The sequence below is a fragment of the Aphelocoma coerulescens genome, chromosome 4, assembly GCF_041296385.1.
Source record: "Aphelocoma coerulescens isolate FSJ_1873_10779 chromosome 4, UR_Acoe_1.0, whole genome shotgun sequence".
Taxonomy (NCBI): domain Eukaryota; kingdom Metazoa; phylum Chordata; class Aves; order Passeriformes; family Corvidae; genus Aphelocoma; species Aphelocoma coerulescens.
In genome coordinates, this window is record NC_091017.1 from 31,824,760 (window position 1) to 31,968,938 (window position 144,179).

The 144,179-nt window shown below is 42.1% G+C and overlaps 2 long non-coding RNA genes across 2 annotated transcripts; both read left to right on the plus strand.

The window, feature by feature from the left end:
* The first annotated feature begins 10,341 nt into the window (after positions 1-10,341).
* Positions 10,342-55,761, plus strand: LOC138109008 (uncharacterized). Its single transcript, XR_011150199.1, has 2 exons — positions 10,342-10,636; positions 55,122-55,761. It is a non-coding gene; the product is annotated as an uncharacterized lncRNA (long non-coding RNA).
* Positions 55,762-66,716: 10,955 nt separating this feature from the next.
* Positions 66,717-93,827, plus strand: LOC138109654 (uncharacterized). The gene is made up of 3 exons (XR_011150649.1): positions 66,717-66,880; positions 90,815-90,881; positions 91,644-93,827. It is a non-coding gene; the product is annotated as an uncharacterized lncRNA (long non-coding RNA).
* Positions 93,828-144,179: the final 50,352 nt, after the last annotated feature.

A 144,179-nucleotide genomic window follows, 5' to 3' on the forward strand; every position in this document is an offset into this window, starting at 1 on the left:
TGTCCCCCACTGTAATTAATCCGTAGCATCATTTCTATAGTGTCAGCAGCAACATATGGACCAAGCACTATTTTGCAGGACTAACCACAAAGGAGGAAGACTGCAATTATGTGTCTGATGATTCTCCAGGGTAGCCAGAGGTTGTTTTATGGAAGGCAAGGGAGTCTGAAAGAGGTGGGATTATGATGAGTGTGGCCATGGAAGATGAAACAGTGGATAAAATTACCTTTCACCTTGTGTAGTGCTACTGTCTTACATGACACTGCTTCCAGTCTTGCCTCCAATGAGAATTCAAAAAGGGCAGCTGAAAAATAAAGCATACATTTGGCGTTCAACTCACCAATTTGCCCCCTGCATGGTACATGTTGAGTGAGCAGATAAAGAAGGGTGCAAGGGTACATTCTTTTGATACCAACAGAACAGCCTCCTCTTCTGAAGCTTATAAAGAGCTTATAAAGAGCTCCAGGGAGTTCCCAGTCAGAGCTGGGTGCCTGGACTTTTACAGATCTAGGTTTAGGTGGAAAACTCCTTTAATTGTCTTTTAAATAATATCCTAGAAAGAGAGAAATATTTTTTAAGATAGTCTAGCCTCTCTACCCCTGTATTAAAATAATTTTGTTGGCAAAGCCCTATTTACCAATTATCTACTTAATTTATATATTTATATTAAATGTATAATCAGATTATATATAAGATGATTTATTCCAGGAGACAAAAAGATTAAACACTTTTTTGCTGGTCATATCCACATTACGACAGCAAAACTCGTGCCAGAACCCTATAGGAGAGGTCAGCGGTCCCTGTGCTCCCATCAGTAACCCCAAACCTCCCAAATTGTCAGGGAGACACTGTGATGGCTGTGCCCTGGTGCACTGGACAAGTCATGTCAGCTTCCTGCGAGGCTTCATGAAAATCCCACCAAAAAACCCCATATGAGCTTGCTTGCTTCCTTCCTCCCTCCCTTCCTCCCTCGCCTTTTCCTTTCTTCACCTCTTCTCCACTTTCTTCCTCTCCCCAAATTTGATGTTTAGCAGGAATGACTTTGTCACCACTTCAAAGCAGGGGAAAAGAGTTTATACTTAAAAAATAATATCAGCTGCTTATATTTGATTTTGTCTTACAGAGATGGTGGAAATAAAGCTGTTACGATCTCTGTGACAGTCACTACTGCTAATGTCTGTCATAAAAGCCAGTAAGGAGGCAGACGTGTTGATTTATCATGCATTGCTGCTCCCATAGATCTACTTTCTAATAAAAATCTGTGGAATTATTGCTTACACTGAGCTTCATGTGCCCAAATTTGTATAGCTAACTTCTCCTGGAAGATTTCAAAGCCTTATTTATGGGAGGCTTTTATCTATCCGTAAGAAAAGCGCTCGCAATGGGAGCATGCCTACCCTCGAGACTCAAACCCGTTAAGAGTACAGATTTATGCCACCCAAATTCCCCAATGGAAAACATTCTCTTTATTTGAACTCTCGATTAAAGCATGGCTCCAGCTCATGCTTTCTGGTATGGAGGAAACTGGTAACCAGGGATTTTTGTAGGAGCCCCAGATAAGTCATCCAGCACCATCTTTTCAGGCAGGACCACATGTATCACCTGAGATCAAGCCTTCCTTCTAAAGCCCCTAAGGGTTGTTTTACAGCTGTGGCTTTTTACCTCCCAGAAGAATTGCTTTCTTGCCTGCTTTTTAATCTTATCACAGAAGGATTTTTTTCAGATTTTTAGAAATTAAATTGTTTGTTTGTTTTAGGGTTTGCTACCTGCACACAGCATGTGCTGAGAAGAGCAATGTGTTATTTTGAACCACGCTATCTTAAATATGATCGTTGGGACAAGATGTCTCCCTAACTTTTCTCTACAGATCTTGCAAATTATGATGAATTTTGTCAGATTTAAGAACCAAAGAAGCTTTATCTCTTCAAGGTTGAAAGATGAAAAAGGTTGATGCTTTGGAGAAAAACCCCATTTTAAGGATGGAGCTGGATGCAGTGAGGAGCAAATTCCCATTTCCAGCAGCATTTTGGAGCTTTGTCCATCCTACCTTGCCCCTCTGAGCCCTTGGATTCGTGCTGAGAGTATATATATTCCCCTATGTCCATGTTCAAGTGTCAAACTGTCACAGCTCTGACTTGGATCATAGGGAAGGATCAGCACACAGTGCTGAGCCAAAATGACTTATTTTTGGACAAACATCCCAAAAGAGAGCTGGCTCTGGAAATTTCTCTGCATTTGTATTTTTCCAGGTTTGGGATGCCCTATCCTGTCCGTGTTTTTGCAAAATCTCAGTAAGCAATTAAGCAGTGTGTAATCCCATGGATATAGCACTGAAAGGGACGCGCAAAGGACAACATTCTTAGTACATGGCATTACTTAAGGGACAGGTTTGTGTAGCACCCAGCAAGAGTTATCTTCAAAAGCTAACTGCTGCTTTTTCTTACCTTGAAACCAAACTGCCTCTTCTTAAACCTTTCCTTTTTTTTTTTTTTTTTTTTTTTTTTTGTGGACCTGTTAGTGAAGGGGGAGGTAGCCCACTTCATAGCTTCAAACAAAGTAAGAAAAAATTTTTTTGGTTGGGAACTCCAAAAAAACCCCAGGAAATTCTCAATTTCCCATCCTGCTTTAGACAAGATTTCAAACCAGTTTTCTTCTCAACATTAAAGCCTCTTTCCTCTTTCTCCCCACTAAATATTTCTTCATTTCCAAAGTTATTCCAACTTTCTTTTTAAAGACACAAGATGATCTCCAGCACTAACAAGAAGTTAGCAGAGTAATCAATGAGAAGAGAAGGCTTGATGCTTCAGGCAAATTGGGTCTGAGCCAGTTAACTATTTATATGGAAAGAAAGAAAAACTCTCCTCACTTATGCATCACCTGTGCTGCAGTGAGGGCTGTGTTTGCTATAAGAGTGCAGTTTGGGCTGATGCTCTGTTTCCAAGTGTGTCCTGGAAGCAGTTTTGCGTGAAAGAAAGGACAGATTTTTTCAAGGAGTATATGGAAACATGGTGAAATCGGGAAACAAAAAAGAAATGCCTTGGTTTTTAATTCTGGGAGCAATTGCTTTCAACAATATGAAAAGCCTGTCCTCAAACATGGAATGAGAAGTTTCATTTTGAATCAAACAAATTGTTTTGGTTAACCTGAATTGTGTCATATGGTACTGCTCACATCTTCTTTTGTACACCATGGGTCCTTAATAAGTTGGAATAATTTGGAGGATTATTCTACAAGTGGAATAGATTTTGTAAAATATTTGCTACCATCTGTGGCTTCCCTTGCATGGCAAGCATGCAAATAAGAAAATACATTCTGAGGAGCTTTATGCAATTTTCACCCATCATTGTTCTCCTTGAACAAAACAATCCCTCACTCTATAACCCTGAGCATCAAAATGTTCAAGCAAGTAAGTAGTTCTGATAAAGTTGGGGCATTTGGACACTTAGCTTGTGGTTGAGGATGGGGATGAGAGATGAGAAATGCCAGGTGTTCACCAAGGCATTTGTTGAAGCCTGTGTAAGTACAATGAGCCAGGGACTGTGAGTTTGTGGTCTGCACCATTTCTTCTCTGTGCCACAGAGTGCCTGGCCTACAGCAGGATCCATAGTGTGAATACTTTTGCATTGATACTTGGTAAATTGATGCCCCATGGGTCTGTTTGTAAGACCATTCTGCTTTCATATTTTGTGCTGTCACTGACTTTGCTGGTACATTGGCTCAGGTAGACCAAAGCATTTTTTTCTGATCTTCTTTGTTGTTTTCCCTGGGCAGCCAACAGCTAAGCAGTTGTAGCTGTGTCAGCATTAAGCCCAGCAGATTTACACTGCAAGTACTGGCATGGTGATGTTTTTGCAGCTGCCCCTGGAGGCTGTGGATTCCTTGGAGATGCCTGGAAGAAAAAAACTGAGAGGAAGGGGAGTTGGAGAAAAAATATCTTCAAGAAACATCATTAGAAGTACTCCATGGGAAGCAGTGTGGGTGTCCTGGGGTGCTGGTGAGAGATTGATGGGGAAAGATAGTTTTATTTGCCAATGCTTGGATTTTGCAAGGCAGAGCTGCAGCTGAATTGCAGATGGGTAGTGCTTCCCATGCTGGACCTGAGGAAAGCCCTTTCCATTGGGTCTAATGGGGCCACAGAAAAACCTTCTGATGCCTTGCCTGAGATGGTGTTTAATTTAAAGGAAAAAGTCTTTCTGGTCAGAATGACTGCATGCCTCCCTTTGGGCCAGCGTTCGGTCATGGTATCAGATGCTGCTTAAGAGGTGCGGATGTAAAAGCCATCTGCAGTCACAGATACATGACCCAGGGGTTAAGTAATGGAGTAACATGCCAGCACAGCTGGCTGCTCCCTAAATGTGGACCCAGAAAATGTTTGATTCCATCTTTGAATTGCTTTGCTGGTGCTAAGTGGAGCTATTGTATTACCAGCAATTAAGGCACTTGTCCCCGAGGCTGCTCGGGTGCGGCTTGGCCCCAACACGCCAAGTGATGCAGGCTCATGTAGCAGGTGGGCTGACCTGTTGCAGAGGATGAGCATAATGGAAAGGTTTTCTTATCCCACTGAAAAATGCGCCTTTTTGGAACATTTTGTGAAAAGTGTCTCTGCAGCCTGGGGGGCTGCACCCTCTGCAGGAAGCTTTATATAGAGTGTGGGAAGAAACAGAGATTCACAGAATCACAGAATGCTTTAATTTGAAAGGGATCTTTACAGGTCAGCTTCCCTTCAATGAGCAGCGACATCTTCAACTAGATCAGATTGCTCAAAACCCCATCCAACCTGACCCAGGCAAGGGGCACCTATGACCTGTCAGTCATAGTGTTTAAGCACCCTCATAGTAAAACATTCTTTCCTTGTATCTAGCCTGAATCTACCCTCCTTCAGTTTAAAGCAATTCTCCCCTGTCCTATCACAACAGGCACTGCTAAAAACTTGCCACCCCAGGATGGCTCACTGCTTGGCTTCAGTTACAGACAGACTTTCTCCAGCCAGTTCATAGCATCTGCAGCACTCATTGCAATCATTTTTATTCTGCTCTTTTGAAAACACCCTTTTCTCTAGCAGAAGATAGGAGAAATAATGGTTTCCCCAGACTTACATGTAATGAACATGGTATTTCATACATGCCTTGGAGAGTTGAAAAAAAGGGCTGGTTTGAGTAAGCTGTGTGTAAGCAGTTTTTAATAAGGCATATTCATGTGCCGAAGTGAATCATTCTGGTCCATTGGGTAAATATGTATTAAAGTAATTTTCAAAATACTTTTCTGCAGCCAATGAGCTGGAAAGGGTCAGTCTAACCATGCATTATTTTTCAATGCATACATTTATTTTTGGAAAAGAAGGAAGAGCAAAAAATTCTTCTGTTTACCTGCCTGGCCAAATGCATCTTTAATTTCTTCAAGCACAGCTATACTATTTGGACGGAGAGTCAGCAATGCTCTTTCCTGGTGTTGAGATTGCTCAGTGAAGGTATCCAGATTCACCACACAAGTATGAGGACTGAAACCACATCTCTCTCTGTCAGCAACAGCTCCAATTGTTTTTGGCATGAATTCCCAGGATACAGGAGGCCTTGGAGCAAGCCCAAGGGAAATGGATGAGGTACTCCTGGTTTGAGGTTGTTATTAGGATTGTATGTGAGCAGAAATCCAGTGGCTTGGACTTGATTTTTTCCAGCATGAAGAGCAGGACTGGAGCACCTGGAAACTTCTTGGCAATTTCGCATAGTGTGTGTGTGTAGGCAACAGCTGTATGATATTTTTTCAGCATCATGGTTAGTCTTTGGTCATTTAAATTCCAAAGAGGTAACTCTTTAGGAACCTAAATTTATCTTTTGATGAGGGTAAAACATGGACAGTACCCCTATTTTTGAAGGTTTGCAGCAGGGAAGTTGGAGTCAGTAGCAGAAGTGTGATTAACCTTGGATTCATTCACATGTTTTCAGATCGATTTTCATTTTGCAAGAGTAAATCATAAAACATCTGGGACAGTTTGACATACACATGCAGGCAGCAATTAGTCCTAGCCTAGGGGCAAAGGGGCAGAGAGGGAGTTTTTGCCAAGGTCTGAACATTTGTGGATTACTTTGTATTTATTGTACATGCGTGGACTTAACACCTGGAAATGGAGGCAGAACAGCAGAAATGCCTGTTCTCCCCTTCAAGCGCCTAAACAACAGAAGCAATTAGTCATTTGCCTCCTCTGGAGAAAAGGAGCATTTAAAAAATATATCCCAAGCAGGAATATGCATGTGTGCCATATTCCATCATTAACGTATCTCCAGCCAGTGTACTTTATAAATATGCACAGATGGCTCTTGTTGCTGGTTAAGATTTACAAATTAGGCGGTTCATATTTTTAAACAAAACCTCAAGTGCTAAATAAAGAAAATGTCATGGCTCTTTAACAATGGGGAAAAAAAGTCTAGTTCAAAGGCACAGCTGTGGGACATCATGGAAGTAGAATAAAACAGGAGGTCTTTCCCTTCAGGAGCTGGATATCATGTATTTAAACCATAATTTTTGTGCTTACAAAGAGAAGTCTGAGTCTGGTGTCACCTTATGGACCTTCTGCCCCCTCAGATGACTGGAGGGGCTGAGAGCCATGGGTTGCTTTGCATCTGTTATCTCCCCTGAGTGCTGGTGGGTATGTTACAAGAGCAGCCAGCAGCTCCAAGAGAGTGGGGACTGTGATCCTGCAGTAGCAGAGCAAAGAGAGATGCTCTGTCCCGAAGAATCTGCTCTCTGGGGATGGTTATATCCAGGTTTGTGTGTGTGTACATATATGTATGTGAAAAAAACCAGTATACCCACCAGCATATTTGGGTGATGACAGATGGTGTTAATGGTGATAATAATTATGCACCATTTTCTTTTGTCTGCATTTTTTTCTCACCATTGCAGTGAAACGGACATCAAACTGTTCCTGTCTGTGCCTTCCTTCATACAAACAACTGGGGGGAACCCTTCACTTTAGTCATTATTGAAAAGAAAATACTAATGAATTAGGTTGAGGGAAAAAAAACCAAACAGACACTAATTGAAGCAGTGCTTTAAAGTTAGTAGAATTCTCTGTGTTGTGTATTTGAATATTTTAAATTGTTTGGTCTGTGTTAACCTCCTTCTGACCAATGTGTGAGGTTCCCTCAATTCTGTAAGATGCAGAGCTGGGAAATAGCTGGCATCTTGTGCCAATATGGTGAAGTGCCCAGCTTCTTGTTTTTAGTGTGCTTATATGTCTTTAAAAAATATACTGCTGTATGACAATCTTTTAAAAGAGGTAAAGCTAAGAGGGTAAGGTCTGTATCAAGCCCCTAGGAAGATGTTTCTAGAATAAAACTTTCGTTTTCCATGGTTGCCCTTCAAAATGAAAGATGTAGGAACTGCCCAGAAGCTCTGCCCATTCCATTTGACAAAGAAAAAACCAAAAAGTGATTTGATCAAAGACTGAATATGGCCATGTTTTCTTCAGTTGAGCAGACAAGGGTGCGATGAGATCTGAAGGCTGAAAGCTAAAAGCTACAAAACAGAAGGCAGATTTTAGCAATGAGGGAATTAACTCTGGAAGCACCTCACTGAGATGTGATGTGTCCTTTTACCTTAAGTCTTCATAGCAAAGCTCTATGCTCTCTGAAACGTGTGGTAGGACTCAGACTAAAAGTTTCCAGCCCAGGTGCAGGCATAGCTGGGTAAGAAGTTCCCTGCTCACTGTTTGTAGGTTTCAGACTCTCAAATTTCTTCCTGGCTGAGTTAGTTCAGTGTGTGTGTGAGGAAAAAATACAAAATCTCCTTTCAATCTAACACTGGGAAATAGTTTCAGAAGATCTTTGCAATCAGCTCTTTTTTTAGTAGTTCCTGATGGTTTCTTTTCGTGATTTGAACTGTGCTCAGCTGAGTGAGGTCCAAGAAACCAAACTATGCTGAACTTCACAAGACCTCTTGTCTCTCTGGATTTGCTCCCCTCTGCACTTCTTAATTTGATAGCATATACCCTGTTAAACAGCTGATAGATAGTCAGAAAATTCTTATTTTATTCACTTGCATAAATTAACACTTCATTTTTTTAACCATGCTCATCAGACATATTTCACATCCAAAGTGAACTTCATTTTTGGTAGTGATGATGCTGAACAACTCATTTTCATGGCACTTAGGCTTGCTTAGTCATCAGGAATAATCTTTTAATTGTTTTCCATCTCTCAGAAATGATAATTTAATGATGATTAACTTAAATAAGTCACAGCTGCAGGAAATACCCCTCAGCTCAGGCACGTGGCTTCTCCTCCATGGGCTGCACAGGGATCACCTTATCCCTTTCCTCGTTTTGCTTTCCTCTCAGCACTTTCAGGGCTGTTTTTCACATTTTCCCCCCCTCATTCCTCATTGTTTGTGCCTTTTTGCCCTTTCTTGAATGCATTTCCCCTGAGACAGCGCCAAGGGGCTGTGCAGTGCCCAGGTGTGGGGCTGCCGCAGAGCCGTCAGAAGTCCAGGGGAGCTCCGCTTCACAGGCCGGCGCCTGCCATCAACACAGAGCCACAACCATGGCAGTGTGAGGGCTGTGCAAACGTGCTGCTTTTCCACGTAGTGTTGGCTGAAGATGTCCTCCAGGGCTTCTCCCTCAGGTTGCCTTGTGTCAGCTCAGGAGTCTCTGAGGCCCAGGTGCGGCTGTTGTGTGGAGGCCGGGGGCTGGCTCGCCTGAGGAGGCATCCTGGCTTTACAGGAGGGAAGCACTCGCCAATCTTTCTTGACAAATTTGGTCTTAAGACTGTGAATGATAATTGATCTATAATTTTTTTTTTTTTTCTTAAAAAGGCTGAATTATTGCTTGATTTATTTTTAAGTAAAGTCTTCTTCATGTGGTCAAGCTGGTGACTTGAGAAAAAGCAAGAGGAAAGTGTGTGCAGCACCAATGCCCAAGGACAGCCTGGGGTTTGCTCAAGGCCTGCAGTGCTGGAGAGAGCTCTCCCATCCCTTCAGTGCTTTTTCCTAGTTTTATGACTGCAATTCAGGCATCTCCTACAAACAGTATCACTGAAAGGTATGTGCAGTTGGGTTTTATTTCATTTTTATTTCTCTGATGTCTAGTCTGGCTCTTTTAGCGGCTTGGCATTTCTGTATCTTAATCTTCTCAGTTTGCTAGCAAGGGGAGGAAGAAATGTACAAACACTGGAAAAAGACACGTTATGGCAGCAGAATTTTTTCCTGTGATAGCAAGAACAGCATTACATCCCATCCTTGTTGGTGAAGGGCTTTAGTTAACCTCTGGACACTCTCCTCCAGGATAAACCTAATTTTTTCCTTTCTCTGTGCTTCTGTTTTGCCCATGTTCCTGTAAGAGCTGGGAGAAGATTTTTTTGGTCAAAGAGGAGTGATTCTACCCTACAAAATTATTTGCTAGGTTAGAGGCTTTCAATAATGTACAGAAGAATTAAAACAGGGATACTGCTGTGAATGGCACAGGGAAGGGAAGCTGCCTTGAGGGCACATTCAATAGGCTATGGGAGCTGGGGCACACTTGGAGACCTCAGAACAGCCATCCAAAAAAGCCCCAAGTTAATTATCTTGCCCTATCTCCCTTTATCCACCAAGCAAGTGGCAACCACTGGAACAAATATTCAATAGAAATGCAGTGAGTGACTTTGTCATTTTTCTGATCCATCTTGTGAAGGGCCCAGGAGTTGAGAGTTCTGCCACAAAGAGAGGATTTTGACTGAACAAAAGCAAGAGAAAATCGGACAATTGAAGTCATATTGACCTTTGCAAGGTTATGTTCACCCCCTCTTCTGTCACCTGCTGGCATGGTCTGGGTGTGGGGAGGAGCCATATGTGGTCCACCCAGCCCTTCTGTGTCTAGTGTTTATCATGGTCGATGCATATGTGTTGAAAACCTTCTCCACATCTCCATGTGCATCTGGTTTTTATAGCTGCCATATGACTTGATTTCCCACAGGAATTCCTCATCTCTGATTTGTCTATGCATCTCCATTCCCCAGTAAGCATTTGCACTGTGGCTTTACAGTAAACTAAGTCTCTTCTCTGTGCCTGTAGCATTCAGTATGATGAGGCTACATGAAAGTCATCCATTTAAAATCATGGTTCATAGTTTTGTGGTCTTTGACTGAGATTTTCTGCACTGAGAATCTGTAGAAGTTACATTCATTTTTAGACAAATTGGTGAAGAAAACCAGGGCAGTTATTTAGGTGCCTGAGTACAAAGTCAGCTTTAAACACTGAGCTCTGCCAGTGTTGTCTCTCCTAGTGCACTGAGATGCACTCACTGCTAATTGCATAATAAATCAGGGCAAATTGCAAGGTGCTGTGGTGCTCCAGAGTGGCCTTTGCAAACCTGCAGTCTGTGCTCACCAAGCAGCCCTTGCCCTGTGTGAACTCACTGTCCTGCTGCTCCTGGATGTATCTGCTAAAATTAGTTATAAGCAGATAGGAAAAAGTGTGTGCTGGTGGATTGATGAACCAGGGGTCCCTGGGGTTTGAAAGCATTAATCCTTTTAATTTCAATAGCAGTGAAACTTTTTAATTGCTGAGATGGTCTTCCAAACATTCTCTAAGGGAAAAGCTGGTCTTCCCCCATTTTGAGGTTGGCTGTCTCCCTGGGAATAGATGGAGCTCATGGGAACTACAGGTAAGGACTGGACTGGATCTTGGGTAAAACTGTCCAGTATGTTGCAGCAACATGTCTGTCTCTTACTGTGGTGGATAAACCTCTAGCAAAGGATGAAACTCACACAAATGAGAGGCAGCTGTGGCTCCCCGAGCCCTAAGGGTTTCAGGGCAATGTGTGCTGGCTGCCTCCCATACCAGGAGCTGTTGCTGTCATGGGGATGATGGTGTGTTGCAGCACGCTTGCAGTTAGGTTTCATTTACAAATAATTTAGTAAGGCTCTTCTGGTTTTACTTATTTATTTTTGAAGGGCATGCCTTCCCTGCTGAGTTGTCAATTGCCAGGCATCTGGGGGTGTTTCCACCCTTTCATGGTGATCAGAGGAAAAAAGAAAAGGGATTGCAGCAGTGGTTCTGTGTCAGTCCTTGGGGATACAGTCCTCGGTGCAAAATGTATAAAGACCTTTTTATATGATAAATCACAGCAGGGACAGGCATGTCTGTCACAAACAGATTCCTACTCCATAAGATGCTGAGCAAACAGGGAACAAAACCTGGCTATTGTCCTAGCTAGGAGAGTGGGACAGTTCATATGTGACTTGAAATCTGTGAGCACAGCTCCTTGCATTGGTGCCAAACACAGAATGGTGCTTCCACCCCATGTAGATATCCTGAGTTTCAGAAGAGTTCCCAAACAGAGCCAAATTCTGTTACAAAGCTGCAAAAGTCAGAAGAGAATTTTTATGTATCTTTTGAATCAGATTAACTAAATTTAAATACTTTTTTCATGAATTTAAGACTTTATATTGTGCTTTATACATTTCATTTTTAATAATACCTTTTTTATTATACAGTTTCTAAACAGATGAAGTAAAAAATTATGAGATTTCAAGAAGCCTAAAATATCCTGTTCCCTTCTTCCTGTTTTTTTTTTGTTTTGTTTTTTTTTTTTGTTTTTGTTTGGTTTTTTTTCCCAATCAGGAGTTCATCACAAATGACCATTTCATAATAATGGCTATAATTTTGACAAAGCATTTGCTTTTTGATGAAAAACTGTTTTGGTAGAAAATCTCCAGACAGTGTCAGTAGCAAAGAGTCTTATCTTCTGTAGCTTAAATATTGTTAGTGTGTCAGAGTTTTGAAGTTAACTCAAGGATTCCGATTTTTTGGGGGTTCGAAATGAAGAAAGCCCAAAGCTGTGAAACCTGTTCTAGCTTTATCTGCACATGGCTCTGCCCCATTTGTTTGTTCCTTCTGAGAATGAGTGTGTGTGTGTGTGTGTGTGTGTGTGTGTTTTGTTTAGAGTTTTTTATAAGGGCAACTGGTGTACAAGCATACTGGAGATACACTATTTCTCCATGAGTTTCAGGCTGAAGCACAACCTGATTTATGAATGTTTTTCCCTATTTGTAACAAATGTTTTTCTATTGCCCCTATCGGCTGGTGACACCATTTCTGTGGTAAATGAACTGACACGTGAAGGTAATGATGACAAGGGGCTGATAATGGATGGTGAGTGGAAAGGGGGGGTTTAGTGCAACAACATGCCTTACTGAGGTTGATCCAAGGACACCTATCAATCAAAATCGTGACAGCAGTCAGGGAAATTTAATTGGAGATTCATTGAACCCTTAATGATGTGACAAAGAAAAATAAAGAGGCTAAAAAAGGCTTCTGGGCTTTTCTTTCCCTTCATTCTGCCAGTTCTCAGAAAGAGAAGGGGACTGTGGGATTGCCAAAGGCGCCTCTTGTCATTGCATCTCTGAGAGGTAATCATCATGCTTTGAAAGGGAGCCAAGTGGAGCCGGCATATATATACATACATATATATAGATATTTAAAGTATACATATTTCATAGCTTCAGTTTGGAAAGGGGGTTGTCAAAGACCTTTTCTTTAACTCATGTGGCAGGCCTACCTGCCTCTTGATTGGAGGTGTTAAAAGAAATGCTAACAAGGCTACGTGTGCCTTGCATGAAAACAGGGAAAAGCCATATATTGGTGTGGGCAGTGCTCCCCAGAGGAAGCTTTATTCCAACCTCCTTTCTCCTAGTCTTGTTTTATCACCAACAAACACGATGAGTTACTTTTGGGAGAGTGTAGTCTGTTGGTGTGGATGCTAAAGAGCAGGAGCAGAGGAATTTTCCAGCTGCTAAAGCATGAGAAAGGAAAAACTTCACAAATGCTTCAGCAGCTGGAAAATTCCTCTGCTCCTGCTCTTTAGCATCCACATGTTGGAACTTGAGAGCTGAGTTACATGCTTTGCAAATGACAGGCTAGATAAAAGGCTACCATTTCTTCTGAGCTGCCTTTCAAAACTAGCATGGGTACTTAGTGCATATGGATAGCTCTTCTTGTTTGGCTTTTGCATACATTTCCATGAATAATATATTATGATTATTTTAGTGGAATGCCCAATATGTGGGGGCGACTCTCTGCAGATGCAGAGGATCTGTTAATTTTTTTTCACCTAGCAATTCTCTTTCTTTGAATATTCCATGTAAGAGAGAGCTCTTTGGGCTGGAAAGACTCTGCTGGGAAAATACTTTATATATTTGATATACATTTGAGATACTATTACTTTTTTTTGTTGTCTGAAAAACCTATCCCCTCCCCTGTTTTGATTCAGCTTATTTACTTCAGTGTTGAATCTGGGTAAAATGACAGTGAATGGTGTGTTTTATCAGAGAATGGTGAATTTTATCTACATCTTTATGTTCTCTTTAGTCTGATCTGTTCCCACCAACTAAGCCATGTACTTGTACCTGTCTCAGTGATAGTCCTGAAGTACAGCAACAACTACTGCAGACACATCTAAATATTTGGGTTTCTGATATTTGTCTAAATACCTTCATATCTGGATATCTAAAGAGCTAAATATCTAAATATTTTGGCCACAAGCCAAGTCACTGGGCAGATGTAGCCATTAGTGTGATGGTTGGAATTTGTTTTGGCCAAATCTGTAAAGATGTGGGAAAAATGAAAACATAAAGAGAAAACCTTCTTGCTTTTCCCCTCCCTTCCTGCAGTGAGCTGAGAAAAGCTGATAGGAACCGATCAGGATGTAGAGTGTACGATAACACACAGTGTAAGATGGGATTCAATAATCCTCATCTTATCTCTTCTTATTTCTGAAGCTGGTGATGTGCATCGATAATTAAAGTGAATGGCAAGCTGCAGTGCCACCCTGACCTCTGGGGTACCCGTTGCCATTAATAATAATGCAGTCAGACAATAAGGTTTTAGCACCACATTAATACAGACAGGATGAGAAAAGGGGGATAAAGCCAAAGGGATAAGCCAAACCCCTTGGTTTCATCTGGATATCCTTTCATGCTGATCTCTCCCTTCATGCTCTTTGATTCCAATTATTCCCCCCTCTTTACAGGCAGGAATATTTAATTATGCAATGGGATGGGAGGAGCAAGGAAGAACAGATTTGGATCTACCTACTCTTTTTGGCTCTACTATAGTTGTATTTACTCCACAGAAATCCGTATTTGCCTTGTCAGAGACTGCATTTAGAGACCTTGCATGCTCAACTGGACCTGCAGCCTGGCTCCATGTAGTTTTACTCAAAAACTTAAGGGCCCATGCTGGAATATTCAGGCATGACTCTTCCTGCCAGGTGAGAATGTGGCTCACAGGTCCTTTGAGCTCGCACCAAAGCTTTCAGGAAAGAGCACTCCTCTGGTATGCTGCTGTCTGCCTACCTGTGTAGCTGAATTAGCCTGAGTTTATCACTGTGCAGAACTTTCTTGATGTAAAGTGAGAGCATCTGCATTTGCCAGCCTCCCTGTGCCTGCCCTAAAGCCCACAGACACCTGTGAGATGTAGTACTAGAAAAGTCTACATTAGAGCATGCATATCGTTCCCACACATAAAAAAAAGGTGAAGTTATTTATGAAAGCCTTCAGCTTTGCCCAGGTTCTGCTTTTTATCAAGATAGGTGAAGTTTTCACCACCAATTTTGATGACTGGTAGGCTTAGAATCCAAAGTCAGCCCTGCAGCAGTATCCTCTGCTACTCCTCTGTGTTCCACAGTTCAGCAAAATGCCTTGAACCCCTCATATCGCAGGGTAGAAATGGAAATTTTGTGTCAGATAATAATGTATATATATATCAAAAACTATTGCTGTCAGAACTGGAGCCAGCAATTTCTTTGTCCTGCCTGAGAAGGGGTTTCACAGCAGCATCCCACAGCAGCATCCCCCAGGAGCACAGCCCATGCGAAGGGGCCTCCTTTCGTCTTTGACTTTGCTGGTACTCTCCATGCACGACCAGTGGGACCGCACAAGCTGTCGCCATTAAGCTGCCCTAAGAGTCTTACCATCCATGCATAATCCAACCAGCCTCTGGATAATGTATTCACAGTCATTTTTGTGTTGTTAAAGACTGATCCTTCTCCCCTTCTCCACACTTTCACGAATGCACAGCAGTTTCTCTTCCATTTGACTTACAGCCTTTCTGTGCTCGTCTTGAAATCATTTCCCTCCCCTCACTGCATTTCCAGTTTGGCAGTGCTTCCTACTGCCAGCACACGTTCTCTTAAGTTTAACAGCTGCCCTTGAAATGAGATTAGGCTTTTATATGCATCTGGCACCAGACAGATTTGTGAGAGGAGATTTAGGGTGTTACATGGTGTTTAGGGCCACACAGGGTGTGCTGTGTATGGGAGCCTGTTAGAAAGAAACTGATGTTAATCTGTGGTACAAGTTGTGTGCACTTCATCTGCTTTTACCACTCTGACTAGCTCTCAGAAACCCAGGTTGGCACTAATCTTAAAACTGTTTCTTTTTCAAAGGGCATTTTCCCTGACTCCTTCAGCATTCATGTATCTTTGCCCTTTGGGGCAGCACTGTTGAATCAGCATTTTGATTATGGTTGAGCTTCTGGCCATAACCTCGATGTGACCACTGGCACTGCCGCTGTCATTGTGTGCTACTTCCCCCCCTGTATTTGTACTGTAGGAAAAATGTGCAGAAAGGAGTGATTTGGGAAATCATCTAGATGTGAAAGGTGTAGCCCCAAACACATTTATTTCAGAAATGGCTTTGCCCTAGAGCTCCATGTCCCAACAGTCCTGCAAACTTAGGAGGAACAAGAAAATCCTCCTCCCTTCTCTGCCATTTCACCCAATCTCCAGTTAATTTGATCTCTATCTGAGACCACCAGGGAGAGAACATCTATTAAACAATAAAATAGACCGATTGTGATGTATTTTCAACCGCTTTGGGGGAATTCTACAAAATTAAGTACCAGAATTGTTTTTCTTATTGGCAACTATTGATCTCTGGCTGTGCCAGTTTCTCTCATTAACACTTTTATTACCTTGTCAATCACAGCACAACCTGCACTAACCAGAGGCTAAAAGGATTTACTGTTATTAACAAAACTGTCTGGTGCCTCAGAGCAATAAAAACAGCTGAAACCACTGGGGGAGGAAGAAGTCTACAGAGATTTTGGTACCATTTTAGTCAGGAGACGTGATTCAGAGGGGGGAAAAAAATCCATAAAATAGGAGCCAGTTTCTCAGCTGATGCAAATGATCAAAACCTGTAAGAAGCATCAGAGCTATGGGGCTATCTGTCTGCAAGCAAAGGTCCAGCCAGAAATTCAGGGTAATATCTAAAAATAGAGTAACACTAAAAATGCTGTTTGTGAGCCAGAAGCTTGGAACACAAAGCTGCAAATACTGAATGGGCAATGCCTGCCCAAGCAGACATGTGGTTCAGCGGTTGTGACTGGTTTCCACAACTTGAGAATGCAGTTTGGGGAACTCAGTAACTTTGTAAGCTAGTCCCTTTGGGTGTCCCTTTACATGTATCAGCATAGACTGGAAAAAGGTGTTTTAGGCTTTTGAGAAGGACACAAAAGCCTCTCTGTGAGTGGGACTGACTGTTGGCAGGAGCTGGGTGTGTACTAGTCATGAGGCTGGGAGCATCTGATGTGCACATGATAACATGGTGACAGCAAATGAGATAGTAAGCTTGCTGCTGGCACCTTTCAGTAATAAGAATAATAATTTAAAAATCAATTTATTCTTAAAAGTATTCTGAAGTCCGTAGTTTGAAGGACTTGGTCCTTGGTGTGATCAGAAGCAGAATTCAGTTGCTTCAGGACAGGGTGTCCCAGCACTCTGAAAACTGACCCCTGCAATGGGACATGGTTATCAAGCTTCTGAAAAGGCAAGCCTCTCATGATATCCTCTGAAGTGAGGTACTTGATAACACCTTCTGGCAAGAAAGGACATACTGCTTTTACTACCTAGATCTTCTCTCAGGCTTAAGCACCTTTAAAGGCACTGTGCTTACAAATCTCTTCTTGTAGTCTGTGGTGCTACAACATTTGTAAATAGAAGACTTTATCCTTATTCTCAGTTTCGAGGTGACAAAATAGAAGCCTTGAGTTCTGGTGAGACTTGCACAGCTGACCCTCAAGTTCAGTGCAAGAACGTGCTCTTTCACGCTGACTGGGAGAGATGCATGTCATGGGAATTCAAAGGTGGTAGGAATGGATGGTGTCATCCTGAGTATTTAGCATCCTTCAATACCTGAGCATGCAGCTTGCTTGCTTTCTTAAGGGAATACTTCCAGCAGCATTCATTTTAGGAGTGCAAACTACTGGTGTGCTTGCTGTGATCTCAAGGCAGACACCTCACAGCCCCACTGTGTCTATGGATGGAGGAGCAGAGCCCCTGCCTGTGCCTCAGGGCATGGGACAGGTTATGCTGCATATGCTGGACCACAGGGTACAGATAAAACCCTCTCCTCCACTCCCCCAGACCAGGCTGTGTGATGGAGTCATACCTGGATCCTGGCATCACTCCTGAACTCTGCAATGTGGCAATGAGCATCTCATTTCTCCCTTCTCCTTGCTATTCTCCTGAATGGGCAAGGCTCCAAGGTCTTTCTGTTTTAATTTTTTTTTTTTCAAGGAGGACTTCCTTTTGACAGTGTCTTTGAAACTCAGTGAGATTTTCTCACTACTACCATGGAAATACAGTCCAGATTTTTTTGTCTTTTTCCTAACCTCCAAGGTCACCTAGACACTTCAGGGATGTGAGACTGCTCACTGGAGTAAGAAAGCAATTGACAAAAGGCACAAGATGGGTGAAGACAGCCATTAAAATCCTGCTCTGACTCTAAATATAGCAATCTTGCCATGCCAGTCTCCTGTAATTTGCATGTTGAATTAGCATCTCATTAATATCTTATTAGGGACACTGGAAACCTAATGACAAAAACAAACGCAGCATGTGCAAAGAAGAATAATAGAAGGAATGAACTGAATAGAAGAGCTTTTTCCCCCCTTTTTTTCCTCTTGTGAGTATTCAAATGAAGGCTCAGATGCACTCTGTCAGCTGGGCTGTGGTTTCTGACCATTTCAGTGTCATTAGAGCCAGGAGGCTGGAGGTACTCCCATTGCACAGATGATGCCAAGGGCTAAAGACCCAAAGGACATCAGCAGACCCCCAGTGGCTGGTGCACCCTGGCATTCCTTGCACTGATTTACATGTAAGATAAATTTTAGTGGAGACTCCCCAGACCGTATACCAGCTTTCCCAGGGCTTCGAGGAGTGAAGCGTTTAGATCAGAGATCCCAAGCTGCAGGTTTTGAAAACCCTCATCCCAAAAGATGAGGAATAAGAGGGGAAATTTATTCTGTTTTTCTGGGATCCACACAGGCTTCGGTTTAGTTCAGGATTTTCTCTTTGTTAGCTCACCTCTATCTAATTTTCTCAGAGTTCACAGCAAAGAGCCCAGCCACCACAGCTCATAGGAACTCTCCCCAAATGACCGAACACTTCAGCATGCATGTTCCTTTCACTGATTTTGCTGTCAAAGTAATATGGTACCAACTAGATTACCTCCTTCTGGAAGTACATTGCATTGTATCATTAGCGCCTTTCCCTTCCATCGTCCCAGGGGATGGAAACACCAGGCAATGCAAGTAGCTTAGTGTCAGCAGCCCCTCATTGTTCTGGTAGAGAAGGGGAAGGATGCTGCCCATGCTTTCTGCAAACCTCAGTAGGGGATTGCTGCTTTTGGCAGCCTTGAAGTCAAAGACCATCTGATAGAGAACATGGACTCTCAAAAATGAGAAACTCAAAAGCTGAAGCTGGGAAGTTTACGGGAGAAACATGGTAGGAAAACTGTGTGCATCAAAGAGAAAAACATAGTGTTGTATAGGTCACAAATGGGCTCTGCTGTAAGGGCAGGATCAGTCCACAGAGCAGGTGAGGGAAGGGGTGTGAGTCCCCCTTTCTCTGTAACCAGCAGTGAGTGGTGTGTAGGCTGCAATTTGGCTAGGATAGGTGGCAATTAGAAATCAAGCACATGAAAGTGAAATCAAACAGTTGTGAATCAGGGAACACAAGTCAGCTCTAGTCAGCTGTTTCCTCATCAGATTTAGCTGTAATGTATTGGATTACATTATTAAAAAAACCCACACCGGTAATGCAAACCATGCAGAGCATGGAAATGCTCTTCAGTTCCTCTTCATAAGTGCGTTACAAGAAATAATTTTGATCAGTATTTATGTGGACTGTTGAGTTCCTGGGTGCTGGCATTGTACAGTGTAAATGAGTTACTCTAAACCTGTTTTGCAGCCTTGTGCTGAGAGAAGCAGAAGTGACGTGCTCCACATAGCTCCCTGACACAGTGCATGGAGCCTCACATGGTGAATTAGCTCTCGTTGTGTCCCCCAAGCCATCACATGCCAACCCTGGCTGTCATCCCAGAAAGTCCTCTACATGTTGTTCCACAGAGAAGAGATGGCAGAAAAAGAGAGTGTATGTAGTAGAGTGTGCAAGGGTTTGTGACCCCTGTGTTTTGGTTCTAGGGTGCTTGTGGTGGCTAGCATCATCTCTTGATTTTGCCTAGTGCCTCCAAAGCATGGGATTGAAACAGATGATAGTTTGTTAATAAGCAATATCCACATTCTGTGGAGGGGTTTTCACATTTTCTGCACACTGCCATTGCACAGCACCCTAGAATGTGTCAGGGAATACTTAGGGTTCTCTTTGCTCCAAACGACCTTGTAAGTTTCTCTCTCTGCAGAGGCTCACCTCTATGCACATGCCCAAGTACAGGAAATCTGTTTGCTTAAAACTGTGACCCTCATGTAGTAGGACAACTGTGCAGTGGAGGTTGCTACTGGGCCTTTGCCATTTTCCAGATAGGAGGGTACATTATTTCAGTCAATCAGTACACCAGCTATAAATTTTGATCTTTCCTGTCCAGAGTTTTAAAACAATGTGACCCAAATCCTCAAGAAGCTCTGCTGTCACTCACAGCCCTACTTCCCCCCTCACCCCACTGACAAACTCCAAAATGCATCAGCGCATTGGGAGTTGGCATCTGTCTCTCCATAGTTTTTTTTTTTACATAGGCAAAGTGATCGATCCTTTAAGCAAAGGTTCACTAATCATATTCGTTTATTCAGGCACTGCCCTGCTGCATGTTATGAAAGAGCAGAGTTGCCTTTCCAAATGTGTATTTCAAAGCTCTTGAACAACTTGAGAGCCGAAATCTGCAGGGGACAGAGAAACATGGAAGAAAGAGGGGGCAGTGATTTTTGTTGCTCATATGTGTCATCACATGAGGCCAGGGCAAGATGAATGAGCCATGCACTGTTTTAGTGTATTGAATATGCAGAGAGGTGACATGTTGGACATTTGGTCCCAGTCCAAGGTGATAGTGATATGCAACATTGACACACAACTGTCTAAGTGTCCTCAACAAGCAGGGTTGTGCTTTTCTAGTGTGCATAGCATCTGCTGAAGAAGTAAAAAGTCCAAACCAATGCATGTTTCTGCTCCACTGCAATCTGCCATGAGGTCAGCAGTCCTTATAGGAAGATGGACAAGCTTTGGGTATATTCCAAATTCCTTTTTCTACCAAAAAATTAAGACAGCTTGTCTTGTCATTTGTGGTCCATGGGGTTCCTCTCATTTTGGAGTACTCTGACTCTACCACCTTGCCTACATTGAGCCTCAGTGCTGCAAGAGCTGGTTGACATGTTCCTCTATCTACAGTAGTTGCTTTTCCTCATTGCAGTGTAGAGTTGCCCTGCATAAAAAGGAGACTTGATCCTGAAGCGCTAGATGCTGATCTTTGCCTTGCTCAAAAGCATTTGGGCTGGTTTTCAGTGTCACCTGACCTTGGATGCTGCCTAGCGTTTACTCTTTGAGGCTGTCTCTTCCTGTGTGATAAGGTAATCATAACAGAGCAGAGCTGACAAGTGGTGTTTTGATGTAAGCAATGAGCAAACAGACAGATCGATAAGTGCTGAGCAAGGCATGCTTCACCTCATATCGTATCGACTTACTGCAAAAATAATGGGGCAACAAAATGAAAATGTGTTGTGTTCTGAGTTATGGTCAGTGGTTATATATAATATAAAACAATATATTAACTCAGATGGGACTTGCTGTTGAAAAAAAATACAAATGGGCAGGCACAAAATGTACTGTCTCTCAATGTACATGGCAACACATCGAGATTAATTACACAGAATATGGGAGGAAACGAAAGCAACAATAAATTTCTATTATTATAACCATAGAAAGAACATGAGAAAGATTTATGGCACTAACAGCAAAATTTCTGTGTCCTCTTAGTATGACTGTCTAATGTGTGAGAGATTTATGAGGCCAGTGAGTAATGATCAAAAGTATTTATAAATTTTACCATTTGTGAGATTTTATTTCTGCTCTCATTGAGGCTGTTTATGAGGAGCGGAAGGATGGCTCTGGGCTGACTGGCTGTTGGTGGGAGCTGTGCTATAGGTTGGTTATAAACATTTTGATGTCAGCAGCTCTGATTTCCAGTAGCCAGATGGCAGCTGAGGTAGAGAGAGGTACAAGAATACACTGAAGGAAATCTGGTGCGTTTAGAGACTTTGGGCTCATGGAGGTGTAAGTGTAGGTGCACCGAAGCAGGGAGGCACCCTCTAGTTCTAAGGGCTAAGGGTGCTTTTTATGCACCAGAGACTTCTGCTTTGCCATCTCTTGCCTTTGCTGATTAATCCTGATTGGGCACCCCTGGGAGGGATACATTTATCTGCTGGTGCTTGATTTCTCCAAGTGCAGACAGGCATTCCATATCTCCTACTGCATGCCCACACTTGGAGAAACGATGGACAAGTGGATAAACGAGGCTGCTGCTGGGAGAAAGGCAGAGTGCCTGTGACAGTCAGGTTGCAGGAAGAGAAGGGTTATGGCAGAGAGCAGAATAGCACACTGCTGGGCATTTATTGCCTTAGAAATGGATTGTGTGTAGCCAAGAAATAGGACACTTCTCACAGCTGTGTGGGCATCTATCTTATCTCTCAACAGCAGATAGCAAACTGCCTACTCAGGGGCTTAGCAAGATAGATGATGATTATGGCTGCTTGGTTAATTGTGATATGACATGACAGGGAATATAATTTACCTTGATGATAATTATCACTGACCCAGGTAGTTTTGCAAAGCTTGGGCAGAGTGTACAGGGTTGCCCTAATGGATCAGCTCTTTCCAGAAAGGCTCTTCTTGCAACTCTTCAACTTCACAGGTGCTTTTTGAACATGCTGGGGTATTTTTCATAGGTTTAATGTAGGAATCCGCACATTAAAAAAAAAAAAAACAGCCCAAGGTAATACTCTCAACCCACCACCCCTCCTCCCTCCCCCCCCCCAGCAAAATAAGGATATAAATCTGGAATGCCTTTGCAGTGGGTTTGGGGGGGACAGATATTCACAGAATCAAATAACCATTGGGGTCACAATATTGAATCCAATTGTTCTGTCCTTCAGGACTTGCTAGGGTTGCTGTCCTCTCATTTCTTTTTTGTTGTGAAGCAGGGAAAGTCTGAAGTTTTGTCTTTGCTGTGATCTTAGGTCAGGGATGTAATAAGACAGACTGGAGAGGGGAAGTATTTTAAAGCAAGCTGCAGCATTTCAAATAGTTAAGTAGTTTGTTTCCCAAATTTGTCAGGAAATTGTAAGATTCTGAAAAGGCTTGTTTTTTTTGCTGATAACATCACTCAAATGATTATCTCAAAATATTGTTTTCATCAAAATACTTCTGTGACCAAAAGGAAGGAATTATCAAAATAGTTTTGTGCAGACAAAAGCTTGACACTACAAACACAATTTGCAAGAAAATCCTACGTCATTTAAAAAAATTAAAATCTATATTTTGGATATTTAAATGCTAAGGAAAAATCCTGTTCCTGAGAAAAGAGGTGCTGAAAAATACTTGAATATCTGTTATTCAGAAAGATCTGCCAGACAACCCTGAACTTACCCAGATAAAAGAGGTGACTTCATTATTTCAAGTAACCCCGGTAGAAATGAGAGCAGAATTTGGCACCGTGAATAGATTCTTAGTATAAAAATGAATATATTCAGGCAATTCATCATGATGCCTGATTTCACAAAATTATGCAGAGCTCCCAGCAGTGACTAGTGCTGCTGAAAGGAAGGGAAGGCCTGTTATTTAGATGTGAAACTTCATTTGAGGCTCCCGTTACTGACAGCTTTTGTCTAAAAAAGTATAAAGTGCTCCAGGGACCTCTGATTGCATTTTTGAACTTTCCTGTTACTGTTTTTGGAATTTTGGAGGGAACTTTCTTTCAGAGGCTCTAGAAGTGACATGAGTGCTCTGCAAAAGCCTTTAGTTTGTGGGAATTGTGTGACGCTTGTGGACTTCATCAGGGCCCCTGGGCATGCAGTTTTTAGGATCTGTCTTTGTGGCTGTGAGGGTGTTGTGGTGCTTGGTTCCTCCTGCAGATTCGCCCCCTGCTGTGACCCTGGTGGGTCAGAGCAGGGCAGCATCACCTGGCAGAGCTCTGTCGCTGGCATCGCTTCCCTACATGTTTAAAAACTGCTTGCAGCAAAGTGGCTTCTTACTGGGAGCAAGTTGTGTTTTCTGCTCATGCCTGTACCAATGGCTGTGGTCTGGTTCTTCTGCTGCATCCCACCTTTGCTTAGGGACCGAGCTCTCTCTCCTGCTCTTTCATCTCCACACCTTTCATCTTGAGGCTCATTTTGAATGGTGACGGAAGTAGATGGCAGGAAAAGGTTGAGAGGATCAAAGATACCACTTTGAAGTCTGGGAATGCTGACTTATGCAAGGTGAAAAAGGGTACAATAGGGAGTAATGGCCCAAAGAGGGACAGAGGCAGGGTTTTGTCACTGAGTGGGCTTTGTCATTGAGTCACCACTTTCGTTTTCATGGGATTCAAGGATATGAGGCCATTGACTGACGGCTTTTGTGCATGTCAAATGCTTTCCCTGCCCTATATAAGCTGGAAACGAGGAAAAAAACAGAAAGAAAAGTGAAAGGGAGTAATTTGAAATACAGAAAATCCGCATGTTTTTTATTAAAAGAAAAAAAAACAAATCCTTAAAAATCCAAAGTGGCCCCCAAAGAGGTATTCCTTAGCGGGTGACGAGCTAGACAGTATCTACATGCAAGATTTATTTTTCCTGCTTTCTAATCAGTCTTCCTAGGCTAAAGTCTCAGCCCACAGGTGAGGCCGAACCCTCATCAATACCTGCTCTCTTGCAGGTTTTGGCTGGGGAGGAAAGGGAGCTCCAAAGGAAGACCAAGAGGGAGCTTTAGTGAAGAATAAAAGGGGGGCAAAAAGCATTTGATGAAATATCTTTTAGTACCTGCCAGGAGCAGAATACACCTGACATTTGGCGTTATCTTCCTAGTGCTCTGATAAAAATTTAATCCACTTGGGGAATAGGGCTGAGGGGTGGTCATGATTTATCTCCCCTGACTACTTACAACCCTGTTGCACAATCCTGTTTATATGGCTATCAAGATCCATCTTAAAACTCATGGACAGCTCACTTGTGGCATTGTGGTAACCTTAGAGTCATTCAACTTTGCCAGCACCATTTGTAAGCATCCTGGCATATGCTGAAGCATGAGTGAGCTCTCTCATAAGTTAGCATAAAAATGCCAGAAGAAAATGACTTTGTCCTCATTGTATCAAATCCAGGCCTGATTAGATCAGGAATTTTCTAGAGGAATTTTGTGTCATGGACTGTACCCAGAAATCTGCAAGTCACCCAGCCATATCTGGAGTTCAGCAGCAAGATAACAGTCTTTGTAAAAAGACTGATATCTTAACCACTGGCTTGGTGACACATCACATTAATAAGAGACTCAGATACCCCACAGCCAAATCATGAGTCTGTCCCAGCTGTAGGATTTTAGCTGGAAGATAGCAAAGAATATGCACAAATTGCTAGGACAGCACCTTCTTAGTTTCAGATGAAAGCTGTCTGAAATAAGAAATCTTGATTTCTTCTTCAGGATGAAAAGTAAGGAAGTTGGTATTTTTTCTTCTGAAGAAACACCTTTCCCAGGTTGCTTTGCCAGTCTGATAGAAAGTCCATGAGATCAAAGGTCTTCTGTAGGGGTGTGTTTCTTCTTCTGCATGAGGGTCTGTATCAGCCATTTGACTCAAGATCAGCATGTCTTGGGGGGAAAGGGTGTGCATGATGACTCGAAAGTCCCACCAAACATCTTTACTTGTGTAACACAGTTCTGTGCTTGTGGCATGAGCTCTGGTGTGCCCCCGATCAGAGAAAGTCCAGCTGCGTTACTTCTGTGCGTCGCAGAAGCGACTTTGGCATCAGGAAAGGCGCTCCTGTGCGCGCTAGTTGGCTTCTTTGCAGAGGAAACATGGCAGGAGCCGATGGTATCGGCTCACGGTAGTTCGGAGGTAGAGAGAGGCCATTCTGGTCTGGCTTCTAACAGGCTCATTGTCAGAAATTTCGCAAGCAGAACATGGCAATGATCTTAATCTGGGATCCCGCCGAGAGGCTTTTCCCTCAGTTTTATAAGGGGTTTGAAAGCCGCGGGGGAAGGGGAAAACAACCAATGAGTTACAAGCCAGGGGGAGGATACATGTAACAAGAGCCACTGGGGGAAACCCAGAGGCAGGAGTTATAACAGAGAACCAGTGAACAACCGAGGAACCGGGAATTTTCCCAAACCGGGGGAGGTGGCTTGGACCCGGGCACTGTCCAGGGGGGTGTGGCTTAGGCTTCTGAGCCGCCCCTCGACCCACCCTCTGAGTCTGCCTCTTTGGGAAACTCGATCCAGGGGATGGTCTGGGGTTGATTGGCATCTCGCTGCCCCAGCCCCGCACTGGGCTGGGTCATAGCAACACTTGTGGTTTTGTGATCTCACCAAGACTTTGTAAAAATCTATGCACACTGCTTGGGACATCTACTTGTGTGTTGTGGTTGCTTAGAACCATATTTGCTATTTTGGATGTGGAAAACACCTGTTTGGAAAAATATTTTTCATTATGTTGCGTTTTGAAGGAAAGCAGTTGCCAAAAACCAACCAGTAACCTCTACAGAAAAGCAGTGGAAAAGATACAGATGAGAAAAAAAAGATCTGATACAATGGTTAATCAGTATAGGAAAGAGAAGGATGGAGATCCATGTGCTCCCTGTGAGTATTTGCAAGCAGGAATGTGCTCCTTTCCAGCAATCAAACAAGTTTAATGGCCCTGGTGAGAGTTTTGATGTTTTGTCCTAAAGCTGTCCTGCAAGGCTGAGTATTCAAGTGTTGCGCGTGGGAGAGTGAGGCCCTCCAAAGTTATAAAATTCACAAAAATGGCAGAAATTTTTGGTTTTGTCTTTCTCTCAGACTTGTGGAAGTAGCTTCTGCTGAATTACTGGCCTGAGGGGCTTGAGGACTGACTATTAATAGTAGCATTAAACAAATCAGACCTTTTCTGCATCGAAATAACACTCTTCCAAAAAATATACAGCACTTGCAAGTCAGAAAAGTTTCGTGTCAGGGAGCTTTGGAAGGTGCCTGGCACAATTTGGAAGAAAGCTGCCTGTGGTGGCTGATGCTGAGACACACCCCCAGTGCCTGCAGGGCTCCCCTGCACCAAGAGGAGTGCAAATGAATGAATTTTGTCTGACCAGAAATGCAGTGAGGACCCGAAAAACTGCACAGGGCAGGCCTGCTTTGGTCTTCAAGATAGCTCAGTGTGAGGCTTTCCCTGAAGTCTTCCAGCTCTCCGAGGGCTATAACGTGCTCCCAGCCTCCTGCAGAGAACCACTGCAGCGCTCTTTGCATGCAAATTGTTAATGCATTGTGCATGAGGCCTCTAATTAATACTCTGCTGCAGATAACGATTTTACATTATAGCTATTAACCTTGGCATATTTCAAACTAAATGCTGGTGCGTTGGGGAGGATTTTGTGTACACTGCGTTGTGAAATAATGAATTATGTTTTTGCATATTTTATGCACTGGTTTTCTTCAGTCACACTGAGACTAATGCTGGCAAAAAGAGGCGTGAAGTAATATATTGGCTACTCCAGTGGTTAGGGCATTATCCAGGCATTTTGGAGCTTTGGGTTCAGTTTCTTGTTCTGCATTTATCTTCTGCAGGTCTTTTAATCTTACATTTGCAATGGAGATAGGATCCATCATCGGGATGGATTTGTAGTCCTGAGAGAAGGTAGCCCTCCTTTTCTGTGCCCAGCATCCCTTTAACCCAGATTTTATAAGAAAAGCTCCTTGATTCCCCACTCACTTGGGTTTCCATCTGCAAATCCAGATTAGTGGATCAAGATTAGGAACCATATATCATCAAAGTTTGGATGCTAATGAATTTTTTAAGTGAGACCTTTTAAAGATTTCTCTTAAGGGTTTAATTAACTTCGTCCCAAATAGTAGACCTGAATTGATGACAGGAAGTAACAATGCTGAGAGTCTGGTCTGGTGGGGTTTGTCTGAGGGACACTGTTCTGAAGAGAACATTTGGTTCAGACTGAGGACAAAGAGACTTGGAGGCTAAACATCACTGCTAGTTTTGGACACTGGTGCTAATGATGGGTTAAGCTGTTTCCACCTGCAGTTCTCTGCCCTTTTGTCTTTATGGGGTTAGGAGATAGGATCTCCCATTGCCCCTCCTGAAAATAAAATAATTATACTTGTCTTCAAAGTGCTCTACAAGCCAGTTTCCTCTGCCAGGGCAAGTGCAATGCCCTCAGAAGGTCTACAATCTGCATTTACTGTGAGAAGAATGTCTAAGAATTTTTCAGTCCTTTTCATCTCACCCATCTTCCCATACTTGGTCCATGAGTGCTGTTTAAAATGCAGAATGACCCAAAGTGCCAAATTCTGAGGAAACCTGGACCTCATTTACCCTGCAGTTGCCATGATGTGTAATGGAAAAAGGATGCTTATAAGGCCACTTTCCTTTAGAAGAATTTTGTTTCTGATCCAACTGGCAATAACTATAACTCTGCGTAAACTATTTTATGGATCTGTATAGTCAACAGATCAATTTTATTATACTTGGCCACTGCAGAAAAACTGTAAACTCCTGCTGTTAGCTGAAGTCTGGGAAATATGTTTACAACTTTATTCTTTTCCTTTGGAGGCATCAATGTATTTACTTTTTTATTTAATAAAAAATGTGTTGTGCTCTCTCCCGTGCTATTTTATCATCCAGAACTCTTCCACATGGCCAGCTGTAGTACAACATATTGCGCTAATCAGAAAACAATTCTAAATAATGACAGGCCTCTTTGATTTTTCCTGGGCTGGTAGAAATTCAATTCTCCTTTGTCTTTTGAATATTAGGTTTTAGTGGTTTTAAAAGTATTTTATGTAGTATGCTTGCAAATATCAGTTTCCAGTGAAGCCCCCAAAGTGACTGGGAAAGCAAGATTTTGTTTCAAAATGAGATAACTCTCTTTAATGTTATGTAGAAAGTATTAAATGTGTAGGAGTGAGTTGCTTCTATTTGGAGCCATGGTAGTCAGTGAGTCAGAGTGGCTTCCTTAGGTATCTGTGTGGCACCCTGGACAGAGGTAGGGTGGGAGCTGCCAGAGCACAACCCTGCTATTTAACTGGTTTATCCAGGGAATTGGGCTGAGACAATAAGATACCCAGGGACCCATATGCTGCTTGACTGAGAACCAGGGGCTTATGTGTGGGACAAACTGTTACCTTTTTGCAAGCTGGCACTGCCTCTCTGGTAGGATATATTAGAAGGGAATGTTGGAACACTACCTTTAGGGGCCCTTTAAAAATAATCAAGTTTGGGAACATGTTTTCATGTGATCTAAGCTTCCTCTAACCCAGCATCCCATCTGTAAGAAGCACCAGGACCAGATGTTTCTAAGTAAGATATGAAACTCTCACAGCAATAGTTGCGGGATTATTTGCCTTAAACAAAGGTCTCACCCCAACCTTGGACAGTTACAGATCAATCCCGGAGCAGGTGTTTTACTATGAATACTTGTTGGACAGGGAACGCTCATAATACACTTATTATATACTGAATCGTACTAAATAAAAATCTACAGCTTCCTGACCACTATCAGCTGTGCCACCTTTTGAGGTACACTAAACTGCCATTTTCCTTTTCAAAAGAACTGACTGCAGACTCACAGGATAGGCAAAGTAGGGAAGGACCTCTTGTGTGGGCTTCAGAGAGGAGTTGCATTTGGAAATCTTTAAATTAGCAACACAGAAAACAAATTACAGATCTTTATTACTTAAGTGGGAAACAGTGAAAAGTGCTCCAATGAGCCTTGCATTTGCAAAGTCACTTTTTGGAGTGATTCACACCTCAGCTATTTCTAAGATATCTTGGTAACTCTATTATTTCATATTTTCTCTTGGCTCCTATGCAGTTTGCACATTCAGGGTCAAGCCTTCGCTAATGACAGCTCCTTGCGTTTCAAGGTGGCTGAATCAGTGGGACGTATGGCACATATCCACAGAGCTTTAAAAATATCTCTACATGACATATGCTGTTTGTCCCTGAGCACCGGATAGGTTAATTGTTAAAGAAACATTAATAACATTAACTGATGGTATGGCTTCCCACTGCCTCTGCCCTGGCAATCTCACACTGGCAAATGGATTAATAATACTATCGGAAATGAATGTCGTTGCTATGCAAGTAACTCAAAACTAGATAATTTAAGAATAGTTTGGATGATTACTAATTAGATCCACCGACACAGGGGAATTTGAATTATTCATGACTGGCTGAAAACAGCGGGTAATTCATTTGTTCACTTCTCTGCAACTAAGGTGAAAGTTTCTTATTTTTACACACACACACACACAGATGATCTGCTAAAAACGATCTCATTTCAAAACTGGTTGTTTTTCTGTGAAGAAACATCAGGGCTGCAAGGTGCAAAGTTAGGATAAAAAGTCTGGAAAAGTTCGTTGGACAAGCCACACTTTAAGACAGGTGTTGGTTGGACTTGACTGAACATTTGTTGCTTGGTAAGAACTGGACTCCATGATTTTAGAGGCCTTTTCAAACCTCAATGATTCTACTATTCTATGATTCTGACATGCACTTTATTCTTTATTCGTTGAATTTCAAGAAGCCAAGCCAATATCTGAATTTCTGATTAAATATCCAAATGAAGATGCTTGTGCACTCCCAGGGTAGGTAAGGAGATACCACATGTTGGCACCTGCATCTCCACCTGCGCACTCTTTTGGGTGCTGCGGTGCATAGGTCTAGCTGGGAAGACAGGAGGATACTTTTTTGCAATCCCCCTTATCCCCTCTGCTTTCCCTGGACCCATCCAGCACCACGCTGTTTCCCTGCAGCAGAGGCATCAGGCACTCCCCAGAGTCCGCCTCTCATCTGGGTGAACACTCTGAGGATCTGCCTTCTCTGAGGACCCTGTGCATGTGCAAATGCACTTGCCATTCAAATCTGACGCTCCCAAATCTGCCTCCTTAGCAGCTCTGCACACACGTACTGCTGGACATGGAATTTGCTACGGTGAGCTGGTTAATTCAAGTTGAGGACATGTAGGAGACAGTGAAAGGTGTTCCCCAGCTGTGGTCGGTTTATCCTTAATAGCAGGCAAAAAACTTCAAAATAGTGTGCAAAAGCTTTCTGGACTGTCTGATAACTGCTTGTGTCTCGGCACTGAGCTCAGAACCCCAGACAAATGAATTTAGGACTCCTTTTTTTTACCTTGCTCTTTCCCTGAAATGGCTCTGATTAGTTTAAATAGGAGAAAGAAAAAAGAAGATTGCTTGAACAGGAGGATAAATAACCCCACATGTGAAATTACCCAGATCGTTCAATACGAGGCTCTGCAGATCCTATTGCCTTTATGAATTTATGAGTTTTATTATCTTGATTTTTCATTAAAATACAATAAGTTGGTCTAACTCATAAAATAGATAAAGCGCAGGACAATAGTTCATTTAACATTGATCCATATTTGTTACTCACAGAAGACGATGGCTACGGCTGTCATATGCAAAGTCATAGCCAATTCAGATGTGCTACACAACCATGAATAGTTAAAGCAGAGAACAATGCCTCGTCCTTCCTTCCCTGGCTCTCCAGCTCACTTCTTGCTCATATTTTTACCAGGTTCCAGCATGGCAGCACTAGCTCATGTCAGTGTCTTAGATGTGTCTTGTATGCTGCTGTAGAAGGGATTAATATGCAAAAGAAGATGGGTAAAGCACACCATGAGGCAGTAAGCATATTTTAAGCATGAGAGGCTTGCATCTTGTTTTCTTATTTTTGTCTAAGTCCAGGCCTTTCTTCCACCTTAAACCAGCCAACACTTAAACACAGGGTATCTGTGTTTCTCTGCATGTGTATGTGCATGCCATATATATCCATTACAGGAGAGCAAAAATCCCAAGGGCCGAAGTGTGTTTTCACACTAATTCCCATATACTTGAACTTCCTAGAATTTTCCCTTACAAAGATGCATTTGGAAGAAGCTGTTCAGTAGAATGCAGCCTCTAGAGATGCAATGTTAATTGTGTGGCAAAGTCATGTCTGGGATGCTGCTGGTTTTACTGCAGTGGTTGTGGTCATGTCCCTCAGCAGCCCACGGCAGGCATGTGGCTCTGTGTCCCCCTCCCAACTTCATCCATGATGAGTCACAGCTTAACCTGGCAGCCACCTCCTCATCTTGGTCTTCCTCAGTATGAGCAGCATGGTGGGACCACAAACATCATGAAAACAAAACAAAAAATATCAGTCTGTAGCTTTTGCTTAATGTGTATTTCTATTTCCTCCTCCTGGCAGGCAGGGGAAACTTAATTGGCTATTTCGTACTGCTGCCCCTTTCTCCTTGACCCCAGACATTGCTCGCTGGAACCTCCAGCATCCCTGCATAAATGACAGTAAAAACATCTGATGTGGCAAGTGGGTGCTTTATGAAGAGTGATATGCCATCAATCATAATTAACCCCTGTGTCCGTGTCACAGGCTGGGGCATGCCCCATCACATCTGGTTTCCTGTTTGAAAATACTTTGGTTTATGTAGGTTTCACTGAAAACAACCAAGTGACTTATCTTTAGGCAATAGGAGCTGCTAAAAGATGAATTATCTGTTACTCAGAAGGATGCCCTGGCTGTGGAAACCATCCAACACATTTGTAGGGTTTCATTAGTCCTGCTTGCCCCCTCCCCATGCTTGGTGTTGTTTGCTTTTTGGGTTGGTTAGCAGCCCAGCATCTGCTCTCTGAGCCTTTTGAAAAACATTTCGGGGGATGCAAAGCACCTGAGTCCCACAACAGCATGATTTTACAGCCGTTCATAAAAGCAGGGTCATTCCCATTGCTTCTTGAATTAAATGCCACACCATAAGTGTTTCAGACCTGGCATCTGTTTATGCACAAATAAATATTAGCCCAGTAAGCGCAGAGCGCATTGACGCTCTGCATTAGCACAGGAGCTGCTATGGGTTTTGTATCACTGGGCTGTAAAGCACTGGAGACTTTTGCTGCTGATTATTGGTTCTTAAGGCAAAAATTGGCTTTCAGATCCACTGGGTAAGTGGGATTAAGACTGTCCTTTGTGCTGTCTAGCCTGGGTTATTTTGGCTCCTATGCTTTTGCTTGCCCAGCAGTACAGCAACTTTTCCTTTTGTGCCCTTAAGCATTAAATCAGCCCCTCCACATTCTAATCTTTAGCTACAGCTTGTTGTTTCATTTTTTTAATACAGCATAGTCCCTTACTGTATCCCAGTGTTACCATGGTAATAGAGGGACTTGACACAGCACTCGCTGATGCTGTAAGGGATATTAAAAGTGTATTATGGGACACTTTACTTAACTTCACTCAAGAGATATTACATTATATATTGGTATTATGGAGAAGATCATCTTGAGTGCCATTACACAGCATGTACAGGACAACCAGGGGATCAGGCCCACGCAGCATGGGCTTAGAAAAGGCAGGTCCTGCTTGACCAACCTGATCTGCTTCTGTGGCAAGGTTACCCATCTACTGGATGAGGGAAAAGCTATGAATGTTGTCTGCCTAGACTTCAGTAAAGCCTTTGTCACAGATTCCCACAGCATTCTCCTGGAGAAACTGGATGCTCGTGGCTTGGTCAGGTGCACTGTTCGCTGGGTGAAAAAACTGGCAGAGTGGCTGGGCCCAGAGTGTGTTGGTGAATGGATTTACATCCAGCTGGCAGATAACCACTAGTGGGGCTCCCCAGGGCTCAGTATTGGGGCCAGCCCTGTTTAAAATCTTTATCCATAATTGGGATGAGGGGACTGAGTGCACCCAAGTCAGTTTGCAGACAATACCAGAGTGGTTGGGAGTGTTGATCTCCTGGAGTGTAGGAAGGCTCTGCAGAGGGATCTGGACAGGCTGGATCCATGGGCTGAGACCAACTGGATGAGGTTCAACAAGGCAAAGTGCTGCATCCTGCACTTGGGTCACAACAACCCAGGCATCGCTACAGACTAAGGAAAGAGTGGCTCGAAAACTGCCTGACACAAAAGGTCTTGGAGGTGGTGGTCGACTGCCATCTGAAAATGAGCCAGCAGCGTGCCCATGTGGCAGTGCATCCATGGCCAATTTTACCCTGGCTTGTATCAAAAATAGTGTGTCCAGCAGCATCAGGGCAGTGATTGTCCCCTGTATGTGGCACTGCTGAGGCCACACCTCAAATCCTGTGTTTAGTTCTGGGCTGCTCACTACAAGAAAGACATTGAGGGGCTGGAGTGTGTCCAGAGAAGGGCAACAGAGCTGGTGTTTTGAGCTCAAGTGTTATGAGGATTGGCAGAGGGAACTGGCGTTGTTTAGCCTGGAGAAAAGGAGTGACCTTATTGCTCTCTACAACCACCTGAAAATAGGATGTAGCCAGGTAGAGGTCGATATCTTCTCCCAGGTAACAAGTGACTAGATGAGAGGAAATGACCAGGGTAAGTTTAGATTGGATATTAGGAAAAAATTCTTGAAGGAAAGGGTGGTCAGGCATTGGAACAGGCTGCCCAGGGAAGCAGTGGAATCACCATCTCTGGAGGTATTTAAAAGACAAGCAGATGTGGCACTTAGGGACGTGGTTTAGTGGTGACCATGGTGGTGCTGAGTTGGTGGTTGGACTCACTGGTATTAGAGGTAATTTTTTTCCCCTAATGATTGTATGATTCTAGTAAACTCTCTTTTTCTTTTTTCCTTGCCCTTCAAATGGATGAGGAGGGAAGCAGGATACACTTTTGGGTATTAGATATTACTCTGTGAATGATTACAGTGAAATTCACAGAAATGGTGGTGTAAGGGGCTGCTCAGCAGGAGTTATGGGTATTGGACTCTGAACTTGAAGCATTTAGAACATAACTGATTCTAGCCCAGCTAAGGAAATGCAGTGCACTTGGGGATTTAAATCCTATTAAATGTAGAGCCCAAGCAACCTTTGAAAACACCATGTGGAGGTCCAAATTGCATCAGGCCCCAAACACTTTTGCTTGCTCTCAGGCAAGAAGCGGGAGCTGTAGAGTTATTCTCTTCTCTGTATATCAGCCTTCCTATGCATAACTATATGTAAGTTTCTAAACTGGAATGATATTTTCTAATCTAGTATCTCCCTCTGAACTATCAAGACAATTGCATTCTCCTAATGTGCCTTACTGGCTCAACTCTACTGGAGTTGTTAAAGCATTTTTTAAAAACTCCTGCCTACTTCAAATGTGTGCACTCCTCTCAGTCCTTCCAAACAGCATTTTGTCTGTATTGAGAGTTAAACTGGTTGCTCTCTTGGACTTGACATAGTAATAAATCTAATAATGTCCAGCTAACAGAGCTAAACACCTCATTTGAGGAAAAATGAAGCAACATTTTTCCCTGAGCTGTAAAATATGTTGAGTGATTTAATTTCCTTTGTATGGAACATTAGGGCTTGGCACAATCCTCACTCACTCCAAAAATGCATAAAAGTTGTCTCCTGTATGATAGCTCGGTCACCTCACTGCCAGGTACCTGCGGCACACTCTGCCCCACCCGGATTGCTTCTAGCAGTAACGTGTGGTTTTCCTTCTTATCAAAGAGGAAAGAAAACAGGACTGTTCTGGGATTCAGTTGCAGGCTGTAAAATTGAAATTAGCAGTCAAGACACAGCCATTGCTACCTACAAAGGGCCACCTGCACCACTGGTGCTTCACTTTCAGGCATGTCCCTCAGTCTGTCAGGGTCCAAATACGAGACACATTATGTGGACAAGTCTTAAAATTATGGATGGAAGAATGAAATTTTAGTGGGGACAGTGAAGTGCCAAAAGATAAAATTTTAAAAATTTAAATGGCTTTCCTTATGGCTCTGCCTGGGAGTCTATTTTTGATATGGATTGCTTTCAGTGGAGAAGTGTAGGGAAGAGAGATATTATTTGTGGGGAAGAGTCTTAGTCATTTCGTTACTGTAGTGGTTGAAGTCCCATTAAATAAATTCCTTTGTTTTCAGGAGCTAAAGGAGAAGGATACAAGAGGAATGTTGCAGGCCTCAAATATTTTTTTCACCTTTGCTGTTTAATTTCTAAATACGGAGCAGTTTAAGAATATTTCAGGATCCAGCTTTTTGAGGTTTACTCCATAGAATATCCTAATGAAGTTTGGTTCTCATTTGGCTCTATTTCAGCTCTATAAATACACAGATATAGAATACAATATTATATATTAGATTATACATAAAAAGCATATCTACATTGTTTCACCCTTCTGTTAAGTATTTGCAGTCTTTTGAGTCTTATATTGAATCTTCTTTGTCTGTTGGGTGTTTTGTTGTCTTAAATGAGTACCTATTTATGTTTTCTAGTCCTTTTCATCTAATTTCTGCAAAATCAGTTCCAGTTCCATGGACTGGACTGTGTCCTTTTATTTCCATTGAAGACAACCATTGCAAATAAATACAATAAGCATATCCAGCCCCTCACATCTGTGTATACATAGGTATCTGTCATGGTTCTCCTAATCCACCAGTTTATTCTTCATGCTCCAAATACAACTAAACCTTTGCATCAAACAACTTTTATTCTTCCTGAATGTACTTTCCTCGGTCATTTCCTTTAAGCCGTGAGCTTCCTTTTCATATTACCAAGATGAAACCAAAACCGTGGCTCCTTGTGTATCTCCAAGTTGTTTACATTGGTTATATACGGATCACTTGAAATTGTTTGATGTGGAGAGACCTAAAACAACAATGTTTTAAGCACTGCTTGGCCTTAGCACGGAGGACCTGGTACATGTCTGTGAGCAGGTCAGCAGAAGAACATTGTGCCAGGGGCCTTAAGAGACTGCATTTTACATTGAGTTACTGCATGAGGTGCTGTGTGTTGCACGTTTCCTTAGCAAAGCTGTGGCAGAGCACCAGGAAGGAAAACTTCCGATTTGTGTTGATTATAGAAATTGAGAATAATAATAACAACAAGTTGATTCTAATTATCACGGATGCAATCATTTCCCACCTGTAATGATGGAAGATGCTTAGACACTTGGAAAAAAGTACTGGAAGAGAAGTGGAAGAGCTGTTTGAATTACTTGTTCACATCTTGCTGTCTGAAGCAAGGAGAGCTGAAAGGTACCAGCTCATGAACAGGTATGTTGAGAGTATTTTGCACTCACTCCTTACTCAGATGTCTGTAGAAAAATACATTCCTTTAAAATACCCAGTGGTTTAAATGTCAATAATAGCCCCCCTGATTTTTTAATCTTTGTAACAGCAGTTACTATTTATAAGGAATGTATATATTGATACAATTATTCCCAATGCTCTGAATGCATCATTTTCAACAGGAATTAAAGTAAGAGAAGTATATATTGAAATTTTAAAGTTTGCACAAGACTTAACTCCATAACAGGTCTCCTACTTTCTAGTTCCCTTGATGATCCTCTTTAGAGAACAGGTCCTATCCTGTCCCATCATGGACACTATGTCTTCTCTTCACTGCCTTCCTGCTTGCCTTGCATACCTAGCTCAGAACAGAAGAATAAGGATTAATTTCTGGGCCTATTATGGCTTCTTAGTGCTGTGGTTGTCCTATGTGCAGATGGAGAAGGCAACACTGAACTTAAGCTGATTAATTTTCCCTGTGACATGAGTTAAAATTTTGGGCTACCCTGGGCTATCAGGGTTTGTAGATGTAGGAGGGACTGATTTGCTCTAAGGTATCGGAACAGTTCCCTGTTCCCCTTGTATTTGAGCCTCCCACCCTGCCAAACTGACAGGATCCTGTTTTACAGAGGTGGGAAAACACTAACCCACTAAATGCTTAGGGGTCTTTTAGTTCCTGCTTGAAGTCACTTGGGAGTTGGTTCAGATCAAGGCAAAAGTGATTTTCCCCACAAATATGTGACAGCCCGGGGAACCATTGTGGTGGCCGATTGGTCTGTGGCACAAGGGATGGAGAGAGCTCTTGGTAAGACAGTCTCTGGTGCCAGAGACTTACGGTCATGGTGAGAGAAAGAGGCCTCTCCGAGGAGGCTTGTTCTGTTATGTTCATCTATCCCAGTTTGAATTCCCCAGTTGGCTGTTGGCCTCTACCCTTCATCACTCCCCCAGAGCTTCCCCATTGGTCCCCGTTCCCTAATCCTGCCTTTTCCCTGCCCCCAGATAAAACTGTGAGCTTTGGGATCATGTTGGTATTTGCCTCTGCCCCCTTTGCTGGTGTAGCAGCAGTGAATGCTCCTGTGGGAACGCACGCAAATGCCCTTCTCGACTCTTTGCTACCGACTGCGTTACTGAACCCACCCGTGTGTCTGTGGGGGCACGCGGGACCCCACGGAGCTGGGCAGGGACAGTAATGAACCATAAAATCCATTTCCCTTAAATGGGTCTATGATCTTTCATAATTATCACTGCTTGCTCCTCAGTTTTGGGTCTGCAGATCTAAAAAGCTGGATTGTTACATGATTATGCAGAGAATGAGTTCTGCTGAAGGAAATATGCTCCAATATACACTGTTTTCACATTAAGCAGAAAAATTCTGAGGTTTTTATCTCAAAATGTGGAGATGAGAAAGCACAGAATAACCCAACAAATGCAAACCCCAAAACTTTTGGTTTTCAAAAATATTTCTCCCTGTTTTTAAACTCTCAGGTGTCATTCATTTAACATTTTCAAATATTTCTTTGCCCTAAGGAGAATTGGCATCTAAAAAGCAAACTGGCTGTCTGCTGAGAGTTAGTATTTTTCAAAAATTGCATAACTCTTTGAGCAAAATGTTTAGGGCTTGTTCCATGGCCTTGCACAATCCTCTTCCTGTTGTATCCCTCGCAAGGGCTGCAAAGCTGTGCTGGACTAAGTGTGCTGAAGACCTGCCATCCATGGTGTTAGCAGCATTCATTAGAAACCACAGCACTGAGAAGTGTTGCCATTTATGCTGCTTTCTGTGCAGATCACTAAACTTCAGGCCCATTGATATTGATTTTGACTAGAAGGGTGCAGGACACCACCTACGTTTTCATATTAAACCGTCATGGCTACTTCCCACTGCCACAGGTTGCAACAACATCTTTTCATGTCTTAAGGCTTTTGCTTCTGTTGACAGGCTGTAATTTAGGTTGGCATGCAATAATTCTGTCACTGAATCCTTTGGTGAAATAAATTTATTTTTAATAGTACTAAGAATCTTTACAAAATAACACAAAAAAAGGTTTTATTACCATTTCATTGCTATGTTCACAAAATCTTACCCTTTCTGATCTATTCTGCTAAATTTGTTTGGACTTTGGCTCCTTGAACAAGTGATGAACTTGGAAGGTACTGAATTTCTTTATAATTATGTTCTCACTCTGCTGATCTCAAGTGCACAGAAATGGACTGAAAAATCATAGCTTTGGCATAGCAATCTTTGTTTTTCCTAATAATTTTCTCTGTCTTTGAATGTCTTATTTTAATTTTGCCTCCTTTTATTTTTTAACTTGTGTTTAAATTTTGAGGGCATCTTTTTATATTTTTCATTCCCAGAGTCCTAAGAATTTTATTTTTAACAAAAATTGAGATTCTGACATTTGGAGTTTGTCCATTGAAGAAACCCCCTAAAATTTACTCATAGGAAAATCAAAGATTGACAGCTTGTCCTCTTCACTGACGTTTCCATGGCTTATATTTATGTTTTACCCACCCTCTTTAATGTAGTCCATGGATGATGCATTGCTTTAAATTATTTATATTGCAGACTTCATTCCCCAGCACTTGTTAGTTCGCTTTGAGGTAGAGCCCAGTGAAAGGTCTGGAGGGTCTTTCTGAGAAATCAATACCTCTGTGATTCAAACTGTAATAATTAAACAAGGGCAATTAAATGATCAAGCGGTCAACTTAGTCCACCTCTATGCAGCGCCCTTTTGTCTTGTAAAAGTGACGTAATTAATGTACATAGTGATTAAAAGTTGCATCAAGGAGGTTCTTACTGGAGAGTGTCCTTTCCAGCTGCAGGGTGCTGTGGTAGCTCAGACATCTCCATGCAACATGTGGTCTTTCTCAGTCTGGATTTGGGCCATTTGGCTCGTGTATGCTCTCACTTGCTGAGCCGCTGCAAATTTGTCTGTTTGAAATTATTTTTGATGTATTCACAGTTGCGTATAACCACTTACCATAAGCAGACTCGGGAGTGCACAGGTCTGTGACCCTTCTCCGTAGTGTCCTTTTGCTCCATGAAACACTGAGGTCATGTCCTTCCCACCTGTGCTGTGGCACAGGACACATTGTTTGGCGAAGCAGCGCACGCAGGCAGGCAGCTTTGGAGCGGGATACATTGCCAGGAGGGACAGTAATGGTAGAGGAAGGTGTGTTTGCAGGCTGTGGTGTGAGATCCAGCCTTTGTTGAGGGGCTTGTCACCGGCTTTGACTTCTCTCTAATTGGGATCACACTGTCTAGTTGCTAAAATGATGCTCCCAATAGGCCAGAGTGAGTTTCCCTAAGAAAAGCCTGAATCACGTCTCTCAGCATGGTAGTCTGGCTGATGTGAAATAAAAGGTATGTTTGTCAGTTTAGTGTCACGCTTTCTCCCACACCTCCTGCTGGGGAGTAGGGCTGATATGATTAGAAGCAGCTCAGATATGCCTTTTGGATTGCCTGCAGCAATACTAGCAGGGACTTTGTTTTTTGTTTTCCATTTTTAAAGCTGGACTTGGTTTCTTCCAGTTCTGCAGTTCTGTTGCTCTTCTGAAGATTGCTTAGCTCGTTGAATGCATACAACTATTAAAGCATTGCTCAAAATAGCCTCAGATTTCTGTCTTATGTCACAAACCAGGGAGTGAAAATATTTAGTCAGACGTACCTTGTGTGTTTAAGCAGCAGACAGCAATGTTTGCAAATAATCCCGAAAAATAAATAGGGACTTCTCTGGAAAGTCAGAAATGAGGGTTCAGCTGCGAGCCTGCAGAAGTAGATTAATGGTTGTGATTGCATTGGCAGTCAGGAAGGGTGTAACTTGGAAGGGTAAAATCCACAGCAGTGTTTGAAGTTTGATGCCGCGCTTTGTGTCAGTACATACCATTTATGCTGTGCACACCTTCACTTTCAGACATGCACAAGGGAAAATTGGTTCAGCACTTTCCATATAGATGATATTGTGGCCTATGTGAAACACAGAAATGTAAAATACTAAGGTGTGCAAAAGCCTAAGTATCTCAGACCTATGTGTGTGAGCCTGTGATTAGCTGAAAGTCCAGGTTTTCTGACATAGGGACATAAATTTTCAACCACCTCTCTGCAGCCTATTTTGGAAAACTCAAGCCCTCAGCTCTAGTATTTTTCTGATATTGAGCACTGGTGTTACAATTTCTGAAAACTTGGGCTGGGAAAAACATTTCAGGTCTGACTTAGGCCAAGCATGTGGGATCAGCAGTCCTGCTATGTGTGCTGGATTGTATCACAAGCACTGCACTAGGTGGGAACCAGTCTTTGCAGTATCATTTCCTTCTACCACTGGAGCTGCATCCCAGCTTACATTGCATTACTAAAGAGTTTTCTGGATTTATGAGGACTTTATCCGGACCACACTGAAAATCTCGGTAGCATCTGAACCTCCGTTAGTTTTCCTTAGCAGGTTCCATGGCACAGAGGGAAATTTTGGGTTCCCTACTTCACTCCAGAAGTGCTTTGTTCTTGCCTGCAAAGCCCCTGTCTGGACAGTGTGCCAGTTGTCTGCAGCCTGCAATAAACTGCCACCGGCTGACAGTGCAGCGGGCATCTAGTTTAATGGTACTGGTATTATGATAAATGTTGTGCGATGCTAAATTAGCTCTGCCAAGGATTGATACGACTTTTATCCCATTTTTAAAATACATATAAAAGTGTCTGTGCCATAGAGCTGCCTCCTTTGGCAGATTTATGTGTGCATTTGGGAATAATGGTCCCATATGATGATTATAAAACTATATAAAGCATCCTTTATTGTTCATTACCATTGCTCTATATTAACTCATGATTATCTCCTGATACATTGCAATTGCAAATCCCGGTCCCCTCCACATGGGAGTCTGAACAATCTGATCTCATTTGGACACTACATGTTTTGGGGAGGAATGTACTCTCACTTGTTTTCATGCAGAGGCAATGGCCTGTCTTCTTCCAGCAGCTTGCAGAGTTTCCCACAAACACTGGAAATGAGTGGTGGGAGGTTTTTCTATGGGCTGTGGGCAACTCATTTGAAAGCCGTGTTGCAGATATGCTGATGTGCTCCCAGGCAGTCAGCAGGGCAGTGGGATTCCTCAGTACAAGCAGCCTGGTCAGCTCAAAACCTGCTCAGGGACTTGAACAGATGCCACAGCTGAAGAAAATGCCCTTCCTGCAAGGAATCAGTAATGTTTATAATGTTTATAATGTTTATAATGTTTATAATGTTTATAGTAATGTAATGTCACTTCTAAACCTAGCAGGCTTCAACAACAAACTGTTGCCAAATCTTCAGCACCTCTTAGCATGTTGCATACCAATAGAGAGGTGCTTGAAAAAAATCTGTCAGAATTACATTAGCAGGAGCTGAGCTCTTTTGGATACCTGGCCTAACTGGTGTGAATTAAACAGCCAAAAATTCCAGCCCTGAGCACCTCAAAACCTTTGTTTTTTGACATGAGGCAATTCCCAGAGATGGACCTGAAAATAACTTTCATTGCCTGTAGAAGGATTGGGATAATGCCATTAGCACCCCAACTGCTTTTCCTCCTGTTGGTGAACACGTATATGTGGGAATTGCCCACTGATTTTTTGAACATCAAGTTTGCATCAATTAAATATCACAGTGTACTGGGATCGCTCCTTCACTGCTTGTGACTTTTGTTTGTGTATAAGACATCTGGCTCTGTGAATGCAGCATCAGTTTGATTTTTTTTTTAGTTGCTTCTTTCTTTTTGAGTGAAACAACTCGCATCTTGAATGCCTTCACCTGAAAGGAAGAGTACACATCTGTCTCATAGCCATGTGTGCAATGGCACTCTGATTGCATTTTGTGTGGCCGGCCGATGATAACATTTTATTGAATTGGTGCATAGATTAAATCCCTTCAGCCATGACAATTAAATATGAAAAAATGTGTATGCCATTTACAAGGATAATATTTAATCAGAAATAGATAAGAACATGAGTCATCAGCTCAGAAACAAACCCAGTCTTTATATAAATTCAATTGTACTTGTTCCAGCTGTTTGCAGCAAAAAAAATAGCCTTTTTCATAGATATGGCAATTTCAAGTGAGCCCAGTTGAATTTGACCAAAAGCAGAACCTACAGGGCATTTTAGAGACCTCACATCACTGTTTATTGATGGCAGCTGTGGAAAATAACTAAGTAGTGGCAAAGGCCAGGTCACTGTGGGAGCACTGAGGGTGCTGAGCAATGTGAGGCTTGAGAAGGCACACAAACATTGCATCTCGCTATGAATTCAGTTTGCAGGTGTGCATGGAGGACAGCAATAGCTGCCGTGCTCTGGTCCTGGCATCCTGACTGCAGCTCCCCTGCCCACCCTGTGGAGCTGAGACTGTGAGGGACTGACGTTTTAGGTGGAGGCAAGGCTGGAGCTATTGAAACAAACTCTTTTTCATATGTCCTGTTCCCATTAAAGATGACATAGAGAGCACTGGGCACTCGGCTGCTTTTCTGACAGTCAATTAGTATTAATCAAACCCAAGACACAGAGATAAATTATTAATAGTCAGAAATGAATAGTAGAGGGAGGTCTGCTGGGACAGCAGCAGTCTGGAGCTGTTCCAGTTGTTTTCAAATTTACCATAACTTCTTTGGCAGAGAAAGCAAGCTGGATGTTTCAGGCTGACAGGTTTAGTTGCACAAGATGACACTCCAGCCTGGCTGGAGACAAAAGTTTCTCATTGAAACTTTGCTCCTGTGTTCAGGGTATCTAAGAATTGCAAGTGAGTATGCATATCTGTTACAGTGGGGATACTGCAACATGCCTATACCAAACCAGGAGTCCCGTGGAAAAGAAACATATATACGGACGGATTCTTGCTAGATGTTTCAGAGATGTTTATTTCCCCAGCCGCATGGCCGGGCTCTGCCAAGGAACTGCTACAGTCAGGACCCGAGGTCCTTTGCCCGCGCAGGAAACACAAACCAACCCATGGGGAACGAGGCTGACCAGGGGCAGGAAAACCCCGTGTGTCTGTGCCCACAGGGCTCCCAGGGCTACAGGGCGGGGGAGGGACCCCGACACATATCCACTAGCAGCATCTTCCTGTCTGCTGGACGTTTCCCCAAAAATCACAACTTGTCAATTAATTCCTTTTAAATCCATTCAATCTGTTCATTTGCTTCCAAACTTTAGTGATTGAAGTTCCTCGTGGTCCCAAGCAGGGATGCAATCTTTGTGGCAGCATGCTTAGGACTTTTCCAAAATTAGTATTACATTAACTTGACAGGGTCCTTTGCCCTCACTAACCCATGCTAAGTGAGGTTAATTACTTCAGCCTTTTGTTCCTTACTAACCCATTTCCTCTCACCTACCCAAACTAAATTTGACTGACAGTCCTGTACATATTATTCCCTTTAACAATTTTTAGGCCTGTTTCCTGTATTTATTTTATTCTGGACCCATGAGATCTGGATGTGTTCCAAGCTGAAAAATCAATGCTGATTTTGCTGAGTGCCCCTCGGCCACTTCTTGCTAAAAATCTTGGCTATGAAGTAGACTACTGCTCTTAATATGTCTGACTTGAGTAAATGAACTGGTTCAGCCTAGATGGGAATGAGTAACATTAGTTTCACCTTCCTAGACATTTGCCTCAATGAATGGCTCAAGGAAGTTCCAGTTTGGATCAGCTAATGACACTGAAATAAGCCACTCTGCTAAAGAGACAGGAAAATGAATTTACATCCTCAAGGAGACCTTGTTCATCCGTGTATGGCTCAGTAAAGAGGATACGCACACATTTACTCAGAGGAGATGCTCAATCACCGTGTTGTATGAGCAAGAGTGTGAATGACAACGTGCAAACAAGTGACGCATGTGAGGGTATTGAGTACAGCAGCGCTTTTCCCGGCATGGTGGCAATGTCTCTTATTTACCGATCCCTCTCAGCCTTCTACTGAGCAGAGATGCATTTTCACAAAATGCAAGAGGTAACATCCAGGGCAATTTAATATGATGTTGAATCAAAGATGGGGGAGTGTGGAGAAAAAAAATTCTAAGCACTCTTTTAGGAGAGGAAACTAAAAATTCAGCATGCAGATAGTGGAGAGGAACATCAGCTGATTCTCTGAGTGTCTATCTGCAGCCCAGTGTGGGAATGCACTTTGGGTAGATGTGCCTGAGATCCCACTGCATGCACAGTTTGGGAACTCATGATCACAGAGCTGCAGCTGCAGAGACCAGCACTTAGCGTGTGTGCATCAAAATAGAAATGGTCCTTCTTTGGCTTCAGCTATTTGCATGCCAGCTAGACTTGTCTCGTGACCTTGAAACCCACAGAAGATGTATTTCTATTGTCATCAATCATTCTTCTGCAAATGCTGGCTCTCCTGAGTGCTAGGACAGCAGCAGGAAGGCAATATTCTCCAGTCTCTATGAGTGACTTGCCTTGCTTGGCAAGCTGACACACTTAGTGCGTGAGGGAGAAATAACAGGTAGATAAGCAGCTCAAAGATGCCCACAGTAGGCTATATAAAATAGGGGAGTACTTTAGCAGTACTGGCTCTACAAAACCCCCTTGTAACCTGCTGCAGAGCAGTGAGCTGCCAGTGCTCTTGTGGTGACAAGAGGCTCATTGAGTAGGGATCTACGTCTTTCCCACAACCTCAACCTCCCTGGCTGTAGAAAAAACTGTTTTTTTTAAAGTGATGAGATGTGTTCAATATCACCTCGCGTTCTCTGCATCCTCACCTCTGAAGTCTCCTTGGGCCACCAGGCGCACACACTGAAAATGGCTGGAAGGAGGTGACACAAGGGGGAAAGCAAATTGCACTCATAATTTTTTGTCCAAGAAGGCCATTTAGATGTGCCTTTTCTTAATGGCTTTATTTAAAGACCGGCACACACAGTTGTTACCCGAAAGTCAGTGGAGACTCAGTTTAAAGCTGGGAAAAACTATGGCAAATCAGATCCCTTCTACAGAAGTAGTTGTGTTATAACTTCAGTCATAGCCTAGCTACAGCTGTTTGCAGGTACTCAAAATATTACAGGTGTAGCTGTTGCAAAAGAACATCTCTGACATCAGGCTTTGATTGAGGGTGAACGTTACATTATTTTTTTTCCATAATACTAGTAGCATATTCCAGAGAATGGAGGTGCTCTCTCTAGAAGAAGAAAAAAAGAGACACAAAGAAAAGTAGCAGACAGAGCAATGTATGTTCCTGTCTGAGGGCAAATAGGTCGCATTTAAGACGTCAAGGGGGACTTGGGAGATTTATGTTCAAGCCTCTCTGAAAGCAACTTTTTGCGTGTCCGGGAGCGGGTCCTTTAACCTCCCTGTGTTGCAGTGACCTGTTTGTAAACCGCAGACATTTTTTGCTTAATTTGGGCTTGATGATGCCAGCATATTTTTTTCATGTGACCTTGGCAGGAATTGCTCATATCCTCAGGCTCTGGGGTCTTCAGGAAGGACTGGAAATGTATAATTGACTTACATATATCCTATATGTGTTTGTACAGCATCTTGCAAAGTGTGATTCTGATACTGCCATATGGGCTCTGTAAGCACTGCCAAAACACATCATGGTCAGTAAAACATGATAATCTTTCCTGTTACCCTCTGCCTCAGTTTTAGTTTTGCTGGAAGACTGAAGTATGAACTGGTAAGTAACATGTCTCTCTGTATATGTATGAATGCACATGTAGTGCTGTGCTAAGTAAATAGGAAACTGTCAGTGTCCTAGGAAGTTAGGAAGCACGAAGCTGTTAGCAGGACAGCTATTATAAGACACAGAAATGTTTGTGTTGGAAGTACCCAGGCATTTCCTAATAGGCTGTGCTAAATTCCTAGGCTGGGGAATGAAAATGTGTACTTGTTTTGACAAGTTCATGCGTGCCTATGCAATGAACTGCTAGAATAGTATTTTATCCCCATCTAAAAGATAAAAGCTTTGATTTTGTTGTTGGAGAAGGCCTGGTTGAAAATGATGTAGGAGCTTTTCTTTTTCCTCTTGCTCTGCCTGTGTGTGTGTGAGAGAGAGTTGCTATGGTGAACAAAGGGCAGGAAGAACTCTGATTTTTGCCCACAAAACTATAATCTTATTCCTCCTGATACTGGCTCTTTTCTGAAACATATATACATATGTATATATTTATATGAAATATGTATATGCATGCAGTCATGCACATTCATGCACACCAAACTGCTTTGAAAAAAGGGATATGTGACTTGTCACCATGTAAAGTGACAGCCTTCTAGAGCCACAGAGCTGTTTTTTTGTGAATGGCTCAGCTGGTGACATTACTTGGCTATGTTTCCAATTTAAGCAAAGCAATCTTGGGAGGACTGGATGAATCAGAAAAAGACTTCCAGATTATTAGCATTTTAATAGCAAAATGAGGGCAGTGATCCCCCCTCCCCCCCGCAATGTTCATGTGGAGGTGCAGTAAAAATGTGTATGAAGCACTGGAAGCTGTAATGGTAAACCTGTCCTCCTTAGACACTGCAATCTGAAAAATGAGCAGGGACAGTTTTTCTATTTAATAAGCTGCATTTCTTTGTTTACTGTTTTCTTAAAATAGATACAGTGATAAGAGTTTGATCTCAATGATTTTATTAAGGACAGAGAAGGTTTCAGCTCTCTGCTAATTTTGCCACAGCCAAATTTGTTTTAGGGCTTAAGCCTGTGGATTGCAGCACATTCCTGCCTTTGCAGTAAGCTTGTGGGAATGATTTACCCCAACTTCATATCAGGGCTGGAGAAGTTTATGCAGCTGCATATTATTTTCTACTGGGGACTGACAATAAGCTGAAAGGAAAAGGGAAGCATTTCAATGGCATTTGAAAACTTCATTTTGAAATACAGGTGACCTCAGTATATACCGGCTCTAGTTTTTCAGACTGGCGTGTTTCAATGTACTGCTTCAAAATGACTTCTTGTTTAAATCTGTGCCTCTCAAACAGCATCATTTGACTGTATAAACTCAGAAGTGACATAACTTCATTTTCATAGAGTAAGCTGTCACCAGATAGACCAGATAAATATGGTTTAAGTAAGGAATCCCTGCATACCTGTCCCTCCTTTGCCTGGGTTATTCCCTTTATTCCTAGGATACACATCCAATTTCTTTTCTCACATGATGTTTAGACATTTTAAAAAAGATTGGAGTGCCTGGCCCCTTTTGACCAAAATACTCAAAAGTGGGTACATCTGGATCATAATATGGCAGATGCTTGCTAAAACCCCAACATTTTCCAGCACTTTCAGACACAGGTAACCCAGGTCCATATGGAGAGCCTGGCTGGCAAATCTCTTCATCCATATTGTCATAGTGTATCTTACTCGTGAAATACAACAGGGGAAGTGCTCTCAGTGGTTGTTAAACATTATTGCTATAATCTTTGTTCTATGGTCTTGTGGTTTTACTATTTTACAAAGGTCAGCATTAGTTTAGCAATTTTCTTGCCTTTATTCCAGTAAAAACCTTACCATATCCGTTTGTTCCTTACAGTTTATTACTCCAAGTCTGGTGTCTGCTGATCAATGCTTAATGGAAATCCTGCAAAATATGATTTCCCACCTGTCTGTGTGAATTTAGTACTTACAGCAGTTTTGACTAATTTCTTCATCTGCTCATCCATAATTACAGCTGTGCCTAAGTGTAATGTGTAGTCAAGCTAAAAACAAAGGAGCTCTGCTGGTACCCTGCTTGTTCTTACTTTTAAAGTGAAGGATAACCAGAATATGAGTCTGTTTTACTTTTGCAAGCATTTCAAATAATATTTTCTCAAATTATATTCTGTTAGCTGGGTTTAGCTCTGAGCTCAGTCATAGCCTAAGTATCCTCGAGAAAATCAGTGATACTGAGGTCTCCACCTGGTGAGGACACAATCCTTTTGTAAGGGCTGGCAGTGGGATAAATGCCACTGACGAGTGCTGCATATTGAAAACCGTGGTGACGGAGTCCAGCAGAAGTGCTCGAGTGCCGAGGCATCTGTCTCTTTCTTTGTCATGCCAGGTTCACCCTGCTTTGCCACCCTGAGTCTTAGCAGGGCATTCAGAATTAGCTTTGACCTTTTAGGTGGCTTGCTTCCATCTAATGAGCATGGCAGCTTCTTTAACGAATATCAGAGCCGGGCGCCGACTCAGCTAATTTGATTGCATTTTATGCATTAATCAAAACCCTCATAGTAATCTGACCTTGACTAGGACATAATGATGTCGAATGCTGGTCTGCACTTCCCTTTCAGTGCTATGGTGTGGTGTTGCAATGAAGAAGGTCCTCTGGGCCACAGTCCAACCCTGCCCTCTGACCCTTTCTGTAACATATATTCCCTGGGAGTGTTTGCCCTCTGCTTTATTCACAAAGGCACAGTGGCTCTTTTTTCTTCACCCACAGATATCAGACCCTGATAGTTTATCTCCCACCCCATCTTTTAGGTCACCATGTTGTGAAACTTAGAAAAAAAATGCTGTGGAAAACAAAGTTCTCTTGGAAACTATAAGGGTGCTTTTATTCAAAGGGAGGGTTGCTTCCTCATTTGTGAAATTAAAAATGGAGACTATTGCCTACAGGCTTCTAGCAAGGCAGCTAGATAACTTTCGTAAAATATGAACTCCAGAAAGGACTTTAGAGGATGATGACAGACAGTAATTAATGTAACAATTACTAAGGTATCGATTCATGATGTCTTAAAGTTTTTGTTGCCATTGAACTAACTAATTACTTATTTTGACAGGAGTAATGTTGGTTCAATGTTTCCATCAAGCATCCAGGCTCTACTCAATCTATCAATCAACTGGGCTTGGACCTCAACCATCTCCCACCTGGCAAAAAGTACACAAGTGCTTTCCTTTGGCTTTCCCACACCCGAACAGGGCTTCAATGGATTTATTACAGTAGCAGCCAACATAAAACAGAGGTGGAAACCTCAGCACCTCTTTACATGGCCCCATCAAGGGCAGAGACCACCAGAGGTCTAAGGATGCCCTGTGGATTGCTGTGCATTATCCACATAAAGAAATCCATAATAAAAAATGGTTTTGGGGTAAAGTCACATAACCATGTCCATACCCACACATAAGTCTAGCAAATGCTTTTCTAATCAATCCTGCTGTTTATTCTCAGATCATCCTGCCTCAAGTTAGTTGCCTTAATAGTTTAGATGAATTACATCCTAAAAGCAGCTGGTTTTGTTTTCTTGACTATGAAAGAAGATGGACCATAGTCCATCTGCAGCTGTTGGTACTATGAATGTCTGAAATTCGTTGCAATTCCATCCATATCAGTCCACCAGTCTCATGTGTTTCCCACTCAGGGCAGTCAACAGTGGATTTAGGGCTCCCAGCATTCCTGTAATCTTTTTTTTTTTTTTTTTGTGTAATTTCTGACCATGAGGGCAAAGACAGGGATAAGTTTAGTGACCTGCCAAAAACTGCATAGTAACTTAAACCTGAACTGTACCCACCTTTCCATTCTGAATAAAGAATTTAAAGCTGGGCTCAGAAAAGACTGAGAGCTCAGTGGACTTGGAGAAAGCTTTGACTTTGAGGAAACCTTTGGTTTTGAGTAGCTGTCCTTAGAGTTCTGAAAGCCCCCTATCAGAGCTAGGGACTTCAGCTTTAATCCTAGGTTTGTGTCTGATCTGGCAAATCACCTTGTGTAAATAATTTCTATTACCTGTTTGTATTTCCCTCTCCTCAATCTGTCTTTCTTATCTGACTAGAGAGGAACAGCTCCCTTTCACTCTAACACTATGGGACCTATGGTGTCTGTTGAAGCTGCTAGTTTCTACTGAAATGTAAATATTGATTATGTAGAGAATATATTAAAAAGCTATTGAAGCGGCAGATGGGACAGTCTGAAGGACAAACAGGTCAGATTTGGAATGCCTCTGTGATGAAGAAAAAACTTTTGAATGCCTTTGAAAAAAGACATGTCAAAATGTCCATTTTTCTTTTAAACAAAACAGAAGTTTTCTGTATTAATTTCCTTTGACTTTTGTTTCTATTTCTGGGGGGAAAAATCACCAGAAATAATTGCTGTTTGTTATACTTCTTTACATCGAAAATTCCATATGTATTTGCAACTTTAACACTCTTTCTAATTGTCTAGTATATTGGGCAGGTTATTTTGTTCAAAGCAAAGTGAACCCCTCTGGTTTTGCCCAATCTCCTCCAATGTGAAAACTGTGAAAGCAGTCCTAGCTCACAGATCCCTCCTTCAGGCAGCCCTGTCATAGGTTACATGTCGTAGGTCATGTATCACATGGCATATTCATGCTATTGCAGTCTGTCCTACTGTAGCCATCCCACCAGCTCATCTGCCATGTCTGTCCATTCTGACTTCTGTCAAACACTCCTTGAATGCCTCCTTCCCTGTTTCCCTATGCCCTACACATCCCAGATGTTTAGGGCTTACAGCTGTCTTGCTGAGAACACAATATAGTAGGGTCATGTTGCCTGTGCATGTGTACAGGCAAAGTCCCTATAATTTGCCTCTGGCCTTTGCTCTTACACACATTTTATTCTCATCCTGCTGCCAGAAGCCTTTGCTCCTGTCTCACCCCAAAGGGGTGCTAGCAGCTCTGAAACCACAGCTGCGAAGAAGAATAAGGGCAGTAGAAATTCCATAATCTGCAATGGAATAACTGCCTTGACAGACTGAGGCCAGCTATTGATCTTTGAATGCTCACTGCCACAGAGATTGTCAGCACTTCTGCAATTAGCTGCTGATCAGGGTGAGAAAAGTTTGGCAGAATGACTTCTTCTGCGCAGATAAGCCACATAATTTTTTTTTAGTGCCACAATCTCCTTTCCAGAAAGAATAATTTTCTGCTGCCTTTGAAGGTCTGCATGTTTTTCAGTCAGTTTGTTATTTCCAGTTCCTGGTTGGCACTATGCAGTTGAGCAGTATTCCCAGGGGACAAATTTTAAGAGGGTTTGTGAGGGGAGAAATAGAGATTTCTGAAAACTGACAGGGTTCTGGCACACATGAAATTAAAACATTTCCCTTCCATGGCAGTGCTTTTGTCAGTTCAAGACTGACATCCAAGCATAATCTGGGAATTGAGACCTCATTATCACTTCTCTAAATTGGTGTGTTGGGGTATATCTCTTTTGAGTGTAGGCACATGCTTATTGGTGTGACTGGAGGTGGTTTCTGTGTGCCACTGACTGGTTCATAAATGTGTCCATCTCTCCATTTCCATACACAGAACCACAGATACTGTTCTACTGCCATTGCTGCTTCACAAAGGAGCATTTGCCTTACTGTTTTACACTTTACTGCTTAAATTACATCTCAAAAATTATTTGTATTTTAATCCTGAACCTCTTCAAGGAAGATGTGAGCTTTCTGCACTGTAATGAGAGAAAAAGACTTCAACCTGTTTGTCATGGGATAAGGTTTTAAAAATGCCTTCATTCACAATTTGGATTTATTCTTTTTTCCCCTCACAATTCTTTATTCTTTTCTGGCTTAAATTAAAAAAAAAAAACGAAAACATTTCACAAGCCTGAGATATTCTTGACATCTCTGGAGCTGGGCTGGGACAGGAAGCTGCAGGACTGGAAAGAAAGTGCAGTTGGTGACTCTTGTTAGGGTAATAAGGAAAAATAACCTGGATATCAGAGAGCCAAGGAGCAGAAAATGAACTACAGTTACTTGTATGAGAAGAAAAGCACAGTCAGGCTGAGACAGTCATGCAAGCCATGCAAGACAAGATGCTTGTTGCGGACTGTAATTTGCAGGTAGTTTGTGCCTTTCTCATGTGGGTTTGTTGTCTCACTTCTACCTTGAGCTTCCTCCGCTGTTGGCCATCTAGTTGCTGTGTCAGGCACAAAACAGTTCCATCGTGTGCTCTTCAGCAAAAGGTAGCTCCTGCTCTGAGGGATTTACCGTCTTAAATCGGCAAAAGCTTAGAGGAGAAAAAGGCAGAGGGATGCCCTGTTGTGTCAGGCAGCAGGTCAGCAATGCAGCCGGGCACACAGCTCGGGTCGCAGCTCCCCCCCCGCGCTGCCTTCACGGGGCAACAGGGTCAGCGATAAAACCAATTTGGAAAATTAAGCTGTTAAATATAAATGTGATTTGGCTTTAACGGCAGTGGAAGGCTGGGAAACAGGTCGTGTCCGAGAGGGCTGTGTACAGCTATGTTTGAAAATAAATTGTTTCTCTGGAACAGAAATGATGGGAGATTGCAAGTATTGAATAAAACCCTATCAAAACTACCAAAAATATTATGGCAAAATTCTGTATAAACGTGCACAAAGTCTTTTCATGCAGACTATGTTTTATGCAAATAAAACTGCAAAAAAATTAAAGCAAATCACCTCAGAGAGAATGAGCAACTAATGCACATTGAATATAAAAATCCATATGAGTTCTTTTCTTTTTCAGAAGTTAGCAAAGGTCATTGAATCCTTTGAAGATTAATTCCCTTTTAAAAAATCCCAATTCCCCCAGATGCAATCAAATTGTTTCTTCCAATGACCACAGATACAATCTCAGAGCCAAATGCTGTATTGTGCATCTGTCAGAGCTGCAAATCACTGTCCTGGTATCCTGTTTCCGAAGCATGGATGCAGCCTTGCGGCGTGTTCTTGTTTGTTGTCTGCACTCACTGCTTGTGTTTAATAGTGTTGGCTCCTTCCCTGTTATCTTTGCTAAGAATACCTTTGAGTGAATTGCACAGCTTACCAGTGGGAGCCTCAACTCATTTTCTGAGTCAAATGTATCTTTTTCAAGTCTGGGTGGAAACCAGAGAACACTTTTTGTTACCCCTCCAAATAAACCATGTAAATCCTGCTCCTTTTTCCCTGCTGTTTCATTTGACTGCAGATTTCTTTGTATTGCAGATGGAGTCCAGGTGCCAGATACTAATGCAAATGTGCCTCTGTTGACCTGTCTCCCTTCCCTGACTAGCCAAATTGACCTGCACTGTTTCATGTAACTTGGAGGAATGGTGATTGCAAGGAGAGAGCATATCTGAGGGTTAAAAGCTTCGTAAATCATGTGATTTTCTCTTTCTGATGCCTTCTCTTCCCTTTGAGTGCACTGATTTTGCAAGTTTTTCTGCATAGCCCACAGTGCTGATTTCATTTGAGATTCCTGTGGGATCACGTGAGTGCAGGAGCCGGTGTTTTAAGAAAGACAACAAATACTGTATGAGTCATGAGAACTGGGGCATGGTGTTGTCTTAAATCTCTTCCCAGTGAAATCGATATAAATTTCCATACAAACAGAGATAAGCCACTACTAAGAGCTTTGTGGGATGTACAAGATACTGGACTGTGCATCTTATTCCATCCAGCATTGCCTTTTATGGAGTGAGTAAATTCTGGTCCTAGTCTGGCCTTGATAATGCTAAACTTCTACAGTTAGTCTTTTCCTGGTTCAATGACAAGAAAGGATTCCCGTGGAGCAAAATCAAAGGTTGTAAGAATGGAAAGGTCTATATGTCAAAAACCCCCACCATCCACTCAAAAGCAGTTGAAGCTACAATCTCCTTCAGCAGGTGTTCTCCAAGGGAGAGCCACCTCTCTGTTAAATGCTGCAGCTTTTATTTTATCCTGACTATATCCAGCTTCAGCTATCTCAGCCTCAGTTTGGGGCTCTGTAGAAAGGCTTGGCCTACATATTAGTCTCTCAAGTTCAGCCCACAAAGATGAAAAGACCCAAACATGCCAGTCACTTTGAAATATTAGGACAATTTATATAGTCAGAAATGTAACAGTAAAAAGAGGGAGTGTTTGCTCACTTTTCTCTTCTTGCTGAATTTTATTTCTACTTGATTGTGACTTTTAAAAATAATTCCCTCACCCCTGTAAATTTTATTCATTCTGTGGCCTTAACCGAGTTCTCTAGTTTTTTCTCACTTTTAGATAGCAGGCTGATGATGTGACCTACATATTTGACATAACATCAATGAAGAAATAATGAATTGAGACCTTCTTTAGTGATAAAGCCCATTTTTTAGGATGGACAATTGGAATGTGTTGGCTCTGATTGCTACATCAGGTGATAGCAGGTGCTTTGTCATCTCTAACTTTTATTTTCAGTAACATTCTCTTCTGCCTTATGGGATCATTTGTCTTCTGTTGGTAAATTCCCATCTGCACTCAAAATGACTTTTCAGAGCTGTATCGATGGATGGATATAGTCAGCCTCTGCCCCTTCAGTCCTTGTCTGTGTCTGTTCCCATGTTTTTTTGTATCACAAATTACAGAAGGGGTCTGTTTACAAAAACACATCTGTTGTCATTTTTATGCGTGTCAATTTATCAATATTTTTTGCTTCCAGAGTGATGTTATATTTGCAGAGAGAGAAAATGCCATTTAAAGCCCATTTAAAGTACTTCAAGAAATAAAATATTAGTAAGAAAATTTTGGTGCAAAATCAGTTGGATTTCCTTGAAAGTCAGAAGTCTGTATTTTAAAGTTTATTAATTAAAATGGTATAGCATTTTCGGGTTTGATTCTTCAGATATGAAAGCAATCCTAACAATCTTCTTGGGTACTTTGGGTCCTCCAGTCCAAATCCATATAGCTGCCTACCAGTATAATATAGCTTTTCATGATGTTGAGCTTCTGTGAGAAGACTGAATCAGTGATAACATTTTTCTTTTCATTCCTTTTCAGGAATGAAGAATCCATAGGAATATTCAGCAGGAAACAGTCCTTGTGCACTCAAATAACAGTGCAAGGCTGCAAGAGCTGCAAGAGTTCTGGCACAGCTCTCAGGATTGCTCATGTTTACATGGCTGTCCATCATGGAGACTGAGTGATCCCTGCTTGATGGTGGGGTTGTTCCTGTCCTGCTACATTTCACTTATGTAATCTCTTCCAAAATTTCACCTTAAAGGCACTGCATAGCCAGACTGAAGTGCAAGAGGGCAATGTGACAAAAGAAAAATACACAACCTATATTGCCACTGGGAGAGCACAGTAGTTTCACTTTCGGTTTAAAGCACGTGCCACAAGCAAATGCCACTTCTGTGTGTCACAGGCAGATTTTCTTTTAGCTCAGTTTTATCTCTTTTGGAAAAGTTTGCTTTTCTTTAGCCTTTTAAATGTCATGTTTTAACAGCTTTACTGTAGACAGCACTACTAGTTGCAGAAGTTTTAAGGCCATGTGTCTATGTACCTCTTATCTCTGTGTCACAAGTCCAGACCCCAGATCCACAGGCTAATTTCAGCCGCTGTCAGGATTAATTCCCCAAAAGGTTTTCAAGTGCTTTGTCTTTTCTGAAGTAAAGAAAAATAAAGTATCCTCTGTGAACTCTGCTCCCCTAACACCATTCATTTCCATCCTACTTCTGTTTGCAAGGGTCTAACTCATGCTACCATTCCTATTCACCAAACTTGGTAACATACAAAACTTTAAAATTATTTTTTCTAATCATTTGATAATAAACTATAGAAAGAGTTATTTTCTTCACTCTGCTATCCGGTTACCAACTCTCTAGTAAATACTAAGTGCTGTGATATTAAGTGTTTGTTCTTTAGGATGTTTAATTATCCCCCAAAAGGCCCCAAAGTGCTACTAATGGATCCTCTGGCTCATGACACACATTACTGTCAGCTTCCTTTGCTTCTGATTCTTATTCCAGTAAGACCAAAAAATGGCACAGATCCTGCGAACAGAGGAATTTTTTGCAACATGATCTCAGCCTGCTTCTGTTTCAAAGCACAAGATTTTTGTAGTTCACTGATCCTGATACATTCTAAATAGGTCTCTTTTGGGGCTTGCTTTGCAGTGTGGTGAAACTGCAGGTGCCTTCTGTTCTTTTGTGTCATGGGAAATCAGGTTATTGTTTCAAACCCATTCCCCTGTGGCTGTTTTAGGTAACTTGACTATTCATCCCAGCCCTTTCACACATTGCTACCCCGCCTTCCGCTGCAGGGAGGAAACAAATCCCTGACAGTGACAGGCTACTGATGAAGACTTCTCTCCTTGGAGTAGCCGAGTCCCTTGGACAGGCGTGTCCTTCGGCCTCATAGAAAAATAGAGTGAAAAGTCTGAATTAAATGGCAGCAGAGCAGTCTTGAAAAGCCAGTCAGGACAAAAGCAGTCACAAACACCAGGTACCTTTTCTGAACAACCTTGGCAAAGATGGTCAGTTGACTCAAAGCTGGTTTTTATTTCATTTTTACATCTGTATGGATTTTAATTGCTGTAGCTTGAAATACATCTAGTCTGATTCCTGGTGACATGATGTGTCTGGTGAAAAATGGGGATGATAACTTCCCAGGGAATGGCTAGTGCTTTAGACCAACTGCTCTGTTAAATGTCTTGGCTGCCAGATGTATTTCAGAGCTGCACTGCTGCATTTCATAAGCCATGGAATACAGTTTGTAAGAGCAATCATCTTCCCAAATTGGTCATTACCAAAGTTAATGACCTGTTTATTAGAACATCAACCTTGGCTTTGCCTCATGCTGTTAATTAACAAATCAGTCATTAACTGCTGGTAGCCATGACTTTGTGCATGTGTGTGTTTGTGGAGGAAGAGGATAGAGATCCTTCATTAGGCATATTTAAGGTGGTCTCTCTGCATATTGGTAAGACCTCATTCCTCTATGATTCTCAGAGAGTGCACCATTCACATGTTGTCCATGAATTTGTCCAATCCCTTTAGGGACCTGCTTTGTTTACTGTTTTAATCAAATTCTGCATCAGTTTCTGCAGGTGCTCCCTGCTTCTCATAAACAATATATTCTCAACAAATGACGGCTTTGCACTGACTTTACCCCTGCCATAGCTGTGATTTGTGATCACTGTGCATTTGGAAATGCACCCAGAGGGGCAAAGGGTTAGCCTCAGAGCAAAGAAATTGTTTATTATCAAAACTTCTCCCTGCAATGAAATTGTTTGTTATACAAGAGGTACCCATAACTAATTAGCTATTTGTTATTTTCAAGAAGAATGAAATCTATAATTGTGAGGTCTGGCATAACATCTGTCTCCTTAGAGAGGGTTTTGAAAACCATAATTCAGGTGAGAATTACAGGTTTCATCCACCTTTGTTGAGATAAATGTATTTTGCCACTCTTCTCAGCCTCTAGTGCTAATTACACTGTCATAAAATGCCCCGGATTAATGAGGTTTCAAAACACATACATCCATTTTGGCCCCTTCCTTGGTTCTGCCATGAGCTGTCCCTCCTCTCTACAAGCGAGTCTGTTTGTATGACTGTGCAGGTGGAGACCCCAGCTGAGAGTGACTTACTACAAGATCCTTTGGGTAATGCCCACCCTGAACACATTTGAGAAGAAAGTGCATCAAAGGGGTTTGCAGTCCAGGGGAAACCCTCTGTGAGGTGACTGAGCTGGTCTCATGACAGTTTTCCCAACAGGAGGGTCTTCCTACCCCAGTTCCTACCCACTCATTTCTCTACCTGCCTTGGCATCCATCACACATGGCACTGATCCAGTTCATCTTACTGATCCACCATGAAAGTCACAGTATTTTCCATGCTTAGTTTTACTAAGCAGCACTGGACTTGAGGATCAAGCAATCATCCTGTCTAGGTGGAGACAGTGGAGCAAGTATGGGTGAACACATGCCTTGGGAAGGACAAACGGAGGTGCAAGGGACCTGGTGATGGTGAAGCACCAGGGCAGCTTGAGCCAGCCTGTAGCACAGCTCTGTATAACAATGAACTCTCAGACAAAATAACTAGCTCAGAAAAAATAGCTCCTTGGGCAGATACCCAATTTTCAATCTGATGGGAATCTGTTTAACTTTAACAGGACTACTTATGGATCTGAGCTGGTTTTTTGTATGTGCTAAGGCAGTTTGGTATCCAAATCTCTCTCAAATCACCTGAAAATTAAGTCCCCTGAATACAATTTAAAATTTCCACCTTAGAGATGTATTGGCTGAAGGTGTAGATAACCTTTTCAAAGTCACAAAGAAAGGCAGGAGTTAAACCTTCCCCAGTGTCGCTCTGACCAGGGAATCCCACCACGCTGGTACAAGATAAAGGGAGATGACACTGAGCTTACCACACAGGCTGTTGCTGTTTGTAAGCTCTGTAAGGATTGTCAGCACCCAAAGCATAATGTATTCTACAGAGAATAGCTGAGCAGTCCTTTTCCTTCATTAGGTAGTTTTGCCTGGTGCACTGGATTAGCCAGGAGTTAAACTGTTTGCAAATAGCAGCTCCCTCACACCAGTTCTCTCCCAGCAAACTGCAGACTCTCCTTTTCTTCTTCTTTTCCTGGGGACTTTGCTGTTTTAAAATAATCTGTCTATATTTCATCAGTGGACAAAGGAGAGAGAAGAAAAATGGACAGATGAGACCAGGGTGTTTCATACAATATGGACACTTACAAAGCAAAAAAAAAAGTAAATTTTAAGAGTCACTCAGACGAAACCTCAATCCCTGACCTCACTCAGCTAGAAAAAGACAAACCCTTTGCTTTCCACCAACTCTTAGTTCACACCTGGAAAAACGAAATAAATAGGGTATTTCAGAACAGGTGCTTCAAATCTATTTTTACTTTTGAAACGTACCACTGAAAACAACACCTTCTAAATAAAATAAAAAGAAGAAAACAAATGTTACCCTATTCACCAAGTTGTCAAAGGAGGAATGTAATGAAAGACTCAAATCTTGGAAGGTGTCTTGGTTTAACCTCAGACAGCAAATAGGTACCATGCAGCTAGTTGTTCACTCCTCCACCAGAGGGACTGGAGAGAGAATAAGGAGAGTAAAACTCAGGAAACTTGTGGGTTGAGGTAATGATAGTTTAATAGGCAAAGCAAAAGACACAAACACACACAAGCAAAGTAAAAGAAGGAATTATTTCACATCTTCCCATGGGCAAACAGGTGTTCAACCATCCCCAGGAGAGCAGGGCCCCATCACACACAACCGTGACTTGGGCAGACAAATACCATCATTCCGAATGTCCCTCACTTCCTTCTTCTTTCCCCCTCCTTATCTACTGAGCATGATGCCATATGGTCTGCAATATCCCTTGGGTCAGTTGGGGTCAGCTGTCCCAGCTGTGTCTCCTCCCAGTTTCCCACGCACCCTGAGCCTTCTTGCCAGTGTGTCTGTACAAGAAGCAGAAAAGGCCTTGGCATTGTGCCAACACTGCTCAGCAATAACAAAACCATCTCCATATTATCTTTTCAGCACAAGTCCAAATCATAGCTCCATGCTAGCCACTGAAGAAAATTAACTCTACCCCTGTCAAACCCAGCAGGAACAGCAAGTCCAGTTTTAGGGTGAAAACATTTAAATATTTTTGTGACTTTGATTGGCAGGTGTCTTAGCAAGTCTGAACTCAGAGGTTCTTTGTAGACTTCGGGCTGCTCTACCACCTAATCAGAGCCCTGGTCCCTTTGGAGATCAAGTGTGATGCCTTGTATATATACCTAAATTAGAGAAGCCATCAAAACCTGAAGCTTTGACTGGACACTGGAGCCTTCATATAAATGGCAAATAAGTAAATTATTCTCTCATATGTGGCAAAAATCCTACCCTTTCAATTCAGTATATGATGTGCTAGTTATAATCAGGCTTCTTACTGAACACATTTAGAGCAGGAACAGGGACAGAATGGAGCTGGGAACATCATGTTTTCAGTAAATAATTTCTTTAAAACAGCAGTCTCCTTACCAGATGAAGACCCTCTCATCTTAAGTGCATTTGGCATTGTCAACAAATCCCATGTCTTTTTGCTTGATTGATCATGGAGTTTAAAGAAGTGGTTATTTCCCTGATAAATGAGATATCATATATATTCATCTATTACAGAACTCCTGTAGATAATTAATCACTGCCATCAGCTCATCACAGCTTTTAAGGGTATGTGTGAATATTCTAAGTTAACAGAACAAAAGCTGCAGGTGGAAGGTTAATAGTACTTTTAAAATCAAAGTGACATTGCAGAATAGGTCAGCCACTGCCTTTGTGCTTTGGTGCTTTCCCCACAGGGTCTCTCATGAGACACCATTCCTGATAATGACAGGGCAAGGTCACACCTTGTGGGAAGCAGAGCAGTGGTGCTGAAATCTGGGGAACCATCCCTGCTGGAGATGCAAAGCTCTGTGGGTACTGCCAGCTGAGAAAAAATCCTACCTTGTCATTGTGAAGTGTGACACAAGGCTAAAAGCAGAGCACAAAATGTGTCAAACACACACAGCATCTCACAGGCAAACTGTCTCTGGACCTCAGCCGTCAACAGTAGGCGTGATCGTTTTATGCCTCCCTCCACTCTTCCTAGCAGTGGGTAAGAGTGGACCTGCTCAACAGTGATGATAAATGCTCACTTTTGGAGAGTTGATTGTCACTCTACTAGTTTGTCCTGGTGTCTACATTGCTTTCTTTCAAATTGTTGTCTTTAAAAGCAGCAGCATAAGATCAACTCTGTCTTGCTGAGCTGTTGGGAAAGATTATAAGGAAATTTTTTGTTTCTGCCAGCAGTGGCCACATCAGATGGCCTGAAATCTCTCACCTGTATGTGCACAGCTCCTTGGGAAGTCACAGACTTCACACCTTGCTAACTGGTGCTGTTCATCTTGATATATTACCTCCTACTGAATCTCTCTCTTTCAAAGCCTTTGGGGAAAAGTGCAGATAAATGTTGAAAGATTTGTTTTCTTTACCCATGCAGTTCACTCATTGGTTAGTAGAAATACCCATGGGCTGTCTTGAGTCAGGTTAGGCTATGTTCATGCAGGAAACAATCTTGGAGGGACCAGTAGAAATGATCAAACGTGCTTCCTAAAAGATTTTTTCATAATTAGCTTCGAGGCTTTCAATTGCAGGATCTGTTCAAGATTTGGTAATAACAACTGCAACAGAAAATGAAGTTTCAATGTGAAACAGGAGAGCATTCTAGGAGAATAATTTTCAAAAAGAAAGACTTGTTTTGCATGCTTTTCCAGATTTCTGAGTAGGATTAGCACTGTGTTTGTGGATAGAAAGGCTTTCTGGAGGTTAACAGTTTTGTAGAGAACATTCACCTTTAGCAATGTATTTCTGAGTTGTAACAAATTTGAAAACTATCTTGTTCTGAAATTAGTGTTCTCGTTTTTGATTTAGAATTGTTGCAGCAGAAGGAATAAATGGTCCTAGCCTGGGGAAAAAAAAAAGCAAGGGCTCCCCCCAGCCTTTTCAACAAAGACTGTTGCAATATATGAGTTTAAGCATAGGCAAAGTAAGTGGTTGAAGAGGGCAGAAGGTTATGGAAACAATGAGATGGTGACAGTGGGACAAATGGGACATTTGAAACAAGTTCTCCTTTGAATTACAAGAGGACTTTTGCTTATGGTTTTCTCTGTTGGTTGTAATAATCCCTCCACTAGTGAAACAGGGAAGAGCTCTGGCAGGGACTTCAGGTTGGAGCTCCTTCTCAGGAGAGCTCGGAACAGGAAATTCAGGCCTTGATCAACTGAAGGATCTCAGCTCATCTTTAATTTGATGTTAATGAGTAATCACATCTTCAAACAAGAACAGTTTGCTCAAGTCTGCCCTGAAAGATGGTCTTAACGTGCCAAAAGTCCTTTCTTTCACCTTGCAAAAAGTGCAGACACATATGTTTTCATAGGGAGCCCATTCACAGAGCAGAGAGAGCACCTGGAAATCATGAGAGAACAAAGATTTTGGCTTCACTGCAGCTGAAGCCAGAGAATCAATGCATAGAGCTACAAGGAAGAAGAAACAATGCAGGCAGCTGTGCCGGCCAATGATGTACCAAAAGCCCTAAAGACTTGGATTTGTTTGAAGGCTGTTGAGGGATATGAACCCACACACTTAAAAGGAGCTGCCTTTTGAACAAAAAACAAAAACAAGCCAGCCCTGTGAAAGGAAGGAATAAAAGCAACTAGTATTCTGTCAGTGTAATTAGAAAGCAGACACATATAAAAGCCAATGAGCAAACTGTGCAAGTCAAGAAATGTGATGTGCCCCATATTCTTTTAATAGTTTATTACTTAGCAGATTACATGATATTGACACTGATGCCTGAAAAGTCTCCTGCTGTTTAACAGTACCCTGCAATAAAATGCTCTAATCTGTTAATGCACCACACTGTCACTATAACCCAGAGTTTGCAGCAGAATGCTTCCCTTCCTTTCAGTATGTCTGTCATTTTGCTTAAAGAAAGAGAAGAAAGTGTGACTTCTCTCCACCCTCTTTTCACTGATTACGTGCCCCCAGCCCTGATTGCTGCTCACTGAGAGCTTCCTTCTGCCTGGGTTTTCCTCGCACTTAGCCTTTCCTGGTGTTGCTCAGAGACTGCAGAGAGAATGGCAAGAATACACAGAAAATTGAAGCTGAGGCAGTAAGGCAGCAATAGGTGGAGGGAAAGTTGCCATTTCCGACATTCAAGGAAAGAGGCTCTGCCACAGCAGAGGGTGAAGGGCTCTCAGGCACTGGGAAAGGCTCTTCTGCATGGGATTAGGGCTCCAACTGAAGGGTGCTGAAGGGGGAATGATGTTGCTTTAAACAACAGGCTGGAAAGATGATCCCTTGGCAGCATTTGGAGTTGGCAGAAGGGGAAGAGAATAGCTCCAGCAAAAGATGAACTTTCCAGGCAGACAGGAAAGGCCACATCTTAGAAATGTTGTCTAGTAAATGTCCAAGATATGGATATGGCTTTGGCTGGAGAGAAGGCTATATTAAGAAACAAGAATGAAATGAAGAAAAAGCATTTAGTGTTTTTTAGTGTATCTGGATGCAGAACTGAATGGAAACATGGAGCAGAGCTCTTTTTTCATCATAACAGTGCTGTAAGCAATCCCTGACAGTGCATTTCTTTAATATTTCTCTCCTTCAGTAGTTATAGCAGTAGCTGCTGGAATTAAATATGATTAATTTAATTATAGGTATAAACCAGGTCCTTTTCAAAGTGAATTATAGTTTCCTTCAATAGTATGTGGTGGTTAAGCGCTGGTAATTAAGGGGTTGAATGAGGGCTTGACAGTGCATTTTCCCATAATTGAAATTCCACTGCAAACCCCATAGTGTTTGCAATCCAGCACACAGCAATGAGCTTTCTCTGGGGTTTTTGGTTTTGGTTTGTTTGTTGTTTTTTGGGGGTTTTTTATGGTATTATATATATATATATAAAGTAGGTTACCATGAAGGACTGCCTTTATGAACCTGCTGCTGAATGCATAAGCTCTCTAATAATTCATTTAACCTTTTTATCTCTGTAGTTCAGTCTTCATAGGGCAGGTAGGGAGCTGATGATGCCATGAGTTTGAAACTCCAGTGTCAGTTCCATTACTGTGGGGAGAGGATTTACATTGAGCCTGAAGTCTCTGACTCTGACCCTCCAAGGGTGGAGCCCTTTAAACACTGCTTGGAGAACATTCCTCAGGGAAACCCAGTTCTTTCAGAAAAGATATGTTTGTGGACTGTCCACTTCTGAGAGCTCAGGTGCCAATAACACATTCTGCACAGAGCACAAACCCACCTGAGCACATGCTTCCCAGGAATACCTGTCCATCTTGGACTGACTGCATGCCCACCCAAACTGGGTGGGTTTCTGTGGCATTTTAATCCTATGTGAAAATGAGCAGGTTAACCAGCTGTTTAAGGAGCCATTCATTTATTCAGCTTGAAGTTATCTATAATTTCCAAGTGTCTCCCGTTGTAGGTTTAAGGGCAACCCTCCATGATAGATTCGGGTTCTATTCACAGTAAAATTTGTCACAAGGTGCAACAAGGAGAAAAAGGCAGTTTCTGGGGTTGTGACAGGAGGTGAGTGTTAATGGAAGCTCGATGCCCAACAGGGGATGGCTAAGGTCTCTCCTGCTTCCATGCAACAGCTCCAAAATCCACAAAACTAGGGGAGGCTTGCACACCACACTCTATTGACTTTGTACTAGGCCAGGCAATCTGTTGTGTAAAAATATGCATCCATTCCCTCCCATGGGATAAAATGACACTACTGGAAGTGTGTGAGGAAGGAACAGGGATTCAGTTCAGCTGATCACAAAAGTGATATCAATTAGGTATGTACTCAAAGGTGCAGGATCATGGGGGAGGCAGCAAATGCCAATCCTGTCTCATGTCTTCTCCAGGCTTTCTCCTCAGCCACAGAGGGAGGAAAAGTTTTCACATTGAATTTGTGGTATTTTGTCAGGTTGTCACAACCTTAACATTATTTAAATGTAATTTTTTAGTCTGTGAATTTGAATTATCCATGGATTCGATTCATTACCAACACATGCCTAGTAGCCAGTTTCTAAATTATGTTGCTGCTGACTTGAATTATTATAAATAAGACTGTGCCAAATGTCAATTGATTATTCAGGAGTAATCAATAGAGAGAGAGAAAAGACAGCTTTGGTTGACTAACAGCAAATTATTTTTATGCCACAGTCCTGGAATTTAGAGTAAGGTGGTAAGCGAGGCTGCATGCCAGACCCCCAGCAAACAGATGTAAAAGGGGTGCTGGCCTCCTTAGAAGTAGAACCAGCAAGGCTGCAGTGGGGCAACAAGCACAAATGTCCCTGAAAAAGGCTTGCAACTGGTAAACCTCCAGATTTAGCCACAGACTTTTTCTTAGACTAGTTGTTTTTTGTTGGTTTTTTTTTTTTTTTTCCTCCGAAACTAGAGAGCTGCTTCTGAATCCTCTCTGCAGCACTGCTGTTGTGATGCTGGTGTGGCAGGTTGGCAGTGACCAGCTACCAGGTGCTCACCTGGACACTCCCTCCTCTCCCCAAAAGGATGGGGGGGGGGGGGGGGGGGGAATGAAATGAAAATAGGCTCATGGGTCAAGACAAAAAGAGAAAGATCACTTACAGTTAGTATTATTGACAAAACAGTCTTGACTTGGGAAAAATTAAGTTTATGTGTTTTCCCAGGGGTGCCACAACCTCGGCTGAAGGGCTCAAGAAAAAAAGGCAAGGAAAAATATCTCAGCGTAACTGAAAGCAAAGCTTTGCTGCCAGAATTTGTTCTTCTTTGCAAAAGACTTTCCCCCTGCTCACAGAGGGGAGGCCATCACCTTGAAACCTGTCCTTTTGTCACCCTTCTCAGCATGAAATTCTGAATCCAAAGGGGAAAACAAATACATATGTATTTTGTATGACTGGAAGGAAGGCTGTATTGTGTCTTTTTTGCATACAGTTGCTAAAAGGAACATTTGCCACAGGTCACAGTCATGTGTCTGGGTGGAGAGTTGTGTTTGCCAGTGCTTGGAACAAAGACAGATGGGTTATACTCAGGGACTGAGGTCTGGGAGCAGGTTTTCTTCTGCTCCTGGAGGTACGTGGGGTTGCCTCCTGCACAGGCATCCAAGAGTGCAGGTATTTTAAACAGCAAAATCAAAATTCATCAGAGAAATTAATCAGAACCCTCAGAAAGGCTTGAGGGAATAGCCAAAAACAGGGCAGATGAAGAAGCTCTCTTGTGGAAAGAGCTGTCCTGTGCTCAGTAGGTCTCACTGGTCATGCAGCATTGATGGAAAGAGCAGCAACCCCATCCCAGAGACATAGCCATCCCCTATGTCTACATACAACCAAATGTCCAGGCTTATTTTTAATGAGCAAATTAAAATACAGCAATAAAATTAATCTCTTGTGTAGCTTCATGAATTTTATTAGAATCACAGAGGAGAAACCTGTTATTGCTGTGACGGGTCTGCAGTGCTGTCAGTTCCCATTCTCACACTGTCATGGGTGCTTGCTGATTTCTGAAAGACTGTTGGAGTCCTACGACTGCAGGGCTCCCTGCAGAGGAATGAAGCACTCAAAATAAGCAAATAAACAGAAGACATGTTTCTAGATACTGTAGCTGCAAAGGGAAACTTTGAAAATATGAACCTAAAAGGCAAATTTTAGAGAATCCTTGAGATGTCTTAATCAGATGATATTCGGCCAGGGTAGGGTTGTTTTATTTGTTTGGGGTTGTTTTTATTTTTGTTTGTTGGATTTGGTTTGTTTTTTTCATTGTTTAGGGGTTTTTTTTTAAGTACCCCCCCCCCCACCCCCCCCGAGAAAATACTAGAAGTTTTAGCTATTTAGCAGGGAAACATGAAAATCATGGTCTGAAGAAGCATTGCTAGGTCTGAGATTTTTGGCACTTGTCTCAAATCCTACCATAGTCAGTCAAAAATGAGTCAAATCGTAAGCTTTACGATTTTAAACTTAGGGGCTGGTTTAGAAGTGTTAGGCCTTGGTGAGCTTTGGGTTCCCAGGTGCACTGATGTTTGTAAAGGCTATAAAATCACATCCATCAGTGACAAAGGTGTTGAGGTGTTGGGATAGTTAGGTTTAGTGAGTTGCATCTGTGAGATGCAGGCCTTGTTCACACAGGGAGAAGGTGGGAGCTGGAGGAATGGCTGTGAGGAGCTGGAAGAAAAGGATATTGGATCGGTGCTTTAGCTGTAAAGGAATAACCTGGACGTTCCACTTTGAATTGAAGCAGGTATGTGTTTCTTGTGGGTGTCTACCAGTTGCTGGCTGTGTCAGGAAAGGAATTAGACCTTTATTACTGTATGTTAGTGGGAAAAGCTGTGTTTGATGTGAAATGGGGCAGCAGCAGCTGCCACAGCAGCCTGTCTTGCCCTTGCTTCAGCTTACAATGGGGCAAGCTTACAATCTGAGGGTGGCTCTGCAAATAACTCTAGAGCTGTGCTGTAGTGCTGTGGGAGCTGCCCCGTGGTGTGTCAGATACGGGGAAGCGCTTAGCTGGGGTGGATGTGAGGAGACTGCAGATGTTTTGTAGAGTTATTTTCTCCTATACCCACATCCTTGTGCAGGGCAGGTGTGGAGCTGTACACCTCCCTGTGTCCTGAGTTCCACCTTTATCCAGGAGGGCTAGGTGGGTAGGCTCCTCCTCTTTTTTGGCAACTTCCATGTACTTCTGTAGCTTTTGGATTTACCCCAAAGTGAGTACACAAAAAAGCTCCAGCCTGCAGAGGAAACCTGCAGCATATGGCATGGCAGGACTGAAACCTCATCAGAAAAACATTGTTTTCTTTGTGTCAGTCTGATCTGGGCCACACTCTGACTAAGTATGCTGCTGTCTTTTATGGCCAAGTCCTCATACCTGACCTCTTGTGAAGGATGTGCCTGGCAAAAAAAGTTAAGGAGTGCTTTTGAACAAGGTGAGGGTACTTGTACTTTGTGCTGCTGTTGGTGATTTAAGCACAGATTTGGAGAGGTGGAAAAAGCTCCTCATAGCATTTAAATAAAAATACAGACTGGGATGTTTAGTAGGGAAAAGTTTTGCAGATGGTGGTGGGGAGAATGGCAGCCAAACTATTGCAGAGAGCTGCAGGTTTCCTCCAGGCTAACAGCACATGCAAGTATCAGTATTTCAGCTGCTAAAACATATTGTCTTTAATTCTTCTTTTCTATGAAATTGTAACTGAATGGGAAAGAATGGTGTTCCTGTATTTATGTGCTCAAACAACTCCCTCTTATCTGGGCTACCTCTGCACCCAAAGTGCTTATAGGACAGGTGAATAGGATGTGCTTTCAAGCTGACTGCCAGCAAGTCTTTTTTGCTAGACATCCAAACACCGCTGAAGTGACAAAATGTTCCCGACGTGTTGTGCTTACGCACACATGTGCTACAAAGGCTGCTAATATCAGAGCAGTTCAATCTGTGAAATCTGTTGGCATATGAATGCTTAGCATCTTTCTGGGAGACTCATTTCTATAATGCTATGTGTTGTACCAAAAAGTTTTCTTGCACTAGAAAGTTTTTTTTTTAAAAAACAAGAATTAATTGCTTGGCTTGAAATATAGTGGAATAACTCAAGAGAACTAGGCTTTTAAAAGTGACATAAATCAATGGGAGTCCTAACCTGGGATTTTCTGCAAGCAAGAAACAATCAATGCACTTGGAAGGGTTGTTTTCAAAAAGCACCTTACTTCAAATTCTTAGAACAGCATCCATGGCAAAGCTAGTGTTTCTGTAAATTTTTCTTTTCTTGTTCTTTATACCAGACTGTCACTGAAGGTCTGTGGTGTGTGTTTCCAGAAGGACTACCTACTGATTATTCTGTTTTGTGGGTTGTGGAGGGTGAGTTTAAAGCAGCAAATGCTTATCAAATTAACAGTGGCTTTCAGGGGAAAAAACTGCAGTGGATTGTTATGAGCTTGCCAGTCCTGCAGTGTAAGGCATGGTTTCATTTCACATGAATTGCTAGCTGGAAATATGATACTGGAGGCTTCTGCAACCAGAATGCAAGGACTTCCTGATCCCAGATGCCGCACCAGCAGCAATGCAAGTTTGCACTTCTGCAGCAGAGTCTAGACAGAGCATCAGGTGGCTTGGGCAAAGCTTCCCCAAATTTCTGCTGAGCATTAACTGGCCTTAGTGATACCAGGTAGTTCTGTTCCCCAAGCTGTGCAGCTGTCACTGGCTGTTGCTGCTTAGAAGTAAGGTGGGTTGAGTGACCTGAGCATGTTTGCCCCAAAACGGTGCAGGGTGGGTGCCTCTCTTGTATGTGCCGTGTGAGGAATGCTGGGGAATACAGTGACTTCATTGAGTGGCTTACAGAAGGAAGTACTTTGAAATGTGTCTGGATACAATTTGATTGGCAACTTGAACATCTTCTTGCATCTTGATGGCTGCTTAAATAAGTCTGCAGTGATTAAGGCCTCCAAAAACATCCAGTACTGTGGCAAACTAGTAGGGAGGCTACAAATAGTTTTTCTCTGCCTGCTGTTCTTTCTAGTCACAGGGTGATAGTTTTTATCCCGAGTTGTGCTTTTATCCTTCGAGGCATTTTTATTCTGTAATGGGGAGCATTGTGTGTAAGCAAGGCTGGTAAACCCCCAGTTTCTGTGCTTATGAACAGAGGGGGTAAATGCTTTTTCAAGAAACTGAAGCTCTCCAAGTCCAGGGTGCTTTTCCCCTCTTCCCTTGGTTTGTGAGTGCAGGGAGCACTGGCAGTCTAAGTACACGTTCTCTGCTTTGAGCAGCACAGGCAAATCCTATATGCATGAGATAAAATTAAATCTGTGCTGTCATGGCTGGACAGTAAGAACAGCACATGCAGCACATCATCCCTCCTGTGCTGCCTGATGAAGTCTGTGTGCAGTCATTACCGGTACCAGGGAGCTGGGCTGCTCGGCTTTGCTGCAATTTGTAAATGGCTTCATTTAGATGTCACCAATGAACTAATTTATGGAAGCTGTAATTAGTGATGATGGGACTGCAGGTGGAAAACAGTAAGTGGTGACATTACTTAGTGACTTCATAAGGGATTTTGAATGTCCAGCAGTTGGCTGCTGCATGTAAGGGAAGAATGACAGCAAATGAGGGAAAACAAAACAGCAACAGCAAAAAATCCCCCAAGCAACAACAAAACACACAAACAAATGGAAATACATCTGGGAAGATGGATGGAAAATTAAAATCACCTGAGTGATGAATAACGTGATTTTAGGTGGTTACTTTCCAAGCAGAGAGGCATGATGCAGCCATATAGATGCTGTCACAAATATATTGAGTCAGATAACTTCCCAGTGGTGCTATGTTTGTTATTCCCTTGAGGGTGCTGGTTAATCTCTGGGAAAGTAGGCTCTGTGGGAAGGTGTGTTCCTTCATCTAAAGCATTGCAGTGTAAATAGCCTGTCCTGAGCACCCCTGACAAACAAAGTTGTGTGTGAAGCAGGGGACACAGATTAGAATGACTTTAAAAGCAGGTCTTCAAATGATTGCTTGCTCCACCAGCAGGTGCCTACCCTCTCATACCTGCAACTCTGAATGCTGTGCTTCCTTGCTGTATGATGTTCCCTGTGAGTGTACAGGAAAATACTCAACTATGGTGAAAAATGAGGGGGAGAAAGTTCACTGCTGTGCTGTCTGATCCTCACTGGAGGGCATGTTCAAAGGGACATAATTACTTGTATGTGGGTGCCAGGTTAGATCCCTGCAGAGACATTGTATTGTGGTTGTTGCACCATTCCTGTTAGCAGCTGTTGGATCTAGTCCTTGCTTGTGCTGCAGCTTGTGCTTTTTGTGGGGAAAAGAAACCCCAAAACCAAAGGAACAAAATAGAGCAGAATTGAAGCCACTGTCTGCCAGTGGGGGGGGGGGGGGGGGGGGGGGCTTTTTCAGCTTTCTAAGATTGTGTAAGCTGATTTTCTGCCTTGTAAGTTGAAGTTCCTGTGACCCTGATGGAAATGGGTAAGAAATAGTTCTGTGTGGTGAGATAAGAAAGTTGTGAGGACATGAGAGGGAAGCTGCCCAAAGGCCGCGTTCTGGGCTGCTGGTGTGACTTGTCTCCTTATGCCTGCTGCAAGAGGAGTGCTGTGAGTACCAATTCTGTGTGTACAGGAGCAGTGGGAAGAGGCAGTCGATAAAAAGTGATTCTGCAGTTGCTGTGATTTTTTTTTTTTTTTTTTTATTTCTGTGCTCTCTTGTGCTAGAGGCCTCTAATGAACTCTTGCAGTATCCACAGCATGGGGATATATGACAGATTGAACAAATGAACACTAATAACTTGTTCTTTGACTTAGGACAATAAAAGGAGTGCTTGAAGCAGAGTAAGGCAAGTATCTTGAGGGGTTTGAGGCATAGGTGGTTTTTCCCATGAAGGCCACCCACCATGGAATATCCATTGCAAGCAACTGTTGGCCACTTTCATAAGCTGTGTTTTCTCAGTGTGAAAGGAGGGAATTGCAACGTAAGTCTGATGGGGAAACTCACATGGGGCAGGCCAGGTGGAGGGAAGGAACCAAGCACAAGTGTTATTTTATCTGGGAGAATGGGACTACTTTAAATGCAAAAGGTTTACTTTCTGGAGGTACTTTTTTCTCTTTGGGCCTGTGGTGTTTGGCATTGCTAGTGACTTTTGCTTTGCCAGCTGGAGCCAATAGCTCTCCTGTGCTTACTCCATTCTTTACCCCACTAGCAGCGTGGTGCTTCTGTGGGTTGGGCTGTGTTACTTTGTTCTTCTGGCATCAATGGGATGAAAAAGCAAAATGCACACCTTGAGGTACTTTCATTGAGACTCCAAAGCTTGAGAAGCACATCTGTAGCCTCCTAGCTGCAAAGTTTGGCTGGAAGGTGGTGATTTCTAACCTGGCCCTGCAGTCTCTAGCATGGTAATTTTCCCATTTCTTGCTAAATCAGTTTTTGTTTTTCTTGCCATAATCCTCCATTCCCTGGACTTGTGATTGATACTGAAACTGCTTTTCTGTTCAATTAAAGAAATATATTTTAAGTTAAAATGGCAGGAAGAAACAGTTAATTCATTTCTATCAGTCTTTTCTTGTTAATTAGGGGAAATTTCTGAGCTACCACCAATGTTTAAAATCCTGTGAATATAGGAAACTCTATTTCAGCATATCTTTTGTCCTAATTGCAGATTGAAAATAATTGAATGCTTTTCAATTAAATGTTGAAATGCAACTTTCTGATTGTTTAAATCAAATTTTGTACTTAATTTTTCTATATAAGTGATGCCTTTTTCTGGTCTTAAAATCAAGAGAAACACAGTTAGAAGGGGAAAAGGGATTTTACCTTGGTATTTATTTTAAGGATCCTTAGGTGCACACGTCCAGGTCATATGCACCGAGATACACCCTGCCGAGTCTGCTCCCAAAGATCTGGTATAACATTATAGGTTTTACTAATTAGCATATCTATCAAAGATTCCCCAGTGAGAGGCTCAAGTGAGCCCCCCCCTCCCCAAGGAGCCTTCCCCTGGATGGTTCTATCTTGGTTTACAGGATGTGTTCTGGAGAGGACCTTGGGGTCTGGGGCACACTAACCCCTACCTACGAAGCTTCTAAAATGTTTAGTCTCTTAGCTTGACAAACAAGTCCAAGAATGTAGGCAAAAAGCACTAAGAATACAGAAGTTGTAAAAGGGTATAACAGGGGTATAAAAGAAAAGGCAAAAAATCTTCATGGCATCTTAAGTATGACATGTCACATTTTTGATGAGTTAAAAATTAAACCACCATTCATCCAAAATGCTGCTTTACCACAAAAACTAAACTAAGAAAACACATTTTGCTTCATATTTTCCTGAGGAAAAGTATTTTTACTTGTATTTTGCAGAAATAATTAAATAACTGTAACAGAAGTCCTTAATGAGTTGTTCTGTTAGTACCTTTGATTCAAGGCTGAGCATCGGGCTTTTAACACAGTGAAATTACCCAAAATGTGAAAATCAGACTTAACAAGGAGTTGATACAATTTAATCATGTGCTGACTAATAACGAGCCAGTGTTTATGCAGCCTAGGTTGTCTGAGAGCTGCAAATTCTTCGAAATGAAGCTGGATGTGGAGTAGCCACAAAATGGAGCAAAGCGGGGCGTGCTGACCAAAGGAGCGATGCTGATCTCTCACAAAACCTCGTCCTCAGAGGAACGGGAGCAGCACTGGTGGTTTGCAAGCTGGCATTGCCATGCCTGTGTCCTGTCAGAGAGCGAGAGAGAGCCCAGCACAGGCATAATCAGTTTAGTATTCCCCCTGGGTTGTTATAAACAAGATCAATATGTACTAATGACTGCAGCAATAAATTTCATCATGCTTCATATGGTAACGTTCTGCACTTACCCAGTTGTTGGTTTGACAGAGAGCAATAGAGTTTACCCTTTTAAAGTTGTAAATTACTATAAGAATGCTGAGCCTCATGATAAAATACATTCATGGATGATTTTAAGCTTAGGAAATATTGTAATACTTTCACTAAGCATACTATTAATATAAATAAATAGTATTTATTGCTTGGTTTCCTAGATGCAGCTGGGTGAAGAAACATGGCATGCATGTTTATCATGCCACTTGTGGTTTCATAATGTTTATCTAAAATTGATTCTCAAAGAAGCTATCTGAGAAGCTTATTTTTCCACATATTTGTCCAAAGAAAAATCATTCTCTTTAACAGATTTCTAGCAAGTTAAATCCTAGTTTTTTTAGAAGTGCTGTTTAGTTTAGGAGATGCTTTTCTATTTAGACATTTTTTCTTGCCTGTATTCTTTATTTTTTTCTTGCTGGCAAATAAGCACTTGGAAGTTGGATTAAATATTTCAACTCCAAATGAAACATTGCAGACTTTTTGCTCATATTATATTCCAAGCTTCAACACTCAATGCTTTCTTCTGAATACAAATAGAGCACTGAAATTACAGGAGCATTCCACAATGCAGAAATACAGATTTACTTTTGTCTACATGTCTGCTACTATATCTTTTTCTCTCTTAAAATTTGGAGCTTTTAAGGCGATGGAAAATCCAAGTCCTTTGAATTACACAGTTCTTATTAAATCAGTCCACTTGAGAAGTCTTGAATGTCAATTTTGGATAGCCCTTAACTGTTTTGCAGTCACCTTCACAAACTCCACTGAACTGTGCACTCTTTGGCCCTTGAAAGCAACTTTTAAGCTGCAGGTTTCTATAATGCCTTCAGAAATTATCTAGATGAAGCACAGGAGAAACAAAAGATAATGCTTCTTTTCATTATTTAAGTTAAATTTCATTATTTGGTTGCATTTGTATAGCCAGGTAGGACTCTTTGAGGTGTGTGGTGCTGTCTGAGCCATCCTCAGGGAGGGGCAGGTCCATCTGAGTGAACCCTTGCAATAGGCTCAGCTTCTGCATTAGTTTTGGAAGTTTTTCTAAAACTCATCCATTGCACTCCTAACACAACTCAGAGAGAGTTGTCTGCGTGTGAATAATCTGAATAATCCAGGCTTCCCATCCCTAAGGGCAAATGACATCTATTCCCCAAGTCTGCTTCTCCACAATGATTTCTTGTTGATCTGGAAATAAAGCAAGCTGCCAGAAACCACAGTCAGAGTGTGTGTGTTATAGTTGAGAATAAATCAAACCTGCCATAGTATTGGCAGCGATCAGGCCTGCCCTGCTGACTTAAATTCTGTGCAGTATGGTTGCACAGAATTTGGTCAAAAAAAGCAATAACAAGTGCAGATTAATTCTTTGGCAGCTGCACCTCTGTGCAGGGAAGGGAGGAAGTCTGGACTTGCTGCTGTGCTTCACAGGCAGCTGTTGCTAGAGTTTGGCTCCACAAAGCCAGACCTGCACTACCCAAATGCAGCAGGTTTGCTGTAGTAGAGGGATCCTTTCTGCATTTCCTCACAATACCTGGTAAAAGCAAATACAGTCTGCAACTGCACTGCCACTGTCCCAGAGCGTGAGGACCTCTATGGTGCTCAGCAGAGAACCTTTTGGATTTGAATCTCTCCATCCTGGAGAAGAGCAGTCCTAAGGTTGCAGCAGAGCAGCAGCATCATATTTGAGGGGCTACTTGCTGCACTCACTGTGGACAGCTGAAGGCTGATGTCTCTGTTACACAGTATATTCCTCTGAGCTTTTTCAAGTTAAGCTCACTGGTATATACAGAAAACCAAACATATAGACACAAAACTGTACATCTAGTTTGTCTTATAGTGTCCTGGCTCTGAAATAATTAATAACTTGGGCAATGTACCATGCTCCAGTATCCTGGAAGAGTGGCAGTTCATCAGTACCACTCATCTTGCCCCCACCTCCTCCTCATTTCTTTTGGGTGCACTACACAGAGCACATCTTGAGAGATGCTGATACCCCTGATCTATTTCCAGTACTACCTAGTGACATTTCTAGGAATGCTACGGGGTTTTCCCCATAAATTCATTGCTGTATTAGACAGAGTGTGCCTTATCAGATAGCAGATGTGCACTCTCCAGGATGATCTCAGTATACTCCAAAGAGAACAGGTTCATGTGCCAACTTTTCTTTTGTAAAAGGAACAATTATTGCAGTTGAAAGAGCTACATATCTGTGCAGGGGGAAAATATGTTGAAAGCACTGCTGTCCTGAAAGGAAACATTACAGTGGCCTTGAGCCTTACACTTAATGACAATTCCCTCTAGTGCTGCAGCTCCTGAGACTGGGAACTTGAAGGCAGAAAGGGTGCAATGGATGCAACTGTGTAAACATGAGATTTACACAAATCCAGGCTCTGCTCTGAGCCTTCCCCCTTGTCTGGAGCTGCACTGCAGTGAGGTGCTTTGTTCTTTGGATTAGTCAGGGGGGACCAGGGCAAAAAGGTGCTGCGGGTGACTGTCCTTGTCATAGCTTGTCCTGACATCCCTTTCTGGGGACATGAGCTCAGCCTCAAAGAAGGGAGGCAAATGAGCAGCATGAGTGCAATTGCCTTCTGCTTAGAGGGCAAAGGCTGCTTCTTCCCAAAATATGTTCCCCACTTCTATCACTGTACTCCTGAGCCCCTATTGGTGAATGTGCATAAGGTGCTATTAATGTTAGGTGAACCTTCCTTGACTTAGGGCTGGAGGTCTGTCATTTCTCTTTTGGGGGGATGGGGGCATCCTCTGTGCTGTGATTAACACTGCACAACACGTGCTGACGTCTCAGCACTGCCCTTGAGCTGAGCTTTGTTGTTCCACATGGAAATGGATCACACATAGCAAGATGGTGACTTTTCACAGCTCCGTAGGCAAGCTGTCCATTTTCCATGTGAGCTGAGGCTCAGGCATGTGCAGGGAGTCAAATATTGCTCAGCATGGTGCCAGAGAAGCACCCCTTGCCAGAGCACAGTGGCTGTCTGGGTCCGACTGGTGCAGTCAGGGTGTTTGGGCGGGGCATGAAGCATCTCACCTTCTGCTGGTCTGTAGCTGAGGGATTTCCTAAGACACAGCTAGCATTGCTGTCCTTCCAAACTTAAGAAGGATTTTTCTATTCATTAATTTCTCAAATTCCCAGAAAGGTTTTGGCATTTATAGTATCCCATGGCTCAGCTGCACAGCTCAACCATACATCTTGTGAAAAAAGTGCCTCTTTTGGTTTGCTCTTGAGCTTAATGGGTTTTTTTTTTATTTCATTTGATAACCTTGAGTTTTTGCATCAGAAAATTATGAGCAGTCATTCCCTACACTCTTTGCCATGCTGTTTGTGACTGTTACAGGCTTTTACTATATTATATTTTCCATGCTGGAGTCCTATTCTTTTTAAGTTCCTCTCTATATAAAAGCAATTTCATTCCCTTAACTCTTTTTGCTTCCCTTCTTTATACCTTGTCCAGATCTACTGTAATTTTTTGGCAGGTGAGGTGGGTTCTACTTGCAGTGTTCAAGGCACCATGGAATGGTAATACCAGAATGTCTCCTGTTTCATTCTTTGGCACTGTCAAACTGGGAGGACTGTGGGATTAAATAAAATGGTGCTGCAGGGTGTTAATGAGCTGGCCCGAATCCCAGGCTGTTACTTTCAGTGTCCTCTGCTGCAAGGTATGTTTTCTTGTATCAGAGTCCCGGTATTTTGGAGTACCCAACCATGGGACAGACCTGCCTGGGAGCTCAGCAGATTTCTTGGCATTATGTTTTGGAATCAGCAAAAAACATTCCTCTACTTTTCACATGTAAAATTAGGAGGAGCAGTGATTTCCTGCTATATGAGGGGATTGAGTGGAGAAAAGAGCTGCTGTAAGTGCATGAAATAGAACCATGATCTGTCCTGCCACTTTTCCTCTCCCTGTTGTCACGGCCTGAGCAGTATTTCCCCGGGAGGCAGGGAGCAGCTTGCATCTTCGCACTTGTCCCCTGCCCCCTAAACTCACCACTGCAGCCGCTGCAACTCAAAGGCAAATTGCCATCTTCCACCCTGCTTCTTCAGCTAAAAATGTCCTTTGCTGGTGCAGTGTCAGCCCTGCTATATTTCATGTTGAAAAGCTGCATTGGGAAAGGATGGGATCAGGCAGCACATTACATTTCTAGTTTGTCAACTGTCTCAAGGCTGTCTACAGAAATTAGTGTAATATAATAACTTGTCTGTATCTCTATATAGATTACATCCCACAAAACAATAAATTGCATTTGAGTTAGGACATGAAGCTGCTATCAATGCCTATGTTAATTTTCCACGGTTTATTAAGAAAATCATAACAATGCATGGTATTTATGCAGGATGTATTCAGAGATTTATCTCCCCAGTTGTGTATTGAATTAGAACAGTGACATTAGAGACACAGATTAATGTATTAGCATTTCTACTGTATCTTAGAGCCAGGATTATATCACAAAAGGAATTAGTTTTGTGATCTCTTCATAGATCCATTTTCAGTGCTATCCTTCACCAGCTCGCTGACAATCAGTCACCGGGACAGATTCATGTTTTTTGTAACTTTTCTTCTTGTAATTCTCTTTGCTATAAACAATAGGGCACTGGGAGTTTGAATGCTTAACAGGGTCGGGAAAATAGCTTGTTCTACTGCCTTAATCCTTACTTTTGGGAGTTACTTAGCCAACAGTCCATGTTTCTTCCACATCTGTTGCAATAATCCTGATGGCAACATCATAGGGCATTGTAAAGGCCACGTTCTCCCGCTATGACTGTCGTTCACTGAATACATATGACAGAACAAAAGGTTTAGTTTTTGAACAAAGATTGGAGTAATTTGCCTCTCATATTTGAATAGTTACATTACCTGTGATCTCAATAAAGAAATTGAACTTTTTTTTAAGGAGTGATGTTGTGAAATGGCATAGAGAGGAACTTATGCTGTGTGCCTTTTGGACTGGTTGGAAGATAGCCTGCAATGTAAGCACTTCAAGGCTGCCTCTTGTCTGTTTTGTTGCTAGAAAACAATCAGGAGATGGTTCCCACTGCATTAGTCCTGACACAGTTTTACAGTTTTGATGTAGGGAGTAACATACTGGCCAAGTGCTTTGGAGTGTGCTTCGTGAGCCCTGCTTCTGGGCTGAGGTTTCAATTTTCACACCATAAGCTAGGACTGAAAGTGTAATTTGGTTCTTTGATGAAAAACAGTGAGAGAAATCACCACGTGTTTTCTCCCTCCAGAGAACACACAGCATTCTCCAAAAATTAGTCTGAGATCAGGGAAATCTGTACAGCTGCTATTTGGTCACCATATGGGTAAAAAATTTTGTTTACTCTTTTTCCAAGACAAACTCAAATTGCTCATTTTCATCACTGAAGTGCCAGTCCTCAGAGAATTGGCTTTTCTTTAGCACCAGCTGAACTCTGTGAAAGTGGCCTTCTCCTTTGCTCTACACTCTCTCTGGGGAGACCTGAGCATGTCTGGTGGGCTGAACTGAGAGCCAGAAAAATCTCCTAGGCTTTTCTGCATATGTATTTACAGCCTTTTCTGTAATTTTCTAGATGCCTTAGCTGTCCTGAGTATAATGATGTTGAGGCAATGACTGTCCTTTGTGATGTTTACCCACTGCTGATAGCAGTGGTGCCCAGCTGCTGTCCACTGAGCCCCCCTAGCAAAAATTATATGAATTTAACGAGATTACTTCTTTCTCTGTTTTGCCATTTTTTCCCCCTTTACACAATGAAATGCTGCCAGTGTGAGGGGATCTGATAAAAGCAGGAGATGAATGATTTGACTTTGAAGCTCTGTGGCATTTTTCGGATTCTGTAATTTCAATGCAATTTTGAATGTTTAAATTAAAAGAGAAATGAATGGGTATGTTAGACATCACTAGGATTTTTCTTTCCTCCGTCTATTTTCCAAACAAATCCAATTAAACCAGACTAATCGTATGGAATTTTTCAGAATCTCTTCTTCAAAATAGAAATATCTACTAAGAAAATGTTCTTGATCATCTTGTATATTCTGTCCTAAATCACTTAATATTCCAGGCACGTTTCACCCACAAAAACTTTTGCTTTCAGTGAAATTCTATAGGAATGTGAAAAGTTCGTAAGTAATTAGCAAATACTATTGTGTGTGCTGGAAAGATTAATATGTGCCTTAGATGTAAACTAACTTAGATATAAACACTTGAAGCTCATCTTTTCTTTTAAGAAAGAAAATGATGGCTTAAAAGTGTTAATTCTCATTTGACATTCTTGAGATGCAAATGTACTTGTACAGATCGTTCCTGTGTGGGTGGTCTGGCCCTGGCTGGATGCCAGGTGCCCAACAGAGCCACTCTATTGCTCCTCTTGTCAGCTGGACAGGGAAGAGAAGATATGTTGAAAGGCTCCTGGGTTGAGATAAGCACAGAGAGAGATCGTTCAGCAATTACCATCATGGGCAAAACAAGCTCGATATGGGGAAAAATAATTAAATTTATTACCAATCAATCAAAGTAGGATGTAGAGAAATAAAAATTAAACCTTAAAACACCTTTCCGCCATCCCTCCCTTCTTCCTGGCCTCAACTTCACTCCTGGTTTTCTCTACCTTCTCCCTGCACCGGCACAAGGGAACAGGAATGAGGGCGGTGGTCAGCTCATTGCATGTTGTCACTGCTTGCTCCTTCCTCCTCAAGGGGAGGATTCCTCAGAGTCTTCCCCTGTTCCAGTGTGGGATCCTTCTCATGGGTGACAGCCCTCCACCAACTTGTCCAATGTGAGTGGCACACAGGCAGGTGGATCTCTGCTCCCCTGTGCACCTCCATGGGCTGCAGGGAGACAGCTTCTTCACCATGGGCTTCCCCATGGGCTGCAGGGGAACCTCAGCTCCAGCACCTGGAGCACCTCCTGCCCTTCCTTCTGCACTGACCTGGAACAGTCTGCAGGGCTGTTCCTCACGTATCCTCACTCCTCTCTTCTGGCAGCAATCTCTGTTCCCTGGTTTGTTTCTTCCCCTTCTAGAACACATTATCCCAGCAGCATTACCGCCAATGGGCCTTGGCCAGTGGCAGGGCAGTCTTGAAGCTGTCTGGCATTGGCTCTGTTGGACATGGGGGAAGCTGCTACCCACTTTTCACAGAAGCCACTGCTGTAGCTCTTCCACTACCAAAATCTGACCAGACAAAAATAATACAATGTATATTTATAATTTCAGCATCTGTCATTTCTAAAACAGCCTTTAAAAAAGATCCAGCAAATATTCTAACAACTCACAAATTTCTGGCATTTTTCAGTCTTTGAGATGCCAGTCTCATTTCCTTAGTAATGCAGTTTAGAGGTTACAAAATAACACCTCATAGAGCAAGTTGTGTTTTCACTCTTGCTGCTCTTACTTCTGGGTCTTGATGAAGCCAGTCCCTGCACCACTGACTGTGTCTGCTCCAACAAATACACATCCTTCTCACTGGCAGTGCTGTTAGGTGAGTTCAGATACTCTGTTTGGTCAGTCAAGTGAGACACGTTTGCTGCTTGCACAGGGGCAGGTTGGAACTGAAGGATGTAAAAGTAGCTGCTCGTGCTGTTTTGTACAGTTTTGAGCTTCATTTCCCTGAGCTCTCTGCCTTTGCAGTGCCTACAGAGGCTTTCAGCAGGACTTGGGGGTCATCTGTGTTGCAATTTCTTCTATGCTGCTATGGAGGACTGGCAGTAGATGGGTACCAGGAGCACCTGAAGAGATAGAGAAAAGGTATGAAACCTTCAGAGTGCTTTACCCAGGCAGTGGACCTCAATGAGGAAGGGTACATAATTAGAGTAACTTCAGCAGAGCTGTGAGATGTTATTTATCTTAGTATTTGACATTGCAGGAGACTTCAAACTGAGAGCTGGCTTCCTGTGGTCCTGTGATTTTCAGACTTTGCTCTCTGCCTGAAGCTGATCCTTTGGAAAAGTTATAGATTAAAATTATTCAACCCTTTCTAGAATCATGGCTAAGGAAAAAAGGAAGTCTATTTTCCTCCCCTTTCTTGGACCCAAATACATAATGGGAATTTTCATTAAAAAAAGAGTAAAATCAGAGAGAAGCTCTGTGTTCTACCTGTCTGTCATTTCATCTCTCCTTGGCAAGATGAGACAGCCTTAAGGTGAGAGTAAAAGTTTCTCATAGTAATTACCAGGTTTTCTTTTCACATTATGCAGTGCCAGTCTCTGTGCAACCGTTTTGGGCTCAGGTCTTGCATGAAAGAAGCTGAAAATGAGCACCTGGCAACGTGAAAGGGCCCTTCTGCATTAAATATCCTTGGTACAGCAAGGAGCAGTGGGCAGAAGCATGTGTCTGAAGTGGGGCAGCTTGGTGTAAGCCACGTTCTTTCTCCCCACCTATCAGTTTTGTGGGACCCTATCACACCCAGTCACTGTCATTTGACGTCACTCATGCTCATCTCCAAACTCTGTCACGTGTTTCTGAGCATGCAGTGACTCTTGAGGTGCCTTCTCCAGCCACACTAAGCGGGGAGGCTGTGGTTGGCCGTACATGCAAAGCCACCCAAAGCAAGCCTAGTACGTTGTGACTGTGACAGCTATTAGGCTTCCTCATAGGCTAATTCACAGCTTTGCAGGTTTGCCTCTTCTGGTGTTTATCTGTAATCACATAACTTGCAAGGGAGATGACTGCAGCTGACTTGTAAGTTTGAATGTGCAGAAGGTGGTGAGGTTGCATCCTGCTATCATGACAGCCTGGGACAGCACAAGCACCCTACCCAGGCCACACCTTTGTGTAGTCAGATGAGATGATGTCTGTAAGCCAAGCAGTACATGTCGATGATCCTTGGGGGTTTTCCCCACTGTGATGTCTCTCTTTGCTTTGAAAAAAATGTGGCTCTATTCACATATGCCTCAAAGTGTTCAAGCATGATCAGGACATTCTTTTGGAAGACTTGTCAGCCATGTATCTCCATAAATTACTTCTGGTTTCATCACTTAACTCTTCTGGCTAAATATCTCAGATTTTTCAAAGGTACATGCTTGACTAGAATTGGTTTGCAACTTAAGTGGTCCTTACTTTAACTTAAATATCATCAGACTCAGGTGGATTTATTTAGTGTGCATGAAATAGTGATCAAGCCAACATGTCAAGTAGCTCATCCCAGGCAGATGGTGCTTCTGGCTGAGGGTTTGTCTCATCTGTGTTGGTTCAAGTTACCATTTTATTTCTTTTGTGTCACAGAAATTTGTTGATCAAAAATGCTGATTCATCTTTGTCTTTATTTTTCCTCATGCTTCAGATCACTTCTGATTCAATATAAATGGGATTTTTAGTTTGGCTGGAGAGATCCAGAGAAATTATGGATTGATTTATCCCTGCATTGGAAAGTACGGGCAGAATAAGCTTGAGTTTTCAATGTTAACTCATTATTTTTGGATTCCTGAGTCAGCACACTAAGAGAGCCTGATCCTTATCACAGGTGCCCCTAAATTTGGGCCGTCTGAATTGGCATTCATATTTGAGGATGCTATAATTGCTAATTCCTGTATTAATTAGGAATCTGCTTCTGAAATTGTGTGCCAACCAGCTGTGACAATTTTTGTTACTTTGAGAAGATGAAAGATGCTGAAAATAATGCTTGCAGACTGAGGACCCTGTTAATGCTGGTGAATAGGCTAAATTGTAACACAGTTTAGGGAGAAATCTTTTAGATTTTTGTCTATCCAGAAGCAGATTGATCTCCTTTAAAGTTTATATTTTTATTTACACCTCTTCAGGCAACAAAGGCTGAACTGCAATGCCATGGAGTCTAAGGAAGCAAGCATGAGACTTAACTCATGAGGCAGGGCAAGGAAGCAAGCAAATTGATTGACTCTGCTGGCTCTCTGTGTGATCTTCTGAATGGGATGTCGTTGTCTGTTTGAACCTTTGGATTGTATAAGAGCATAAAAGCCTCAGGCTCAGAGTTTATTTAGGATGGGTTTCTGATACAGGCATAAACAACCTGCAGACCACACAAATCAAATACATGTATTTCTGAAGAGACTTAGGATGAGTCCAAATAATGTTGGGCCCTTGTGTGACGTGCTCAAGGTGTGTGATTAAATCCAAAGACAAGGTTGGTAAAGCTTAGATCTACAGTGGTGTAACAGCAATTAGAGGACTACGTGCTTGGCAGCTGCAAGATAAATGGATAGTTTACCATGCTTAAGGGACTTATGAGTATAATGTTTATTTTTTAAGGTTTCAGCAGTGCCTGATGCTCATCAGCAGGAAAACCTCATTGTTAAATTGAGGACGCTGTTTGAGGCTACCGGTTCTGACCTTTTGAGTTGGCATGAATAAAAGCCGGGTTAATGAAATGTGTTGCTCCAGTAGCAAGTTAGGGAAAAAAAACCCCTGTCTGGTGCTCGGAAAGACAATAAATGCCACAGAGATTTATGCAGAGCTTTGGTGTAGCTCCATAGTCATGAGAGCTATCTATACATAAGTTACTGGGGAAAAGAAGTCACTGCCTGGATCTAGTGAAGCACACAGCCCCTGATGTCTCAAGGCGACAGATAACAATAGTCATAATGGTTGTGACTTGCTTGACACGATCCATTTAGCATTCTTGCCCTTATTGCTTGCTGGTTTCAAAGCCACAGCCCTGAAGTGAGATCAGGGAAACTGCATTTGACATGGCTTGTGGAAAAATGGCATAAATCCCCCAGCACCAAGCACTTACATGTGTGTTAGGCTGACCACTAATCACCCGTTCACTGAGGAGCACCCAGGAAAGTTGGCTGCTAATGAAAACCCTGGAGCTGGCACTGAACTGATAAGACTGTTGGGTCCTTGTTTGTGTTTTCTGGGATCATGCCAGTGTAACAACACAAGCTCTGGCATGCAGTAGTTTTAAAGCTCAAAATATTAATGTAAAGTGGGTATAAAATTGGCTAGGGACTTCAATGTCAGTGCTTAACAAAGGAAACTATTTCTTGCTGAGAATGACTGTTATTTGTTGGATTACTCGCTCTGTGGTAGCGCTGAGGTGTTGGCTCTGCAGCCGTGCCGGCAGCTGGATGTTGCTCTAAAAGGCAGCGGGAGGTGCCTCCCCCAGAGCTCCCAGCCTGTGCCTGTGAGGCAGCAGGGCGCTCTGCAGCCTGCGTGTCGCAGCGCTGTGCCAATTGTGTGCAAACCGCGGCCAGCGAGCCCTTTATCAGCACTGGGCAAGCCAAAGTCTTTGCTGTTGTGGCAAGCACAGCCTGCTGCTGTGGGACTTAGGGTAGGGGGTTTTGCTGCCACACCTCTTTGCTCTTCCAGTTGCTCGAAGGGATAAAATCCCTTTGGAGGAGTTAATACTCCCAGCACGGAGCAGGACAGCTGGGATGCAACGCCGACTGTCTTCAGAGTTGATGCAGTGGGCTCCTGCTTTTAGTGCATAGCAAGAACTCCCAGTGCTTTAGGATTGGTGGTTTCTGGATGGGATCTGGAACTGAAGAGATCTTCCCTGTCAGGTTCTCCAGCCCAGAAACTGAAACTGGCTTTGTAGTTAAAAAGCATACTCCTATATGGGATGGAAGGAAAATTATGGGGGAATTTCAGGCTTCTTTCCTTGTGCCTCCCCACTTCCCTCCTAAACACAGGGAATAGAAATGTTGTGTCAAGGCTCGTTTTAAAAGCAAATCTGGTTGTTTTCTTTCTAACCTCACTTTCCCTGGAGTAAAGTAAAATACATTTCTTTGGTTCAATTCAGTCTAAAATAGGCCTGTAGTTCTAATAGAGTTTCCCTGCAGTACCGCTCCTGGCCTGCAGCTGCTGTCCAAAAAAGCAAAGTTCTCCCATAGCTCATTTGTTGTCTCTGTTGGCACCGCATGAAAGTTTAGGCTCTGCTGCAGCAGCTCAAATGATACTGGGTGCCCAAGCAGTGGCACAGAATCTATCCTCATGTCCCTCTCTAGACTCAGCTGCCTGGAAGGATAGTGGAACGAATGAAAGCCTGTAGATAAAATTTCATAGTGGGTGACTTCTTCTCAGGACCATTAGTGAGACTGAAAAATCAGACTTTATAATATAAAGCAATCTTCCACCTGAATTCAGGACAGCTACTCTAGTTCCACGATATGTTATTTAAAGCCTGTTTTATAATAGAATTTGGTATTGCAGTATGTATAATTTATAATATGTTAAAACCCATTTCATAATATATTTTAATCTCTGATGATGAATAGCTGGGACAGTCTTGCAGGTTCTGTAATATCACTATGGCAACATCCTTTAAAAAAAGAAAAGTAGGACAATTGAGAGATACCAAGGACTGGTCAAGGAAAGAATAATGACACTTGTCAATTTGCATTTTTTCCAATAGTTTATTTTCTTCTTGGCAATGGCATCTGTTCTGATCTTTTTGCATGTGTTTTCAGCAAATCGCTTGCGACGTTACTGAAATGTTGCTTCTTCTTTAAACTTTGAGGGCTCAACTCTGAGAAGATTTGTTTTCCATCTCAGTGCTAAATGACTTAGCCCATCTATGAAGATGAGCAGAACTCAGCAGCTATTGGTGGACTGGAAATATATCTTCCATCAGATTTCCAGTGTTTCTCAAAAATCAAAATAGTACCTTGAGTCCAACCTAACATGCTTACTTTAGAAAAACGAGACTTGTCTTCAATACTAAATGGTTGGCTGTTTTTAAAAATCATGACACTTACTTTGAAGACTTACATTTTGACTAAACTTCTAAATGACAATTATTCTTTTCCTGAACAGTACTCAGCAAAGCATATTCATCATTCATTAGCAAAGAAAGACGAAATCTCAGCTTGCCTGCCTTTCCAAGAAGCGGTGGTGCATCTCTAAAAATGTCACTGCAATGTCTCAAGTGATAGGGATCAAAAAGCCTGGAGATCTGTGGACCACTATTTGCTTATCAGGTGACACAGGGCTCATCCAGGGAAGACTCATTTGTCATTTACCCCAAATCAGGCAGTCTCTTCCTGAAGAGCAGACATTTGAAGGTCCCAGGTCTGAGTACCAAACACCAGCAGTGCACCAGGCAGCCTTTTAAGATGTTTCTGTTACTGGGTGTTATTCTTAGTCTTCTGCTTTCAAGCGTGGGAAAGATACTTTTTGAGGATGAAAGTTTATGGTTATAGTGGTTTGTTCTGTCAAATGCTCCAGGCATGAGTTCCCTGTCCACAGGGAACACTGTAGTGGAAACTGAGCTATGTAGGAGGTCCTGTGCCTTTTGCTTCCTACTTGGTTTTCTTAAATACCTCAGGCCTCTGCTATTGTCAATCAATTCAACAAATAATTCTATTCTCTCCATTCTCTGTGATTCTCAGCACAACTGGTTTCCTTCAGCCTCCAAACTATTCTCTTCCAGGGCTACCCCTTGCTATCACAGGTTTTAACACTCCCTTGCCCTTCTCCACCTTTTACAGAGCAGATTCTCTTTGACTGCTCCTTCTCCTTCATAAGCTAAAGTTTCTCCAATGCTTTTCAGCACCCAGCCGTGTTTTGACTGGTGGCAGGTCATGCAAACCAAAGGCAGGTATTTAATAGCCCTAGTTATGTCAGCTGATATGAGGCTGAAGGTGAGAATATACCTAAAATGTCTGGGGATATCTGGGCATTCATATTTTCCCCTGTTTATCCCAAAGCAGAACACAGATGTTGACCTTTACCTTACTAATCCACCTGCTTACTCAGGCTTTTGCTTGAGGGGTGACAGCAAGTGAATTTCTGCCTATAGGGCAAATTCCAGAATGTATCCATTACTGTGTCATTGACATTTGCCAGCTGATTCTTATGTTTTCAAAGTAATTTTGTTCTTGTGCCCAGGGAAATTAGCAGTGAACTGTTACTGGGGTTTAAAAAGCATTTTTGGAATAAAATTTCTTTTAACTCTTCCTATTTAAGTCATTGCTTGCATAAAGCTACTGATTAGAGAAGAGCAGGAATCCTCATGAGAAATAGGAATAGTGAACTTGATGAGTTTCTGTTCTGACTTTTTTTTTTTTGTTCTGCAGTTACAGAAAGCCTTTTGCCATGGGCATGTCATCCACATCATGGATCATAGTCTACAAATAATGCTAGGATTTTATTTTTCCAGTTACACTGCTCTTGCAACATACCTTGTAAATGTCCAGCTCAAATCCTGCAACTAGATGTGTAAACAGTGAGGAGACACAGTCATTTTTCAGTGAAGGAAAAACTTCTATAATTATGGGAGCAGTGGCATAAAGATCCACCTATACACTGGGTCTGGTGCTCACACTGCAGGTCTAGGCTGTTATCTAGAAGAAAATAAAACTTGCAGAAATCATGAGAGTGTATGAAAATGGGCACATTGAGTCTCTTAGCAAACAAGATTATAAGGCAGGAGTCTTTCTGATTTGGATGACGCTGTTGGGGCTGGTGGTGTTTCTTGGGGTTTCCTCTCTTCTAACACATACTGCATTTGAGAATGAAAACCAGCTGAGAGCAGAATCACATAAACCTATTTTCCTGTTCTTCATGAGGATGAATACTTTCTTATCCCAGAACCACTGGGCCCATTCATAATTGAAACCTTTAAAGTTTATGAACTGTGAAATTAGGTGACTAATAGACAGGTGAATCATTAGGCTGAATGCATTCAGAGACCTCCTTGTTCCTGTTTCTTATATCTCCCTGTAGACAAACACATTTACTTCAGCAGAGAAGAAAAACAACATAAAAAACTCTTCATGACACTGAGGTCCCACCTAATTGCTGGAGAATGGGATTTTTGCCAGGACACAGTGAATGCCTACTGTATCTGTCCATTTATTTTCTCAGGGTGTTGTTCCTTGTGCCATGTGGGGTCATCCACTGCCTTGTAGGTTTCTTGGTTTGACTGTTTGTTTGGGTTTGTTTTTGTTTGGAGTTTTTGCTTGTTTGGGGGTTTTTTGTTTTTGTTTTTTTTTTTTTTTGAGGTGGTGGTGGTGGTTTTGTTTGTTTGGGGGGTTTTGAGTTTGTTTGTTTTTTTTGGTTTTTTTTGGTTTTTTTTTGGTTTGGTTTTTTTTTTTTTTTGCCATATGTAGGAGAAAACCTCTGTAGCCTCTATCTGCTGGAGATCTCTTTTTCTTTTTTTTTTCTTTTTTTTTTTTTTTTTTTTTTTTGCTATACCAGTCTGTCCTGTGCAAAGAGGTCTAAACAAGTAGAGAGCAAGGAGCAGATTTGTTTCAGGTACTCCTGCCATAGGAATATTCTGATAATAATATCCTCCCAGCTGTTTGGAAAATCTTCAGCATTCCCTGTGAGTAAGAAATGTTTGATGCAGTCCCAGGAACAAAACAACTCAAACCAACCCAATCAACAGCACTTCATTTTCTTACTGGAATGAAATCTCCACAAGTGATTTTGGAGTGAAGAGGGGACTTTGCATTACAGTTTCACACACATCTTGGCTTTTAGATTTTACATAGGATGTGATTCAGGAGCATTGAAGAGGTCCTCATCTTTATCAGAACTCCCCTCCAACTTCATTTCACCAGTTATTTATTGTCACATGTGGAATAGTTGTAGCCAGGCTGTATATCTTAGTTAATTAAAAGGAACATCTGCTTAATATAATGCATTATATAAATGGTATTTCCTTTGTATACCAGGCTACATGAAATAATCTATTGGCTGCTGACCCAAGTTCCTGCATGCCTATCAGATAACCCACAAAAAGCATAATATCTGACATCATGCGTGTCCCCTCCAGGCAACATATAAAATAAATACTGTAAGCTTACATAGAAGCAGGTGAGTCCAAAAGAGCAGAAGGGGATCTATACATTCCCAAAGTACAAACTTAAGTGGTAACAGATGAATCCAGACAGTGATTATAAACCCCAGAGCTGATTCATAAACTTCTCAGGCTGCAATCTCTAGAGTCTGAGGGCAAAACTGTCTGCAATAGGCTTACTTTCATGTCCTTGTAGCAGGAGTGAGTTCAGTTCTTTGTATACTTAGGGAAGATGGATGAAGATATTGATGTTGTTGAGTGCTCTGAATGCTCAATAGCAGTGAAATCAAAATAGCACACTTGAATGGTGAAACCATTAATGAATTGGATGCATTTTTCTGGTTTCATGCAGGCAGAACATTCTCATCAGACCTGCCATATTTTGTAGATCTTGTTTGCATAACAAATATTTCAGTACTCGGTTTTTTGTTTGCAGAGCCTGGATTTCAGGTGGGACTTTGTAGCAGGAAGAGTTGGATCTACAGTCAATAGTCCAGAGGATTTTTGGCTGTTGACTTGCCTGTTCCTTGCTAGAAGCTATTTCCAGAGGTCTTGTGTTGTTGGGTAAATGTTGGGCACAGGAGGGGTGTTGAGTGCTTGCTGCTCTACATTGGGTACTTTGGTGCATAGCTTGCAAGCTGAGAAGAGGGTGCTCTGCAGTGCTCTGGCACTTCAGTACCTGACTCATGTTGCTTAGAAATGGAAATGGGGGTGGACCTCACTGTGCTGATTCCTAATCCACCTTCATCATGTCCCTTCCCTGTCTTTTCCCTTTGCTTTGGCTGCCAAAATGGAGATGTGCTAGAGCTAGGCATGGCTAGAGGCAAGCCATGCTGACATCGTGAGAGCTTTTGGAATGCATAAGAGAGGCCAAGACTAAAGAGGAGTTTATTTGCAAACCTCTCTGTCTAGATGGCTCATATAATTATTTTCTGTGCTTATCCCACTTTAGTCAACACACAGCTCAGAAGAGCAGCCAAGCCATTTTAAATGGCTTTGTTGCCTCAGACATGGGAGCACAGGATGCTACCTCAGTAGGCTGGGCTGTGTTTGCTGTTCTCATGCTGGAAACAATCATCTTTGCTCTCAGGACAAAACATTTCCAACTGCCTGACTTTGGGGTTCCACTTTAATCCTGCGTGCTAATGTGCTGGTTTACCGTATTAACGCAGATTAGCTGAAAATAACTTGGCACGTCAGGATTTTCTGCTCTTCTTACGCTTTATAATCTCTTTGCTTTGGATGATGTTTATTACATACTGAAATAATGGATTTAGTGCTTTCATGACCTCTGTAACATGTTCTTTTTGTGATTCCACTCAGAACTGCTCTTGCTTAGCAAACCTTCCAGCCAGGAATCAGTCCAGCACAGTTACCCTGGGCACACTGGCAGCCATTTCGAAGACTCTCTTGGGTTGAGTCCCACTGCAGGTCTGCTGCAAACAAAACAGGCATTTGAGCTTATTAATTCTGGCTTATTAACTTCTTTCACTGCAGCTGCAACCAAACAAGACCCTTCTTCAGCCCTTACCCTGGGCTCCTTTTCAGCTGCCTTGTTTAGGATGTGGCATAAGATGTTTGGAGGCTCACTAGGCAAGGCTGATAGAGAGCTTTCTTGGCTGCCAAAGCATTTAAGACCACCTTAGAAGGGCTGTTGGGGGGATTCTACAAGCACAGAACATATGGGGAGGATGGCCTGTATTTATTTCGGTTGCTAACAGAGTAGTTCTACTGCGTCCATATGTGTTGATATTGAGCTTTGTGTATCTCAGTAATCTCTCTAATCCTCTAGCCAGATGTTTGATGGTATTGGGAGGCCAGAGGTGTTAAAACTTCAGAGGTCTACACAGACTCCACTTGCTTAAATGTTGTGTTTTAACAGATTTCTAGGGCTTTTCTTCTGGTCACCATCTGTGCTCTTTCCTGCTCTTTGAGTCTGCTAATGCTGCTATTTGCTCCCATCTTTGTTTTTCCTCCTTTGACTCCCTCCTTTCTATATCTTCCCAAGGATGTGTTTCTTACAGCCTACATTATATTTTCTTTTTCTGTAGAGGGGATCTGAAGTTACACAGCCACAGCTGGCACTTTTGTTGTTTTTTGGCAGAATTTTGCCTGTCCTATGTTTTGGGTGGCAGAAGCTCTGTGGGAGCCTTGCTAGGCATCTGGGGATGGTAAGTGTTGCTGTTGTTCCCTGTGTTGTGCCTGGCTCTGGCTTAGGCCCCTTTTCCCTAAAGAGCTGCTGCTTGTGCTGGCCTAACTCAGAGCAATTCCCTCAGCTCTTTGCAAAAGTGCTTTCAGAGTGGAAAGCTGGACATGCGTCTTTAATACAGAGCAGGAGCAAAGAGGAGGGAGTCAGCCTTACTAAGGGCGATTAATTGTGCTGTTGACAGTGAGCCCATGTGTGCTCTGTTCTAACTTTCTCTTCACTGAAGATGACTTTTGCAAATGGATGGAGATGGTCAAAGCCTGTAGCTTCAGGTACTATGCCACTTTTAACGTTGAAGTGAGATGAGTCTCCACCATCTGTCATTGCCAGGAAAATGACAACGTTATCATTGCCTCTGTCTTCACGGAATTAAAACACGACATCAGAGGCTGTCTACATCTTCTCTCTGGTTTTTGTGCAAGGATTTTCCCCTCCTTTTTCAGTTTACTCCTGTTTGGAAGATAATGAGGGCTACTGTCTTCCATGTGCTTTTTATCAGGGAACAGTGCTCTTCAGCAGACTCATTAAAATAATGGATGGCCTCAGATGCTTAATTATCTCTGAAACTTTCTTGCTGTCCAGCAGCAGGGAAGATTTCTTACATGGGGTATAGATAAGAGGTACAGTCCTAAAATGACTGTCCTTCTGCCATATCCTTTAAGACATCAGACAGAAAAATAGTATGTTGATACCACCAAATCCAGATAAAATAATTTGTGTCTTTTAGGTGTGTGGCATGATCAGTTTGACCATTGGGAGTGGATGGATTTTGGATTGGGAGGACAACAATAACTCATCTGGTGGATGGGAGTTGCAGCAGAGTTCGAGAGGCATGTTGTAAATGTGGATGAGAGAATTAAAAAGACATCTCTTCTGGAGACCATCAAGATTGAAGGGAAAAGAACTTGGGTCCACCAAGTCCTTTAAGCTGTCAAAGAAATGCATGTTCTGGTTAATCCATCTCTTTTGATGACAGGTTGCATATGGAGAACTGATTAAAATGTGTTTCCTTCGTCCAGATTCTCATTCCTTAAAAGCCAGCTTTGAACAGTATTTTCAATAGCAGAGAGTTCTGCTTTTGGCAAAAATTAAAAAAGCACAAGTCTATGAAATACATCTGTTTTGCTTAAGGGAGTTCAGTTTGCTTCGTATAGTCTGAGTCAGAATTCTAGATAAATTTGGTGATCCTAACTGCATCTGGCCATTTGGGAGCTCAGATCTCATTTAGACACAGATATTAGTGCTGCTGCACTTCTGGTTCTTTGGACTTCTCTGGGGTTAGTGCTACTGTTGAGCACTTGCAAAAACTCAGCTATTTTGTTACCTTACTAAATGAGTGCTCAGTCAGAAACTATACAGTGGCTGTCACCCAGATATGTTATGTGATATCCAGTGTAATTAAAATCAGGACTTGTCTTCAAATAGCCATTAGTAATAGAGATTCACGTTCAGATGGCACAGCAGGATGTGTGTGAACCAGGTGTTTGGGAAATCCTATGCAGAGTTTCAGGGGTTTTTTGGCCTTTTAGTTTACTTGACTATTTCAAGTAGCACTGGAGATGAGGTCCTCTGAACTTGTTTAAGGTGTTTGAGTCTGTGACATATGAGATCAAGTCCATTTTGCTATGGAAACTGAAGAAAAAAAGCACAAACCCCTGTAGCTCACCGCTCTTGAAAATCCATTTTTTTGGTATGTGTACAGGTGCCTTATACACACCTTAGTAGAGGTGAGCCCCAGTCTCTCCCTGGCATCTGTATGTGCTGTTTTAATTCAAATAAAAACAGGTGCCTGTTTATAGGTTGCATTATAAGTATCTGAAATTACTCACCTGGGTAAAATTAGAGATCAAAGCTATAAGGAAGTGTATGTATGACCAGGGACCTAACGTTTGATGGGTGCTTAGGAACTGTAAGGAACATCTGCACTGAGTGGGCAGCAATTGCTTTTCTATATTGAATATTGAAGTGGGTTATCACACCGTGGAATGGGTTTCTTTCTTCCTTTCATCTCCATGGTGTTTTTTTCTTCCTGTTGTGATTTCATAAAGATTGAACAGTCACAATGAAAGAAGGCAAATGCATACAGAAACAATTTAGCTTTGTATGGTGTCAGATACTGTTATGAGAAATAAAGTTTTGCAGGTTTCTACTTAAATTCATAACCAAGAATCTGGCCTGGCAAGTGTGGGCAGATGCATAAAGTCCTCTGTCAGAAATGTCATTCAGCTATTCCCTCAGATAAACATGGCCTGCTTGACATGCTGATATGGCCAGAGTGAAAAATTCAGATTTTTTAGAAATTAGCCTCTAATATTAATTTATTCTTAATAACAGGAAGTTCCTGGGCCTCATGGTTGCAAGGAATGCCTTTAAGATGTGGCCCAAGAATAAAAGATGTCTCTCAAAGCAAGTCCTCTTCTCTGATCCTTGGAGGACGTGAAGTTGGTCATTATACCTTAAACTTAGTTTTAAATATCTTAAAACTTTTAAAAACGACCTCTGAAGACTCCAGACCTAGGGAGGCAAAGTGCAGGATCCAGTGTAGAATTGGGAAGAAAGACTCAAGTTTCACTTGACACTTCACAGTTCTTCTGTTGATGGCCAGGAACCATGTGCAGGTTCCCAGTGCCAATACCCACCTTGTGTGCCCTGACACCTTTATTGGAGGTCAGTCAAATCCTATAAGTTCAAACTTATCTTCTGGATGTTCCACCTCTTGCCATCTTTCACATGACAACTGACATGTTTAGGTTTTGTGGCACACCATCTGATGTTTGAGCACACCCTGGTGCACTGTTCCTGCCTGTGCTTCCCTGTACTAAGTCTGCTCCAGGTCTTCTTGGCACCCCAGGAGCAAGAGACTTTGTGAGTTGCAGGCCAGCCTGAAAAAAGCTTGCAGGAGAGAGAGACAGAAATCATTTCTCTGTATCAGTGGGTGACTGATGTTTCTGTGTTTTGTGCAGTGAATTATTTCAGTGTCTAGTAAATAAGAATTTACTATGGATGAGACCTCCCTCTGTCCTGATGTTCCCCCCAGCAAAACTGACTGAAGGCAGGAAGGGATCTAGGTAGTTTCTGGAAGAATTTGGTAAGAAATACCCAACTGTTCTTCCAGAAAAGAGGGGATGTCTGGAACTGACTAAAGCAAGGAGAATGAAGCACTTAGCTTGACAACTGCATTTAGTTCCCATTCTGCATGGTGCAAAGATGAGAAACCATTGTTTTTTCAAGACACTGCTGCTGGCTCTTGCCAGGAAGGGCTAGATTGACTTTTTACTGGCACCTTAGCATTTTTGATCAATAGCTTCACAAGTGGGAGGGAATTAATATTCTGCCAACTAAGTCTTCTTTTTTTTTTTTTTTTTAATGCTTTATTTTAATCAATTTTTTTGTCATATTAAGAAAAAATGTAGTATGAATGACCAAGGATTAAAGCAACTTTCTCAGTCCAACAATGTGAATTATGTCACTCCAAAACCAGTTTCCTTTGAAGAACACGAACACTGGATTAAAGCTTTACCCCAGACTTATAATTAAAAGGCTAAATCCCATATATAGCATTACAGCTGTAATGCGACTGGAAGAGGATTGCTCATTACAGCCCATAGGGATTTCAATTACAGCTTTGGGGACTGATAGCCACCCATCTTGCCACGAATCCTCTTAGGGCAGACACCAAACTGCACAGCATCGTGTTACAGCTCTCCATTGTCAAGGTTTTATGCAGACACCACCTTGCACAGAGGAATTGCGGATTCACATTTTTCCCCTGCCAGCCAAATGCTCATGAGGATGCACCTGCAATAAGCCCAAAAGACATTCCCATCTGCCACAGAGCCATTATTCCTGCCTGTAGACCAGGTTCAGCATATGCATTTAGAGGAAGAAAACCACACCAGGGCTCATGACAGCCTGTGGAGTGGGGTCAAATTACTCCTCATTTCCCAGAACAGGCCAGAAAGGAAACCTAAGAGCCAATGGGGTCTTGTTGGTGACTAGTGCCTCATAGTCAAGGAAAAGCTGCTTCCCTTCCATTTGCTTGCCTAAAGACCTCGGGAGTTCACTGGATGTGATTTGTGAGGACAGGTCTCCTGTGGTTTGCAGCTATATGGTGCCTCGTCTACCTCCAGATTATAATATTCACATTAAAGCAATAGAAGTTTTAGGTATGTATTGTGTGTGCCTGCATATTGATAAAAGTCCACCAGCAGCCACTCTTATATCACAGAGGGTCCAGTTTTAGGGCACAAATAGAACTGGGCCCCATCAGTATGTTTACTACCTAAAATGGCAAGGCACCTTTGTATAAAAGGAAAAAAAAATCATCAATATCAGCAAAACAGAAAAAACTGGCAAAAATTGCAAGGTCTGGACAAATGCTTTCCACTTCTGCATCACTGTCCCTTTGAGAAATTTTTACCCATTCCCTTCTGAGTAGGCTCAGGCCCCAACCCTTCCTTTGTCCTGATGCAATAATTATAGCTATTCCACATCTGCCTCCCTGGGATAATTATCAGTTAAAGCCAGGTGACATGCCCTCTAAGGGCAACAGGCAGGCTTTGACTAAACTTGATTTTTATTTAGTAGACATGGAAATAACTAGTTGCACAAAACACAGGAGCATGTCATTCACTGATCCAAAGCAATTTTTTTAAAAATCCAAATGTGTGTTTTGTTGTGATGTCGATACTACACATCACTGCAGTGTGTGAGTATGGGTGTTCTTAAATGGATTTTTCTGGTTTAAGTCTGGTTTTGTTAGATGCATTGTTCAGAATTTTATGGTTTTGGTGTGTCTGTAGGTATTGGATTTTCAAGGCAGCTTGACTTCAATGATTATACTTGACCACATTTTCAAGGAATATAAATTATCTATTTTGCAGCAAGTACAGTTACCTTGTTGGAAAAGCTGATTTGGGTACAATAGAAATGGTCATTTGAGAAAATTTCAGCAGTTTTCTTTTTTTACATGTTGCTTAAAGCAGTCAGACACCCAGACATTTCTGGCAGAACTTTAGTCCTTCTGAAGCCAGAGTTTATCTACATGAAAGCTGCTCTGCATCAACTTGAACTGATAGAGATGAGACTCTGCCTTGCTAAAGGAGACAGGGCTCCAGTGCAACAAGGCTGGGACAGGATGGCTGTCAGGGTGCCACTCGGTGCCAGTATATCTGAAATACATCTCTGCATGTTTTCGGTGGCATGGGGATGCAGTTGTGTGGGGCTACTGCAGCCTTCTGCTTTTTGTGATTTTACAATGGCCAATCAGTGAGTTAGAAATAAAAGCTGACTATGAGTGCACTCAAACTCTGTTCTCTAATATAGAAATCAGTCATATTAAAAAAAGGCCCTGTCCCCTCTCTGTTTCTGTAATTTATTGTTCCTTGTGTCCTCAGTTCCCTGAGATACTGAACATATACACAAAACAATAGCTTTCCATGAACTTCCAGGAATGGAAACACATTGTGTAGCAAGCAAGTACATTGCCCCAGATGGTGAGGAGAGAGCTTAAGGAATGGCATTTTAGGTCACTGTTGCGTTATCATACTGAGATTTTTCACTAAATTTGAGATTTTTATAGAGAAAATTGCTGAAATTTCAAAGCCATAATAACAATATAAGGAGTCTGAAATATTTGGAGCCATCAAAACTGCTTTTCTCCCAAAGAATTGCAGCAGAAAGCTCTAGTTATTATGTCTGTCATCTGTCATGCAAAGTGGACCCCGTAGGCAGTAGGTCTGTGTTTCAGCACTCATGTTGCAGGGCAGAAGAGCTGCCTTTGGATTGGCTCTGTCTTGCTCCCACTCAGGCAGTGTGTACCAGTAGGAGCATCCTGCTTGGTTCTTGACCACAAAGTGACTTTTCAGTGCTGGTCATCTCAGGTCTATAAACGTCCTTGGGAGCTTGCCATGTCAAATGATTGTAGGAAAAGGTCAGGTCAGACTGACCGAATCATCTGACTCTTCATCTCATCTTTCTTCTGTGTTTATCAGGTCATTTGAAGCCATCTATCTACTTAGTTGTCACTACACTGACTCTTTGCTATTAAGGATCATTAATATTGTAAGAGCCATGCACTGTCTGTGTAGCCCAGCAAATTATTAAAGACAAAAGAGGTACCTCACAAGCCATGCACTCTGGAGGGAATAAACCAGAAGGCCCCTGTTGAAGCTGTAATTTAAAGTCAAGCAGTGGAAGCTGCAGTAACAAAGCACTCGTTGGGATGTTGTGGGCACAGTCTGCTAAGTCCCACTCAAAAAGGGCTTTTAAGTCAGAAGTGGAAATTCTGCACAGCCAGCTTTTACTATGATTTCCCTAAAACTTTTGGAAATATAGACAGGCCTGAAAATGGGCTCGCAGTTTTGTAGTCCTTTTTCTGCCCCCTTAGAAATAAGAAATACTGGAGCCCATTGAATCTGGTGAACTTGCTGGACTCCAGCTAGTGCATACTCCTGCTGGATAGGTATCCTGAGCCCAGTGGGCTACTATGATGCTCTCAGAGATGAAGAAACTGCACTGTCCCAAAAGTGGACGGCAGAAGTCACCAAGCTTCCAAGAAGCCAGCTCTGCCCTTTAGTCAGGAAGTCAAGGACTGCGGGAAGTGTTGACTGTTTGGTCTGTAATTAAAAGAAAGGTACTTACAAGAACCTATTCATATCCTTTATGATCTCCCCCAGGATCATTTAACTGACTAATTCGGACAGCCTAGACAACAAATGAGGATTCGGTCTCCTCTCTTTCTACAACTCTGTAAACATAATCCTTGATTGATTGGCCTCTAATACATCAGACCTAAATGAAAAATTAATTAGATTGGCTGCAACCCTGAAGTGAGCACTTTACCACTTTGTTGTTTTGTCCATTTGATCCTTTCTTCTTTGATTTATGGGCAAAGGAGAAAGGGGAGAGAAAAAAGAGGAGGAAAAAGAGGTTTGTTCTCGATGTCTCTTGAAATCAGATGGGTTTATTGAAAAGTGAGCTATGCTCAGCCAAGAAGCAAAATGAGCAGCAGCAGCAGTGTCCCTACTGGCATGTACCATACAGGTGGGAAGGTCTAAAGGATGCTGCTCCTCTCCCCAAAAACTATGCCTTAAGGAAGGCCCCCACATTGGTTTTGGCAATCTAGATTTTCCCTGGCTGTGTCCATGACTCCCGTGTCCTGGTTCGCACAGTCCTTCCCTGCAATAAGTTTTTTTATCCCTGAAATAATGGGGCCATTATTTGGATCTGCCTTTGGTAAGGCCAATAAAAATATGTTTCGTTGGAGAGGGCAAGGATTGCCATTGCTGATTTTCTCAAGAGGTGCTGGAGGCTTGTGAGAGCTGGCCAATATGATGTTGGTTTGTCTTGGAAAAATCTTCTGACTTTGTTGAATACTGCCACATCAAAACACTAACTGAACACGACAGTCACTGTGTTTCACAATCTCAAAGGGTGAAGCATACCTCACGGTGAAAAAGAAACCAAATGCTTTCTGGGTTTGTAAAATATTGTAGCATTCAAAGCAGAGTTAGGTGATGCAAAATAAATTTTAAAAAACCCCAACAACACAGTAAAGAGTGGAAACAAAAAATCTGAGCTTGACACATCTGGGGGTGAAAAGGGCAAATGAAGAGTATGTTGTTAATCACAGCCAAATTTTTGCCAAAGCCTGAGGCCCAGAGAGGCAGCTGAAAAGTAGCAGTATATTAAACCCAAACCAGTCTCTCCTCCCAGGCCAGGAGGAAATAATGCAACTCTAAAGTGAGGTACAGTTGAAATAAGAAACTTCTTATGTTATCTAAAGAGTTACTGAAAGTGAGAACAGAAATTAAACTGAATTCCAGAGAATGGTTATATGGGCAGAAATATTAAAACTTTGCCTTAGTGTGGCTTTATCCTGAAAAGGAAAGCATTTGGGCCAGGTTTGAAAACCAAGTTTCTTTCTTTTTTTTTTTTTTTTTCAAATAACAGGAAGAAAACTCATATTTGAAAGAAAATACTTTGATATAAACAATGGCGGCCATTTTCAAGAAAGTTTTTAAATGCAAAATTAAAGTATCATGTGCATGTGATGTTTCAAGGCTTTGTTGCTTCCAGAGAGCTCTTCATCAGCTGTCCAGACACAGGAGACCAATAAATAGGACACCCATTCTGGAGTCTTGATTTCCTGCTCAGAAAATGCTTTCTTTCCAAGCCATCTCTTCTGCTTTCTTCCTCTCTCTTTCCTTTCTTGATTTGACAAGATTCAGCCCCAAAGCACTACCCTGAAAACTAGTCTGTGTGGTTTTGAGGTGGAAATTGTATTGTGTGGCTGTGTGCATGGTTTGCTGTGCAAAACCTTTTTAAAAATATATTTTAAAAAAGGCTTGGTTATTCCATGTTCACCTGACTGGAGGGGGAACCAGCAGAATTCAGATTTTTTTCTATTTCCAGGTCAAAACTTCCAGGATTAAGCCTGGCAGAGGGAGGACTTTTGCCAGGATTTCAACAATCCTTGCACTGGTTAATTAGAGGACTAGTGCCAACTCAGGGGGCTCTACCTCACATCTTGTAATGAAACCTTTCAAAAGACCTCTGTATTTTTAGCTACCACAAAAGCAAATTTACAGCCATGGTGTTTTTTCACTAAATGAATGCATGAGTTTATCTCCAGCTTGGAGCACGGTGCAAGCCAGGCTCACTCACAAGACAAGCTGGAAAAAGCTCAGACTTCAAGCAGTGGTAACGTGCATGGAGCAGGTCTGCAACTGCAGGAAGAGAGGCTGCTTTAGCATGCCCAGCCTGGGGGAGTATGTATCCAGTAGTTTGCTTCAAATATTTTCTTCTTCTTTCACAGTTTGATTGCTGGATCAGAATGGGAAGGGTTCACAGTGTGGTTTAGACAATAAAGCCTGAATTTCTAGTCCTAAAAGGAATTTTCCTGTGGGTGCAGGCACATGGTGCTGTGTTTCATGTGTAACACATAGCCTTAGTGATAGTCAGCTAGTTTGGTCATCTCTGAAAAGGATAACTTCTGTTACCCTGGTGAGACTCTTCCTTTCACTTCTGGTGAAGAAAAACGTGCTACAGTCAGGCTCCCAGCCTAACTTCAGTGCGTGTTTTCAACTGGGAGTTTTTTGCCCTACAATGCTGTGGTGAATTTCATTGGGACTATTTACAGGTTTCCTGTGGGCTTCTCCACTTTATCATCCTAATGGAGATCTTTGAGAGTTATGAATGAGACTGAACTGGGAAAAGGTGGCTGTTTTGCCCAGAGTCATTTTTGTTCTTGACAAAGATGATGCCTTACCTAAAATGCTGCAGTATGAATATGCTCCACGTGATTATATGACCAAAAAAAGCGTAGTTGTGGGCATTACTGTGTATTTTCTTATTACAGATTTCAGATTCATATCCCCTTGACTTTTACAAAAAATTCTGCTATTTCCAAGGAAACAGTATCTGAATATCTCTCAGAAATTAATTATAGCAGGTCCTGCTCTGGACAGGAAAGGCCTCCCTATGGTAAGGATATCAAATCCAGAGCAGGACTGGATCGGGAAAGCAGAATCTGCACAGCACTTTGAGCACTAGAGATTTGGTGGCTGTGGGCCTGTGCTTACAACCTGTTGTGTGAGGTGGGATTTTCCAAGGAACTTACGAGCCATGTGTCTATGACATCTCGCTACTGAGCACCATTATTAAATTGTGCAGAAAAGCCCTTCACGTTCTCTGTGGCTGCAATAACAATTCTGAAATTCAGCCGTTATCACTATCAAGCAAAGGCAATAGCAGATCTCTTTCTTCTTAACTGGGTATATGTAAGCCATTGCGTATCTCTGGTCAGCTTTTCTCCTAAGATCTTCATCAGTTTCAGACCCAACCTTTCAGACTTCCTTTTATGTTTAATTTAGTATTAGCTCAGTTGTTCGGAGCATGGTGTTAATAACATGAAAGTCATGGGTTTGATCCCCATATGGGTCATTCACTTAAGAGTTTGACTTGACGATCCTTGGGTTCCTTCCAACTCAGAATATTCTGTGATGCTGTAGTTTTGGTGATTTTTTCCTAAGAAAATACCATGGGAGATGCTCTTTGGAGCAGAACAGAGAGCCCAACCAGCAGTGTCCATGACTCCTGCACCCCTGTTGTAGACTGTTTACCACTGCATTGCTGGCTGAGACAGGAAGAGCTATTGCTAAAAAACTCACTGAGTGAATAGCTTTAAATTTTCAGTGAAAACCACTGACATTTTAATTTCCTGCAGATGCTTATTTTCTTTAAGCTTTCATTTTCTGCAGATTGTCTTGGGGGAAAAATGTTTTACATAATCTCTTTTTCTGCTTTTGGATGCTTGACCCTATCTCTGGAGCAAATGCAGGTAGGGACAAGAAATTGTGATGCAACTTTTAAATACATACATTTAAGAATCTACCACTGAGACTTCTTTTATAAGTTTTTGGATATCATCAAATGAAGCCATTAGTTTCTGAAAAGGATTAAAATGAAAAATCTTTGAAGTTAGAAAATTGTCCTGGTGAGTTACCCCTGTGAGAATGGAATGGCTTGGGTTTTTTCTTCTTTTTTTCCTCTCCTTACAAATAGGAAAATGATATGTTGAAACTTTAACCTGATCAGATCAGTGTCTGAAAACCCAGGGTGAAATATTATCCCTCTTAAAGTCAGTGTCAAAGTCCCTGCTGATTTCAGTAGAGTTATGATAAATCCTTGTGGAAAATGACACATCTCATTACAGTATTCTCAACTTCTCCTTTTTTTTCCCCCTAAGTAATATATCTCTTGAGCCATATACCCAGTGCTTCCCTTCTTCTCAAAAAATACAGCTTTCCATGAGAAAACCAGATATGGTGATCCTTTATGTCTTGTACTTGAAAGTACTTGTATAATTTTTAGCATAACTACTACACAGTACAAGGTGTGGGAACAATTTCCTCACTTCCATCTCAGAAATATGTTGGCATCAGGAATGTTTGTTCAAGTAATAATAATAAAAGAGCTGGTTATTCAGCTGGTATTCCTGTTGATGTTATTAAATCCATTTCTGAGCTGGTGGTTTATTTCTTGCTGGATGGAGCAAATGAAGTTGCTGCTTCAGGCTTAGAAAGGTCAGATAGAATAGTCCATAGATTTGGGTTAGAGGCACAAATGAGATAGGGTCACATTAGTGGTGACAGCCTTCAAGAGGAACTTTATTCTTTCCTATTAGCTCCAACACATGGAAATTATGACTGCCTCTCTGCCTTTCGTGCAGGGTGATACTGTGCCCAAAGGACAGGGAGAAAATATTAGTAGACTGCCATTTCAGACCTCTTTGGGTCTTCAGAAGTGCTCAGCATCAATCAGTCACTATGATGAGCACCAGGAACTGTAAGGACCCAGTATTAAGATACAGAAGCTTCAAAATGGGGACTGAGCTCATTTACGAACCCTTCTCTGACTCCTGTTTTGACCTGGTTTAGAAATCTGTCCCTTTAACTGCAATTTTTTTTGACTTGCACATTGGTCTGATTATTTCAAGCCTGTAAATAGCTCCTATGATGCATCTCAGTTACATTACTTGTTTCAGGTTTCCATTTTTCTCTATCTGAGTTTATTTTATTACAGGGAATGATATAGCCCAGAGGATTTTTCTTCATATCAAAGTTTGCCAGTATTTTTCTCATAAAATGTAGTCCGTATGTGATGGAAGCAGGCTCAGCCTACAAGGGAAATATTCTGAGGCAATATCAGCATTACAAATCTCTCATTGGTCTGGAATTATATAGGGCCCAATGGTGAAAACATCCTCGTGAATAGTTTACGTTGAATTTACCGAATTCTTCTCACTGTGAATGAAGCTGCTGTAATGTAATATGTAAGAGTTTGCAGGATGGGATTTTAGGCTTTTATTTGGCATAGCACTTGAACATATGCTTAAAATTAGGAATAGGCTAGTGTTCAAGGTGAAGCACGTGCTTTCTGTTGCCAAACCAGAATGCTTTTTAGTCCCTTTCCTGTTTCACAGGCCTCTTTCCCAATTAAGGCCAGGTAGCTGGGCTTTTCTGCCTGCTGGAGTCTGCCTAAATTTAATAAGGCTCCTGGCAAATGGGGCTTTAAGCTCAAGTTGTATAAATGTGAATTACAGCTTGGAATTTGCAAATAACAACTGATGACAGTTATGAGAATGGAGTAAATAGTCAGTGCATTAACTTACTACTAGCTCATTTCATGAGTTTCAGGTCACTTTGTGTGACAGTGCTAAGGGCTGACTTTGACAAGCTGTGTTTCTGGTGAGAGCCCAATGTGCTGCTCAAAATGGGTTTTGGTTTTCCATCCTGATTTTCCTCACCCTGTTAGTGGACTGGGGCTATTTGGGGCCTTATTGTTAAAGATAATTTCTTGAAAATTCAAGGAAATGAAGAGTTGAATTAGCAGCCTGACCTGCCAGTCAGATACCCCACGCTTTTTGCAACTAGTCATGCATATGCACCCTTAACTCTCTTGCCTTTACTTGAAAATAAGGAGCTGGGGGTGCCAGTTTTGTAAAATGAAGTAATTTTGCCTTCTAAAGAAGCCAGTAATGAGGGGAGGGAAAGTAATCACTGAGGGACTGCAAAGGCTTAATCTACAAAACGTCCTGCTTCATTTTGATATCTTACCTGTTTTTAAAATGCTTAAATAATATCCCAAGTAATTTTCAGACAGGATTTTTTAAGTTGTAAAAAGTCAATTGCCTTGACCTACTGTTGCTCTTGTTCGTTGCCAACAATTCTTAGAGGAACCTCACCTGGATTATTTTTTAAATTGTTGCTGAGATGCCAAGAATTGAATATCTTGCTGAGTTATTTCATACCCTGATCGCTTGCCCTGTCTGATAACTTCTGTTCCTGGTTCAGAGCAGGATTCACATGTTACATGTGAAGAAATTTGATTTTTATTTCTAGGGTGGAAGCCATTTTGGGTTATACAATCTTTTGTCTAGAGTTTGCAGAGGGGAAGGGGTGCAGAAACAGGGAACACTGCCCTTGAGGGATGGGTAGTAGATGGTTTCTGTCCAGCAGGCCTCTTGTGTCCCACATGCTTGAATAAGATGCCATCAGTAAACCAGCCTTGTTACGTCACCTGGTTTTGCTATGAGATGTTGCAGCCTTCCATCAGATAACGCTCAGTGTGTCCCCCATTCGTGATCCCAGTTTTTTAAGACTGGATTTTTTTAAAGCAGTGTAGCCATTTTTCTGGGCTTGGTGCCTGACCCTTGTGCCGTGTGACAGCCAGAGGTGATCTGATGCACCTGGGAGAGGAAATGGAAGTGGTGGGCTAGCGCTGTGCCTTGGTTGGTGAGTGTGCTGGCACTGCAGCTTTTCTGTGGGCCTGTTGTGCTCAGCCCACGTGTGTGAGAGGACAAGGGTGGGAGCACATGGCACCTTGCACAGATGCAGTGCAGCACCAGTGCCAGGAGTTTGGGGTACCCAACATATGGGTGAGGGGAAGGCAGCCAGTGCAAGCTGGGTACCAGCTCACTGACTTACCTAGAAGAACTAACAGAGGAAAATAAATGCAAATCCTGAGTGTAATCACTGACCTGATATGTCATGTTTACTTAGTGGATAAAAAGAAGAGAATATAGTACTAAGGACAACTGCAATATAGTCATTCAGTACTTCAGCTTGAGAGATTTTTCCAGTGGTAATTAACATATTTAACTTATTTCTAAAGATTTACAAACATTAAATGCCACTAAGCGTTCCATGCCATGAATGTCAAAGAAGCTGATGTAACTTTGGGAGCATATATTTCATCCATCATAGCACTCTTGTCACTTAAATGGCACTCAATCCACTTAAAATTGCAGTGATTATAGAAGAACATCAAGTTTCATCAGCAGTGATTACGCTGTGATTATCACACATGCACTTCTCAGGGCTTCTTCTGCTCTTATGCAACTGCCAGTTTGCAAATATGTGTTGGGGAAGAGTCTTTGGGGCTCCACAGATAAATCTGGCATTTCCATTCCATCAGAGTCAGTCTTTTCAGCATGTTTAATTTGCACATTGGGCAGAGAAAATTAACTCTTAAGAGTGATTTGGAACAGGAAAGAGGTTAAAGTCTCAGTGAAGACCTTATCCACCTGCAGAGGACTATACTGGTTAAACTAAATACAGGAAGGTTTTGGTCAGCCACTTTGCCTGACTTTCTCTCATCAATCTACTGAGACCCTTTAGAGGTAGTGAACCACCTTTTCCAGGCAAGGGGATGAAGATCTAAGTATTCTTCTCTCTGTAGGAAAAGTAGGGGGGTACCTCTTCTTTCCCTTGTTTATAACTCATATGCCTGAAAACCAAAAATTTTACGCTGTGTATTTCCCCAGGAAGAAAATAGCAGAGAGAGATGAAAATGGAAAGCCCAATCCAGACCCAAGCTGCTGTTGGTGGAAAAATTTCTGCTGGTGCCAATGATCTTTAGATGTCAAGAGAAAGTGTAGGAATTGGGTGAGAGGACAGGGGAAACAGTACTAATTTGCCAAAATATGTTTCCCATGAAGTTGGTAATAAAATTAAAGCACAGGAGAAAATATGCTGCTTTTATTTATTTTTGTTTTTTAGTATTACTGTAGCTTTAGGAGCCAAATTTCCTAAAGGACTCAGCTTCCTGCAATTCCTCCTGAGAAACAGCAGTGAAGCTCTTTTGAAAGCACGAATTTTATACAGCATCTGTGTCAGATGTACTACCTTCTCTCTGCATCTTTTTGTGTTTGCTTTCCATACTGTAGCAAACACTTTGAGTAGCAGGAATTCTCTCTCAAAGAGTTGGAAGTAAGCAAATGTAACACCACATTTGCAAAAAGCAAACCATTCACTTCTAAATCCCAACACTGGAAACAGAGCCCAAGAGTCAGGTGCACAATATTCTGGCTGCTTGCTTACTGAGCCCTCCCTCGTTTTTTCCGATTATTTTTGAGGAGCATAGGTCAGCTCTGTGATTTGCAGCCTGGTTTCATGAAGGATTCCATTGGTAGCAGTCTGGGCTTTGTGAGCAGACTTTGCCACTAGGTCCAGCCTTGCAGGGGACAAGAGTCCGTGTCAGCTGTCAAATAAATGAATTTGTAAGGTGGCAATCTGTTTGTGATGAGCACTGACTGATCTGCCTTGCTTTGATTATTTTTGCTTTCCAATATCTCCAGCTGCTTGAAAACAATCTGTGCACCCCAACTGAACCAATAAAGCCTTTCAAAATTTAAATATATATACACCTGCACAGTAAACTTAAGTAGATCAGGCTACATTTTCTAGAAAAGACATTTTCTGGGAAAATATTTACTTGAACTGACACTTGATATATTGGGGGAAGACAAAAATAGATGTTTATTCTCTAGTTTGCTAATTCTACTCATCCTGAAAATACTACTGGTTGTATTCATTGCTGTTTATGTTCACATGAAGTTGTAGATATTAATAGCTGTTGTTCACATATGTTCATATCTAGACTACATCCTTGAAAGAAATGCATTTCCTTTCTTTAATGGAAAGAAGAAAAGCTCTGCTCAGAGAGGCAGATTTTCCAATACATTCTTTGACCACTGCAGATGTATGCACTGAGGCAGGAAGTAAATCCCTCTTAGCATTGATCCTGGGTTTAACCAGTGAGCGACTGAGCAGTTTTAACCTTGAGAGACAGCATGCATGGAAATGACGTGTCACAAAATCCTAACCTGGGCCATGCAGAAAAGCAGAGGTCTCCTAACCATCCCCAGGACTTAGCACCCCTAGGTACCGCTGCCCTGTATACAGCAGTGTAGTACATATATGAACCTTCATGCTGGGTCACAGTATTTCCAGCTAAGCCAGGAAATGGGGACTGTGTTGTAGCTTAACATCCACATCTACCGCTGCTCTCTTAGATGAATCTTATTTAAATGCATATGAGTGTGTATGAAGAAATGGAAGGAGAAATGGAAAGACTGGAGCTTTCCCTCTCTCCAGACATCCTATGCTGTCTTCTGTGTCCTTGTGTTTTAGAATTGGTGCCCCTCTCCTCTTTTCTCTGTGCTATTATTGAAGCACATAGGCACTCCTAGGTATTTTTTGTTTTGCTGCTTACCTTGTAACATGCCTTTTGAATGCTTGGGAAACAGACAGTGTAATAAGTGGGTTTATGTAATTATGCCCATTCATAGTTTTTAATGGTGGAAATTTCAGAACATTGCAATTTACTGATAATTCATTTTCCTCCTCTAAGCTTGAAAACACAAATGTGAGAAAGTTAGTCTGTGCTGCCCCTTCTCCTCTTGGTGCTCCTTGGCTCTGTCCAGGTGGAAGTGTAGAAAAGGGGAACAACCCCAAATTTCTGTTGTTGACAGTATGTTTTTAAAGACAGAATCCCCAGAATTTATTTAGAAGTGGTTTTTTAATCAATAAACAGACATCTGAGTATCCTGTCAATAGTGACATTTTCTTGGATAGCAATGGATTTATTTATTTACTTATTTTGAAAGTCCATTTTTCATGAAGGAGGTTGGTTGAGTTGGAACATTTTCACAGCTCCTCTGAAGACTTGGTCATGAGGAAACTCACAAAATGTCTAGGGGAAATTTCATAAATAACGAGAAATGAAGCAACTCCTCTGTGATGGAGCAGGAAATGAGTACTGGCATTCAAAGTTTCTGCTGTGCTAGATATCCTAGGAGGACTGTTACTGTTTTATCCCTGTAAGTTGGAAAACAACCCAAACTTCTCCCAAGAGATCAAGTTCAAAACACTAGATTTATGTTTTGTTGTTAGCTGTCTGTCTCATTATTGGTTTATTTTAAATTCTGTTTAGGCAGACAGAGCGGTGGAGGAGTTACTGTGCTCTGTAATGGAAAGAAGCAATTTTTGCCCTGAAAGCCTACCCAAACTACCGTAAAAATGGTGATGAGAACTTCAAAACTTCTCCACTGAGTAGTTGTGCATTTTATTGAGAAGTGAGGAAAGTCCAGTCATAATCTTCATCTTTGGCAGGATGACCTTACGAGTTTTTCAATTTGAGTATGCCAAGAGATTGCTTTTGCAGCCTGGAAGCCTTGTTGGTCATCCTTTCTGATGGTCAGAGGGTGCTGGCAGCAAAAGCAGCATCTTTTGTTAAACCAGCTAATATAAAAAATTGAAAAATTAAAATATAAAAAGTTGAAAAATAATAGTGTGTTTCCGTTAAAAGCTCTTTGCACAGTCAGATGAAAGGATTTCTGAAAGCTGAAAGGATTTGCTGAAAGTCCACTTAGATGTGTACGAGTTAAAGTATGTTTGAAAGAAAATATTGCACTATAAGCTAGTGTCTATAGCAGAGCAGGAGTGTTAGCAAAGCAGTAGACAGGTGAGCAGTGTCTTTATCTCCTGGAGAAAAACAAGTGGTCCTTTATAGCTTATGAAACAAAACAAGGTTAAAAGGGAACAGATTAAGAATAATACTTTAAGAATAATAATCCTTAAGAATAATACCATATTGAGTTTTCCAGATCTTGGTACAGCTGTCAGTCTTGTTCTCATGTTTGTTCTTGGATGGCATTTTGCATGGCTCCCAGGTGGCTCAGAACTGACAGAGCAGCAATGGAGTGATGTTTATGTGTGTCTTCCCCCCTTAGCAGTGTGTTCCTTATCTTTGAATGATTGTGTGATCCATTCCTGGTGCAGGTTGCCTCAACCTTAATTGTATCAAGATAGTTATAGTAGAATGAGGGAGTGTCTTCATACTGATACTTTCTGTTTCTTGGCTTAAACATCCGAGTTTAAATACAGGAGAAAATGTTTCTCTGTCTTGAAAGGCATTCGTTTTCAACCAGTAATACTTTCTGTGTTTAAAAATGTTTGGAGAATATCATGTCACAATTTCACTGTATTTCAGTAATCTGAAGCAGTGCTGATGGTTCCAACAGTTTAAAGAAAATGAGGTGCTGCAGTAGGGAAAGGAAGATCTATTTCTTGCTTTCCCAAACTGCATATATTCCCTCCCCATTTATGCCTACTGCAAGGGTCTGCTACCTTGCCTGTTAGTAACTATCATGCTTTCAGATTAAATTTATTCACAGTGGAGACAGATCTAGCCATGCTTATGTTAACACTGGTTTAAATTGCCCCCTTCGGATTTTTCTGAGAAAGGAGGAGAAGTTCTGTGCCCTCTCAGCTTTTGTTTTGAGAGTGCAAAACATGGCAAGTGTTTTTAGTTTCTTGTCCTAAATTGGGCTGGCCACTAGCCTTATTCAAGTAGCCCTAGTCCATAGCATTTTCTGTCTTGGCCACAGGAGATTGCAGGGGCACCTGATCTCCCTCCTGCTTCCCAAACTATGCCCATCCCGTGGGAGTCCTGTCCATCATTCACTGTCACCTCAGCAGGTTTGACTTTCTAACAGCACCTTTGGACAGGTGGTTTGAAACCATTTTATGATCTGCCTGTGCTCCCGAGGCTTTTTCTGCCATCATTTCACACAGTGAAATCATCAAAGGTGTTTTCATCAGTGATCCCAAATTACTGCCCAGAAACCTGCTCAGCTTCGTCCCCCAGGCCTTTACCCAGCTAATTTTGGCTGCAAAATGTGCCAGCTTAGCCATAGGATGGCAGTTCATTCCAACATCCTATCATCAGCAAATCACATTGGTATGCTCCAGAAGTCATGCAGAGGTTATTAATTTAAATAATAAAGAAAATTATTCCCCTGGCCAATTTTTACCTTCCAGACTGGTTCACCCTTCCCCAGTGCAATCTGTTACCTCTTAGTTGGTTTCATAACTGCTTTCAATCCCTCTGATAATCCCCATTTTCTCAATTTTGAGTATTTCCCCTGTGATATTATAACCAATGCTTTATTTGAAGTTTGAATGGTCTCCATTCTTCTGTGCCCTTTATCTAGAAAATGAGTTATCTTTTTAGAGGAAGGTACCAGCTAAGTCTCGTATGATCTCTCTTTGGTAAGCTCATGCTACATTTTTTCCCCTTTTTCTGTTTGTCTGCCTTATATTGTTCTTTCCTTCAAAAGTTGTGCCTTTGCTGTCAAATTAATGTTTTGTAATTGCCTCCAACTCACGCTTCTTTCCTCACTTCCATGCTCAGTAGATTGGTATTTTTCACTCTGTGACACTACTATGAGTTGCCAGATTTAATAAAAATCCTTTCTATCAGCTTAGTGCTCTTGTGAGATTTGTTAAAAAAAATAAAAAGGCAGTGAAGGTAGAGGGCAAGTTCATAGTGGCACAGGAGATGGAGCCAAGAGAGGTCAAGGAAGTGGATTTACACTCCCTGAGCTTAGAAAAAAATCCCTCCACCCTGTATCTACTACCACTTCAGGATTCTTTTCTTGCTTAGGCATTTCAAAGTCCTCAGGTGAGGACCAGTTGATTCAGACTCTTCTCATTTTTGGGACTGGAAGGACATAGATTCACCAGGAGCAGGCATGAAGTGTTCACTTCTGTGGGAGAAAAACCAGTACTTCCCCTGCCAAAGCCTAAGGTGTCTTTGCACTGTGGTGGGCCCTGTTCCACGTCTGGGCAAGAAACACCCTCAGGAGTCACAGCCAGGGTGTCCCCAGGACAGCCCTGTATTGCAGCTGGCCAAGTGTCCTGTTTCACACTGGGGCAACTGTGAACCCGCTGCAGCTGGGTTGGCAAGGTTCAGAGGGACCAAGGCTTCTAAACCTCAGATATTTCCTGCCCTTAAGGAGAACTTTGTGCTGTAAATTATGCTTTTGTGAGCAGTCCTGGGATCTTTTCCTCTGTGTTGATGCTCTGGGGAGGAGCTGCTGGGCACCTCCTTGGGTTTTTTACCACTATTTGTTCCGCTGTTGTCTTGAGAGGGCAGGGCACTGTTGTACTCAGTGCTGTATAAACACATCAAGGTGATTCCTGCTTTGAGGGATCTCTAGTCTAAGGAGAGGTACTGGGAGAAACAATTTATGGATAGTGCTCAGAAATGGAATGCAGAGAGTATCTTGCAATAAGTGACCCTGCGTGGGGCACTAGTGAAAACACAGCTCAGTAACCATGACTTCCAGTTCTGTACCTTGATTTATGTACAGAGGAGCTTGTACTTTTACTTTATCTCTTTTCTTTTTCAGATTGATGATTTAAAATCTCCATAAATTAACATACACCAGTAAAAATTAATGTGACTTAATTATCTTCCCTGCTTTTGCAAATTGAGTTTGGCCTCTGTGACCATCTTTAAATGATCACTGCCTCTCTGACTTGCTCTGTGAGGAACCAAAGTCCAGTGGTGCTAAGTCACATCCAAAAATAATAATAGGCTTCTAATGTGGAGAAGGTTTTGAAAATCCATCCCACAGAAAATTACAAGCTGGGAAGCAGCAAAATTCAAGTGTGTCCTGGTTAATGGCCCGCCTATTCCACAATGGGCATGAAAAAGAAGCAAGTGTCAGAAGGTGAATTTGAGATATAGTGGAAAAGGTTATAACTGGAAAACTACATTTCATATCCTCCATCAGCTGATCAACCATGCCTCTGAGACAGCCCTAGAATCAGCATTATTTTGGCAGCAAATTAATTTTAGGATTTTTTAAAATTTATTTTTTGCTCTCAAAAATAGTAGAATATTTTTGCTTTGGCAAGTGTGAACTGTGTGCTAATATCTATAAAGGCATTTTGTAGGCACGCTTGGTTGAAAAAAAAAAAGTAACATCAAACTTTTTTTATCAGCTAGCTTTTACTATCCATGCTTAGATAAGAGCTGTTTGGGAAACTTTTCAGAATGGTTGTATTTTTCCTCTGCAAAGTAGTGATTTGTCAAACCAACTTTTTTATTGTAATGTGCTAGTCTAATATAATGTTGTGTGCAAAGGTACTGCCTAGACATCAGATGAGATGAAAGTGTGTGACCCTCATTACACCCCAGAGTAGTCACCAGCCCTGTGTTTGGGGCAGGCAGCATCCAGACTGCCTGGCTGCTTGTGCTAAAAACAAGGCTGTCCTAGGTTTGCTCTGCCGCTCCTCTTCTCTGCACTGCCATGTTTTGTTTCTCTCTTTTATCCCTTCCCCAGACCATGTCTCCCATAGCTCATGGTGGCCTAGGACATTGGCCCAGATTCTTCTCCAAATGACATGTTATCTATTAAATGGAGACAGGACTCTGGAACAGGCCATCTTTCCTGGTGGAGAAAGAGGGAGCTGGTATCCGATCATTTTTACTGAAAAGTCTGGTTTTTTGCAAAAATCAATAGGACTCTTCATGAATCCTCTGAGTGAGGGGCTCTGGGAGGGCTGGGAATTTAAACCAGTAAGAGAAAGGTAAAAGGCAGCATGATACTGGGCTGTACATGCACTTCATTGGAGAAAAAGCTACCCTATACCAGAGGTTTTTTTGGTAGCTAGGAACCATCTAAGAGCCAGGAGCTGGAAGCTGAAACTGGAGCTGTCCATCCTCAAACCAAGATACGCTTCTTTAAAAAAAAACCAAAATCCAACACCCCCTTCCCCCCCCCCCCCCCAAATACACCCAGACATTAATTACCATGTCAGTTTCACAGAAGATGTAGTGGATCTATATGGACTTCAAATTTGAGACAACTTGTTACTTTGACAATAATTGGTCTAGGCGTACAAGTTTTAGAGGAAGATGGGAGAACTGCTGTGTGACATCTTCTGCCCATGACAGAGATAAAATTAACAGTTCATTCCTGTGTGCCACTTTATACCTAAACTTTCAGTTCCTTGATCTCCTGTTAGTGTTTAAGTACCAGTAATGAAGTTTTATTGATGCCTTTTATATTTTATCAAGTGCATAGTTATTCTGTGTGCTGTGCTGAAGAGTCTAAGCTCTCCATATCTGCAAAAATTGCATAATGCAGACCTGAGAGTAAAAGTGTTTTGCATGGTCAGTTTGCCTTAATTGGTTTGATTTTTTTCTTTGTTTTTGTTTTGCTTGCATCCGATTTAAATGCCCAGTGTTAGACATATAATTGAAACATTTTTTCTCGTATTTAGATAGTCATATCTTTTAACACAGTCTCTGCTGCTCCCTGTATCTCCTTGCTCACGTGGATGCTGCTTTCTTGTGTTGTCATGCAAAAAACACACTCTGTGCTGTCACTATGTGGAGGGAGCATAGAAGGGACTTCTCTCCAGGTCAGGGGAAGCAGGTGTCCCTGTCCTTGGGACACCACAGCACCAGTGCCCAGACAGAAAATGCAGAGCTGGCTGTGAGCAGGTGGACAGGAACCATGGGGTGTGCAAGTGCACTTCTCTTGCTGGTCACAAAGCTGTAACTTGGCACAGTGATGCCACCAGAGCAGCCCCTGTGACCAAATGGCAGGTGGGCTTTAAAGATGGAGCTAAGCAGTAATAAACTGTATCATTACTGAAGATCTCCACATAGAGGGGATGATGGTTTGCAAAGGGAGGAGCTGCACTGATCTTCTTTATACAGGAGCTTTGTGTTAGCAGTCAAAGAAAAGAACCTACAGACCTGTTTTGTTTGGGTCCTCTTTGTATTTAGCATGGAGCCATCCCTACCACAATTTAGGAAGGAAAAAGTCCCAGCCTTAAAAGATTGAACTAAAAATTGCATCTGTGTGCTGGGAAAGCACAGGGAAAGCAAATTTGTATTATTTATGAAGTTAGCAAAGTGGTGCAATGAACTTCAGAGAGGACTTGGAAAGTCCTCCCCTCCACCTCCAGGGTTTAAAAAATACTTTTATTTCTATCTGTGGCACTTCACCCGTAATCTGTGTCATCGTAGCAAGTGATATGATGTGAGCCCTGGCTTTCCCCCTGACTTTGTGCCTCATTCATGATGTGCCTCCTCATTTGGGGTAACACAGTCAGCCAGGACAATGAGGTCCTTGGCCTTTTCATTATTTGTGGGTTGTAAATTTCAGAAGGAGAGACAGCTTGAGTGAACCTCAGTGCTGTTACAAAGGCTGGCTGTGAATATCCCACTTTCATAAGATAATAAACACCCTTGATTTGTGGCACCAGTTCAGCTTCCCTTTCCATCTCCCACTTGCTCTTCTCACCTTGACCTGAATCCAAACATCCCCAATTGCTCTTCAAGCTGCCTTATGAGTGCCAGTCCTGTGACTCCTCCAACAGGAGGGACTTGCAGGGAACCAGCTTTGGTGGGAAGCTTCAGACACATCACTGTGCCACAGTCAGGCTGCTTTCCACCTGAAAGAAATGGGAGACAGCAGTAGGCTCAGTAAAAGCTTGGACTTGGTAGCAGGTGTACTGTGTGAGGAGACATGTGGAGGAGCAGTTTGCTGCTCCCTTGATGCTTTGGAGACCTTTCCCAATCACAGCTACAGGGTCCAATTTCAGTAGTGAAGGATAGAGAATAGGAGCAGTAAGAAGAAAGGAATTCACATATCTGAAGTAGGAGGATTGGTGATGTCTATGAAATAATTTCTGCATGGCATATTTTCATAAAGCTAAAATGTTGAGTTTCCTGAAATGTAGAATCTCTGGAAAAAGGAGCTTTGACTAATTATTTCAAGACAATTAAAGCCACCAATGGATCTCCCTTCTGTGGAGAGGAAATAATAGGTATTGTTTGGGTTTTAATTGAAAACCAGAGTTAGCAAAACTAACTTTAACACTCTGAGGGCTGCTGCTAAACTCAGTGGGAGTAAGATGATAATCTGCACTTTTGAATGTTAAATCAAACCACTGGGACAAGAGAAATTAGGAATTAGATGCATAGTACCAGCAAACTTGACTTTGAAGAGTTTGTCCTGTCTGCATGATATACAGTTTGTTGTTTGTTTTAATCAAGCAATTTGTAAGAATTTGTTTCATGGTGGTGCAGTATGACTTTATACCCCAGTTCAGATTAAGTGTTCGGCTGAGTTATGTTAAATATGGAAGATATGGTATAAACAAGATTTTCCTTGGTACGTTTTTATTAATAGCATCTGATGGAAGGATAAGTTCAGGCAAAGACTAAAAGGGGGAAGGAAAAGCAGTGCAGTATTTTTTGCACAAGCTATTGCAGTGGGAAGCCAGGATAGTGAGGAACTGGTTGGAGAGAGGTTCAATGGTAGACTGGAAGGAGCTTTTCTCCATTGTGCTGAGCTTATGTCCCTTTGGTTTTACTTCTATATATGTTGCAAGTCTTTATTAGTTAAATATGAAAAGAAATGAAATTTAAGAATTTTCCTATTGCTTGAACTAATTGTTTTGGTATTGTTTTTGATGCTATTGACAGATTGACAGTGTGCAGCTTTGAATGGGGTTAATACTTCTGTTTTATTTTGATCTAAATTACCCCACGTTCTGAAGATGAGGCAGCTTGTGACGATGTAAGGAAACCAGACTGCAGACTTATCATTTGTCCCATTTCTGTGCTTTGTGTTTCTGCCATGTATCCACATGGGTCTCAGCCAGTACGAGTCTGTGCTCAGCTCTGCTGAAGCCAAGCTTTGCTTCAGCCTGTGTGCTCAGTACTGGCTTTCTTGAATTTTGTGTAGAACAGAAGAGACTAAGCATTTAGGTAAGAGAACTCTTGGGGACCACTGCATATCCAGAAACATGAACTGGTTTAGGAGATCACTTTGGTTATAAACAGAGGAACAGAGGAATTTTCACAAGGTTCTGATATGTTCCTGTTCTGATATTTATCCTGTTCTTAGTGTTTTCTGGGTATTTGCTCAGGGTCCCTGTTGGAGACAGGTTGCAGGGTCAGATGGACCCTTGTAATCTTTGAGTTTGAGCATGGGAGGGTTCAAGTCTATGCAGGGCTGTGCAATAGGTTTATCTGGGCTCCACTGGCCATGGCCATCTTCTCCAGAGTGGTAACACTGAGCTGAGTAAACTGGACTCAAGGAGGTTGCTGGGTGCTGCTGGTGGTGCCACCATGAAATGACCTGGCTCCCTGCCTGAGCATGGCTCATCTCAGCCCTGGCACACACACACCAGAGCCAAGAGGGGCTTGTGCAGTGCTGGTGATACATGGGAAGGAGATGGGTGACCCCTGACCATGGGGGATGTCATCCTAGGGGATCTTGGGATAGCTCAGTTTGGTGGGTTGGAATTGAATGGTATTCAGGAGAGCAGCCATCAGTTTAGATACTGCTGACCAGGAGCACTGGTTTAATGAGCATCTCTTGGTTTCTACTCAAAACATTTTGGTCTGAGATTTTATTTTCTGCATGCACTGAAAAACAAGGGTGTTTGAATATTCAGATGGCTCGATTTACTGTATAAGACAGTTGGCAAGTGTACTTGCCAAACACCATTTGGATTTGATTTTCTTTTTTATTTTAAAATGTCTGTTAAGTCACCACTATTGTACAAAAAAGAGGACAGGTTTTACTAACTATAAACCCTATATTGTTTATGCCTAGAGAGGAAGAAGCTGTGACTATTTTCTCAAAAAAATCTGACATTTGACCATGCATTTGTCAGTTCTGTGCTACTAGATATTAGTAGGCTACTGCATTCTTTCCAATTATCTGAGCAGCCCTCAGGTCTTTTAAAATAAATAAGATGTCAGGGTTTGCTGACTCCATCAGGAAAGTCTGTCCATTTTTAGTTTTAACTATCAAATATGCACCTTAATCTTAAATATCATTTAAGCTGCCATTATTATCTAGGAATCAACTGTACCATTAAAATTTTCTCATCTTTCCAATGAGAAAATAGCTTAATTTTTCTCCTTGCTGTTTGGTCTATATGGGAGTCACGCAAAGCTGAGAAAGCGTTCTCTGTTGAGCAATGTGTTCAATGAGCAGTGGGGCTAAAGGGCTGGACTGTTATGGGAGCTCGGCTCCCACTAACCACACTTCATCTCATTCAACACCTTGATGTGGTAAGAAACACTGTCCCATTTGATAAGATAGCTGCTTAAATAGCTGAAATCAAAAGAAATTATCTGCCATGTAACTCTCTATGGTATTGCATTCTTTTGGTATTTGTACTTTGCATATCTGGTTTGCACACCCAAGGAACTTCTGCCCAGGCTCCCTCTGAGAAAACCTGAAATCTTCCCAGTTAGAGCTATCTTCTTTCCTTCTTCTGAAATGGACTTTGTTTTTCTGTCTACCTTTTCTTGTTATGTAAAAACTGACATGTTGTGAGGAAATTTGAAATCAGGACTAGCCAATCCTAATTTTATTAGGAAATAGGAAAGAAATTAAATCAGACTGCCCATCATGAAGAGGCCCTGGACAGAAATGGCCATGGCACATCTGCATTAGTAGAATCACTGTGGTGCTCTATGCTGGCTCCAAAATCCGCTGCACTTTTTCATGGTGAAACATCACACATTTTTTCTTGTGCTCTTATAGTATCATCACTACTTTACTCACTATAAATCTTAGAGAGACTTTTGGATTTTGAAAGAGAGAGATATTTTCACAAGGTACCTGATTTCTTCTGATTATGTGAGGCGAGTGTCGTACCATAAATTATCCTGCCTGATATATCAATGGCAAGCATTGATTCCAACTGCAAGGGCATGTGCTGCTTACACAAATGTCTGACACTGGATGCAAGCCACCTTTTTACCATGTTAATTGAAGATGGATAGCGAGGACCTGAGATCAACAAATGGGCCTGTTTATCATGTTGTTAAAACTCAATCTGTCTGACAGTGAAATGTTTTTCATCTCCTTAAAATGAAAGGGAAACTGTCAGCCTGAAAATCACATGTCTAACAGAGCTGTCATGTTTTCTTTTTCACAATACTCCTTGAATAAGAGCTCAAACACTGTATTTGGGGGGGGGGGGGGGGGGGGGGGAAGCTAGAAAATGCAAACTTGCCTTTTATGGAGATGTAGAAAACATTGTCCAGGTTAGATTGTGGTGGAACAGATCCATAAGCACTGACCGAGCCCTTTTCCAGTGCTCCTATGCCAGCCATGGCAGTGCCTTTGGGAAGGGCAAAGGCTGGATTTTGGGGAAGCTTGGGACAAGAGAGACAAGTGTGCACAGAGCTGTGAGCATTATCCCTCCAGAAGTCCCCAGAAAAACACCTCAATTTCCATTAGTGTTGATGGCACAGTGTAATTTCATGTGGATCTTTTGTTAAGCAATGGTCCCAGGTACTGCTGCTTCCCAACCTGAAAATTTTATTATTAGATGCTACACAAATGTCTGTGAGCCATGAATAGCTCCCTACCTCTGCAGGACTGATGCTGCATTCCCTGCTTTATTAAGATCTGCGTAGTGGTTTGGTCCAAAATATTCATTACTATTTACCTTCTGTGAGATAAGAATTAGGAGAAAATGAAGCAGGCACAAAACTTGAAAGAATATAAAGAAGTTTATTAACAGACCTAAAAGAAGGGAAAAAAGGAAAAAAAAAAATAAAATCACACCACACCTTCAGAACTCTTCTCCTCCCCCCACCTTTCCTCCTTCTCCCACTGTAAAAAGACAGCCCTTGAGATGTTCAGTCAGTTTACCACTTCCATAAAAACCTTGTTCAGTTCACTTAGGGAGAGGAGTCTCTCTTGCTCATGCTATGGAGACACCTCCACAAGAGATTCTCTCATGGCTTCAGTATCACGAGACAGCCGCCCATGTTGGTTCTCTGCTCACATGTGAGTCCCTTCCCCCGACTTACAGCTTTTCCCACAACTGCTTTCGAGGGTCCAATCTTGAGCTAATGGGGTACCATTTTAAGGTTGAGCCGTTCAGAAACAAAAGTTGTCTTCACCCATCTCTTGGGAGCATTTAATCTCTAAGAATAGAGGCCCTCCTCCTTTCCTGGGAGACAAGGGTCCTCATCATCTTTATCTCTAGGACTATCTCTGGGAGTATGTCTAGGAACAGAGGTCTTCTCCTCCCAACTGGAGCAAGAGTCCTCATCACTTCCATCTCTCCCTGTTCAAACTTCTCATCAAATTACAGCTGCTTCCGCATTTGCTTATTCCAGCACAGGTGCTTTTACAAGTACAAGTTGAATGTTCCACCCCCCAAACTTTCATGAAATTACAACAGGTACTCTAATATATCATAGTCCATCACCACCATAGCTTTACAACAGAATTTCGGCTTTAAGCATCTCCTCTTTCTCCTCCCTCAGCATTTCAGCTCTTCTTTCTTTACTTAATATCTGCAGGCTCCATCTGTTCTGGAGGGAACTTACAGCACTAAAAGGGTTAATCTCACCTGGACCTTGCAGCTGGAATTTCACTTATCGCTGTTGGTCACATGATGTTTGCCGGACAGCGGAGCAGCTTCGGCTGAATCTTTGGCTGCACTGGAGAAGGGAGGGCCGTGCTGTCTGCGCGTAGCAGGGCTGGGCAGGGCCCATCGGCTCCAGGATGGCTGTGTCCCGGCCCAGGCCTGGCCCAAGCAGGTTGCGGCCGGGGCCCGGCAGGGCCGCTGGGCCCTTTATGGGCCCAGCCCAGTTACCAGTCCCCCAGCCGGAAGCAAGAGAGCCAGCTTCCCGGGATTTGTCCATTCTTAAATGTGGACCACAGAGGCGGTCAAAATTCTAAGTGGCTTAAAAAATTGTCTATATTCAAACTAGCCAGTTGATAGGTTCTGTCAGGTCATAGAGGAAGCTGTCAGAACCTCTTTGCAAGAAAATCACTTCCGGGACTATGCTTGCTAACCCAGGACAATCTGGCATCTAGGTTGTTGGACTCTTGTTTATCTGTTACCACAAGTAGCCCATTTATTTGTGTCACTATGAATGTTAAAAAGTCATCCTTGAGTTGCTTCTCTTTGCAATTCTATAGAGGAAACTTGAGTTTTCAATTTATAAAGGTTTCTGAACAAACTAAAAAATCTCTACAATGAGTAGCCCAAGGGGATGCAAGTTAATTGTTCACTAGTAGCTGATGGTGAGCTAGGGAAATTGCAATTATTTGGAAAATAATTTGTAAAACATTGACTTTTGCTTCTTCCCACCCTCATCTCCATGGGTCCCCAAGGTGAAAAAATCCCTTATGCTGTAAATGCTGAGGAATGGATTTCTACACAGTGTTTGTCTTCTCTTGACTACTTTTGCTTGGCTATGTCTCCCTTGGAGGGGTATATGAGCCCTTCACTGGCATGACCGTATGTGTTCTCTGGGCTTCCTGACCTAAGGGTTCTTTTTTATCTAGACATGCAAAAATAGGATTACTTCTCTTAAGCTGATTTATCCCTCTCAAGCAGAATGCTTCTTTAAATCAAGTGAGCACATTTAGGAATATCTTGCACTGAGAGATTTTAACGTATGTGTTCATTAATTTTAATGCCGTTCAGTAAAAGTCTAAGATGTTTCCGATTCATGCCGATGCTACCCTCTTACTGCATTACACTGAGATATGAAGTGGTGGAAGAGATTCCAAGGGATGTGCACGAACGTGGATAAGTTGCTGTAGGTCTTGTGACTTTGAGAAGGTGTCTGATTACACCGGTCACAGGTCTGCCTTCACTTCCCATTTACATTAATGGGCATCCGGCTCCCCCAATATACCATGAGGAAAATTGGTCGTACAAAGATTAACACTAGGGTGATCATAATATCCACTGGTTGTTACAATAAATCTGTTTATCAATAGACTCTAGACACATTCAATATTGGTGTGTTTCCTAACAAATTACTGTAAGTTGCTGTTCTGTTTTATTCCCTTATTGCATTTTCACAGCACATTACAGGAGTGATAAAATTCTGTGAGCCATAACTCCTAATGGCAGAGATGATCAATTTGACTTCTAATTTGGGAAAAAAAAAAACATACACAGTATACACTCTGCCCTAGTGAGGAGTAACAGTTCTGCTTGTCTTTCTGGCAACATTGGGACATTAGCAGTAATGATTAGCAGTAATAGCTTTTAACAATAATTTATTTCTAGGTGTGGAATGTATTTGATTTATTGGTCTTGGAACTAATGCCAACAATGTCCTACAAGCATGTGAGAATGTGCATCTTTCAATACATCTATAATTCAGAGAATCCCTGGCATCTTTTTAAGGCACAGGAAGAAAGTTGTGCACAAGAAGATGAACTTTTGCCCATGGTCTGTTCTACCGGTGCCAGTAACCCGTGACAGTCTGTGTGATGGGTACCTGCAAATCTCCTGCAGAAAGAAATGTAATGAATTAATTTCATGTAATGAATGAATGAAGTTGAGCTTGCACTGCTCACAGCATCATCATAGTTCTGGATAGATAGGGGGGATTTTTTCTTTTTTAATATTCCTTAAAATTTTCATTGAGAAGTTGTTTGAAGGCTGATGGGCCACTAGTGAGCTGGAAGCTCTCTGGAGCAAAGGTTAGGAGGGTTTGGACGTTTCCTTTTTTGCCACCTAAGCAAAACAAATGCTACACTGAAGCCTTCCAGTGACTCCTCCATAGCACTTAAAAGCGCATCTCCCATTTGCAATCTATTGTCTATTCAAATCTATTTAATTTACAATTAACGAGACACCTCTTACTCTTTCAACTTAATTAAAGAGCTACTGACTCTTAGAAGGATTGAAATGCAATAAAGAAGATAACCTAGTTAGGGTATAATTAAGGAAATTTACGTAAGTAATAAACATAGTATTGCTGCCTTCTAAAAAAAAAATTACCCTGAACTTGTGTTAATTTCTAGAAAAGCTTATCTTAAAATAAGTGTTCAGACATTTAATTAGAATAAGGCAAGGTAGCTATTGCGAATTAATTATATGTAATTTCCTTTAAGTAACCATTGAAAGCATGGCATACCAAATGGCCTCTGTGTGATCTGTCAGCAAGCCAGGTTTTAACCTCTGTGTCTTGGATTAACCCCTTCTGGGCTGCTGCTGCTTTTAACTACATCCTACCAGTGCCTACTTCATACCCTCCAAAGAGAAAAATTGAAAAGTGATTGGAAGTGTGAAATAAAAATTATCTCCTTGTTTAAACAGTCAGTTGATCTCGGGTTAAAAACAAAGAGTTCATTTTTTAGGATTCTGACTGGAGCAGGAAGTAAGGGACAAAGCATTGTTGCTGCACACTGGTGGCCGGTACTTACTTTGCCCTGAGTATTATAAGCCCAGTAAGCACAGCTGCATGAGCTTATACTAAACCAGAAAATATTCTTATTAAGGAAGAGGATTTTGTTGCCAGTCCTAGCAGGGGTATCTGCCAAGAGTTTCAAGATGTAACCCCACTTTACTTTGAAAATTGTTTGGCTTTTTGAGTAGGGGAGAAAGGGTCCAAGCATTGGTAAGTGAATACTTGGTGCAGAGGTGAGCCTGCAATGTGCTTGCTCGTGCTGCAGGAGAATGTGGTGGCTCCTTACGGACCACCACGGTTACAGCTTGTGCGGAACAAATCCCTAAAGCACTGCAGTTGGGTTTCTTGTAGCTCAGCTTCTCCTCGACCCAGTGAGTTTGCAGCTGTCTGCTTGGCCAGTGGCGTGTGAAAGGACGGTCCTGAAGCTGCTTCACCACCTCTAGTGGTAATTACTTCGATCCCACATGTGCCTTGCTGGATGCAGGATACGCACCATTTGTTGTACCCAGGGACTATGGAGAGAGAGACTCGTCATTTTGGTTCCGACACCATTAGGCTGGGGATGAAGGTAGCACAGCCGCACATTTAAATCATGTGACTGTGGCAGTTTGAGCTATTAGTGCTGGTGACAGAATGGCAGATGCTTTCTGATTAAAACAAAAAAAATCTCCCCCACAAATTACTTTAAGCCCCTCTTTGTATTTTGAAGGGCAATAAGTGCTTTTACACCTGCCATAACTGTCAGCTGGCATGTGCTGACTCCAACCAAGCTGACTTCTGCAAATTCATGATCTGGGCTGGTGCTTCCCCACACAGCCACGCTTTTCCTTGCTCTGAAAAGCTCTTGTCTTCTTTGCTGGCTGTGCTGCATGCAGGCTCAGTCTGAGGGGGATATTAGGACTTTCCCAGGAAGGTTCATGCTTTTCATCTGCTTTTAGGGACTTCAGAGATGCCTGGTTTTAATTTTGGAATTATTTCATGTTTATTAAGGGGGCTATTATACTACCTATGTATGAATTGAGTGTGTCATGTTTCTATTTCTACTCTAAATTACTGTCAGAGTGTAATTCATCTGTTTCTGTGCCTTGTCACCTAAAAAAGCCCCTGAAGAACAAACGCTCCATTACTGTATTCAAACTAATCTTGTCTGGACATCCCATTTTAATTGGCTGAAGTGCCTTGAATCAAAACAGATATTTGGAGACCATCAGGCCAAGTCTTCTGTCAGTGCAGTGACACTGTTTTGTTAGATGTGGGACTCAGAATATATTTACATGCCTGGCAGCAATGTAACAAAAGATGACAGATTAATCACTGTTGGAGTTGGGCCAAGCAGAGGACATGGTATTCTAGCAGACACCCCATTCCCCATGTGATAGATCATGTTTGTTCAAGCACTCAGAAGCTCATTATGCTCAACCTGAGTTATTTGGTAGGAACTTATTTAGGTAATTGCTGCTGCATTGTTTGGGTGAGCTTGTGTTCACAAGACATTTGCAGGAGGGGTATTGGGGTCTGGCAGGCTGTGGGACTGCAAAAGGTTTTCAGTTGAAGGGGGTTAATCCAACTGGAAGTGTAAGAGTTACACAACCCAAGAAGAGTTGTCCTTGGCTTTTAATTTCTCTAAATAGCCATTTGATTCCTTTACTGTTACAAATGTCCAAAGGGGAAAAGTTGGAGGGATAACTTATCTAAGTTCAAGTCTTTTAGAGAAAGAAAAAAAAGAAAACCAAGAAAAAAGAGAAAGAAAGATAATGCACTTTGTCCCAATGCATTTGGAGCAGAAGAAGGAATCTGAGTGGGAATGTGTTGGTACAGCATTTGGTCTGGAGCTGCCTTTGACAAAGAGACAGGAGCACTTTTCATCCATGCTGTGACATGGAGGACAAAGGTTGGGGGTATTTTTAGTGGTACAAAAGGGTGGAGCTGCTGCTCAGACCACCTTTCCCCTCTCTGCCATGCTCTTGGGGGATTTCAACATTTCTTACTCAGGCTCAGATTCTTGTTCTCCTCTTTTACCTGCTTCTGCTTTGTTGTGTCTGCCCAATGCAATGGAAATTGTCACTGGTAAGAAATGTTTACGGGAAGGAGCAGAATAATTTATTACCAAAAAAAAAAAAAAAAAAAGAGAACATTGTTCCTCCAGTCAGATGTTTATTTAGTGTTTATTTAGTGGCTGCATATCAATTATCTATTTGAACAGGTTTCATTACAGAAAGTGCAAAACCCCTGAGCATGTTTTAAAATATGCTAATCCTTACTCAGAAAGGAAATGGAAAAGGCTCATTTACAGTTTAATTTCTAATCCATGTGGGTTGCCATGTTGTATGCTGGGACATAAATAGAAAAGCTGGAGAGGACAGCTCGCTCACAATAAACAGGTGCTCTTGCTTTGCTTTTCTGCTTACTCACTCTGATCATATGTCAAAGCACAAGCCACAAAATGTTGGGCACAAACTCCACCAAAACCATTTTATTCTGTCTGTGCTTCTCCTTTTGAGGGATGACATATGGGCAAGAGCTTGTAAATCAACACTCATGAGGAGGGAATGAACAGGCTACTTATCTGATGTGGTGAGAACCTGCACAAAGAGCTGCTACAGCCCTTTCTTTGGCTGGCCATATTAATGGAACAGGATCAGCATACAGCCCCACAGAACACCGAAAAAAGCAAAACCATGTTTCCTGCTCAGGTTCCTGCTGCTGCTGCAAATACACTGGGACAAAAAGTTCCTCCTTTCTCTTTTTTCTTGGTTTTCTTTCTCTACAAAAGTTGTGTTGCACTAATGAGCTCCCCCTCCAACTTTTCCCCTTTAATAGTTTATAAAATTAACAAAAACAACTAATCCCTCTGATCTAATATTTATTCAGGCAAGGCTACCAATTTTGCTGTCAGGCCTCCCCTATCAATGTTTAATCAATTGCCCGATGCTGTTGTTTTCTGGGTGAAACAAATATTATCCCCTACCATTTCAGGCTGTGGGCTCCACCCCTTTGAGATTTCTGGAAAGAAGGAAGAATTGGCAAACTTTCAAGTGCAAATCTTTCTTGAAATACCCATCGCTGCAGTTACTGGAAAATCAAGAGGGAAAGGCATGTCAGGAGCCTGAGAGGGAAAACCAGCTGTAGCAGGAGATGCAGTGGCAGTCCTGGGCCCAAGGGGTGAACCAGAAAGGGGCATCTTTTTTCAGGGACTGTTGCTACCACAGCCCTGGTAGGGCAGTGACAGATATTTGAAGTGATGGGACAGGGTATATTTGATACAGAGCAGCAGAGTTTAATTATGGACAAGAATCAAATTGATATTCATAGGGTGATAAATAAATAATGTGTATGCACTCACACAGAGGGACAAGAACATTTTTCTGAAGTGAAAGAAATAAAATCAGCAAAACAGAAATTAAAAATGGATCTATTTAGCAGAGTTTCTGGTTATATGATGAATGCATCAGTTGGTGGGCTGAATCCTTCTGTTTCTCAAGGAGTCACTCACATCTTGGCTAAAGGCTACAAAATGGGGTGGGGTCACATTTCTCATTCTCTGATCTCTGCTCTGAGATTTCCAGCTAGCATTTTTTCTCCTCAGGGGGTGAATTGAGCCTCGGGAGGATTAGCAGCAGCCAAGAACTAAAAGGACAAGAGGGAAACTGGAGGAGTTGATTTGATGGTGATGGAGAGAGAAAGGAAAGTGGGGCAGTATTCTCCCTGGTTGGCTGAGCCAGGGGTACAAGCCAGCACACACCTATTCAGCAGGAGGCTCTTTAATAGGGGTTAGCTTTTAGTTCAACCTTTTCAAAAAGAGCTGGGCAGTTCATGTAGGAGGCTCAATGTATCAGTGCTACAGCTGCTTTTTTATTTTCCTAATTTCAGGAAATGTCTCCTAAACAGCTGGTGCTTCTGACAAAGTTCCTCTCTGAAACTCACATGTTTCTTCAAGATTAAATCTCAACTTTCACATATAACCTGATTTTTTTGTACTGCAGCTATGGGCGTAAGCTTGAAAATAGGAAAGGAATTATCTGAAATGAGAAAATGAGTGAGAAATCAGCACATTATGCTTTCAACAAAAGGATTTAAGCTTTACTCTTGGATTTGGGGAGTGGATTTGAGGCCTCACCTCATAATGATTTCATTATATAGTGCTATCAATATTGTCTTAAAAAAATGAGGGGACTTAAAAAAAAGACTGACAGAAAATGGCAGCTGGGATGTATCAGGGACTTGGGTGAATTTTATTTGTCCACTAAGCACCTTTGCATGTTTCAAAAGGACTTATTCCCAGCTATGCCTGAGCTGGTGCTTTGCTAAGGACCAAGCAGCATTTATTTCTAGAGATAAGACAGGAGAAAGATCACACCGCAAAGAGTGTGTGTATGTGTGTGTGTGTGTATCTGTATGCATGTATAAGCTGAAAAAAAAGATATAAAGAGGGCCTTAGGTCACGCTTATTGTAGCTGTAACTCAATCGGGCAAGGCAGCTTCTTGATGTTCCTTCACTTCCCTTATCCCCTCCACTCAGCAGCTGCCTGCCCCCAGCATCTGGGGGGGGGGGGACTCTGAGAAATGCTGCCTTGGCAGAAGAGAGCTTGACAAGCATGGAAGAATTAATTTTTAATTCATTTTCTTCTTGTTTTAAGAAGACACAAAGAATGTAACATGGAAGAATAAGATCTGAAACAAATTGCTAACTGTATAAGTTTGGGTTTTTTAACCTTGTCTGAGGGACCTATACAAATATCCTGTAGCAAAGATTAAAAGAGCAGGCAAAAGCTTGATAGAGGCATTACTTTATTTTCAAGTGACCTAGGAGGTTTTTCAAAGTTTTCCAGGAGGTGTCAGCAGTATTTTAAACCTTTCACTTTCAGTGATGGAGATTTCTGACAAAGTCATTTTTCTAAATTAAAGAAAGGGAAGAATCTCATGCTAAGGAAATACTAAATGTCATCATCCAGTCCCACCCCTGAAGAGATGGGTCCTTGCTGCTGGTTCAGGCTAGGTTTGCAAGCTTTTGGGCACTGCATGTTTTGGCAGGGTTTCTTACCACCAGACTCTTGGCTAGTGGGTTGTGTTGGCATTGTTTCCCTTCCTGTGTTCTTGGTAAGCATCAGCTCTGCAGCTGGCTCTGGAGATCTTCTTGTTAAGTCAATGGACTTGGCATCTTCCAATTCCTGCAGAACCTGAGCTTTCATCACCATAAAGCAAATTTTTGCCCAGGTACTGTGGGAAAAATCTTGAAAAATATAACCCTGCCTGAATACATCAAAAGATAATTAAAGTAATTTTAATTTTATATATATATATGTATATATATATATATATTTTTTTTTTTTTTTTTTTTTCAAAAAGAAACAACCAACCCTGCTTTTGGGGATTGGAACTACTGCTTTTTGGATGAGGGGAGAAACAGCTCTATTTATACTTCTTTCATTGTCCATAGCTGGCTTTCATAGGAGCTGTTGGGATAATCTGGTCCAGGATCTCGGCTGGTGTAAACTGGCAGAGCTCAGCAGGCTTCACAGAGGCTGAGCCAAGTTATACTGCTTTAGAAGCCAGGAAAATAATCATAACAACAGAGAGAACACTTTCCACCTGAGGATCAGAAAGGAGACAGGAAAGCCCATGGAATCATCATGGCATGCATCTGCAAGGGAGAGCATTACTGGAAGTGGCACTCAGTTCAGCATGGTGCATCTTTTTGTGATAATAAAGAAAAGAGGTGGGAGGATGCACAGCCATAACCTGATGCAACTGGGAACAAAAAATGCCGTGCTTTAAATCCTGCTGTTGGTTGATGCAGCAATGTTAGTGAGAGACATAGGTAATTTTGCCAGTCTCAGTATTTTCAATCTGTTTTTACATGGCTAATTAGTAAAGAAAAAGGGTAATCAGTGGAATAAAAACTTGACAACATTTTATTTCAAGGCTTGCTGTAAGAAGGCCTTAAAAAAAAGCACAGGCATTGCAAGGAGATAGGACTTTTCTATTTCAGAATCCAGCAGAGTCCAATAAAATCAGGCAGATTGACAGGCACAGAGAATTACAGTCAATTTACTTTTGAAAATGAGTACTGTTGGGTGGATAGTGGGTAGATTCACTCACTAAGGTCTGCTTTGGGACTATTTGATCCAACTCTTCTATGTGATCATAGATATAATCTTAAAGTATTATCATACTGATGCGTGATTTTTCACATTGCAATAATTAAGTGCTGGGATGCTCGATAAGTGCTGGAGAGAACTTGGGCTGATCACAGCAAGTACTGAGCTAAGAAAGCTGCACTGCTGTTTTCTTAACCTCTTGTACTTGGTTCTGGCAGGATAATTTATGAAATGATCTTTTAAAATAGGTCAGTTGTGTAAATACATTCAAGAAGTTTGTCCATGAGTTAGAGTGGCTTATAAAAAAAAGCACTGCACTGCTCAAACCATTAGTGGTCAGCACTAATGGTTTGAATAAATCTGTTGCGTAGGATTGTGTGAGATGGAAGGTCCTCTGCAGAGTGTCTGCCTGAGTCTTACCTCATGCTAACAGGTTTGGAAAAACAAGTTGCATCAGCCCAGAACTAGTGGAGCTTAGCCAAGTCCAGCTCCCTCTCATGTGGGTTTTGTCATGTCTAATAATCTCTTGGAGAGACACTGATAAGGTCTTTCCTGTCAATGCCAGCTTGCAGGAAACTTGTAGGAAACACATAACAGAAAAGATAAACTGGTCAGTGGGCTCAATACATGAGCACTGCACACACAGGAGCTTTGTTTCCCCAGAAATTCAAATTCTTTTCATGTCAACCTCTCAGCTGAGAAGCTGTCTGGAAGGAGGAAGAGGAGAAAAGAGTGAAGGATAAAACCCAGCGTTAAGATGTACATTAATGGGTTCATAAGGGCAAATAGTAACTGTGTGAGAGCAGAAGTGCAAGGGGAGGTTTTTGGGGAGATTGCAGGAATCCAATCTCTTTGCATCATCCCTGTCCGGCCTTTAATCCTGCTTGACAAATGCACTCTGCCACGCTTGGCTGGGGTATTAGAGAAGAGGGGAAATTTTTTCCCAATCTTTTCTTTTTACTTCTTTTTTCTTTCTTTATTTTCCCCCCTTGCTGGATGTCCTTTCTCTGGAGCATCTTCTCTCTGCCTGCCTCAGCCCCGCTTGGCAGCAGTGCGCCTGCGTGCCACAACGCCCTGAGCTGTGCCTAACGTGTCCCCAGGAAACCTGGCCCCACGTCCACTGGGACTGAATTTCAAGGCATATCCCTATTAGCTTATTTTGATGTTTTTATCTTTCCGTGATCGGGAACCATTCTCTGCAGCCAAAACAGACACTTTCCCGATGGCATCGAGTGAATTTTTAGCTCTCCTCTGAGGAGAGGCCTTCAATAAAAGATGAGCCGCTTGCCACGCTGACTGGCTGGAGCTCTGTGGCGTCTCCGGCGGTTCCTGCCTTTCGCTGTAAGTTTACACTTGTATGAACATCGGCTCGGCTGCTCTGTGTTGCTGTAAGTGGAGGTTTGCACGCAAACATGGCCTCCACAAAAGCCACCTCAGGCGAAAGCATTTCCCAATGCAGTGTTACCCAGGCTCTCCAGTGGGTAACTCTGCCAGCGGTTTGGCAGTGGGGCATGTTTTAGTCATGAGGGATGGGGGTCCCTTCCCTCCCACCTCCCCCCTGACCAGGGAGCATGGCAGGTTTGCTCAAAGGCACTTGAGAGCAGATTGCCTGTGATTTCTGAGGAGGGGCACATCACCGCAAGGAAGTTTAACTCAGCTGTGGGAGTGTTTGTTGAAGGTTTGATACACGCAAACGCTGTGTTCTGAAGAAACAGCATGGAAGCCCCGTCCCCCTCCTTTAACTCCTGAGCTCCCACCTTCAGTTGCTCCAGCTATGAAGAAATATAATGCAAATAAATCTGCTTGTTTTCTTCTGCAGCCTGGGAGGGGCAGAAGGTCTGTGGGTCATTCAACTTCCTCTCCTACTAAAGCCAAAATGACTGAAAATCCATAGGAAATTCCAAAAAGGGGGGGGCACACATGCACAATAAATCAAGTTAGGTTTTGCACCTGCTGAAACCTGCTGGGTTTCTTTTCTTCATGAGGCTAATGCTTCTGTCTTGCTGCCCTTAATTACAGGTTGGGATAAAATGCCATGCCATAAAACTCACAACTTTTCGTTTCACCCAAGTTGCGTGTTTTATGGGAAGTGTGTGCAGAGGTGAGGAGGACCAAGCGAGGAGGCTCCACAGGAGGCCTGGGGCAGAGATGTGTGTGAAGAGGGCATGGAGAAGAGAAAAATCACTGTCCTGGCAAAGTTCTGTGACATTGGTGGAACCACACTCTGAACTCTTTCAGTACTGTTGTACCCAAAATGGAGAGTAATTAGATCTACGTGCCACTTTACTTTCTTAGAGTTTCTACAACTGCTTTATGGGAATTTTAAATGCAGGCTGAGACTGTCCTACATCCCAGATGGAGAGAACTTGGCTGCATAATAATTTCCATGGGCTGTCCTGGTTGTTACCCTGTACCATGCAGCCATCTGCATCCAAGTCCTGGGGGAGGCAAATCTAGGAGACGTATTTGAAAGTAATGCTGAACCAGGTTACCAAAGGAGAAATGCTGGAAATTTTCAGGAGATGAGACCTGGGGTGTTTTAGGAGGCTGCAGGGCAAGGGAGCCACTGGAAGGGAGAGAGGGATACTCGCAGCAAAGAGGCTGAAGCTACTTAGCTAAAGGGGAGATGATTAGCTCTGCAATATATTTGCAGGAAGACTGACTTTTTGGCCAAATATTTAATTTTTCTTTAGCAGCTTATCCTTCCACAGCTGTCAGCACTGCAGCAAAGCATGTGGGAAAATGCTGCTGCTGAAAATGGGAGTTGATAAGGGGAAACTTTTCACAAGCAGGTGCCTCCTTGGGGTCCAGGACCCACTGAGTTTCAGTCAAGTTTATTCAGTTACTCAGGGGCTTTTGAAAAATTACTGAAAGTCGCTCCCCTCTCATTATTGCAGGCTACCCAGCAGGTAGCTCAGGCTTCTATAATCCTTAAATCAAATATGACAGCTTCTCTCCTGTATTGGTTTTCATTTTCACACCAACTTCAGGATGGATATTTCTCTTACTCCTTGTTGCCAGTGTTAACCATTTTAAAAGAAGCAACAAATATTATCTTTTTTTTGTATTCAGGCATGCCAGCTAATGCCAATTGCTGCAGCTTTGAGTAATTCTGGAGATTAAAAAGGCAGTGCTCTAAAAGGAAAGCCAGATCCATGCTAAATGCAGTAGTATTATTTATGACTGTGTTTGCTTTCTGTTTTCCAAAATCTCCTCCATAAAGTCAACACTTGGCATTAAAATCTATCTTAAGATATCAGGCTGAAGTGTGTAAGGAAAAAAACAATAACTTCCAGAAGCACATTTTCATTACCCTGGAACTAAAAAAGTCCACTAAGAAATAGTGGAATGTTTCTTTGAACCTTTTTTTTCCACCTTTCCATACATATTTTCTCAAGCAGTTTAATCAGGCAAAAGCTTACTTTATCATTATCATTTGACTTTTTGGTTTTTTTTTTGTTTTTTTTTTTTTGTTTTTTTTTTTTTTTTTTTTTTTTTTTATTCCTACAGTGGTTCCTGACCTTTTGGGAAATTATTTATTTAAAGAGTTGCAAAGAAAGTGGTGTCAGTTATTTTTCAGGTTTTATGTCATGATCTGGGAAAACAGACCTTGATTTACTTGTGCCATTAGAGACTGCATGAAAGGAATAAACAAGCATTTTTCGATAGCATCACTAAGTAAAACCAATAAAGTCTGTCAGTCATTTTTTCCAGTTTGTGTACTTGAAAAGTAGGCAAAGATATTAATTGGCTTGTTGATTATATTGATAGATCAAAACGATTTTAAATACCTTGACCTGGATAGTGAATATTTCCTCACTAAGACCAGTATTTAAAATTCTTCCCTATATAGCACTGTTCAAACTGCATAACCAGGAACAGGAATGGAGAGGTGCTCAGAGCCTGGTGCTGTGGGAAGAGGTGCAGCCAGGGATTGAAATGAAAAGGCAATTATTTCGTTTTTAAACCATTCTTTAAATAAATGCGAAGCTCTGCAGGACGCAGTGAGAATCACCTTTTGGGGTCTGGGAGGGCGAGCACTGCCACCAAATATTTCTTTGCCTGGTTAATCCCTTTGGGAATTCTTATGTGTGTAAAATGAGGTGCCTGCTTGAGTACCTTCCCCAGTCAGAGCCACGGCCAAGGAATGACAATGATGTCGATAGCAAATGCAGCAGGAAATAAGCTGAAGATCAGGAGTGTTCGGCACCCTGTGGCTACCTGTGTTCCCGGGCATTTGCACATAATTTTTAAGACTTCCTCCTGCTCCCCGCATTCCCCCTCCACATGAAAGCTTTGGGCAGAATCCTACTTTCCTTTCCCCTAAATAATTGTTCCAGCATATGGGTGAATTTTTAAAGTAGGAAAAAAAATCCCTATAAATACGTCTAGCATCCACTTCTCCATTGCTTCATCCCTTCCTCATTGATTAGGAACTGGAGAGGCTAAAGAGGTGCTCACAAAGGACTGATTACAAAGTCAAGGAAAATGAGACATTCTCCAAGAGGGCTTCTCATCTGCTACTGTTTGTGCTGCTGTGCTTTTCCTACGACTCTGGACCATGCCTGTAATAGCTTTGCTCTTTTTTTTTTTTTTTTTTTTTTCCCCCTGAATAACTCACTGAACAGGATGCTTATTCTGGGAAGCTCCTTTGAGAGGCTGGAGGTATTTTTTAAGAGTCATTCCCTACATGTTTAACATGACCAAACATTTTAGAGCTCCACTTTGACAGTTGTAAGTAAATATAACTCTGGTTTCACTACACAGAAAGAATCTGGACATTTCACCTGTAGAATAAAAGAAGTGGTTTTCTTCTAGGCATTTATAACCCCTACGCTCTGTAAGCAAAACCTCTTTGCATTTTGTATTTCAGAAAGAGTTTACAGAAAGTGTTTACAAATTGCATCGTGTGCAGTCTGAGGTAGAATGTAGGCTGGCTGTATTTTGTGGGCATGATAAATACAGCTTTTGATGAGAGTCTTGGCTGTGGATGTTAAGTGAAGCAGAACAATAACAGCAAAAACTTCAAATTCATGTACTTTCACCTTCTCTCCAGATTCTCACTTGAGAATGAAAAATCAGCAGTAAGGGCAGACAACTGGACTCTGGTTTGCAATAGCAAAACATAATGTGGAATCTTTTCATTTGGTCAAAAAGAGGTTAAAAAATACCAGATTGTGGCATAATTACCAAATTACGACATCTAATTTGTAGGTTTAACTTGCTAATTATGTGTGATACATGGGTTGGGAAGGAAGAATACCAAGCACTAGAAGCTTTCCTTTTGTCTTTGGAATTTTGTTTTGGTTAGGGGGAGGAAGAGGAAAAAAATCTCTCTTTACCACATGCAACTGAGCCTTATTCTCTTGTGCCAGGTGGAATCAAAAATAACTATACAGATTGGTGGGTGATGTGTTCGTTTTAAGAGAAATAGAGGGTGTGATAGGCATTTTGCAGGGTTTAGATGCCTCTAATGTATGTACATATGCTTTTGTGAAAAAGAAATTCTTAGAGTGAAGACTAGCACCCTGAAGTTTTTATTGCTAGAGTGTGTTTCCAATGGCTGTCAGGAGTGCCAGTGTTGATATTTAGGATGAATTCCTGTGTAAGTGCCAGCCCTGTCTGCACAAACAGTTGCTCCACATTTTTTTTTTTTTCTCTGCTTTGTAAGTAACTGTCAGTATTTGCTAACCAATATTAAGCAGGACTATTTACCTTGTCAAAAATGCATGCTTTTAAATTAATTTGGAAGTAGGAAATACACCGTTCTCCCCTGCAGTTGATAGGCAGGGTTAATAATCTCGCAGCTGAAATCTGGGGACTGGAGCAAAATGCAAATGGCCACGGAAGAGACGGCTTGAGAAAACGGCTGCGTGTGAACTTGACAGTGAGAGATGCAAGAAGGAACAAAATGACCTACATTTTGCTAGGACGAACCTGGTCGTTAATGAAAGAGAAGAGCATACAGTCATTTGTACTTTTATGTGTGTACATTCATAACGCTCACACTTGCAGCAAACCCACAATCTGTCTTGAAATCATTCTGAGGTATTAAATAGCTTTCCATACAGCAGATGCATTTGAGCTGAATCTTCTAGGACTGCAGCAGTGGACTTGAAAAACTCAGTCAATATTGGCAAAAATTGAAGCACTGCCTTTTTTGCTCATGCACATATAAATATTTTAGTTGTTAAAGGAGGTGCTTCTCTGCAGCTTTTAGCTGTGTTTTAGTTAAAAACAAACCCACCCAAAACAAAAAATCCAACCTAAATCTGGCACCTATTTTCATTTCTATTTCAATTTTAAGACCGTGCACCCCTTTGGAGAGGGAAGGGGGAATGTTGCAGCACACACTGATTAAACATTAGGAATAACACAATGCACTCAAACGAAACCCTCTTCAAATCAATAGCCATCCTAATGCAAGACAGATTTAAATTCACCTGAGAACTGTATTTTACCTTGGAGATAAGGGAAGTGGTTGCACTGAGCTTAGTTGCATTAATAATAATAATAACATATCGAATTAAATACATTCTGCCCCACATATGGCAAATTGCAGCAGCAAAACCTTCATTAATAAGAGATGCAGAAATGGGTTGTACGGAAGAATGAAAACTGAACAGGGATGACAAAGTCACTGTTTTGTTTGTCAGTTACCCTGACTCTGCTGTTATTTTTTCCCTCCCATAAATTCAAACTCTTAAAGAAAACTGATTATGACGGAATTTATTGTTACCAGAAACAAGAGTTACAGGCCATATTGGAAATTTAACCAGCTCAGAGTTTAGAGCACATGTGGGAGGACCAGTACAGTAATTAAGGGACATCTCAATCATTCACAGCAATCTTTATTTCAGGGAACTGTATCCATGCTCAAAAGCCTAAGAAATAAATATGTATCGTTTTGGGGAATAGGTGGCAAATGTGCATTCTGAAACAGGGGAAAGGCTGAAATTGAAATGTCATAACCAGACAGGCAGATGCAGTTTCCAGCCTGTAATTGCAGATGCGTTCTTGTGATAGCAGATCCACTTTCCCAGTCTTGCTTATTTTCTCTTTGGTCTGGTGCTTGGAGTCAGAAATACCTCAGGTCAGTAATATTCTTACTGTCGGAAGAGCCCCACAGCTGGCCGCAGCTTGAAAGGAGTGCCCTTTCACAACAGGGGGGCATTGTACAAATATTTAAGGAAAAGGGGGAACAGAGAGCCTGGAGAAGCTATGCTGCAGGCAAATAATCTGTTGCTATATAAGAGAGCAAGTGAGGCATCCTGGGCCATTCCTGCCTTTCTCATTTTTCTTTATAGGCTGTGGATATCAGGGGTGTAAATCTCCTTGGCTAAACTCTTTTGTTTGTTCATTTATATGCAATATTCTCACAGCAGGGACAGCAGAATCTGAGCAGCTTTCCAGTGTTTGAGTTGCACATGTAGATACCCTCATAGCTCCATTTTCCCTGGCTAATATTGATTTCCCTGTGCAAGCCATATTTGCACAAGGAGGGTCATCCTTTCAGGGACACCCCTCATGTCCTCCACAGAGAAAGGAGAACCATCTCCTGGACATTGTTGCCTGTATACGGGGAAAAGCTGACCTTCCAACATATGTCATAATTTATCCATTTTTTTCCACAGTTTTACCTTGCATGGCTCAGCATGAGTGGAACATGTTTGATTTGATCCTAATTATTTTTTTTTAGATATCTTAAATCTCAGATGTTGAGATGATTTACATTAATTAAACTTCAGTTGGCTCTAAAATTGTCATGTATCAATTTCAGCAGCATTTATAGAGAAAAAGAGGATTTAAATTACACACCATATGGGGCAATGCTAGGGACATTTGCTATTGTGTTAATTGCTTAGAGCTACATTTTCTATCCTCCTTCTGAGTGAGACATTTGCTCTCATTCTTGCTGAATTAGGTGAAGAGTTTCTTGCTTAAATGGAGTAAGCACAGATTTCTCCCGCTCCTGCTGGCTTTTGCTCTGCTGCAAGGATCAGCTTTTTGGAGGGGCTCTGCTGACATTAGCACTAGCCTCATTTCTGCCTTTGCTGGGAGGCAGAGGCAAAGGTGTCTGTGGGGTCCCTGGCTGACAAACCAGGATACCACCAAATCCTGTTGGGGATGAAGAGCCTGCTAACTATGAAAATAAGCAGCCTTCTTCACTGCCAAGGTGGAGAGAGGCATGCTTTGTTGGATCCTGAAATGAGCCTGAATTTTCCAGCCACAGTTCTGAGAACTGTCATCACAGTTGTGTCTCGGCTTTTTTGGCACAACAGGGACAAGCCTGACAAGTGATCCCCAGCCTGCTTCTGCTGCAGGGGAATTAACTTTTGCAAGGCACAGATACTGGTTTGCAGGTCTGTGTTGAATGTTGGCAAAGCTGTGCCAGTCATGCCACTGGGAAAGGGGCTTGAGTCAAAATCAGCGGGCTCCTGTGGGTGAATTTGTACAAATAGGCATTATGGATGTCACAACTGGTCTGGGACGAAAGGGCTTTCCAGAGGGAGCTGCAAGGCAGCATCACCCTTTTCCTAAAGTTTGCAAGTGATGTTTTGAGTGAGCCTAATGAATCAGAGTGTTTTAATTTAGGGGAAATCAGATTTAAATGCCTTAACAGCTCAAAGAATATAAACTAGTGAGTATCATCCTCTTGAGATCTTTGGGATTAGGGATCCACTCCTTGGTGCAACATCTTACTTTTCCTTGTCTCTTTAAAAAGGTCCTCATCCTTCTAGAAGTAAGAGACGGAGAAGGGGTCAGATGGTTAGAGTAAAATTATTCAGTGTGCTCAGCAAAGCTTTCCTCCTTGGAGACCTCTCCAGGTGAGCCCTCAAAACCTGAAGAGGATGAAACCAGAGGTCTTAATCCCAGTCTGAATCCCTGCCAGACAGAAACTTTTGGAAAAAAACCCTTTCCAAATATCAGTGCAAATCAATTTTTGCCTTGCAAGATCAGAAAGCACTTGAAGGTTTCCCCACAGCTGGCTTCAAAGAAGAGGGGAAATAAAACACAGAAAGATGTTAGGGAGGTGTTATGTGCAGCTGTATCTACCAGTTTGCAGAACCTTTGCTTCTGTCTGGTGCTTCCTGCTTGGCAATATTGTAATGGGATTCTCCCATATTAATATTTTAAACGAATAAATAAATATCTGATGAGATACTGTGGATCTCTGCAATCTTTTCATAAATTCCGTGGAAGGCAAAAAGAGAATTAAAGATGAGATTAAAACAGCCTGGGTGATGTATTTCTCTGGGATGTGGTAAAGTCTCTAGGTATTTATGCTGTGCTGTTGATGTTACATCTATATTAAAAAGCATGTGGGTCTCCCTCTCTCTCCCTCTCTTCAAAAAGGCCATGCAGGCTGTCTGTCATCAAGGAGGATCCCAATTTCTGCTAGAACTGTTGTGATAATAATGATAGTCCATGGCAGCAAACTGTTTTTAAAGCATCAATGGTTCATATGCTTTCACTTAATTTGGGTCGAATCTGTTTTAGCGAATAAGTCAGCTGTATGAGAATCTCTTTTTCCTGATACTAGGGTGAAATGTAAAGCATTTTTTTTCTCTCTGGATCTGCACTGCAGAGTCCAGTTCTGGCATGGAAGGATGCTGAGCTTTTATCCACAGTTAGTGAGAAGCGCAAGGTGAGAAAAGATGATGGAAACAAACCCCACTATCTCCATTAATAGAAGTGGAGTCTCCAAAAACCTGTCAGAAATGCTGCTGTACTCCAGGACAAATACAAATATTAATCCCAACATTATAACTACATCTTTAACTGTTAACATAGATCACACCTGCTACACCAAGTTTATTCATAAAATGAAGTCTCTGGTTTCTGCAGGACTGTGCAGGAGCCTCAGGAATACCCTGCATTGGCCTGACTGCTCCTAAATCAGGAGAGCTTGCACAGACCTTGCCAGGGCTAGGCATTTAGACATTGCCTTCCCTTCCATCCAGATGTGCTGGAGAATAAAGATTTGGGGTTAAATTCTGCTCTGTCTCAGATGTGAACATTTCTGCAGGTCCAGGACCCTATTCTAAGTTCACCTCAGTGCTAGTGTGAAGAGGATTAGATTTTAGGTACAACCACTGCATGTTGAGAGTTTCTCCAAATGAAGTCAGGTGTGAACTAAAAAATCTTTTTTCATCTAGGAATGAAATGCATGTTTTTTCTATTTTTTCTGCATGAGAAAATACATTTATCTTTCCCTGCGGTACAGCACCATATGAGTTTGTAGGGGACTGGGGAAAAAGGATGGGTAACTCCCCAAAACTTGTTATTTATAGGTATCTCTGTCATGTCAGCTGTGACACAACATGACCGAGATTTCTTTGAGTAAATTCCATATTTAGGTGCATTATTTGTTTCCTGTATCTAACATGGGATTTTGTTCAATATTTTTAAATGGCAAACATTTTTCTTGGTGCAACATGTACAATTGACAAACTGCCGTTGGGAAAAGCACCGTTATTTTCACCAGGAAAACTCTTAATAAGAATAAACTATGACATTTAGTCATTTTTCAAAGTGTTTCTCACTGAAACTTTAATAACCTCCTGCTACATATCCTAAGTCATTGCTCAGCACCTACTGTGAGCCTTCCTACCAGGCAGCCGTGTTTTGCAGGCAGATGGAAGAGTCTCATCATATTTTGGCCAGGTTCTGCCTTTGACCTTCAGCTGCACGCAGGCAGAAAGCTCCCATCTCAGTGCTGGAGCCCTGTGGCCTCCAGAGCCATCAGCTCCCCCACAGCTGGAGCGAGGAGCCCCGGGAGGGGATAATTGCTGTGCAGTTTCCAAAGCATTTTTCTGCTATCTGCTTCCATGTTTGTGCGCCACATTTCTGGCTACCTGTATTCATCAAATTCATGCTTGGAATAGGCTATTGGCTGCACACTAATAACCCCTTGTTCTTTAATATTCTCTTTCTAGTTAATTAATCTATTTATGATAATAGTATGTCTCATTTTGTGCTTTCACTCTAGAGGGTGTGTTTGTATTATCCTGCTGTAGAGTGTTGACTGGTCCTATTATTATTTATCATTAAAGGCAGCAGCAACACTCTAGCCTGGCCCACCAATAATTTTTCAATTAATTGCTTAGTGGTTGCTTTTTCTTCCCTTTTGGTTTTCGCCAGTGAATACAAGGTCTTTAAGCTTTCCATCTGACTTTGTCTTTTTTTAAACTTTGCAACTTCTTGCAAGCTTTTTTTATGCTGAGGTATCTGAAGCCTGTGGTGTGTGGAAAGGACACAGGAGGGCAGGCAGGCAGAGTGGGCAGGGGGGAAGGCATCCAGTAGGGCAGGCAGGCAGGGCTGTGAGCCTGTAATCCAGCAGTGCTTTTGGTTACACTCCCAGGTCTACTCCTTACGGGAACTGGAGCCTGCAAAGGGCAGTCCAGCAAGCTGACAGCACCATGTCTGTGTCTGGCAGATGGCACACTCCAGGCCTGGGGACTGGAATAAATCATAAAAGTTCAAGGGATGGCTGCAGCCATGGACATTATCATGGAGTGTCTGGGAATGGTGTTGCTGAATGCAAATCCCTGGATTTTGCTTGTAGGCCATCCCCTTGTGGAACAGGGTGGTGCAGCAACAAGCTGCAGCAATAGGTTTGTATGTTCAAGGCTTTGCTTTAGCCCAGCTATGGTCTGTCCCCCTTGCCATGGGGCAGCTGTTTGCATGTTGGGTTCCCATTAACACTGAACACAGGGGGGCCATTCCTAGGGTCTGCACCCACCCTGGATTATTGCGGAACGTTAAACAAGGGCATGTGTTTGGCACCAGCAGCGTGTTTCTCCCACCTTCCACTCTGCCACTGCGGCACACATGCTGCAAAGGACCACAGCCACCGCCTAATGCATCTGTGCCTTGGCTGGCCAGGCTGCTGGATTAATGCTTGCATTTATGTACATTTCAGCCCCCTGGAGCCATCTCAGAAAGGATGACAGCACATGGGTTTAGAGAGCAGAATAGCTGCAAGCCACTAAGTACATCTAATGAGGGGGTGTTAGTGAAATAATTGGAGCTGATGATTAGTAGAAATGTTCGGATTTTCTTTGTTTACAAGCACTTCATTATAGGCTTGACCTGCTTACCTTAAATTAATTTTGTTTCCAGCCACATGGCTACTTGTTTCCTTCCACATTCTCCCAAGTGTTTTATTTTTAAGCAGATTCTTCTCTGGACTGTGTTCATGCCAACTTTTGTCTTATGTTCTTTATCAGTACAACAGTATGAAATATTTAATAAGAAGTTATCATTGTGGCCAATATAAAAGATTAAATAGGTTTGTCGGCCTCGGTCCCTGAAGGAGGAAACCTGGTAGGCAGAAAGAATCAGAAGAAACAGCATCAAATATATGGATGTAGAGTTGGATCAAAACACGGGAAGCTCTGCTTCATACTCAACAGCTTCTCCCTTTGTCATGCCAAAGGCAGGGGAGAAGGAACAGAGCTGTATTTGAATCTAAATTTGCTGTTTGAAACTAAATCGGCCCTCCCCTGCAGAAGAGGGGGCAGCATAGCAAGCTCTTGTGCACAGAAGCACTGCAAATGCGTTGTCACCTTGTTGGCACTTCTGTGCTTTTATCCTGGCTCCTGTGTTACCCTCAGTCTTTGTTTCTGCCTGGGAAATCAGCTGGCTTTTACCTCACACTCCTCTGGGACCCTGCATAAGTCATTTAAGTCTCCTTATTTTATTTTTTTTTCCTCCTGTTATGCTAAAACTCCCTCCTCCAAAAAGTGCTGTCAGTGTGTGTATGGCAGCTTCCCGGCATGTCTGGTAGAGGCCTCTTGGGGGATTGATGGGCAGGAGATGGCTCAGGCAGCTTTGCACAGGCAAAATAATGGTATGTCTAGACAGGAGAAATGCTGAAGAAACATTCCCGGCAACAGTGGTGATGCCAGATAGCGGAGCATGCCCAACCCTGATGGGTATCAAAGGCCCTTTCTGTGAGTTGCTCACCCTTGTGCAGACACCTGCCTTTCCCAGTGGTTTGTTTCAGCCAGGAAGAAGCTTCTGTCTTGGCTGCCCCACTGAGGGAAGCTCTTTATTCCCAAAATGGCTCGTGCTGCTGAGCTTGGTGTGTGCTGGCAACAGTGCAGGTCTCCAGCATGTGAAGGTTAGGAAGGGGGTGGCTGATAAGAAACTATGCAATGGTTTCAGTACCGTGTAGCTATCATAATGTTTTAATTCTTGTGAAATAACATATGACAGACAAAGGTGGCCTCAGAGAGAACTGATAATGCCTGCTGTGTGATAAAGTATATGTTGAGGGTTTTTTCCCATTTTGCTATCCATATGACTCATAGAAAGACTGTGAAAATCATATTTAAATTTTCACACACTTCAGTGTAAGGCTTTTACTGTCAGTACCCTTTCATCATCCATGTAACTCTTACGTTCTTGTTAGCATCCTTGATGTTTTCCTTTGTATACTAACAAACAAAAGCTGAAGTCTACTGATTGCATCATTATGTTTTAAAAAGCATTGAACAAGTAAATGCTATAAAGCTGTGGTAATTTAAAATTGCTATCGTGCAAGTTGGCTTTGTATGTGTATTGCACTAATATATATTTATTTTATATAGGTCAGCTGTGTCATTGTTGAAGTGCATCCATGTCAGATTGCTGAGGCATCTCCCAGCACATAGAGTGCCCTGTATACAAAATGTGTACGGAGCATGTAAAGCGCCTAAGTATTCAATGTTAGATGTGCAGGTTTAACCCTCATCTTCTGGAAGACAAGCCAGCCAGTATTTGGAAAAAAGCATCCATGCCTTTGGGCATGAAAAGTTTCCTTTTTTGTAGTCTGCAGCAGTAGTAGTAAATTCTAAAGGAAAATGTAAGGTGAGTAGGAGCACCCCACTGATGAGCTCTGCAAGTAATTAAATATCTCTGCAGTAACAAGTAGCTGGTACCAACAGTGTGGAGGGCACATTAGCAAAGCAATCCCGTGACAAAGGAGTTGTCCCTTAAGGAGACATGGTCTGGAAATGCAGTAAACAAGCAGCCTTCTGCATTTGACAGTGACTAAAAACAGATTGTTAAAGACAGAGGCAGCCCAGAAACACACCTCTGCTACCTCCCTCCCCTGTTCTGTTCAGTAGTGAGGCCCACAGCTTTCACCTGGTTTTGAGAGATAGGAGATCCCTTTTTGGCAATTCCAGCCTTGAGCAGGCAGTGCTGCAGTTGTTAGTTAGAAATGCCAACTGGGGAGCAGCTGTGCTGCCAAGGTCTGATGAGAAGCAAAATTATTTGTAACTGGGGAGAATGAAAGTTGCTGCATATTCTTTCTGGTTTTATCTCCTTCTATTGTGTGTAGTGACACCTTTCTTTCCATCACCCCATCTGCCTATAGAGATGGAGCAGGAGAAAATGAAAGTTGTTCACTCACTACTCAAAGGCTTAAAATGCAAAGGTTAGAGAGGGAAGCATTGCTGCTGACATGGCTTTCTGTAATGAGAAACTGAGGCCAGAGTAAGAATAGAGGTCACGCCCAAATGCTTGTGTGTGGTAGTGCTGGTAAAGCACTGAGTGCAGGGAACATTAAATGGCACAGGAGTGTCATGCTGCCACAGGACCCCTGGCTAAGACAGCTAGTCAATGCCTGGCCAGGCTGTTTCCCTCCCATGAGAAATCAGGATGTATCACAGGTCTGGAAGCTGCAGGGATGTTGTTTGCTGTGGATCTGGTCTAGGCAGTAACGTGCCATGGTCACGTGCTGCCTGGTTTTGGAGGCCATCTGCCTTCTTGAGTACCAGCCCTTGGGGGCCATTCCTCCCTGCCTAGCTCCATCAGTTGTTTTTCCCTATGAAGAATCCATGGGAAGAGAAGTAAGGAATAGGGACTGGTTTTTCTGTTTCAAAGAGATTAATTTCTATTTTGCATTAAAACTTTCATAGTTTTGAAATAAACAAACCTCATTCCCCTTCCCCTTTTCAAATCACCATCATATTCCACTGCTTTAGAGGAAGTTTGCATTTAAAAAATTCAGTACTTTGAAATTATATTCAAATAACCCCCTCCTCACTCAGGAACTCCTGAATTTTTGAAAACTAAACAGAACTCAAGGGTGTTGGCAAGTGCATGTCTTCAAAACAGTCCCAATTCAGCAGATTTGGAAGCATTTATGAGTTGTTTTGATAATTCTTCTGCTGAGCTACTTTATAACTTCAGGTTCCAAAATACTTCCCTGACTCTGGCCCAAAAATGAAAATTCATGCTGGTAATGTATGAGCACTGGTGAGAGTATGACTCCATGTCTTCGGCAGCAAGTCCACAGAACCCACATGTCAGACAACAAAGCAGCTTTTGCTAACAAGAAAATCCCCTCAACTTTGAGAATTAAACTGCCATGACACCCTACAAGTCATGTGCTCTTTGCAGCAGCCTGTCATCAAAGTTCAACATCTTATTCAGGTCCTACACCAGTAGAACAGTTGCCTACACAAACCAGAAGCTGTTCAGGCACCCCTCCAGAAGGAGCGAAGCGAGACAAATTTCTTCTGTGTCACATCTCATGCAACAAAATCAAGGAAGAGTTTTAAAGTGGTATGCAGAAACAAGCAAAAATAATTGGCATAGCAAAGTTAGATGGCCTACCTTATTACACAGTAATCAGCTAATGCTTTTGTATGTACACAGGGGAGAGGAGTTAAATACAGATCTCGATTTGGATTCTTCAACAGGAGAGTGTGGTTGTTTGGCTGGTTTTTGCAGGAGAAGGGGAAACCACAAAGTCAGGCAACTGCAAACGTGTCAAGTCCTAACTCCGTGTGTGCACTGCACTAAGGCTGCATCTAGAAATAGTTTAGATGTTCATTTTGCCTAGACCTGGATGTCTGCTGTTGCAGGGCTGGCAGACGGGAGTACAACCTGCAGGAGACAAATGTTTTTCTGGAGAGGCAGCCCAGTGCCTGGCTGGGTACAGAACAGGGGAGACCTTTCCACCCTCTGTCTGCAGCCTGCCTAAAGGTCAGTTGGAGCACCTCAGCATATCACAGACTACAAAACGACATAGAGTGTTATGATAACATCCTTTTACCTGTGCATCCCCATGTACTTTCCTATGTGGCACATGATGGATGCATCCTATTCAGCTTCCTTCTCTAGTAGTCCAGGAGCTTCTTTTACTTTCACATATATACCTTAGGGATTTAGAGGGGGAAAAAAAAGAGGCATCAATGATCTGGTATTTCTTCTGTATCTGTAATATGTGCTTGGCCTGGGGGCCTCTTCTTTTTCCCAAACTTGGTGCTGAGCGGATGCCGTACATATACGTAATATAAAACACATAG